General features: G+C 38.1%; 3 protein-coding genes across 6 annotated transcripts; 1 reads left to right on the top strand and 2 right to left on the bottom strand.

The window, feature by feature from the left end:
- Nucleotides 1-3617: 3617 nt before the first annotated feature.
- On the bottom strand, nucleotides 3618-30113 carry Eif2a (eukaryotic translation initiation factor 2A). Of its 2 annotated transcripts, XM_021647627.2 has the most exons (14): nucleotides 29933-30113; nucleotides 22476-22545; nucleotides 21163-21237; nucleotides 18804-18922; nucleotides 16575-16674; nucleotides 15989-16071; nucleotides 12389-12462; nucleotides 12136-12280; nucleotides 11894-12010; nucleotides 9209-9780; nucleotides 8201-8314; nucleotides 5600-5716; nucleotides 4540-4605; nucleotides 3618-3980 (listed from the first exon to the last, which is right to left on the bottom strand). In XM_021647627.2, exons 1-14 carry the CDS (start codon nucleotides 29982-29984, stop codon nucleotides 3915-3917), a joined length of 1770 nt encoding a protein of 589 aa, XP_021503302.1. In that variant the 5' UTR covers nucleotides 29985-30113; the 3' UTR covers nucleotides 3618-3914. The 2 variants fall into 2 exon arrangements, with proteins under 2 accessions (XP_021503302.1, XP_060234328.1); XM_060378345.1 differs by lacking the exon at nucleotides 18804-18922 and having other exon boundaries at nucleotides 29933-30067.
- Nucleotides 30114-30134: 21 nt separating this feature from the next.
- On the top strand, nucleotides 30135-34026 carry Serp1 (stress associated endoplasmic reticulum protein 1). Its single transcript, XM_021647628.2, has 3 exons — nucleotides 30135-30621; nucleotides 30877-30952; nucleotides 32159-34026. The coding sequence occupies exons 1-3, from the start codon at nucleotides 30538-30540 to the stop codon at nucleotides 32197-32199; spliced, it is 201 nt and encodes a 66-aa protein (XP_021503303.1). The 5' UTR covers nucleotides 30135-30537; the 3' UTR covers nucleotides 32200-34026.
- A 50526-nt stretch (nucleotides 34027-84552) lies between these two features.
- Tsc22d2 (TSC22 domain family member 2) lies at nucleotides 84553-128969 on the bottom strand. 3 transcript variants are annotated; one of them, XM_021647629.2, is made up of 4 exons: nucleotides 126561-128969; nucleotides 115231-115302; nucleotides 86914-86965; nucleotides 84553-86264 (listed from the first exon to the last, which is right to left on the bottom strand). In XM_021647629.2, exons 1-4 carry the CDS (start codon nucleotides 128492-128494, stop codon nucleotides 86004-86006), a joined length of 2319 nt encoding a protein of 772 aa, XP_021503304.1. In that variant the 5' UTR covers nucleotides 128495-128969; the 3' UTR covers nucleotides 84553-86003. The 3 variants fall into 3 exon arrangements, 2 of the variants coding, with proteins under 2 accessions (XP_021503304.1, XP_021503305.1); XM_021647630.2 differs by lacking the exon at nucleotides 115231-115302; XR_009590111.1 differs by lacking the exons at nucleotides 84553-86264; nucleotides 115231-115302 and adding an exon at nucleotides 106212-106370 and having other exon boundaries at nucleotides 86917-86965.
- Nucleotides 128970-137320: the final 8351 nt, after the last annotated feature.

Genomic DNA, 137320 nt, shown 5'->3' with positions numbered 1-137320 from the left:
CCAATCTCAAACAGTCAACAGCAAATGTAGCAGGCAATCTCAAGATCTCCAAGCTGCTGCGCCATGAAGAATCTCTTCTGTGTGTGTCCAAACTGCCACACTTCCTCTTTCTGAACTCTCATATTTATATCCCTCAGAGTCCTAGACCACGCCCCTCTTCATGATGCATTAGGCAGGTATTACTAGCTGGCAAAGACCACACCCCATAGGAGGCAATTATCATGTGTGGACAAACTAAAATCACACACTTGGGATTAAAACCAAAACATTTACATAACATAACTAAGTTTTCTTAAAGATTTACTTATTTTATGTATATGAATACTGTTTTCATGCATAGCAGAAAAGGGAATCAGATTTCATTACAGATTGGTTGAAATGTGGCTGCTGGGAATTGAACTCAGGACCTCTGGAAGAACAGCCAGTGCTCCTAACTGCTGAGCCATCTCTCCAGCCTAAGTGTTTAAAGAAACCAAAACTTGCATTACAAGGAGACACATTTTATGATCTAACAGTCACTGCCCTTCAGGACACATCAGTGTTACACAGAACCTAGCACATAGGCTCTGGAGTCTGATTACTTGGGTTCAGTTCCGTTTCCTGACTCTGGCAGGTTTCTTTCTTTTTAAACATTAATTTTATTTTAAGTGCATGGATGTTTCGCCTGCATGCCTGGTGCCCATGAAAGCCAGACGAAGGTGTCAGATGCCCTGGAACTGGCGTCAGAGACATGGCTGCATGTGGGTGCTGAGACTCAAACGTGGAACCTCTGGAAGAGGTTCCAAGCTAGTTATCTGAGCAGCCATCTCTCCAGCCCCAACAGATTTCTTAATTTTCTGGACTTATTTCTTCATTTGTAAAATAGACATTATAGTAACATCCTGTAGCTGGACTTCTGGCTATTTTAGTGGGCTCTTTTCTCTACTTCCCTACACCACTTCTATCCCTTCCAACCCCCCACCACTAGGTAGGAGAGAAAGAAGGTTGGGGGGGAAAGGGAGGGGCAGTATCATTAGACTATTTCCTGCTGATTAGGGGCATTGAGTTTCTTGGGGCCAAATGGATTGACAACTAGCAACAGCAGTGAGAGCAGGAGGAAACAGAAAACAAGAACAGGTGAAGCAGCAGCCACCACGGGCCCGCTCAGAGCTCTAGCATGTATACCTGCTCAAGAGTCCTCAGAATTCCAAAGGTTAACTGTCTTCAGCTGGCAAAATCATGCCCCTGTGAAGGCATGAGGCAAATCATAGACAGCGGCGGTAGACAATCTGAAGGAGCCCCATATCCCATACCTGGGATTAAAGCAAAAGCAATTTTTGTAACATTTCTATGTTTTAAAGAGAGCAAAAATTCTCACTACACCATCTTTGTAGTTTTGTTAGAACAATACATCCACATGCCTTTTCCTACTGAGTGCTGAGATTAAAGATGTGTGCCGCCTTTCTGAATGAAGATTGAGCATCTTAGGGTCCTCCTTCTTGATAAGCTTCTTTAGATGTACAGACTTCAGTATGATTATCCTATATTATATGTCTAATATCCACTTATATGTGAGTATATACCATGTGTGTCTTTCTGCTTCTGGGACACCTCATTCAGGATGATCGTCTCTAGTTCCCACCATTTACCTGCAATTTCATGACTTCCTTGTTTTTAATTGCTGAGTAATATACCATTGTGTAAATGTACCACAATTTCTGTATCCATTCCTCAACTGAGGGACATCTGGGTTGTTTCCAGCTTCTGGCTATTATGAATAAAGTTGCTAGGAACATGGTTGAGCAAATGTCCTTGTTATATTCTTGAGCATCTTTTGGATATATGCCTAGGAGTGGTATAGCTGGATATTGAGGTAGCACTATTTCTAATTGTCTGAGAAAACACCAGATTGATTTCCAGAGTGGTTGTACAAATTTACATTCCTACCAGCAGTGGAGGAGGGTTCCCCTTTCTCCACAACTTCTCCAGCATGTATTGTCACTTCCGAGTTTTTTATCTTAGCCATTCTGATGGGTGTAAGGTGAATTCTCAGGGTTGTTTTGATTTGCATTTCCCTGATAGCTAAGGATGTTGAGCATTTCCTTAAGTGTTTCTCTGCCATTCGATATTCCTCTATTGAGGATTCTGTTTAACTCTGTACCCCATTTTTAAATTGGATTACTTGATTTGTTGCTGTTTAACTTCTTGAGTTCTTTATATATTCTGGATATTAGCCCTCTGTCAGATATGGGGTTGGTGAAGATCCTTTCCTAATCTGTAGGCTATCGTTTTGTTCTGATGACAGTGTCCTTTGCTTTATAGAAGCTTTTCAGTTTCATGAGGTCCCATTTATTGATTGTCGATCTTAGAGCCTGTGCTGTTGGTGTTCTGTTCAGAAATTGTCTCCTGTGCCTAAGAGTTCCAGGCTCTTCCCCACTTTTTCTTCTAACAGGTTTAGTGTGTCTGGTTTTATATTGAGGTCTTTGACCCACTTGGACTTTAGTTTTTTTGCAGGGTGATAAGTATGGATCTATTTGCATTTTTCTACATGTAGATATCCAATTAGACCAGCACCATTTTTTCCATTTTATGGTTTTGGCATTTTTGTCAAAAATCAGGTGTGACAAATTATCTTTGTCAAAAACTGGTAAGTGTGTGGGTTTATTTCTGGGTCTTCTATTTGATTCCATTGATCCACGAGCCAGTTTCTATGTCAGTACCATGCATTTTTTATTACTGTTGCTCTATAGTACAGCTTGAGATCAGGGATGGAGATACCTCCAGAATATCTTTTATTGTAGAGGATTGTTTTAGCTCAGTCTTCATTCAGAAAGACAAATGAGATGGACATCGGAAGAGGGAGAAAACAGGGAACTGTTGGACAGGAGCCTACCACAGAGGGCCTCTGAAAGACTCTTCCCAGGAGGGTATGCTGAGACTCATAGCCAAACTTTGGGCAGAATGCAGGGAACCTTATGAAAGAAGGGGGAGATAGATGAAAGACCTGGAGGGGACAGGAGCTCCACAAGGACAGGAACAGAACCAAAAAATCTGGGCCCAGGGGTCTTTCCTGAGACTGATATTCCAACCAAGGTCCATGCATGGAGAGGTCACAGATGCCCTGCACAGATGTAGCACATGGCAGCTCAGTGTCCAAATGGTTTCCTAGTAAGGGGAACAGGAGTTGTCGCTGACAAGAATTCAGTGGCTGGCTCTTTGATCACTTCCCCCTGAGGGAGGAGCAGCCTTACCAGACCACAGAGGAAGACAATGCAGCCAGTCCTGATGAGACCTGATAGGCTAGGGTCAGATGGAAGGGGAGGAGGACCTCCCCTATCAGTGGACTGGGGATGGGGCATACATAGGAGAAGAAGAGAGAGGGAGGGTAGGATTGGGAAGGGATGAGGGAGAGGGCTATAGCTGGATATAAAGTGAATAAACTTTGTAATTAATAAAAAATAAATAATTAAAAAATAAAAAAGTATAAACAACCCCCCCTAGACTTGATGCTTATCTTCACTTGAAAAATCTTTTTATAAGCAATAAAAATGTGTATAATCACCAAAAAAAAAAGATGTGAGCCGCCACCAACACCGAGCTATATTGAACTTCTTAACTGACAAACTTGAAGGCAAAAACAAATTTAAAATGTCTTTATTTGTTTATATAGGAAATACTGTACCTAAATCAAATGTCTGTCAATTTATTAAGCTAATCTGGAAAAAAAATCATCTCTCTTTATCACATATTGACATGATACAGGATGTAGATGTAAAAGTCAATTTAATAGACATCATTAAATAATCTTACATACACAACCTTGGATAAATGGTTAAAAATATAGAGTGATGTCAAAGGTGGACATATGAAGATTCCATGAACACCATGAGATTAACAGACTGTTTCTTGGCAACAAATTTGTTTTCTGTGAAACTTCAAATTCCCAATTCCAAATCTTCAAGCTCTTGGAGAAGGGCTTTCTCTTTTTGAATTTTCTCCAACTAGAAATATTTCAAACAATAAAGTTATTAAACAGAAAATAATTGTTGGATCTGTAACCAAAACAGTATAAAGCACAAAATTTAGAGATGGAAAGAATATTCTTATACTTTATCAGATTCACTGGTAAACCAAGAGTAGGAAGCAATTCTAACTTGTTTCTACTATGAATCAGGGGCATTGCAGGGCGATGTCTTACTGTCCCTTCCAGTGCAAGATTTCCTGCATGTACTTGAGATTAAAAGTACTGAGAAGAAGAGGAGGGAAAGGCCAGCAGGACAGTGCAGCAGACAGGAGGGAACGCTTATTGTTTACCTAACCTAACAACTATCATTACTTTTACAGTGACAGCATCAGGATGCCCTTAGGAAGAGTGGCCCATCACCATAATCTAGGGCCAATCTTCCCTATCAAAGAGCAAACTTGGAGAGTATTAAAAAGAACTTCAAGAAGTATTATGCAAAGTTTACCAGACAAGTTTTCAGTTCTGTGCTGACTTGCTTATACCAAACAGGGGAGGGTACTAATGACTATGAGCCCAAATGGAAAGTAAAGCCTTACCTGATTTTTCTCTAACTGTTTCCCAGTGGCTGCCTGCTCTTTCAGCTGCTCTATTGCTTTCAGTTTCTGTGAAATCAAATATGGGGAAAGAGAAGGAAGAAAAAGTTACTTTCTAATGCAAGTTATTGTATTAACAATAAGCAACGATACTACTTTTCTTTCAAAAATGGTTTGTTAAAAATGATAGGATAGATTCCTTTTAAAAGTTAAATACAAAATTATATGTGAAAAAATAGGATTGGAAAAAATAGGTTTTGCAAGTTTTCTGTTTATTTGCTTATTAAATTATTCTCTCTCTCCCTCTCTCTCCCCCTCTCTCTCTGTCTCTCTCTCTCTGTGTGTGTGTGTGTGTGTGTGTGTGTGTTGGCACCTAAGCTGTAGAACATACATGGAGGGCAGGAGAATACTCTGGAGTCTAATCCTCTTTTGTTTGCATAGTAAGGTTTTCACTGTCTGAGTGTATGGGTGTGGATTCACAAGTACAACCCAACCTCCAGCATCCATCGCAACATTCTGCCGTGGCAGGATAGTGTCTCTGGATTTAAGAGCTCACCCCAGGCCTGCCCCACCCAACATAAGCTCCATTTTGTGTATGTGTTCATTTTAAAAGCTGGAATAAATTATTTTTTTATTTCCAATAATTTCAAGGAATTCATGAAGTAAACTGAATCTGAACTGAAAATATTTCAGATATTTCAGTGAAACACTGATGTTTCAGTGCTCATGGCTGGGAATGTAGTTCAGTAGAAGAGTACCTGCTTAACATGAATGAGCCCTGGGTTTATTCTCTAGCCCCACAGCAATGACAACGAAAACTACCTTCACTACACAAATGTCTATCATTCCTTACCTCCTCAAAATTAACAATGTAAGCAGTTTCAGTCTCTAAAGTATTTGTGAATGGAACTGAACTGAGATTCACATAAATTACTTTCTATGGAAAGGAAGCAACAATGAGAACTGTTACCAGCTTTTAAACTGTTTTAACACCTGAGTTCCACTCTTAGTTATATAATTCTCATGTACAAGCCTTCTGATGTGTTTTTCATTCAAGTCTCACCTTCTTTAAATTCTTAATTTTTTTGTCTACTTCAGGATCACCGGAAGCAGACTGGGTGATAGTGTTCCGTGGCGCACTCTGTGGGGCAGGAGTAGGAGCCAAATCACTTCTTGCTTCCTACAGGAAAAGCAAATGTGAACATTTATTTATTCTTTCTTCCTGAGACAGCTCAGTGGGCAAAGGCGGTTGTTGCCAAGCCTGACGACCTGAGTACAATTCCCAGGACTCACATGGTAGAAAGAGAGCTGACTCCCACAAGCAACACAGCCCGTGTCCGAGGACAAGCTGCAGGAGTTGGTTCTCTCCTTCTGCTGTGTAGTCAGAAATCAAACTCGAATCTGAACTATTAAAACATATTTCTAGAGATGAAATATGCTAGCCGAAAAGGGAACAATGATTTTTTTTTTATTTCAAACTTAAGAAGGTGCAACTCCACCTTTAAATAACATAATTGTGCCAATGAGATGGCACAGAAAGTAAAGGTGCTTGTTGCCAATTTGACAACTTGAGGTTGATCCCAAGGGCCCACAAGGTGGAAAGAAAACTAACCCCTCTGACTTTACTGTGGCACATTTTCCTGCTAATGAAACATCCCTCCAGGAGGGATCTCCCAGGAAAACTCGGTCATCAAAGAGCCCTCCACACATTGTGCTTGTGTCACAGGTGTTTCAGAAGAGTTCACTCTCCAGAACCCACTGAAACAGCCAGATCCGTAGGAGAGGGAGAGAAGACAGAGAATCACACCCTGAAGCACACTATGAACTAGCCAGCCTGGAGCACATACAGCACAGTAGCAGAGACAAGAAGACCCTGCTCAACAAGGTGGGAAGGTAGCTCCTGAAAGACACATGCCCACAGACCACCACCACCAAAATCATTACGTCATGAGATTAGTAAGTATTCTTAGGACACTGTATGTCCTCCACTATGGGAGGACACAAAAAGGAAGTCCTCCCCAAAGAATGAGTCTACCTGCACCTTGCTGAGACTACAGCCACAAGAATTGTGGGCAAAAAGCTTCTATTGTTTAGAAACTATCCATCCTAAGTGAGGTATGTTGATCTAGAAGTCTAAATAAACTAAGATATCTTTGCCTAAATCCCTAAAGTATGGTTACCCTGACTTCATCAACCAGATATTTCCAATACAGCTGAACACACTATCAGCAGGAATCAAGGAATCATAAAGCATTGTGATTTATGTTAATTGTAAGTAAATAAATGTTTTTTGTTTAGGAATTTAAACAAAATCATTTTTATACAACTTCTATTCTCATTACTTAAGTATTTCTAAGTTTCTCTTTTTTCTGATTATTTAGATTCTCAATGGGATTAGATATAGTAATACCAGAGTGCCAGATGCCTTTTATAGTTATAAAATTTGCAGGTTTTCACTCTTTTTTTCTCTTTTTTTGGAGACAAAGGTTCATTCTATAGCTCTGCCTGGCCTGGAGACAACCCTCTAACCTCAGCCTCCCAAGTGCTGGGAATGCAGATATGAGCTGCCACACCCAGCTTTCACCCTCTCTTAATAAACACATGCCTTTTTGTTTTTCAAGACAGGGTTTTTCTGTGTAGCCCTGGCTGTCCTGGACTTATTCTGTAGACTAGACTGGCCTTGAACCCCAGAGATATACCTCCCTCTGTCTCCGAAGTGCAGGGATTGCAGGTATGAGCTGCCATACCCTCTCTTAATTAACACATGCCTTAAGGAAAACAGATACTCCACCCTGTAGCTCCACCAAGAGTCTACAGTATGAAACATATGACACAATCCCACTGAAAGCTCAGGGTTCAAGGTCGGGTCTAGTTTCTTTAGACTCTTTTTCTTTTCAACACTTTAGATTCACATGTTAAAGGGTTGGTCCCCAAGTTAATGCTTCTAAGAGATAGTGGAGCTTTTAGCACTTAATGGAAGGTTTTCAGGTCACTGGGGGAATGCTCTTGAAGAGAACAGTGGGATTCCAGCTCTTTCCCTCTTCTCTCTACTCCCTGGTTCATATGTATGACAACTGTTTTGCTGCACAGCTGGTTTCTGCCATGATATCCTACATGCCACAGGCCCAAAGTACTACCACCTTCAAAACTGAATTACAAAGAGCTGAAGATGTAGGCCAGAGGCAAATGGCTTGCCTACCACGTGGAAAGCCCTGGGTTCAGTCTCTAGCACCATTATATGCAAGATGATGGTGGCAACTTCATGTTTGTAGGCACACTGGTACACATTTATCCTCAATACTTAGGAGGATAAGGAATAAGGATCATGAGTTCAAGGCCAGCCCTGTACTACAAGGTAAGACCCCATTATAGAACCAAAGAGACAAAATCCTGTGATTCAAAATAAATCTTTTGTCTTTAAAACTTTATTACACCAGGTACTCCACTGAAATGACAAATTCTAACTATTACTTACTATATATGAACATATATTTAACTCATAGGCAGACTCAAAAGAAAGCTACCTAGCTATTTATATCTAAATCCAACTATACTTTACACATCACAATCACATCTTCAGGAATATCCTTGTTAAAAACGTCATGGTTAAAGTCAGATTGAGTAGTTTTTTGGTTGGGTTTGAACAGTTCAGCACTCCAAATACCTGTTTTGCAGCTTTTTTGGCTTCATGCTTCCTTTGGTTTTTAAGGGCTGTTTTTGATAATGGCTTATCACTTCCTGGATGTGGCTTCATATTCTGGGGTGGCTCATCTTCATGCTACCGCAAATGTAAAACAAGTATTTCTGAAGTAGTGTCCGTGGTTCAAAAAAAGCATACACAATAGCAAATTATGTACCTTTACTAGTACAGGATGACTTTATCAGAATTACTTAAGAAACTAACTGGCAAGGAACATTTCAAATCTGTTACTAGAACAGAGTTAAATAAGGGCTTCCTTTTTAGCTGAGAAAAAGAGATGAGTGCTTAGCCCCAAAGAGAAGATATCAACCCCAACCCTGTCAGCAAGGCTCAGGGAACACTGCAGAAGAGGAGCTGAAAAGAGCTGGATGCTGTGGAATGGGGAGGAGTGCTGTGAATGTGTCTTCTCGTCAGGACAGGGCTCATGCACTCAGAAACTCACAGCAGCTGAGGTTACCTGCACAAGAGCAAGCTAGCCAAATTCAGATATAGATTTGATAGATTATTTCTAGGCCACGGCCCTTACTGAAGAATAATTGGTAACTGACAGCTGTTGAGGGAAGCAGATCATTACGTTTGAGGACATGGCCATTGGTAGGACTCCAATTTGCCAAGAGCCTCATACCTATGCACAGACAGACAACAAAATGGATTTAGAGGGTTACTTAAATAAAGGCCATGAACTTGGGAGGGGATATGAGGATAGTTGGATGGGGAGACAGAGGGTGGACACAATCATATTTTATTATGTATGAAATTCAAGAATAAAAAAATTATTTTTTAAGCTGTGAGCCCCTTTAAATTAATGTTTTTGCCAGCTTAATATACAAGCTGTTCAGCATCTTCACCTTCTGTGGGTCTTAGTGATCTCCCTGGAGTATAGTCTAAGTAGGTATAAAGCAACACAAGCAAAGAAAAAAAGGTGCAGAGAGTCCTACGTAGAGAGCCACTTTCTTCTGTGCCATGACTTACCAGCTTGGAATTGGTGACTGGTTTGTTTCTTAAGGCTGGAGGTCTGTAAGCTGTTGCAGCTTTAGGTTCCTCACTAGGCACTTCACTTGGAACTGCTTGGTATGTTATTGTTTTTGCTGGAAATACTCCATCCAAGAATGGTTGCCAAGAAACCTGCCATAATTCTCCATTTGATGGCACATCATACTTATGTAAGAGAGAGCCAGTGTAATGCCAAATCTTAAACCCATTATTAACTCGTAGCCTGGGAGCACATGTGGCTGTTAAAATATGCTCACCATCTGGGCACCAGGAGAAATATGTAGAATCAGAGGCTACTGGCTTAGAAATAAGCTTGTAGTTTTTAACATCCCATACTTCCATTTGTCCCCGAAGATTTCCAAATCCAGCCAGTACTAATATATGTCCATGAGGGCTATAGAAGGCTGCATTGCGAGGGCCAGTCCCAAAGTCAAACACAGGATCACACTTCAGGTTGAACACTGTTGCTTTCGCCGGCATAAAACCATAAACAGCACAAAACTCGGTAGAACTAGAATTCCAAACCACATCATAAATTGGGCCATTTTTTGCTAGAAAAAGAATATAAGATACAAAACAGCAGTTATAAAAGGCTCTCAATACATTCTGGTGGCATGAGTCACCCTCACGTTCACTATACAGTTTATTTTTACCTTTTTAACCTACTAGGTTAAAATTTATGACTTGGTTTTATTTCCATTTGTTTAAATTATTTTTATCTTTTAATAATTAAAAGTAATTTCATTTGTTTTCTGGTACTAAATTTTCCTGTATCATTCCTATTTTTCTTTCCAGTAATTGACCAGCCATTTAGGTAACTTGAGAAATACACCCTTTGGTTGCTTTGTTATTTTTAGATTTTCTGGGGGTGGGGAGGGATTGGGAGAGCAGTTGGGACAGGGTCTTGAATTCAGGTAGCCTTGAATTCGCTATGTAAGTGAAGATGATCTCAAATCTCTTACCCTCCTCCATCTTCCAAATATTGTGATTACAAGTATTCATTAATATGTTCAACCCCTGTCAGCTTAAAATTTTTTTTCTGCTTACCTCAGTTAACAGATTCTTTTAATAGAGAAATCTATAGTTTTTATGTATTACAAATTTATCATTTTTTTCTTAGCATTTTTGTTTTGCTTAGAAAATATTTTTTTAATTCTAATATTAAAATTTTCTCATATTTTCTTTATTAAAGTTCCTCTGAACAGTGGGTGTTCTGGTGCACGCCTTTAATCCCAGCACTCAGGAAGGAAAGGCAAGAGGCAGATGGATTATTATGAGTTCAAGGCCAGCCTGGTCTATAAAATGAGTTCAGGACAGCCAAGGCTAAACAGAGAAATCCTATCTAGAAAAACTAAAACAATTTAAGTTCCTTTAAAGTTTTATATATAATTCTGAGGAACAATCTGAATTTATTTTAGTTTAATATATATATATATATGTATTTATATATAACAAATTTATGTTCCAAATGACTAGCCAATTTTTCAAGAACCACAAATTAAATAGCCAATATTTTCTTTACTGTTAAGTGCTAGTTTTATCACACATTAATTTCTACAAATACACAGACCTATTTTTCAATATTTCTATTTTACACATATATTACCTTTTTATAAGCCAGATCCAAATACTCTTAATTAAAATGTTTTACATATTGCTATCTTGTAATATCAGAATTTCCCATGTCTTCCTCACAGTTTTCAAAATATTCCTATGTGTTAATTTTTCAATACCAAATTTCAGAATAGTCTATCTAGTCTAAAAACACCTACTGAGCTTTAAAACCTTGCATTTTACAGTAACTAGAAGAGAAATACCATCATTTATTAAAGTACCATCATTGTTAAAGTTTAGGGTTTGTCTGAAGAGTTTTAAAGTTTTTATTCCACAGCCCTTATAGTTTATATGTTTCTTGGTATGTTCTATTTGTTTAAATGGTATTGTTTATACTGTGACTTCATTTATATAAGACACAAAACTTATTGTTTTCCTTCTTTTGATCTGTTGTATTTACTTGGTATTTCAGGTCTCGCTTATTTTGGGCTGGAGAGTTGACTCAGCAGTTAAGGGCTACTTGTTACTCCTGCAGAAAACCAGAGTTCAATTCCCAGCACTCAGTGGTGGCCCACAACCAATGTCATTCAGTTTGCAGGGGATCCAGTGTCCTCTTGTGACTTTCTTGGGCAACAGGTATGCACATGGTGTACAGATATATATGCAGGCAAAAACCCTCAAACACAACAAGTAATAAATAACTCTAAAAACATTTTAAGAGCAAGATAACTATTATTTGACAGTTAATTTAGCTTATCAAAGTGAGAGGTGGAGTGGCAACAGTGCTGGATTTTATTGTCATTTCTGCAGCTGTTACTACACTCACCACGTCCACCTGCTGTGTTGGTGAAGTGCTCGGGGAGCTGCTACAGCAAACACATCACCAAGAACTACTTCTATCCTCTTCAGCGCTGGCACAACACTAGCAAACGGATTCTATCAAAGTCGAGCTTGCTTGAGGATGGCTTTATGCTTCTCAACAAAGAGGAATTTTCTCATAAACATCATAGTATTTGGGCTCACTCACTTAAGAACTTAGGCTGTGCTGCCTTAACGGCATTATTTTAACGGTCATTGTTTTAACCATGGAAACTGTTAAAGAGCACTCACGCAACTGCACTGCAGCACTGTCCCCGCTTGTGGCAATGTAGTGTAGAGTTTGTTCTCCATAGTAGGAAGCTCCTGTCTTGTCAACCTCGGTACTTGCTATTACCAGCACAGCAGTAGCTATAACAGTAAAATAGTATTTAGTGAGATTTAAAATACAAATTAGAAATCACCCATATTTCTTTATTTATACATATGTGGATGCTGAAATATTTAATAACAAAATGAAAAACTATTCATCATACCTTTTTTATTCCACAGCATTGTAACCTTATCGGCTTTAAAGAAGCTCTTATTGGCCAGTGCTGCCTGAGGTCCAGCAAAGTTGGGGTATTGATATAATCTGACAAACGAAGGTGCACCTTTACTTCCTGGAACATAAACTGCCACCTAAGATAAATGTATGAATCAGTACTTAATTCTTAGATGCATATAAACTGAGATGGAAGTTTTTAGAAAAAAAAAGGCATATGATCTATAAATAAAAGCAAAAATTACCTTATAAGGTTGGGTTCCAGGTGATAAATTGAAGTCATTAACCTTTTGCAAATGTAATTTATTTGCAATTGTGTCTAAAATGAAAAGAAATGGATTAGAGATTGATAAGAAGTTAGCAAAACACATTAAACTCTGAATTCATTATAAAAGGGTACTGTAATTTCAAACTGTTTATTGTAATTTCATGTAGATGAGGCAGAGAAATGCAGTGGAAAAGGCAGGGAGAACTAGACTTGAATTCCAACACTCATTTGCTAGGTGTGTGAACTTGGGCAAGTAATAAGACAATACTAATTTTACCACCTACTCCCGGGGACTAATTTTAAGAACATAATGTCAAGCACGCAGTATATACTCCAAATGAATGCCAATCTCATTAAAGAAGTCTTAGAGCCCATTAAATCGGAAAGATTGGCCTCAGCCTACTAGTATGTAAAAGTGCATATAGTAATGCTCTATGATAAATAATAATTAAGATACTGATTACCCTATCCTAAACAAGATGAGCCCATGTTAATAAGCAACAGTGCTACCCTACTTAAAAGGATAAAGTTATTCTCTTTATTCAATTTCAGATGTCAAGAGGTGTTGGAAGGTGGTTTTGTGAACTATGTATTCAAATGCTGATTTCTGTTCCTGAGATCTGTTTGGTCAAATAAAGAACTGAATAGCCAATAGCTGGGCAGGAGTGGGTTCAGGTGGTGACCAGGAAGTCACCATCAGAACGTGGATGAAGAAACAGGTGTCAGAGTGAGACTAAGGTGACGGGTAATGGACATGTGGTAAGAAGTAGGCCAGGACAATTTTAGAATAGCTCAGTATCTGTCCATTTTTAGTGTCTGAGGTTTTTAATAAATTAAAGGTCTCTGTGTCATTATTTGGGAGCTATGGCGGGCATAGAAAAAAACCTTGCATTCAACAAAGAGCTATTTAAATGTAGTACAAGAACCTATCAAACTTGTGATTTCCTTTTTTGTAGCAAGCTAAAATAAGGTTAGTGTCTGTCTACTTGAAACAGACTAGAGTCACCTGGGAAGACCTCCTGAGAAACTGCCTCCATCAAATTAGACTGCAGGCAAGTTTGGGGAGCCTGTTCTTGATTAATGACTGATGTGGGAGGGCCCAAACCACTGTGGGTGGTGCCACTCCAGATACATGGTCTTTGGTTCTGTGAGAAAACAAGCTGAGCCCATAGGAAGCAAGACAGTAAGCAAGCATTCTTTCATAGTCTCTGCGTCAGTTCCTGGCCCCTGCCTCGACTTCCCTTCATGATGTACTGTAAACTGTAAGATAAAATAAGCCCTTTCCTTCTCCAAAGTGGTCACAGGAAAAGGAAGCAAACTAGGATGCGAGGAAACAAAAAAATCAAACTAAGGCAAAAGCTAAGGGGGTAGAAGTATCAAAAGCAGGAAAATGTAGTACATACCATAGTGTCTACAGTGACTAGATGCTGTATGAAGGAGCCTACATACCTTTTTTGCACGTACAAGCACAATTACCAATTCCTATTTTACTATAATTAACTAACAAGTGTACAATGGCTAGTTACATGACGCAGAGGTAAAGGAATGCCATTGTTTCTTCCTTATTCTTAGTAATTGCATTACTAGCATTACTGTTATTATTCTTAGAATACTATGCGGATAATGTGGAGCAAAGCAATACGTATGTGATTATATTCCCAAATCACCATCTTTGAATTACCAAAGAAATAGGACTCTTGACATGGGGAATAGGTAATACAAATGAGGTTAAGTGGATTTTTTCTTTTTAAGGGATACAGAGATTACTTGGTCGTTAAAAGAATGCTCTTGTAGGGGACCTGGGTTAAGTTCCCAGAACCCTATGGTGGTTCACAACCATTAGTAACTCAAGTTCCAGGAGATCCAGATGCCCTCTTCTGAGCTCCACAGGCACCAGGCATGCATGTTATGCATATACATACATGTAGGCAAAGTAATCATGCACATAAAATGAAATAAGCCTAAATGTTTTTAATCTTGCAATTTTAAAATAGAACATATCAGTATGAACCTAAGTGCTACAGCCTCCAAAAACACAGAAAGGAAAGCAATGAAGCCTTAAGAGTTTAGACTGTAGTCTGCAAATATGGATTTTCTTGAAAAGGACTCAGCTGTCTTGAAAAGTTAGCCGACTCTAGATGTATATCAGAAATATGTGATATAATCCTAAAACATATTATACAGCAAACCCCCTCCAAATCCAACTAGCAATTTATACAAGATTGATAGCATGTTAAATTGTATGAGAAATAAAACCAAACTTCAAACTACAGAAAAATACAAAAGACAAATGATCTTTTGAAATAAACTACTGCTGGTTGGGTGTAAGGGTACAAGTCTTTAATCCCAGCACTCAGGGAGGCAGAGACAGGCAGATCTTTGTGAGTTCAAGACCAGCCTGGTCTATAAAACGAGTTCCAGGACAGTTAGCTACACAGAGAAATGCTTTCTCAAAAACAAACATACACACACACACACCCCCAAAAGAAAAAAGAAAAAATCTACTACAAAGGGTGGAAAAGAGACTGAGTGGGAACCTAGAGGCTAAAAGAAATTTGAGATATATATATAAATTACAACATATGACAATTTCAGATCATGAGTTTCAAACTTAGTAGAACACTTGCAATGTTAGAAGTTTGAACACCAATCGGATACTTAATTATTATGGCAATTTTAAAAACTAAGAAGCATAACCTTCAATGATACATACTGAAATATTTGTTTGTAAAATTTATGCTACAGTTTGTTTTAACTCCATAGAAAAAGGATAATTAAATAGTTGTAGAAGTGGAGAAGACTAGCCATGGCTGACAATTATTAAAACAGAAATTCTACACAATAAAACACTGAAGGGCAGGTGTGTTAGTAACACATGCCTTTAATATCAGCATTTAGGAAGCAGAGGTAAGGGAACACTGTGAGTTCCCTGCTAGCCAGGGTTACAGATCTAGCTGTTCCGTAATTCACAATATAGAACCGGCTGGCCTCTTGCTCAGAGATCCATCTCCCTCTGCTTCCCAAGTGCTGGTATTAAAGGCATGTGCTAGCACAATCATTATGGCCCATGCCTTTAGTCCTAGCATTTGTGAAGTAGAGGTAGGAGGATCTCTTTGCGTCTGAGACCAGTCAGGGTTATATAGTGTAACTCCATCACAAATATTAATTAAAAACAAAAATAAACATAAAATTTAAAATTATATCACACAATTTCAACAATTAAGAATAAATGTAATCTAATATTTTAATATCTATTGTGTGTTATCTAAAAATATAGCTATTATAAAATCTTTATGCTCCAGAATATCACTGGCATTCAGATTTACAAAGACTTATACAAATGAATATAAGTAACAATTGAAATACATTAATTATATTAAGATGGACCTATGATGACTGAGAGGAAAACTATGTATTTAGATAAGGGCTAATTCATTATTGAGCACTTAGCTAGCACATGTGAGGCCCTGGATAGATTCTTAGCACTGAAGACAAACAAACAAGCAAACAAACAAAAAAACCTTTGAAAACTGTATTTAAGGTAAATAATAAAGTTATTTAGTAAGTCTTTCCGTACTAAAATTGTTGTTCTCAAAGAAGTGAACTTCATTGTTAACATTCCGGGCACAAATAATTTCATCATCTGACCAGGAAGGAGACCTATGTTAAAAGAAAAAGAATTGGAAAAAAGTAGAATCATGTTAAAGCTTATGATGCTGTTTAAGATAAAACACATTATGTCTGCTCCCAAGAGTACTAACAGCCTTATGAAATGGTGTATCTCAAAAAATATATTGTTCCTTTCTTTTTAAAAACTAAAAAAAGACTATTTTTACTATACTTAAAAACTATATACTTAAAAACTCTTAAAGACCTAGATTTTGACCTAACTTATTTTCAAAGTTAATACCAGAGAAACAATTTTCAATACTGTGAAAATATTACTTTACAGGCTGAACAGTTAAGCGCACCTGGTCTTGCAGAGAACAGGTTGACTTCCTAGCACCCCTATGGTAGCTCATAATCATCTATAACTAGCTCCAGCGGATCTCGTGTCTTTTGATCTCCAAGTTTACTAGGCATACATAAGGTGCACATACATACACGCAGACAAAACAGAAAACTAAATAATTTTAAAATAGCACTTTAAAGCATATATTTACCAATTCTGCATTTTTTTCTGTATGAAAGATTTCAAACACGTTCCAGTTTTCACATCATAAAGTTGTAGGTTGGGTGTCCCAGCTGTGCCATCTTTAGAAGCTGCAATAAAAATATTTTTTATACTGACTGTCCTCTAACACTTGTAAGATTTCATTCTCACAAAAATCTTGAATAGGATTAAGAATATTAAAGAAAAGAATTACCTTAAATCAACTGTCTTTATTATGGAGTTAGTCATTTGTTGCTAAAACTATGACAACTGTAAGTGAAAGCCCCACATCTCTGAAATGATTAGTTATGATAAGTTTTAAGAATACTTGAAGGCCTTATTTATTAATTCTGCCACATATTACTATCAAAGGAATTAAGTCATGAAGGCTTGTACCTATGTATCATAGAAATAAAGTTCATTTATGATATTTAATTCCCTTTAATTTACTTGGATAAACAAGATTCATTAGAGTCCAAACTTTCTGAAAGACTAAAAACCTTGAAGCTTATAATCTGACAATAAACAATTATCATTTATTTATTTTAAAAGATTGTCAGTTCTAGAGATAAGGTCCTCCCCTTTTTTCTTTTTTAAATGAGACAGGGTCATACATATCCTAGACTGACCTCAAATTCCTATGCAGCTGGGACCTTGAACTTCTGATTCTGAGTACTGGAATTACAGGCATGTGGTACCTCACCAAGTTTACACAGTGTTGGGGATCAAACCCAAGCCTTATGAATGCTAGGCAAGCACTCTACCAACTGAGCTACATCCCAGCCTCTTAATAAAATGTTCTTGAAACAGCCTCTATATCACCTTCCTATGTTATGTTATTTATGGATAAAGCATGGCTATATAAAATTTCATATATCATTATCATTAGATGGGTTTAAATATATCAAAATAGGGGATTGTTTCCAATTCTTTTTGTTTTTGGAGACAAGGTCATATTCTAGCTAGACTTATCTCCAACTCAAAATCTTCTTGTGTCAGCCTGCCACAAGTACTGGCAGGTATTTAACCTACACACTCTTTCATAACAAACACTTCTTTGATATTTTATCTATTCTTTTTTTTAAAGTGATTATGTTAAAGGTCAACTAAATCATTATTATTTCAGATCTTTAGAGATCTTTTTTAGCCAGCAGTATATTTACTTTCCAGATTTTCTTTGCAGTTTTTCTTCTCCTATCTCATAACTTACATTTTCACTTCATATCCGGAGGTATATTATTTACAGTCAACAATGAACTCATTAATTTTAAAATGCTATCAACTTGAGTGATAAAGTCTTGAGCCATTCATTCTGTCTAACTGGAACATAAGTCTTTCTTTTCAACAAACCATCTTTTAAAAAAATCATTTATTTATGTTTGTTTGAGACAAGATGTCACTATATAGCTCTGGCTGTCTTGGTACTCACTATGTAGACCAGGCTGGAACTCAGAGATCCATCTGCCTTATAAATCATCTTTGTGTCCAGTATATCCATAGTACATCCATATGCTTCTACCCACCTAAAAGATTTCTTGGTTATTAGCTTTACTGCCAGACACAGTGCTTGCAAGTAACCTTTATTTTGCATAATGAATAGAAATACAAAAGTAGTGATGCTAGCAATTTAGATAAGAAGAACCATAAGGAGCTTCTTCAAAGTGAAAAAGTCAAAGTTCTTAACTATTTAATGTAAGCAAAGGCTGCATGCTTACAGATGTTAAGACTGGCAATGAGAATGAATTTTCTTTCCATGAAATTACTAACAAAGTTTCTGTACTAATTTTTCTGTTATCTCTCAAACAGTACAATTTATAGTCACAGTACAGTGAGTACTAGTTAAGATGAAAAAGGCTGGGGTGGGGATGTTGGTAGAGTGCTTATCTAGCATGCATGAAACCTTGAGTTTGGTCGCCAGGATCACATGGCTGGGGCATGGTGGTATACACCTGAAATCCCATAATCCAGGAGGTATACACAGGAAGATCAGAAGTTCAAGGCCATACACAGTTACAGAGAGTTTGAGGACAGCCCAGATGACTTGATATGGAGATGGCTTAAAGGATGTGGCTCACTTGCAGTCTCAGTCATACACTAAGATCATATTCCCTGTAAATGGTGTTGGGGGAGGTGTCTACTTGACCTTAAATTACCATTTTACAAGGTTATAAGCCTAGTTTTCCTCCCACCAAATGTAATTGTTCCCTTTAGAATACTGTTGTAAGGGGGAAATACTTACTAGTATAAGGCTGCCACGTTGCCAGGACAGTATTATTTGGCGAGAATTCAAGGCAAACTGCTTTTGGGAGGTCCAACGAGTGCAGTAGTCCCTTGTTAGTGACATTGATTATATTTACTCTGGTTTCAAAAGAAATTACTTCAGCAAAAATACTATTTTGTAACAGCCAGCACTAACCAAAACATTCATACCTCTTTTCAAATACAGAACACTCCAAACTGTTCACTTTTCATAAAAACTGGCTGTTAGGGAGTCTCAAAAACACCAAGGAAACACTCTTACTTACAAAAAAAAAAAAAGAAAAAAAAAGAAAAAAAAAAAGTAAAATTTACCCCCAAAGTATTGAGTAGAGAATTAGCAGAAAGATCTAGAAGATATGACTTCTGATGGAGTGAGCACACAGCGAGGCTGCAGGAAAGCCGAGAATCATTAAGTCAGAGGGAAGGCAGGCACGGGGCAGAGTGGTGAGGTGCACTTTTTCAATTTGAATACATAGTTGGGGAAATCCATAACTTAAAATCTTTAAAAAAGAAAAAGATGTATCTATTTATTACGTATAGAGTATTCTGCCTGTATGTGCGCCTGCACATCAGAAGAGGGCACCAGATCTCATTATAGATAGTTGTGAGCCACCATGTGGTTGCTGGGAATTGGACTCAGGAATTCTGGAAGAACAGCCAGTGCTCTTATTGTCTGAACGATCTCACCAGCCCTGTCTATTATTATCTTAAAAGCTGTCTAACACATTAAGAATTAAGAATTATTAAGAATCACTGTGATACAATAATGATAAAGTGGCAGTAACCATATAAAAGTAGTTCAATATTGTTTCATATTGTATGCTTCCTACATGATCCCATGAAGTGGCCTAACCACTTTCTTTAAAATCTCTCATTTGAATCCTTATAAGAGTCATTATAAACAAATTCATTTAGACTTAAAAAATAATCAAATGAGTTGATCTGATCAGCATACTACTTGTAAACACTAGAGACAAACTTTGGAAATCAGCTTGTCCTGATTTATTTCCTATTTACATTTAAGTTCTGGCGGTGAGGAGAGGGCTGCAGAGCTGGCTCAAAGGTTAAGAGCAGTGGCTGCTCTTCCAGAGGGACCTTGTTGGAGCCCCAGCACCAAGTCTATTGCCTCTTCTGGACTCCATGGGCACTACACACACGGTGCACAGAAGCGCATGCAGGCAAAACACCCATATACCCCATATACATGTAAATAAACACATAATTAAAAAAAGAAAAATTGAGCTAGGCATAGTGGCACACGCCTTTAATTTCAGCACTCAGGAGACAGAGGCAGGTGGATCTCTGTGAAGTTCCAGGCCAGCTTGATATGGCTGTATATGTATAGTGAATTGGAGGACAGCCAGGACTATGTATAGACACTCTGTCTCAAAAACAAAACAAACCAAATCCCTTAATACTGTGGCTCACATTATATTATTTACATATAATGCAAGCATTTTATTAGAGTCAATAACTTAAGAGTGAATCAAATAATGTAACATAATCTTTAGCACTTAATTAAAAAAATCACATTTGATTGGACTTTTTAAAGATTATAGTATACATTACCACTATTCATATTTCCAGACTAATGTACAGTGTTTTCTCTCTTTTGAAAAGTCTAACAGTATAACTGTAATATGAGTGAAAACAACAACAAAAAATAAGCAACAGATGGTTAGAAATTTTCTTTATAGACGGTTGTGAGCCACCATGTGGTTGCTGAGAACTGAACTCAGGCCCTTTGGAAGAGCACCTGGTAACTTTCTTAATCTGTAAAATGTTGTAATGACTTTGTGGAAAAGTAGAAAGAAATGATTTTAGAAAACCATGGCCATTCAATGAAAAATATTTTCTTACAAGACCAATTTTGTAATCTGATACTTTGCATAATATTAACTATACTAATCATTCTTTGGAATAACTTCTATGCTTCTATACACAATAAAACTAATAGCACTAACTTTAGTTACTGATTTAACAGCAAAAACACAAAAGACCTTTTTGGTTTCCTCAGTAATAATTTTCTCACATTAACTTTTAATTCTAAGTCGCTATATAACTCAATTTATGGCATATATATTACAGATTAAAAAATTCGTCTTGTAAGAAAATATTTTTCATTAAATGGTCATGTTTTTCTAAAATCAGTTCTTTCTAGTTTATATATATATATATATCTATAAACACCTTAGAGGGTGTTCAAAGTACTGTCAGTACACATGAAATAAAAAAGTAGACTTTATCAATGATAATCAAATACATGCATTTCAAATCATGCCAGCTATGCTATGCTTACATTAATGGTGCACATAAAATTTTTGGTAAATGACACTAACTTTTCTCCATTGCTCCAGGCAAACAATGTTCCATCCTTGCTAAATGTGTAGACTTTACAATTTTTCCCAGATTCTCTGAAAAAAAAAAAAAAAAAGTTTAAATTAAAAGGCATTAATAACATTTTAAAGAAATCTTATTAAAACATCTATAATCTATTAATTCAATGATTTAATAATTATACAAATTTTAGAAAATACTCCAAAATCTTTTGTCTACTTAAATATTTTACCTTTTAAAATATGTCAGCAACTTGTGTAAAGTATGCTGCAAACTTGTTTCATGAGAGCCTGAAGTGACAATAACAATTTTTAGCTAACAATGCTAAATGTATTCAATGATTCTGCAGATCTTTATAAGTTATTCTGCTACCCCAACATAAGCTAAATTTAACTTTCTCATTTAGCCATTTTAATTATTCTATTCTTATCCAATTTTTATTATTTAAAGAAATTATATGGGCCAACATCAAAACTATATATATATCAAAGTTCATTTCACAGAAATCTCCTGGATCAGATATTTTGTCACAAATTACAGGCTATCATTTTTATTCAGTTTTCTTTTAATCATCCATGGTTACTTTCTGGGGAAAAAATACAGCTATTCAGATACATATCATGCACTTATTTTCCTCCTTTTTAAAGTCATTTTCAACTCCTGGTTGCATAGTGATTACTAAAAGTGTCTTAACTATCACATTTTCAAGTTTTTCTTGTTCTAGAAGATAAAACTTTTCCAAACTAAATGCACAAACTAAATTACACTTACATCTATACTTCTCTCTGCTAAGCTATTAATTCTTCTTCCTCTTCTTTCTTTCAGGATTTTATTTGTGTGTGTATACATATGCACATGCATATGGAAGCCAGAAGAGGGTGTTACATACACGGGAGCTAAAATTATAGGCAGTTGTGAGCTGCCTGATGTGGGTGCTGGGAATACAACTTGGAACCTCTCGTGTGTCCTTACTGCTGAGCCATCTCTCCAGACCCTAAGTCATTGATTTTCAAATCCAAAGATTCTTTTTCTTGACAAAGAATAAGTATCCTTCCCGTCTTGCTAATAAAAAGCAGTTACTGCTCTCCTAGAAGACCCAGCTTCAGTTTCTAGCACCCACTTAGCAGCTCACAAATGCCTGCAGTTCCAGATAACACAACACCCTCCTCTGGCTTCCATAGGCACCACACACACAAATATTGCATAGACATACACATGGGAAAACACCCATACACATACAATAAAAACTAAAATATTTTAAGAAACATACAATGCATACCAAAAGGTTTTGTATATCATTTAACACAAGCTCTACCTTGGAAACACTGTGCTTTCTGTGAAGTGTGGTGGTCCATTCACCATGTACAGTCCTTCTGATCCTCGGACTAAAGAAACAATGGAAAAAAGGTTGGTTACTCTAAGAAATACTCAGCTTTATTATTGAGCGTTACTGAAAAGCCAAAGGCTTTCAAAATATAGTGAATCACGAAACATTTTCTCATACTATAGTATGTTAACATTTCAAGTCCACTTTCTAACCTTTTCACATAAAAGTCATGTAACTGGATAGAAACATGCAACTTCAAAACAGTGTCACCATTAAAACAAAAGCAACTGTGTCACAGTAGAAAGGTTACAAACTCAGCTGAATACAGTTAAGCATAGAGAGCAATAACAACTTCAAACAATCCATGAGGGAAAGAAAGAAAAGAACGTCAAAAAACAGAAATAAACTGTGTTAAGTAAAAGAAGCTAGGGAAGAAAACAGGCTTCAGATCTAGAAGAATATGGAGGTTGAAGTTAAGTAATGTTGGTATGTATCTTAAAATTAAAACCTGAAGAGTTTCAGGCTGACTTCTAAAACCATATTTGCATTTTGAAAAGATCAGTCTGGTACAATGCAGAAAATAGACTGGTGGAGAAAGTCTGTGGTAGTCTCACAGAAGACAGTAAACATTTGGTTCAAAGTGAAGTAGTATGGATGAAAAGCAGGAAATGAAGATGCACCATGTAGGAAAATGTAACAGGACTTAGCAGTGAACTGCTACTCTAACAGCACTTTAAGCACCCAAGAGAAAAAAATCTAACTAAAGCCCATGGCTTCCACTACATTTCCATTTCTGTTAGATTCTTCCATCCTTCTAGTTACTAGGAAGCAACACAGTTAATAGATGGGGTGAGGCTTAGTTCTAATTCTAATCCTTTCATTTCTTTCTTTCCCCAAGAACTGTCAAGAGACAGATGAGGGAGGGAGCTACAGCTGGGATACAAAGTGAATAAACTGTAATTAACAAAAAAATAAATTAATTAAAAAAAAAAGAAAAATACTCACCTTGACTAAAAATTAATTAGTTCAATTTCAGTTAGTCTAAAAGAACAGTAAATAGGGGCTAGAGATATGGCTCAGCAATTAAGAGCACTGACTATTCTTCCAAAAGACCCGGGTTCAAATCCCAGCACCCACATGGCAGCTCACAACTGTCTATAACTCCAAGATCAAACACTCTCACACAGATATACATGCAGACAAAACATCGATGCACATAAAATAAAAATTTAAAAAATAGTAAATAACAATTAGAATAAAAGTAACACCTACATCTTTATGGAGTTACCAATTTAGCTATAGAAAAGAAGTAAGTAAACACATAAAAACTCTAAGTTGTTAGACATACATAAGCAAACAGCTGGATGCCACTTTTTCATATGCAGAATACCAGCTGAGTTATTTTGGGAAGATAGCCCATACCAGCACCTAACAATAGAATGGAGCCTATCAAGCTTTGTATATTTCAAAACTGAAACTCTGTACACAATGGCTTAAAGACTATTTGATGTGCCTCTGTGTGCCCTCATCATGTGCTAAGTGTTAGGGATTAAAGGCTTTACCACTGTCTTCAAGGTGATTTTTAGCTGGGTGTGGTAGCACTCACCTGTCATTCTAAGACTCAGATGGCTGAAGCAGGGCATAAGTTTGAGGCCAGTTTGATCCACTGCTAAAATTTAAATCAAATGCTGAAGATATTCAAAAAAACATAATGAAATTTGTAAAATGTCCTGTGCCAAAATATGTCCTAGATTTTAAAATGGTGAAGGTTTGTAAATTTTTTTAACAAGGCCTCATGATGTAGGCTCAGCTGGCCTAGAACTCTCTATGTAGACCAGGCTGTCCTGGAACTCACAACGATCTGCCTCTTATGAGCTATCATGCCCAAGGTAAATATAATTATTTTTACCCTTTTATTCTGTGCGTGCTCATCAACCTTATATACACTGAGGTAAGTATATCTACCATTGAGTTACCTCTATACCCCTGAAGTTTTATTTGTTACAGCATTAAAATTCTACCACAACACAGGGAAAGCAATAGCAATTCTCAGCACCATATCAGTTAACTGGTTGCAATGTATATAAGATACATTAGAATTTAGAATAGGCCATATTTTCTTAATATTATAATTAATTTAAAAAATCAGTATCTCACTATGTAGTTTTGCTTGCCCTGAAACTGACTTAAGTAGACCAGACTAGCCTTAAACTCACAGAAATCCAACTACTTCTGCCCTCTAGTGCTGGGATTAAAGACATAAATCACACTTGAACAAACATTACCGGTATAAACCACAAATAAAAATTTCGTATTAGGGAGTTTACTAAGGCTATACCTTAGTTACATATTATGTAGAAATTTAGCCAGTGTAAGGTCACTCTCACAAAGGTGTAGTAGAATCTAACATACTAAGAGCTTTTTCAGAATTTACATATGGGTCTAGAATAGACTGGCAAAGTGTCAGTCCAGTCTTAAAAAGGCTGCAGTGTAACTATAATATGTGAATGTGATCAAACTGCTCTGTTACTCTCACTGATAGTCCAACGGATGGACAAAAACCAGGAAAGTTTTTCTTTTCTCATCTCTTCAACTACCTATGATCTAGAAGAGGAAAGCTTTCCCTAGCTCTAGTGGCACTTTTAACTGGTAGCATGGATCCTCTATTTCTGGCAACATTATGAGAACTCAGGATGTTCTTTGTATTTAAGATCTATACTTCATACGAGGGCAGATGGTAAGCCATAAAATAATAGTAGTAAGAAAAAGACAGCAAGAAGAAAAATAAAACCCACATCAACCATACTCTGCCCCAGAACCAAAGTAAGTAACTGGCAATTTAAAAGATGGTGCATTAACTGCCATGTTTTTCTGGCTCAAGTAACATTCAGTGTCTCATGTGTTCTCCTACTCTTGGTATCTGCCTTTTTTTGGACAAATAATTTTTATTTTATTTATTTATTTTTCAGAGTTTCATATTATACTTTAGGCTGGCCTAGAATTTACAGTAATCCTCCTGACCAAGCCTCTTGAATGCTATGATGATAGGAGTGAGACCCAGAGCCACTTGTACAAACTTACATTCTAAAAAGAGGAAACTGTGAAAACAAAATACTCAAAGTTATCTTTTTGACGGTTTCATTTATATAATACTTTTGAAATGACAAATTTGTTGTGGTGCTAAACAAAACAGTAGGTGGTAAAGATTGTAACCAGAAGAATTTTATTGTAAAAAGGAAATACAAGAGTTTCTTATGTTATAGTCTGACAGTAGTTTCATGAATTTGTGTATTGAATGAAATGAGGATATGACTGCTTCAAGGTATGGCTGAGGAGAAGGATTTTATTGTAGATATAAGGGAGAGTACAGCCAGAGGCATCTGGGATGTCCAGATTGAACTAGGACATGAAAAGAGAAAGTAAGGGGGAAAAAGAGAGAGGAAGGGAAGAGAGGGAGGTGAAAGAGCAAAGAGAGCTAATCAAGAGATAGCATGGCTGAAATAAAAATGGCAGACTTTTATAGGACTCAGGAAGCTTCAGGAAGGGAGGCACCTGGGCTAGAGAGGTTTAGGGTTGGGGGTATGGTAAGAAGGGCAGAGGAGCCGGGACTCTGTAACAGATTCTAAGAGAGCCTAGAGGCTAGCATGTGTTTTAGTATACAAATAGGCACCACAGTCATTTGTTCTGAGTTTCTTTGTCACCTAACATACACATAATAAAATTTCTTAATAACACATACACACACAAACCAAAAGAATCCACGAAAGGATTGTAGTTCGGTAAATACTGCTGCGCCAGTGTTAACTGCCTAGTTTTGATGATATTCAATGTTTATGTTACATTGTTATCATTGGAGAAAGCTACATTATTTTTACTATTCTGCAACTTCCATTAGACTTAAATAATATCAAAATAAAAAGATTTTTTTAAAAAATTGGTTTTAGTAATACTTTGATGACAGGATAGCAGAAATTAAGCAAACTGAAACTTTAAAAATTTAATTTTTGCCCAAAATGGCTTTGCTTTTAGAGCAGTGGACAAAAATCTGTAGAATCCAAACTTTTAAATAAATGCAACATATTTTCTCTCTCTGTAGCATTCTGATAAGGAATTAAATAGTGTATTCAGCCTTGGTATGAATCCCCAGTTTTGATTATTAAGGAGTTAATGTAATGGATATAATTTTTACAGACACAGCATCAAACAACTCTTGAGGAAACACTAATTTCCTTTAAGAATATTCAAAGGTGAGACTATAATTTGGTTCTAACCTCTTGATTAATAATTGGCTAATGCAAAGACGAAGAAGCCAGCCTTGAGACTTCTGTTGGGAATGCTGGCCAAACCAAAAAAAAAAAAAAAAAAAAGCTCTTTCATTTAAAGTTACTAAGCTGGATGAATATCTGCTCGAGGATAAGTTTGTCTGCTTTAATAAAAGAAAAGCAAGAACCAGGAAATAAAGAAAATAGATATTTAGAGTCATGTGAATAACTGAATTTATCAACAGTAAAGCTTATTAAAACAAGTGTTTAAAGACTCACTTTTCACATGTTTTGGTCTTTTCTGACTTAGAGTCATAAAAATAAAAATCACTGTTAAGCTCCAAATATTCACAGATCTATAAAGCCCATAAGTATAGACAAAATTTGGGAATTTTGTTAAACAAAATTTAGGAATTTCAAAACTTAAAGCTAAGAATGTCTATAAGATTAAGCAGTATGTTTCACTGTTAGAAAACAGATTTCAGAATAGAAATCTCTGAGTATAATCCTGTCCCTGCAAATTTTACAGTGTAAATCTGGCCAAGTAATCTTTGGACATCTAAGAATATGAAACTATGAGAGAGTGTCAGAACAAAGACTTTAACTTTGAATACTGTAGTAAAAACTGTTATTTGTTAATTTGATTAAACACAATCTATTCTTCATTAGTTAATTCTCCTGTGGTTTAGTGTCTATTATTTAATGGGTTCTGGACTATGTACTGAAAGGGCGGGGGTGAATAAGACTTAACCCCTAACATCAAGAAGTTTACAGTCTATCAGGGAATAAAAACACCTGAACAGTGAATTTCCTTTGTGAAGCTTTATTTATTTATTTATTTATTTATTTATTTACTCGTTTCACTTTTTCAAAAAAAAGAAGAAAAAGGTGAAACATAGCTCAGAATGTGGCCATCCAGAAAGGGTGGAAAACTGCTTAGAAGAAGCTTGCCAAATCAAACAGAAAGAAAAGGATAATTCCAAAAGAACAATTTAAAGGACTTTGACAAACAACTCAGCACTAGTGAAACACAAAATAAGATGGGGTGGCAAACAACAATGGCAAGAGCTATTCCGAGATTATAAGTGATCTGGACTAAACAGCACGGGCTTCACACTGTCTCAAAAGGGCAGAATATTTAATAGAGTGTTCATGTGCTAATTTTTAAATAAAATTCAAATGTTCACTTAGTATTAAAACTTTTAAGTATCAAAGTTATTATAATGAAGCCAGAGAAACTATGTAATTATATAATCATGTTATTTAAACAGTCTCAGAGGGCTGGAGGGATGGCTCAGCATTGAGAACACTTGCTTCTCTTCCAGAAGAAAGCAGTTAGGTTCCCAGCACTCGGTTAGGGTGGGGTTCACGACTGTTTAACTATAGCTCCAGGGTACCAGAGTGGACGCAGGACTAGCCACAGGATTATCAACATGGATTGTTGCAGCCATGAATCATCTGAAGGAATGGGCGGGCATGGGAGTGTTAGCAGGCCTTCTGGTGTTGGTCTCCTTGGTTTGCCTGTGGTATATATGCAAGATTAGAGTCTCACAACAGTGTGATGCAGCCATGATCATTCAGGCCTTTACAGCCATTGAAGCAGGACATTCTCCCCAAGCATGGTTGGATACCATAAAAAGCTAAAATGATATGCTCAGGATGCGAGGCTAAGCACTGCACTCAGGGTCAGCCGCTTTGGACCCAGAGAAGAGCATGTCTGATTGCATGCGGGTTGATGCCCCAGCTCCCGCCTCTGAGAAAAAGGTATCAGACGGGTCTGATGCTCTTTGGGTGGATGACACCTAAATGAACATCTGTACAAAGTCCCAATTCATTTCTAATATCAGAGATCAGACCTCTACTCTTGCCTGATGCGTCTAAAACAAAAAGGGGGAACTGTAGAGAGCTGCGGAATGCTATGCCTTAAAGATGGAGCTGGTTTCCGCCTTCCACCTTCCTGATGGTGAGTGCTCTCTGTCACGAACAACTCCACATTTGGCTAAGGCCGAGGATCTGGCTTGCTTCCATGTATGTGGACCTATCTGCATTGCCCCCGTGGCACGCCTGGGTTGGCTACCCAGAGGCTATTTAAGCTGTGGGCTGGCTTTCCCCGGGGTCCGAGGATTGTTCAATGTTCCTGAATAAACTGCATTGAAAAAAAAAAACAAACAAACTATAGCTCCAGGGAATCCCACACCTTTTTCTGAGCCTCTTAAGGCCTGCGCTCCTGTGTACATGCCCGCACACTGACACACAAATAATAAATCTAAAGAAAACAAAACAATTCAGTCTGGCATAGTGTTTAGAAGATTGCAGCTACCATTTTACAAATATTTGGTGAATAAATTATGGTAGTCTAACTGAACAGGAGTAAGTATGGATCTTAAAATGTATTCCTAGAATTGCAAGAAGCATAAAAGCTTTGCCATGTCTCAGAAAGACGTAACTCCCAATTCTCAAAGATAGACTTTTCTCCTAACGATTTCGTCTTTCTTCCTATATAGTTATCATAGACTTTTTTATTTTCCAATTCTTTGGTTTATTCAAACTTATACACCCAAGCATCTTTCCAAGAGTTTGTTTCCTTTAAAGCATAACAAACTGTGTCAGATTCAAATTCTAATGTTCTACTTCTAAAATGCTCATAACTGCCTCAATTGAAAACGTTCTAGCATCATTATTCTGCTCACTGCTGCCACCCTAAGCCACATCTTCATCATGAAATCTAACTCATACTAGCAATTTCCCTTTCCTTACTCAGTCCTACAAAACTCATAAAAAACAGGGAGTACATACTTTTTAATTACTTAAGTTCAGATAAATCTGATGTGGGTATTCACGTTTCTTCCATCATACAGGCAGGTGATTTAAGAAAAGTCCAAGCAACACCAGTATTGCAGAGCAAAGGTCAAACATCTAACTAGCACTTTCCGTCACCTGTCTATTCCTGTGGAAGGTGAAGAACGATGGATAGATAAATGGGAGGAGGGAATATTGGAGACGGGATGTTTCACTTCCCATTGGCGTGCTATTATCAAATAAACCAATACACAGTCTGGCCCTTCCACAAGCCACAAGCAAAGGCCAGTCGGACTCCCAGGGCGTGCAAGGTAGTTCTCTAGAGCAACGTCACAGAAAGAAACCACTCCGAAGAAAGAGTCTCCCCGCTCTTTCGGAACCCACCTGTCAACAGCGGTGTGGAGGGCGCCATCTTGTCCCGGAAAGAGAAACCCATGCGCAGGGGTGAGAGTTCAATGAAGGCCGAACCCGGCCTCTACACGTCTCCCCTAGCGCAGAGACTGCGAGTTGGTGTTTCCGCCGCCGCCAGCCTCCGGGCCAATTCACTTCCGGTCTCCGAGCGCGCACGCGCAGCTCCGGGCGCTGGCTTTCCCGAGCGTAGAAAGGGCCCGGCTGCGGCTTCGGCCGGCCGTCGCCCTCCCTCTCTAGAGCGGGAGGAGCCCGCACTTCCGCGGGGCGGGGTCTGTCCAGTGCTGACGTTGGCAGCCGAACCCGGACTAGTTCGAGGCTGCCGGCTGCGCCGTCCGGTGGTTGCGCTCTTGCCTCTCGGCCCTGCGGCCCGCTCTCACCACCGCTCCCGCCCGGCGCGCCGCCCCTCGGCTGCCCTGACCGCCGCGATCGGCGGCTGCCGGTGCTCTGCTGCTCCAGCGCTCGGCGTCCAGGCCCGGTGGCCGCAGGCGGCGTAGGCACCGCGAGCCGAGCTTCCCGGTGACCCGGGAGCGGCGAGCGAGCGAGTCCGTGGGGTTCTTGGGGCAGGTGGCGCCGCGAAGATGGTCGCCAAGCAGAGGATCCGTATGGCGAACGAGAAGCACAGCAAGAACATTACTCAGCGTGGCAACGTCGCCAAGACCTCGGTAAGGAAAAGCGGGCGCCCTTCTCCATGCCGGGGCAGGGGGCCGAGGCCCGCGCCGGGATCGGGGCCACCGACTTCTCCCCGGACCCGCCTGACTCTGGACTCCAGCTGCGGTGGAATCTGGGGCGGGAGGAGAGATCTGTGAGCTGCCGGACTGGCCACCTGGTCTGGGGTGCAGGCCGTGGGAGCCCGGGATCCAAGTGGTTTCTGTGCGTTTGAAACTCGCCTTCCTTTTCTTTTTTTTTTTTTTTTGCAGAGAAATGCCCCCGAAGAAAAGGCATCGGTAGGACCCTGGTTACTGGCCCTCTTCATTTTTGTTGTTTGTGGCTCTGGTAAGTGTTTTGGGGGCTCCCTTGGTTTGGAATGACGTGGTGACGGCTCAGTGGTGAGTCCTACCCGCGTGGTTCTCAACCTACCTGCTGAGAGTTTCACAGAATTGTTTCTTGTGAGCCAAATTACTTGTGCCACAGATGGTGGTGGCCCAGACATTTCTCTCACCTTGCTTTGTGCACATAGAAGATCAAAAAAAGAGATCAGATCTTCCTAATGATCAGTTGGAAGAAATTAATTAAAGACCAAACAACCCTTGGAATAAGAATGATTTGTATTGTAGCCCCATTATCAGTGGTGCTGCAGAAACCTTAAGAAACATCACAGACATCTGCATACTAGAACTCGACTGAACTGTGTCAGTATCTAAGGTCACAATGTCAAAAACTAAGTATAAAGGCTAGTCCAGAGCATTGACTATCTGTAGAGGAAACAGACCTGTTTGACATTGTAATGTATGAGACAAATGTTTTCAGGTTAACAAAACGTATGTTAAGAAAAATTAGTCACTGAGGCAGCCTGCTTTTTGGATGATAGACCCTTGCCTTTGCAGATGTGTTACAAAGTCTGCTCCATGTATTGGTTTAATATGCAAGCTGTTGTTATTGAGACATATGCTTTTATTTGCCATATTCTGCAGTTACTGAGATTTCCATTTATCATTTCACTTTGCCTTTTTCCTAAACTTAACAACTGGAAGCTTTCTTGATACATGGCAAAGAGCCAACCAATTTATATAACCCAGAGATTATTGAATTTCAGCTTTGTGAGAATGAAGAAATGTGCATATATTAGAAACCAGACCTTTAAGGATTTGTTAGAAATAAACTGAAATAAGTTTGTGATGGAAAAACTTGTTTGTTTCTTTTAAGTTATTTCTAAAATAATTTCTTGTCTGGAAGCTCTCTTGGACACATTACAGGTAAAATTCAAGGAGCTTGTGACTGAAGAAATCTGAGTACTTACCTATTATGCATGAGGCCCTGGATACCATCCCTGGCACCGCAAGCTGATAATAATTTAAGTAATCATCTAAAGGCATTTAATTGTTAAATTGTGATAAACCTGCCTTCACTTCCAATTATAGTAAAGCTAGATTAGCCTTGTAACTGACTGTTTGACTACTCTGGATTCTGTAATAGATTACTTTTCAGTTGCGAGGCCAGTTTTATTCAGCTTATTTTAATATTTGCTCTTTCTCTTTACAGCAATTTTCCAGATTATTCAAAGTATCAGGATGGGCATGTGAAGTGACTGACCTTAAGATGTTTCCATTCTCCTGTGAATTTTAACTTGAACTCATTCCTGATGTTCGATGCCCTGGTTAAAAACAATTCAGTAAATCATCCTGCCTCAGAATGACTTTTTCATATCATCTTCATGTGTCATTCCAAGGTTTCTTCAAGAGTCATTCCAGGTCTTCTAGTCCATACCACAGTGCCTTGAAAAAGCACCACATGAATAAAGCAATAAAATTTGATTATTAAGTTTCAGTAGTAGACCGAACTTCTTCAGTACAGAATGAGTTTTATGTGGTTATTAAAACTTATGGCTAATTAGGTTAAATCTGTGTAGACAGGGTATAGGTTTTGTTAACCCTAATGTGTAAATGCAATTAGCTTAATTTAAATTTTGGAATCTTAAGGTTTTATATATAGCTAGGCACTTTATTACTCTTTGAATGGAAAGCACACTCCATTATAGGGTCATGAACTATCCTATAATAAGGTGCTTATAAATGGACAACCACACAGCCTAGTTTTACCACAATCATTGTCACCTAAATTTTTTAAAAAGCTTCAGGACATAAGTAGAGATGCTGACAGCTGCATCTGTTTAAAACTATAATGTTTCTGTTACACAGCCTTGAATTTTGCATGGCTAAGTATAGTCACCTAAGATCCCATTTGAAACTCGGTTCAGAGTTTTGTAACTGAATCAGTAATTGCAGTTTCACTAAAAGCTATCACGATGGAATGAAATTAGGGATGGTTTGCTTATGTCATACAGATTTCACCAGAATTAACTCATCAAGGGGTTTATTGTGCCAGACAAAAAGGGGAAAGACTGCAAGAAATAAATGCCGTGTCAGAACATGTTGAGTCCAGTGTGCCATACGATAGCTTACTTAGCATGTTAATTGCACTGTTAATACCAAAAAGGCACATCAACTAAAAAGTTATGATTGAAATTTCTTAGGGCTCTAGGTATATCACTCTAAAAGCATTTGAAGTTAAATGAATTACTGATGAGTATCAGTCTAGTCTTCCTTTGTATGTCTTTATAGGTTGTGATCACATTTTCTTTTTCCTAATAGTAATGGTGTGCGTGATGAGGCAGGTTTGGGGTTTTCTGGTACTATTGAGAACTGCAAGTCCTGACTATGTACTTAGCCAGACCATAGTGCAGAAACCACACAGTGTGTGCTTATGAATTGGAAGAAGCCTGCTTCTGTTTGCTGTTTGCCTCAGGAGACCTTGTGAAATAAGCTGTTTTCAAAGGAACAGAAGGGAAACTTGTTCTGTAAGCAGTGTACACCTCACAGGGGACTTTGGATCTCCTCAGATGTGGAGGAGAGTGAAGGGAAGTGGTTAGGGATGCACAGGAACATGTGTTTGAACAGGAAAGGAAGCTGGCTGTGGGTCCGCAGGGTCATGGCCGATGGTTACCTGCCCCTTTTCACCCAGTAAGTGAATCTCTGCACTTGATTCCCTCTGAAGCAAGTCTTGACTGATTCTATTTTACTATAACTTTTAAAGTGAAAGATGCTCTCTAAATTTATAGCAGGTGCCTTATTTCCTTTGAATCAAATCATTCCATACCAGATTTCCCTTGGTTTGCTCTAGGTAATTGGCTTTAGGGTATTTTTGTTTTTAAACATATAATGTTTTAATTAATTTGTTAAATTGCTATAGCCAGCAATCATTTCACACTTGTAAAATTACATTCCCTTTGTATCTCCTGTAATTCACCTATTGAGTACATTTTATATTCAGGTTGGATATGCATGTTTGGGTCAATGAAAGCTGTGTCTGTTTGATTTATGGTTTAAAAATAAAGTTCCCTGGATATTTGATGCTTTTGTCGTAAAAGAAAATGATTTTGCAGAGTTCTTATTTGAGTACTTTTCATAGTTCATAGAAAATCATTTTAAGAAATGTCTGTATTTGGCCTAGTGATGGTGGTGTATACCTTTAATCCCAGTATTTGGGAGATAGAGGCAGGAGAATCTCTGAGCTCTAGGCAAGCCTAGTAAACAGAGCAAGTTCCAGGACAGCCAGAACTATACTACACAGAAACCCTGTCTTGAAAAGCTGAAGGAAGAAAAGAAAAAGAATGTCTTTAAGTTTAGTAGTGTTTCTATTACTGCAACTAAACACCGGGACTAAAGGCAAGCTGGAGAGGAAAGGGTTGGTTTGTGCTAAACTTCCATATTGCTGTTTATCATGAAAGGAAATCAGGACAGGAACTCAAGCAGGGCAAGAACCCAGAGGCAGGAGGTGATGCAGAGGTCAACGAGGGGTGCTGCTTACCTGTTTGCTCGGCTTGCTCAGCCTGCTTTCTTACAGAAGCCAGGACCAGGTACCAGTGTCAGTACCACCTACAGTGGGCTGGACCATCCGCATTAATCACTGAGTAAGAAACTGCCTGACAGCAGGGTCTTTTAGAGGCATTTTCTGAATTGAGATTTTTCTCTCAGATAACTAGTTTGTCAGACTAGCCAGCACATTGTCAAAAGAAATAGCACTGAGAGGTACACATCAGGTCTGCAATTGGACATGGTAGCACGAAAAGTGTATAGGAAGCCAGAAAATTCAACACTTACCCGTTTAGCATATAGTTGTTACTACCCAAGTTTGGTTCAAGAAAAAAGCACATTTCTTTGGTCCCACCTTCCTACTCAGGTTGTATATTATGGTGTAATGTTGAGCACAGCATGAAATAAATTTACCCAAATACTCATAATGATTTAGCTCTAAGAGAACAAGAGTTAGCATTCCATTGCGTGTGCTAAGTTGTATACAATGTTTCTGGAAATAACTTGGCTTCTAAAAATGGCACAAGATTTACATTGTAGCAGGACACATTGTCCTGGGCTTTGACTTATATTAATGTGTATACCTATATATTCAATTGTAGGATCAACTTGGGGTCTCCATGAGGCTACTGGTGGGTTTTTGAACACACAGGACTACCGCACAGAACTGTTTTATTTTAGGATTTAATACCACGTCTATCCTTAAAACGGTGCTCGACATCTGTAAACTTACAACATGATGAAAGTCTCTGTCTAGAAGTTATACTTAAGTTTGATTTGCTCTCCACCAAACTCCCCATCATTCTGCGCCTTAGTTTCTTCAGATTGATATGATAAAATACTCTGACAAAAGCAATATAGGGGAGAGAGTTACACAGGGTTCCTTTTTGCTCATAGTTTCGTGGTATAGTCCAGTATAGTAGGGAAGTCACAGCAGCAAGAATTTGAGGAGGTTGTTCATATCACATCTGTAATAAGGAATAGAACAATGAATATGTATGTGCTAGTACTCAGTCTGCTTCCTTGCTCCTAGAAAGTCTAGGGTTTGCCTAGGGAATGGTGCTGCTTATGGTCTTCCCATCTCAATTAAGATATTCCCCCAAAGATGCTCAGAGGCCCATCTCCCAGCTAATTCAAGATTTTGTCAAGTTAACCCTAACCATCATACTCCCTTAAAGCTTTTGCTATATAAACCTAGCTCTGTACTTGATTATGCTCCAAGTTGAAATAAGATAATGTGACCTTATTTAGAAAACAGGGTTGATCAGCAGCCAAATACCAGAAGCTAAGGAGAAAAAGAAAGGCCTTTTATGATTCAAATTCATGCATGTTACAGAAACAACAAAACTTGAATTTTACAAAATGGGACTTTTACAAACAATATACGCATTTATCCAGTAATTACTAAGTAAGACAAAGGTAGCTGTGAATAGAGTTCTGCAGGCACGTACCAAAGGGACAGCCATAACTGCTACAGTGGTTCAAAGAAAACATGTAAATGAAGTATGATAACAGCTTTGCTGGGGAACTGAAACAAAGCCAAGGTTTTCTGACTTACTGTAACTCCCTAGAAACCACAGACCTGATCACAAAACTTACATGAATTCCATATATGCTTTTTGAAAAGCCTTTAGTTTTTCTCAAGTTGCCAATTCAAAGAAGAGAGAGGGGAAAAAAAAAAAAAACAAAACAAACCCTATTCATTGATTCAGTTTCTTCTCAAAGTAATTCAATTGACATTTACTGTTGGTGTTTCCTGTAATAAGAAAATGCAAAATTGAATCATTAATGCTATCAGCACCACATTTTCTAGAGCACCTGTCTAAAAACTGCTGTAATTTCATTGCATTTTATTAAAATATTTTCATCTATGATGTTGAGAAATCCAAAGTAAAATTATTTTAATAGTAATGATTAGGAGCTGGTGGTACATGTCTATAATCCCAGCTGATACAGGAAAATTGACTCGAGATCAAGGCCAGCCTGGCCTGCAAAGCAAGATACAGAAGAATGTCTCCTTTTGACTTTGAACATACGGATGCCCATGATCTCCCAGAGGTGAAATTTGAAGATATGCTGACGTTTAGGGGCTTCTCGGTTCTCTTGGAATGAAATAACTCTTTAGCCTTGGTTTTCAGTGGCACTTCGCATGGCTCAACTTGCCTTTTCAGCCTTGTCCTGCACAGCTTCCCTCCACAGGGTTGTTATAGTGCACACTTTCTCAGATATCCTGCAGTTTTGGTTCCCTCCCACCACACACACACACACACACACACACACACACACACACACACACACACACACACGATGCATCACTGCCTGTTTTCTGAGCTCAGGGTTCAGCGTAGCTTTATGCTGAACCTTTCAGAACTTAGTATACTGCCATGCTTATTAGAGTTATGCCTTACTTTATTGGATGGGTTCCTTAAGAGCAGGGTTTCTTTTTTCTTCCTGTTTCTATCACTGCCACCAAAACTCCACACAGTGGGATTCAACATATTAGCTGAGCGAGACAGTACAAAAGCAATGAATTGTTTGATGGCTTCAGCTGCAAGAACCTTATCTTTCTACGGGTCATGGTGGTGCATGCTTTAATCCCCGCACACACAAGGCACGAAGGAGAAGGAGGGGGAGGAAGAAGAAGAAAAAAGAAAAAGAAGAGACCTAGATTATATTTTAACCCTGTCTCCCATTCCAAATAAACAAAAGGTAGTATCACAATTCCCACGATTGTGTGCTACATGGAGAGTTCAGGTCTAATCTGGGTAGTTGAGCAATAACCGTATTTGCCCAGCATTCGTGAGACCTTTGCTTCAATCCCCAGTACCATCAAAGCAAAATTTTAAAAGCCCATCATAACAAAATGTGTGTGCTCCTGGGAAATCCTCCAACACTAGAGTAACAGTCACTGCAACACTTAAACCCTCGTGACCTCTAGTTAAGACGTGTGCTTGGCACCAAAATGCAGCTTCTCGGAACAAACTCACCCACGATAGGCTTGTAGGCTTGATATTTGGAAACACATCAACAGTGTGATGTTTATCCTTCAGTCAGATTTATAAAGGTCACGTTAAGTTTTGAGAAAACCAAAGAGCATTTTATCAAAGAAACATAATACCTTGCCTTACCAGTCAGTCTGGTTAAAAGAGCGAGACACCATGTTTGCTGTATAAAGCCTGTGCCTGGGGGCTTCTAATTGCTCCCTGCTCCACTTCCATCTGTGGTACAGGGAGGGCCAAGGATGCCCATGTGTCCTATGTGCAAGACCCCTGCAAGCCTATGGCTGTAGCCCACATCAGTTCCAGCCCTTGGGAATAGAAAGCTCTCTTCTTCACAAGCATTCCTCACAGCCATCCCACAGTGGTAAGCATTTAGGATGTGTTGTGCTTACCAAACCAGATCTTATACGTTGAACAGAAGACTGGGTCCTTTGGGAAAGTGCCTGCTGTGCAGAGCCCATGACTTTGCACACTTAACCCCAGGCATTCAGGAGTGCTGGGGACTTCAGGTACAGCAATTTTTTTTCTTTTCTTTTCTTCTTCTTCTTTTTTTTTTTTTTTTTTTTTTTTTTTTTTGTTGATAAGAACACAACTCTGAGTCCCAGAGCACAAATGAAGCCCTGGCCAGGAGAGCATAATTTTTTTAGTTAATCCCAGAGGATTATGTGGAGAAGCAAGCTACCACAGAACATGAAACCCATTTCCAAAACTTGAAGCCACTTGTTCTTGCCTGAGAACAGTGTTAAGGTGTTTTCTGATGCAAGAACCCTTTCTTCTGCTAAGCATGACATGAAACTACACCCTCATTGCCAAGTGCTTGCAGGGAAAGCCAAGCCCAACCTAGACTAATTTCCTGCTATCAAGACAGTGGCCATTGTTAACCTAGAACCCTGCTGAAAATAGTGTCCTAATCTGACCAAAGGCCTTCTGAATCTGACATCCCAAGACTTCCTAGGATCTCCTACGTGTTGTGTCTGCAAACTGACATTGGAAAATGTTGAAAAAGACTACTTTTTTTTATTATTTTATTTTGTATGTATGGGTGGTTTTGTCGGCTTGAATGTATGTACACCATGTGTGTGAAGGCCCGTGGGGGTGACAAAAGGGTGTCATGTTTGCTGAAACCGCAGTTAGAGACAGCTGTGAGCTGCCAGCTGTTATGTTAGGAACCAAACCCAGATCCTCTGGAAGAGCAGCCAGTGCTTTTAACCACTGCACCATTTCTCTAGCCTCCCAAAAGACTAGATTGCTAATTCTAATTGTGACATTAAATGGCCGCATGGTCTGAAATCTCACAACCTCCCTTCTTTGCCTAACTGAGGAAAAGGAAATCCCTCTGCCTCCAAGAGCTGTTTTGAAATCACATGGTAAAAGCACTTTGCATAGTTAAAAATATTTAATGCAAATAAGATACCACCAACTATATAAACTTAAAAAACAAAGATGTCTGATGGGGCTAGGGACTTTCCTCACTGAAGACAGAAGAAACAGCAGCCTTTCCATCAGCTTGGCAGGGACTCACTCACTCATCCTGCAAATGCTCGCTGTTCATAGATTTTCCCATGACATTTTACCTTCCCAGAACTTTGTCTTGTGAGTAACTACAGAAAGCTTGCAGGATTGTGATTCATATTCATCTGTTTAGCCCTCAACATGAAATACATTTTGCATACACTTGGTCCTCAAAGATCTGCTGCACTGGAAAAAAAAAAAGAGGAAGCAACTGGAATATTGTTTACAGCGTTTGTTTATTCAAAGGCCCTTATGACACCTCAATTACTGTACAACAGACTTGCCCTATGTCCATAAAAAAGACGGTGCAAATGTACAGATTCAAACGCTTTCCTTGGAAATGCTTAAATTCTCATTTTAAAAAAAGCAAAAGCATAACTGCTTAGAAAGAATAGACTATGATGCGGTACCACAATCACTGCAAAAATAACCTTAGATTTACAGAAAAGGTATAGATAGGATACAATGTTCTTGTGTTTCTTTTCTTCAACATCCTTTAACATTGACATCTTATACCATGGTACAGTTGTCAAATTAAGATATTAGCAATAGTCTGGCATGGCTGTAGATGCCTGTATCCTAGCACTGTTCCAGAAAGGATGAAGCAGAGGGATCAATTCTGAAGCCAGCCTGAGCCAAAAAGAATTAACACTTGCATCTCAAACAAAACACCACCAGTTAGCTTGGGAAAATACTTTAACTCAGGACTCCATTTGGATTTTACAGGTGTTGGTGTTCCTTTCTTTGCTTCAGAACCCAAAGTTACCAAACTGCAATTTAGTCTTCACACTTTTTTTTTTTTAAGTAAAACAAATTGCTTCTATTACTGCTGTATCATTTGTCTGGTGGCCATCTTGCTCTGGGATCTGTTTTATGTGTTCTGCCTGCTGTTTCATGCTTTAAAAAATTAATCTAAGTTATAAGACTTGTGGTTATTCTAAACTCCTACAAGACTTATGACTAATTTTAACATGTGTAGATGTGGCTGGGTGTGGTGGCACACACTTTTGATTCCAGCACTTGGGAGATAGAGGCAGGCAGATCTCTGTGAGTTTGAGGCCAGCCTGGTCTACTTAGAGATCCAGATCAGCAAAGGCTACATAATAAGACCCTGTCTAGCCCCACCCCCTGCCAAAAAATGTACAGATGTGTGTCAATGTGCATCCATGAGTATGTATGCATATATAAGGTTTTTTAATTACATCATAAAGATTATCTTTCTTTGACTATATATTTGAATTAACTTATTTCAGTAATGACTCAACAACATTATCTGTGTTTCACAGCCTTAATCTTCATTTAAAATGGAATTATTTTATTCAAAAGAAGAGGTGTTTTAGGAATTTAAAAATAAAACAAAAATTGGATTAAAACAATATAAATATGTAAATATAAAACATACTTTGCATAAAATAGATTAAAGAAAATGATTTTGGATGACAAAGGATTTTATATGGGGAACTTAAAATTAACAGTTCCTAGGAACACAGACAATCACATGGTCTCACTAATTATAAACTAATTCAGAGGATTGAGCATCTTACCCAGGGTACTCCTTCTTGCTTAGCTTCTTTAGGTATACAGATTTTAGTATGTTTATCCTATCTTATATGTCTAATATCCATATGTCTAATATCCATGATATATATCCACTTATAGCGGATATATACCATGTGTGTCTTTCTGCTTCTGGGACACCTCACTCAAGATGATCTTTTCTAGTTCTCACCATTTGCCTGCAATTTCATGACTTCCTTGTTTTTAATTGCCGAGTAGTATTCCATTCTGTAAATGTACCACAATTTATGTATCTATTCCTCGGTTAAGGGACATCTGGGTTGTGTCCATATTCTGGCTATTATGAATAAAGCTGCTACGTACATGGTTGAGCAAATGTCCTTGTTGTATACTTAAGCATATTTTGGATATATGCCTAGGAGTGGTATAGTTGGGTCTTGAGGAAGCATTATTCCTAATTGTTGGAGAAAGTGCCAGATTGATTTCCAAAGTGGTGGTACAAGTTTATATTCCCACCAGAAATAGAGGCGGGTTCTCCTTCCTCCACCTTCTCTCCAGCATGTGTTATCACTTGAGTTTTTGATCTTAGCCATTCTGATGGGTATAAGGTGAAATCTCAGGGTCATTTTGATTTGTATTTATTTCCCTGATAGACATCGGAAGAGGGGGAAAACAGGGAACAGGACAGGAGGCTACCACAGAGGGCCTCTGAAAGACTTACCCAGTAGAGTATCGAAGGAGCTGCTGAGACTCATAGCCAAACTTTGGGCAGAGTACAGGGAATCTTAGGAAAGAAGGGGGAGACAGATGAAAGACCTGGAGGGGACAGGAGTTCCGCAAGGAGAGCAACAGAACCAAAAAATCTGGGCACAGGGGTCTTTTCTGAGAGTGATACTCCAAACAAGGACCATGCATAGAGATAACCTAGAACTGCTGCATGGATGTAGCCCATGGCAGCTCAGTGTCCAAGTGGTTTCCCTAGTAATGGGAACAGGGACTGTCTCTGACATGAACTCAGTGGCTGGCTCTTTGATCACCTCCACCTAAGGGGCGAGCAGTCTTACCAGGCCCCAGAGGAAGACAGTGCTGCCAGTCCTGATGAGACCTGATATGCTAGGGTCAGATGGAAGGGGAGAAGGACCTCCCCTATCAGTGGATTGGGGGAGGGACATAGGGGGAGAAGAGGGAGGGAGAGTGGGATTGGGAGGGAACAAGAGAGTGGGCCGCAGCTGGGACACAAAGTGAATAAACTGTAATAAAAAAAAATACAGAAAGAAAGAGAGAGAGAGAACAAAAAAGAAAAAAGAAAAGAAAAAAGTAAAGTAAAGAAAATGAAAGAAAAGAAAAGAAGAAGGAAAAGAAAAGAAAAGAAAAGAAAAGAAAAGAAAAGAAAAGAAAAGAAAAGAAAAGAAAAGAAAAGAAAAGAAAAGAAAAGAAAATTTTTTCTGGGGCTGCAAAGATGATAAGAGTACTTGGTGCTCTTCCATAGGACCAGAGCTCAGTTCATGACATCCATGTCAGGTGGCTCATAATCACTTGTAGTTCATGCACCTGTACATCTATGGCATTCACACACACACACACACACACACACACACACACAAGTACATAAAAAATTAAAAATAATTCTTATAGAATGTGTTTCTTATATTCTTTTTCTTTTCTTGGGCCTTCAAAGCAATCACTTGAGTCCTTTTAAAAATCCCAACGGTAGAGAGATTTATCTGAGAACTTAGGAAGAACAGAAAAGCCTTATAATTTAACAATGTATGGTTAGGGGATACTGACTTTAAATTATGCTATGTATGTGTTTAGAACTCAACTCTCTTTTAACTGGTTGGGAAATTCCATTGTTAATGTTACTGTTTCTCATAATAGTAAGGCGGATTGAAATAGTAAGGGCTAAGAGACTCTGGCCAAGACTCAGTGTCCTGCCCAGCCATCGTCAGAGAAGCTTCCCTCTGCAGCAGATGGGAACAAAGACAAGACCCACAGCTGGACAATATTCAGGGAGTGAGAGAGCTCAAAACGCTCAGCCCTAAACAGGATGTCTCCATCAAATCCCTCCCTTTGGGCTCAGAAAACCCTGAGGAAGAGGATTCGGAAAGCCTGTAAGAGCCAGTGGTGACAGAGGACACACACACACACACACACACACACACACACACATGAACTTACAGAGACTGAGACAGCATGCATAAGGCCTGTGCCAGTCTGCACTAAATGGGATCCTAGAGCTGAAAGGAGAAGTAGACATATGCCCCATCCCTAACCCAGAATCGATCTTCAGTTGATCACCACCTGCAGATGAAAATGAAGTTGTCTTCAGCAGTCTCGCTGGGGAAACAAACTGCTCTTAGGTGTAGGCTGCATGCATTTGGTGGATGCCCAACAGAAAACTGACTCCACAGCATCTTGGAAGGTTTGTTGTTTCATAATGTCATGTCAGGGCTCATTTTAATTTTTTCTTTTTTTTTTCTTTCTTTTTTTTAGTTTTATTTTTCTTATTAGTTACATTTTGTTAACTCTGTATCCCAGCTGTATCCCTCTCCCTCATTCCCTCCCCAATCCCACCCTCCCTCCCTCATCTCCTCCCTGCCTCTTTCCAAGTCCACTGGTAGGGGAGGACCTCCTCCCCTTCCATCTGTCCCTGTTTTATCAGTTATCTTCAAGACTGGCTGCAAAGTTCTCCTCTGTGGCCTAACAGGACTTCTCCTCCCTTGGTGGGTGGAGAGGTCAAAGAGCCTACCATTGAGATATATTTCCTCTCCTTTCACCCTAGAGGTTCTATGCATATATTTTGACTTCTAGTTTAGTGTTTTTATGGAATACCTGAATGCAAACAAGTGTATCTTTATTTATTTCTTATGCCTCTTCTTGGATTTTTTTTTTTTTTTTACTTTTGTTTGGTTGGGTTGGTTTGGTTTCAGTATGTTAGTTCTTGTTTTATCATTTATATGATATAATCCCTTAGACGCCTGCTTGATACATAAATCTCTGCCCTGACTCAAGACGCCAACGCCTGAATATGCCCTACAAGATGGAGAGACCTCACCCCATTCCTATTCCCTGAACACCCAGAAGAAAAAGCCAGAAGCTGGAATCCCATGCCAAGGACCTCTTCCTAAACAATCAGTCCTCTGATTCTTTCTATATAAACAGGCTGGAATGCTATGTTACAGATTCACAACTGCTTTTTCTTCCCCCACTTGTGTGTTGGACCACATCCTCCTGTAGTCTGTCCCTCAGGACAGTTATCTGACAGACACCTCAGGAGACTTAGGCCTTGTCCCTGGGTCTTGTTAACGTGAAACTAGCTAGAGTCGTCTGAGAAAAATAAAGCTCAATTGAGAAAATGCCTCCCTAAGATTGGCCTGTAAGGCAAATCCTTGGGGTATTGTCACTGTGGGTGGTGCTAAGCTTGGGTAGGTGGTCCTGGGTGTATAAGAAAAAGGAAGGAAGGAAAGAAGGCAAGCAGGCTAAGAAGGTCTCCATGGCATCTGCTTCAGTCTCCACCTCCAGGTTCCTGCCTTGACTTTCTGCCCTGACTTTCGTCCGTGATAGATAGGGTGGGACCCTATCCTTCCCACGTTTATCACAGCAGGAGAAACCCAGCTAGGATAGCCTTGATGGGAAAAGCAAGCACATGCTTTCCCACCCTGTTGCCCAGGATCAGGACAACTGTGGTACGACCTAGTACCAACCTCCAGGCACATAGGCTGTCTATAGAAATTATCCACTGTCCTCTTACGGAAACCTGTAAGAATCTGAAACCCCTGTGTTCTGGGCACTGAAGGCTCTTTGCTTCAGCACTCCTTTCCTACTGTGTGTGGCAGTAATGTTTTCTAAGAGCAACTCCTCCCTGGTGTCTGGGGGAACCCCAGGACCTGAAGAGAAGGTGCTCTTTCTTTAAGGCCCCTCATACTGGCTGTGGTGTGGATGCTCTCCCTCTTCAACTGATCATGGCCCCAGTTCTGGGTAATCTCGTGAGCTTCTTGCCATGAGCTTGTCTGTCCGATTTCTGTTTCATTTTATTTGTAAAATTGTTATAACAACCGGATATTGTACAGTGAGTTCTAAAATATTTTAGCTAAAAACATCCTCAGGGGCTGGAGATAGGGCCCAGCGGTTAGGAGCACTTGTTCTTGCAGAGGATCCAGCTTTGGTTCCCAACACCTATGATGATGGTTTGTAACATCCATAGTTTCAGTTCCAGTGGATCTGATGCCTTCTGGCTTCTGCAGTCACCAGGCATGCACATGGTACATATACATACACACAAGCAGGCATTCATACACATAAACCATTCTAAAAAGAATTTAATATGTGTAAAATAATGGGATGTCAGTATGCCACTGTTGTTAAACTATCACATTTGCTTTAAATGTTTGCTTATAGTGATAGAAATAAGGATAGTGTGATAGTTCAGTGTTCCAGTATGTGCTTAGCATTATTCACTAGGCTCTGGGTTCAGCTTTTAACATCGTCTAATAACTGGATAAATGTATGAGTACTATACAGACAGATTGTTGAAAGACATGCAGACAGGTAGAATAGACAAATAGATATGTGAGAGATAAAGTAGGATGCAAACACTCCTTTTTTGTCTTCTGAAGTCAGTGTGGGATGCTCATACTTTTCTTGCACTTTCACATAACATGAACAATGCATACTCACACACAATTCCAGATAGCTAGTGTAAAATGTATCTTTTCATGTGCCACAGTGTACTCAGCTGAGGAGTACCATACAGCCTGAGCATGAGCATACTGTAGATCCAGCCCTGGCTCTTGCACTGTAATTTTCATGAGTGCCTCATGTGTCTGTCTAGCTTCCCCCAAGGATACTGAAATTCTTTCTACTTATTCTGGAATTTCAGGTTGTGGGTAATAATATTCTCTCCCTGTGTACAGAAATGGAAGTTTTGGGAATTAAGTACATAGTAGCTTAGATGTACTAGTCATAGCAAAATTACTACCTGAAAGAGTTTCTTTAAAAACAATTTAAGTTGGGTGTGGTGGTACATTCCCTTAATCATAACATTCAGGAGCCAGAGGCAGGTATATGTCTGTGAGTTTGAGTCCAGCCTGGTCTACATAGTGGGTTCCAGGACTACATAAAGAGACACTGTCTCAAAAAATAAAAATAAAAAGGGGACTGGAGTGCTGGCTCAACAGTTAAGAACACTTGCATCTCCTTCAGAGGACCAGAGCTCTGTTCTCAGCACCCACAAACTAGATTACAACTGCCTGTAACTCTAACTCCCAGGGACCCAGAGCCCTATTTTGGGCTGCATGAATAGTCCCACACATTTAGCATGTATTAACACACACACACAAATAAAAATAACATCTTTTTAAAAAATTAAATGAGCAAGAGTTCATCAAAATACATTTAACTTTTTTTTAGGTTTATTTATGTATGTGTGTGATTGTTTTGCCTGCATGTATATATATGTATCATGTGTGTGCCTGATTCCCTCGGAGGTGAGAAGAGGAAGTTGGCTCACCTGAAACCAGAGCAATAAATGGTTTATAAAGCTCAAATGAGAATAAAAGCTCAATTGAGCAATGAAAAACTCAAGCCACCCCTTGAATTCTGAGGTCAGAAACTGGTTCCTTTGTAAGAATGACACATGCTCTTCACCACAGAGCATCTCTGCATACCCAATCTGTTATTTTATCAGATACTAACTTTTGCCCATCTAGTAAGCTGACTGTAAGGCTGCCTCAGTTTTGTGTCACTACTCTGCTATTATCACTGGCAAAGCTGAGTGACTTTGCAGATGCCACAGAGCCTGGGTTTGTGTCAGGTTTTTGTCACAACCTACTTGACCTTGGGCGATATAAATCACATTTAAGATTACAGGTGTCACTTATGTCCTTAATCTTTAATGTTTCTCTCTTAAATGAAATTGAAAATCTTGATTAATTGCAGCAGTAGTGTAATTACTAAGTATATAATGGTTTCACAATAACAATACCAACTTGTTACTATTAATATAATTGCTGAAAAGTTAGTATTTAATTAATTTACTGTTTTCTTTTTTTCAGTCTCTGAGCAATACTTTTCAGGAACATAGAGTCAAATCCTTACTTTTAAATCACCCAAAATTGAGATGGCTAAGCAGTTAAGAATAATGGCTGGTCTTACAAAGGACCTGAATTCAACTCCAGCACCCACATGCTAGTTCACAACCATCTGTAACTCTAGTTCCAGGGGGACTCTGACTTCTGAGTGCAATGGACATTTGGTCCAGATATACATACAGGCAAAACACCCATGCACATAAAATAAAAATGTCTAAAATGATTTTTTTTAATTTAAATTACCCAAAATTTCTGTATGGCTTCTGTGTGGCTAGTGACTTCATACATAGTAAAGCTTATTTGTTCAATTTAATTTTGTTTTGAAAATCTGGGACCAGGGGTCCCAGCAGAAATTGATGCATCAACCAAGGACCATGTACAGAGAGGACCTATACTGCTGTTCAGACATAGTCCATAGGCAGCTCATTCTCCACGTAAGGGGAGCAGGGGCTGTCTCTGGCATGAACTTGGTTTCCTGCTCTTTGGTTACTTCCTCCTGGCGGGGAAGCCTTGCCAGGCCACATAGGAAGAAGGATGCAAGCAGTCCTGATGGACTTGATAGGCTAGGGTCAGACGGTAGGGGAAGGGGACTCCCCCTTTCAGTGGAGTACGAGAGAGTGATGGGGGGAAGAGGGAGGCTGGGGCTGGGAGGAGATGAGGGAGGGGGCTACAATTGGGATAAAAATTGAATAAATTGTAAAAAATAATAAATTTTGTTTTGAAGTTCTTTTATTTTTTCATACTACATGTCATTCATTTAGAATACAGAAATCACTTTTTTGTTTACAGTAATCATTGTGTGTGAGAGCAAGTGTCATAGTATTGTGCTATAAAAGTTAGAAAAAAACTTATGGGTGTCCTTCTGTCTTGTGGGTCCTGAGCATTGAACTTAGGTCACCTGTCTTGGTGGCAAGTGCCTTTATCTGTTGAACTGTATTTTCTGTCCTAGCCAACAGCTTTTCAGTATAACCACACCATCTACATTTACTTTCTTTCCTTGTATATTTGCCAGGTACTTTTCATATAAATAAAATCATTTGCTGTGTGCCTTTTAAAGACTGGCTTCATCCATGTTGTAGCATGCCATAATACTTAATTTCTTCTGTGGCTAAATAGTATTGAATTATGTGGATCTGCTGTTATTTTATGGTTTTGATTATAGTTTTGAAGAAGAGGTTTGGACAGGGCATAGTGTCACACACTTTTAATCTCAGCACTCAGGAGGCAGTGGATCTCTGTGAGTGTGAGGCCAGCCTGATCTACATAGAATTCCAGGATGTCCAGGGCTTCATACAGGGCTGCATAAGAGACCTTGTGTAAAAGAAAAGAAAGAAAGAAAGAAAGAAAGAAAGAAAGAGAGAGAGAGAAAAAAAGAAATTTGAGTTGTTTTCATCTTTGATAATTATAAAAATGAACAGTTGTGCACAAATTCTTGTGTGAACCTGCAGTTTTATTTCTCTTTCGTATATACATGTAAGGAGTAGGAGACGTTTTGACAGTAAATATGGCTTAACTTTTGAATACTGCCAGGCTGTATTGTAAATGGTCTTCCCATTTCCCTACTAGCAATGTCGGAGTGCCTCGGTTTCTCTGTGGCCTTGTCAGCACTCTATGTGGCCTTTTCACTGAAGTGTTCTAGTGGCCTGAGGTGGTGTTCCATCATTCTGAGTTGCTGATGGCTAATGGTTTTTATGTACTTACTGTCTACTTGTTTATCTTCTTTCTTTAAATATCCATGCAGAGCCTTGGCCTACTTTGCTGTTTGCTTTTTAAATATAGCCTGTGCTGGTCTGGAATGTCGTCTTACTCTTTCTGCGTTGGCCTCTGAGTGTGGAGCTTAGCAGCATGGTCCACTGCACCCAGCCTTACCTGTGCCCTTGATGCCAAATGGAAAAATCTATTGACAAATTCTAAAACATGATGACACACCCTGTTTTTCCTTCTGTGGGTTTTTACAATTTGGGCTCTTATATTTAAATATGGATATATCTTGAGTGCTTTCTGTGTGTGGTATGAGGTAAGAGTTTGCTTTTATACTTCTGTGTGTCACTATCTAGTTTATCCAGTGCAATTTGTTGAATGATATTTTCCCACACTGAATTGTCTTGGCAATCTTGCTGAAAGGCTTTTGATCACACATACATGGGTTTGTTTCTAGACTTATAGTTGTAAACATTGATCTGTATGTTTGGGCTAACTTTAGTCCACAATCAGCCCACAGTGTCCTAATTGCTTTGCTTTGTGGTAGGTTTTGAAATCAGGAAGTATACATAAAGTCATTCAGCTTTGTTCTTCTTTTGCAAGGTTGTTTTAGCTATTCTGAGTCTTTTGAGTTTCCCTATGAATTTTCAGAGCAGCTTGTCAGCTTCTACCAGGAAGCCAGCTAGCATGGACACTGTGACTTCTGTACTTCAATCTGGGCTGTGTTACAATCTTTGTAACATTGTCTCCCAACCCACAAATAAGGCATTTCTTTTCATTTATTGAGGCATTCTTTCAACAGCGCAGTTTTCGCTGAGTATGTTTTATACTTTGGTAAAATTTCTTGCTAAGTACTTTATTCTCTTGAACTCTACTGTAAGTAGTTTTCTCGATCCTGCTCTTGTTGCTGTCTGCTCAGTACTAGTATACAGATAAATACATTTTGCTGAGCGTCAATACTCGCATCCTGTATCTATCTGCTGGGCACTAATGTGTTGTGTGTCAGTCCTTCAGCCTCACTGATTTTTTTTATTTGCTTGTTTTAGTAGGTTCCTTTTCACATATAAGATTATGTTATCTGCAAACAACTGTAACAACTTCTATCACCCCCAATTTGAGTAGCTTTTGTTTCATGTTCTCATGTATTCACTCTGGCCTGTGCAAGACTGGACTCAAGTTCCTGCTCTTCTACATGAGATAAGGTGTCTGTTAGATGCTGCTCTAGCTATACCAGTAATATCCACCGCCCCTCCCTGAGCCCCTAGCAACCACTAATCTCCTTTTTCTTTTTCACTTTTCATAGACACAGAATGATTCAATGATACAGGCCTTTTGTGCCTGAGCCTTTTACTTGGAAGAATTATTTCAAGGTTCATTTACTTTACAATGAGAATCAGCACTGTTTCTTGTTATTTTTCTGTCATCAGTTGATGAACATTTGGGTTGTCATGAACAATGCTGCTACAAACATTTAAGTACAAGCCTGTGTTGAGAGTGTGTCTGATTTTTATTTTTATCACATCTTTTAACTATTATTATTGTTACTTTGCTTATTTTAACTTATTTCCATTGGACTAACTGAGATTCAGAACTGGATTTGGTTTGCTTATATCCTACCACTGGTTAATTCCCATTCCTTCCCATTCTTTGTGTGTGTGTGTTTAAGAATCAATACATTTCAGCAGCATGGCATTTTCTGTATAATATTGAGTTCAAGAACTGGAGATCATATTTTTATTACAACTAATTTCCTTCCCTTTCTGCAGTTTAGGAATAATCTGGGAAAAGCTTACTATAGCTTACTTTGTAGAAATAAATATGAAGTTGTGTTTTCATTTTTGAGGCATAATCACTTTATTGAAATCTTTTGTTCTTTAAAAGTAGTCTTATAATGGTGGCATATACTTTAATCTGAGCACTTGGGAGGCAGAGGCAAGTGGATCTCTGTGAGTTTAAGGCTAGCCTTATTTTACAAGAGACTCTTTGACAGCCAGGGCTATGCAGAGAGACTTTGTCTCAAACCACAACCACCAAAAGAAGAAGACTTCTTATATTAGAATATGTGTGGATTTAGTGGGAAATGATTCAGGAAAATAATGAGGGGTACAGTCAGGGCATGCAGCTCCTCATGGTACTAGTTTTTTTTTTTTTTTTAAGTTGTTTCCACATAACAAGCTTTAAAAATACATTTGTACCCATGGATTAAAAAGACAGTATCTTAGTTGTGCACTGGGCCACACAGCTTCAAAAGCAGCACATGAGAGGCAGAGTCTAGATTACAAATTCTAGGCCAGCCTGGTCTAAATGGTGAATTCCATTCCCTCCAGGGCTACACAGTGAGACTTTGTCTCAAACAAAACAAACAAGTAAGAAGATACTATCTGGTTTGTTAAATTTTCCATTCATATTGCTTTTTAAAAAAGTGAATAACTACATTAATATTTTTAATAATGATGCGATGCTGCCCTGTGTTCAATTTCTGCAACTACCATTCTTTTAGAACCATCTGTTAATTGCATGTAGAATCAGGAGCAGCAGAAAGGAGACAGCTGAGAATATCCTGAGGAGCCTTCACCCTCTGGACCTGTTCTCAGGGAAAGACACAGAAAAGAATTTTAGAATAAACTGGCTGGTTTTGTGTGTCAACTTGACACATGCTGGAGTCATCAGAGAGAAAGGAGCCTCATTTTCTCAATTAGTGATCAGTCAGGGAAGACCCAGTTTGTTGAGTGTAGTGCCACCCCTGGGCGTGGTGATACTGGGCTCTGTAAGAAAGCAGGCTGAGAAAGCCATGGAGATCAAGCCAGTAAGCATCACCCCTCTTCATGGCCTCTGCATCAGCTCCTGCCTCGAGGTTCCAGCCCTGCTTGAGTTCCTGTCCTGACTTCCTTCAATGATGAACAGCAATGTGGAAGTGTAAGCCAAATAAAAACCTTTCCTCCCCAACTTGCTCATTGGTCATGGTGTCTCATCGAAGCAATAGGAACCCTAACTAAGACATCTAGACTAAAGCAAAGTCAACGAATTTATTAAGTAAAGATCAGGGACAGTACATGTTTCAGATTTAAGCATAAACACTCACACACTCACACACACACACACACACACACACACACATGTGGAGGGGGAGGGGGTGACTGGCTTAGAGAAAGGACAAGCACACCAAGGCAGGTGTAGATATCTCAAGAAGATCACTTCAGGTGTGGTTACAGTGATGACTTGTGTGGTGATTCTACGGTGCTCAAGCGACATTCCTCAGAGGAGGTACTTCCCAACAATGTTTAAAGATGAAGCAAAGCACAGGTAAAATTTGAAAATTAAGTATAGGAACTCATTTACTTATTTCTCTTATCTAAAAGAGTTTCTTTTTGTAAATGAACTTGCAAGGTGGTTTGGGTTTTTGTTAGGTCACAGGGCCCCTAAGTGCCTTTCTCTAACTTCCAGAAATCAAGCCACACTCTACATCTCTCTTCCTCTCCCCTTGCCCCTCTCTCCTGCCCTATTTCCTTCCTTATTTCCCTCTCTGCCCATCTCTTCCTCCCACCCTTTGTCTTCCTCTCCCTAGTCCCTCTCCCCCACTGCTTCCCTACCCTCAAACTGATCTGATAAGAAAGCAAGCAGTGTAATGGCCTTGCAGCCAGGTCGGGCTAGCTCATGTGGTTTGACGCTTACCACACTGAAACTTAGAAGAGTCAGAAGTGTGCTTCCTTCCCTAGATTTAAAGGCAAGTCTCTATCTCTTTAATGCCCCTTCATGCTGCCTTCAGATCTAATGCTCTCTCCCAGCTGGCCCCTGAGGTTTGGGAACTCTCCTAAAGAAGATGATTCTGAAGGGTAGTCTCTAGTTAGCTTTCTCATGAATCTGCTGTTCTGCTCTTTCTTTTAAGTTGTGAACTTTATGACGTGCATTATTTAGATTTAGGGGTGTAGGCGAACCACTCATACACTTCAGCTTAAGACTACAAGAGGTGGGGTTTATCTGTTGTTTAAGATTTTTATTAAGCGAAATAAAGATTATCTCTTAGGCAATCATGGTTGCCTCAGTTGTGTTATTTCATTGTCTCTCAGCCAATAGGAAATGCAGACTAGATCCAAGATGAGGATTGTCTGTCAATTCTCATGCCTCCCCCCCTTAATTTTAATTTTTCCTGTCTCTATGATGCAGTAAAAATTTCTTTTTGTTGATTTTTTTTTTGGAGTTACAACATGAGGTTATTGGGAGAAAAGCATGTGATGTCAAAATTAGTCAAAAACAGCCACAAATCACTACACACTAAAAGCAGACCTACACACTGTGGTACGAAATGCATTTTCCTCTCCCTTCAATTTCAGTGAAATCTCAAAGGGGTGTTGAAGTAGCTGGAGCATAGAGAAAAAGCTGTCATCAGCGTCCAGTTAAGCCAAACTTCTAATTACAGGGCACAGAATTTAGTTAAAGCATCCATTTACTGGAGATGAGGTGATTTCAGCAAGAATGCCAGCAATGCACATTTCTCCTTTTTCTCTAAAATGTGTGTGTGTGTGTGCTTAATCCCGTAAACTTCATGACAACAAAAGAAGAAAGTTGGGCTTAACATTTGGCTTAAGATAATTCATCATCAAAAAGCTTTTAAGCCATAGTAATTGGAAACAGATGTCTTAAAACCAATCTCTTTAGCATATTTCACTCATTCTGATGATCTTTTGGTGCTCTCACTGATTACAGACATGATCCATATTGTACAACAATCTTCAGAAAAGTAGAATGAAAAACGTCAAGAGTTCAATGGTGACTTCCCCAGTCCTCTCTAACCCAATCAGCTCTGGGGTTTAGAATCATCTTCAGGAACAAATGTAACCAGCCTGTGATTGTCCAGGTGTTTGCTGTTGACCCTCATCAAGTCAGCCTTGTGAGCAATATAATACTGTGTAAAATTATGTGAGTCAAAAACCTCCACATAGAACCAGGTGCACTCAACATGATAGAAGACAACTTGGGGAATAGTTTTGAACTCATTTGCACAGTAAAAGAATTTCTGAACAGAATGCTGTTAGTACAGACACTAAGATCAACAAATGGGACCTCATAATCCTGAGAAGGTCTATTCGGCTAAAGACAGTGTCATCCAGAAACAGTAGCAGCTTACAGAATGAGAAAAGATTTTTATCAGTTCCACCTTGAAAAGAGGACTAATATCCAAAATACACAAAGAACTCAGGAAACTAGATATAAAAAAAGCAAAAAAAAAAAAATCCAATTTAAAATGGGATACAGATCTACACAAAATTCTCAATAGAGGAAACTCAACTGAGAATCACTTAAAGAAATGTTCAACATCCGTAGCCATTAGGAAAATGAAAATCAAAACTGCTTTGAGAGTCTATCTTACACCTGTCAGAATGGCTAAGGTCAAAAACATAAGTGACAGCACCTGCTGACATGGGTGTAAAATAACAGAAACACCCGTCTGCTGCTGGTGGGAGCGCAAACTTGTATAGCCACTGTGGAAATCAGTGCAGTGCTTCCTCAGAGAGATGGGAAGCATCTACCTCTTGATCCAGTACCCCACTCTTAGGCATATACCCAAAGGATGCTTCATCTCATCACAGAGACGCTTGTTCAACAATGTTCATTGTTGCTCTATTCATAATATCCTGGAGTTGAAAACAACCTACATGTCCCTTATCGGAAGAGTGGATAAAGAAAATGTGGTGCAATTACACAGCTATTTTAAAAATGACATCATGAAATTAGCAGCGCGGAGGACACATGGATCTCCCTGGGAGGGGGAAATAGAATAAGTTTTATGGGTGGACTCAGAGCAGAAGGGTAGGGGTCTGTTGGCTCTGACTGCTTTGACAGGTCTTTCCTCTGTTTTGAGGTATTTGATAATGTCTTAAAATTATCCAGGGACAATGCTTGGCATGTAATAATCCAGCATCTCTCAAACTTCACAGGGCATTCACAATATCTGGGAATTTTGTTAGAAATGCAAACTCTGATTCGGTAGGTCTGGAACAGGCTTGTAATTCCACATGTCCAGTAAGTTCCCAGGCGGTGCTGATGTTGTTACATAACTGGTGAGTGGGAAGGTGACAGGCATTCCTTTATATGTGTCTCCATAGCAACATGCAACTCCACTCTCTCTACTCAGCCTCCCTGCCTTTATTATGACTCTAAAGTACTTACAAAAAAGGCATCACAAAAAAGCAAGAGTGTTTGAATTTGTTTGTTTGTTTTTCAAGACAGGGTTTCTCTGTGTAGCCTTGGCTGTCCTGGACTTGTTTTGTAGACCAGGCTGGCTTTGAATTCACAGCAATACACCCCCTGCCTCTGCCTTCCTGAGTGCTGGGATTAAAGGCCACTAGGCCTGGCTGATCATGTGAATTTATAAACACCCAATTTACACACCACCTTTGTTCCTACCTCTTTTTCATGATGCACCACCAGTTGTAAAGGTGCTGAGTGACATGATAACAACAACAACAATTTTGGAATTTTGAAGGCAATTAGGTTTAACAGACCCAACAGAAACAGTACACATAGCTCAACAGAAGTCGGGAGAACACAGCCAGCCATTACCTCGTTCCTGAATGCACCGTGAGCGGGCATCAGATCACAGCTGCCACATGGCCAGTGGTAAACACGGGATGCCATCAACCTGTAATTCATTCTGATTCCTCGCGATGCTAAAATATGAAAAAATTAGAATAGTGAAATACAGTACACCTAAAACATTAAGAACAATGGAAGAAATAGGGAAGGCTCTCTGGAAACAAAGCTTTATCACTCTGAAATTCTCAAATTCCCTGATTGTGCTCTAAGAGGCCAGGGGACAGCTGGTTTCCCAGGCCCTGCCTCCATGTAGCTTGCATTTCATGGAGGAGACTGACACTGAGGAGTTGGCATCAATCCCAGTTGTGTCTGCATTTGTAGGTTTGGTAGGTGTTAGTGTGCACAGGCTGCCAAAATAAACTCTGACTTAACATCAGCAAAGCATATTCTCATAGTTCCAAATAGGGTCCAGAAAATCCTGTTTCTTGTGAGGCTTTTTCCTTAGCTCACAAATGGCTGCCCATGGCCATGTCATACTGACATGGGAGCCTTCACTCTATGATCTTATTGACTTCTTGGAAATAAGACAAACATTATAGTGACAATCTTAGAATTTTTTTAAAATGCTGAAATAAAAATGTTTTCCTTTTAATCCCAGGTGTGGGGAAGTGGGGCTGCTTTGAGCTGTCCACAGCAGCTGACTATGATTTGCCTCATGTGCTAGCAGAGGCATGTTTTGTCAGCTGCAGATAGTTTCTTTGATTGTGTGATGTTTGAAAATCTGGGAACTTTTCAGAGGATATATAAATGCCAGAGCCCTGTTAGTCGGATTTGATGATTGTTGGTCACTCAGGGGGGTTGGTTGTGGTTTGTTAGTAGCCATGCTCAAAGAAGAAACAAGACGAAAGAACTTAGATTCAGGGATCTCTCTTTTCATCTCACTTCTTTTCTTCTTTCTCTCCTATCTTGTAATAGGGGGTAAAACTGAGGGGATAAACGGTAGGAAAAAAGAAAAGCCCACAAAGTAGCAAATGCCAGCTGCAAGACACCTTTAATCCCAGAGTTCTGGAGGCAGAAGCAGATGAATCTGTAAGTTGGAGGCTGATCTGGTCTACATAGCAAGTTCTAGTCCAGCCAGGAATATGTAGTGAGATCCTGGGAAGAGAACCGGGGCAGGGAGGAAAGGGAGAAGAGAGAAAAGGGGGATACATGAGGAGAAATCAGTATTGAATTTCATGATGCAGTGTAGAGCAATGCATGGTGGCCTTCCGTGGTGACTCGGGACACCGTGTTGTCATTTTTCATGTACATTTTAAATAGCAGTAGGACATTCAATGCTATGTTTTTTCAGCTTTAAATTGTGAGTCTACATTAAAAGGCTATGAACGCTTCTGTAAAGACTTTCTGATGTGCTAAATGAAGATGATAGGGTTGGAGAATTTCACACCATAGGAGAAAGTAATCTCAGAACTAAAAGTGAAAGTGAAGACACTTTTTCCATCATTAACTTCTGTACGAAAGCAAAAGGAGAAAAGGAAAGCATAGAATGACCTTTTTCTATTCATAGTAGTAATTTTTTTCCTCCCAATTTGGAAACACTAACTTAAGAGTTGAGAGAGCATTACAGCACACACTTGTAACCCAGGCACTTAGGCTGTGTCCAGACCGGGACTGGAGAGTCTGTGAGGCCAGCCTGGATCACATGAGTGAGTATCAGGCCAGCAAGCCTACAGACCAATGTGGGGATCAGGAACCGAGGGGAAGGGGGTGACTGGCAACGGAGCCCACGCAGAATCCCAGAATCAGACTCCGGAGAGCAGACTCAATGGTGCAAATCTAACTTTATTATCCAGTATAACAGCCTTTAAATGATTGAAGGGCCAACCAGACCATCCCATGCTAGCCTCAAGCACCAGTAACAAATAATCAGGTTGGTGCAACTATAAGAAAATGTGGGAGATGGGGGTTGGGAGACCAAGGTCACCTAAGGAGGCTTACCAAAAAGAAGGGGGAAGCAGGTGTCACCCTAGCCTCAGATCCATTTTGAGACTTCAGTAGTGTCCTGCACACAGTGGATCAGGATCTTTCAAGGAGTCGCAGGAGTTGCTGACACTTCACTCACCATTCCCTACAGGCCTCTGAAACGCTTTCCTCAACATTCCCCATAGACCAAGACCCATCTGCAACCCCCAGCCCTCCCCAATGAAAAGTTTGGTCTCAAGAGGAACTGACATGAGAGCTGTATTCTGATTTGTAACCACCAGGTGGAGACCACACAAAAGAAAAGCATTTCCTGCATTTTTGTGTGTTGTGTTGAATATGAACACCTTATTCTACATATGGGCTGCTTGTAAGGTACCACTGATCCCAGAGTGCAAAAATCTTCACAGATTTCAGACTACCTACAAATTCAAGGCAGACACAGCTTTTTGAAGAGAATCATAATACGTTCAGGTGAATGACCTTTAAAACTAAAATTGAGCTAGCCATGGGAAAACACACTTGTAATCCCAGGGCTTGGGAAGCTGAGGCAGGACTATTGATGAGGGTTGATACAAAGCAGGTACAGAGCCATGCAGGATGACATAGTGAGATTCTGTTTAAACATGAAATAAATAGAATCCAACCAAACCAAACATTCTAAAATTAAATTGAGACACATGTATACTTTGGGTCTAAAAAGTAAGAATATTTCCTTGTTACATCACCATCACTTAGAATATGAATAAAATGAAACAGACAAGAACAACAATAGGAAGAAGAGAAAGAGGTATTGGAGGATGAAGGGAAGGAAGAGAAGAGGAAGGGAGAAAGACAGGGAGGGGAGGAAAGAGGGGAAGGAGGGGAAGGATGGGAAAAGGGAGGAAAGCTTCTCTTTTCACCCAAAATGAAAGATTTTTCCCTTCCTGTGTCTTTTTTCCACTGTATGATTTTGACTTCTTTGTCAAAAATCAGGTATCTGTAGGTGTGTGGGTTTATTTCTGGGTCTTCTATTTGATTCCATTGACCCACCAGCTAGTTTCTATGCCAGTACCATGCAGTTTTTATTACTATTGCTCTGTAGAACAGCTTGAGATCAGGGATGGGGATACCTCCAGATGATCTGCTTTGTATAGGATCATTTTAGCAATTCTGAGTTTTTTGTTTTTCCATATGAATTTAAGAATTGTTCTTTCAAGGTATATAAAGAATTGTGTTGGTATTTTAATGGGAATTGTATTGAATCTGCAGATTGCCTTTGGCAGGATGGCCATTTTCACTGTTAATTCTACCAATCCATGAGTATGGGAGATCTTTCCATCTTCTGATATCTTCTTCAATTTCTTTCTTCAGAGACTTGAAGTTTTTTCCAAACAGGTCTTTCACTTGCTTGGCTAGAGTCACACCAAGATACTTTATGCTATTAGTGGCGATTGTGACGGGTGTTGTTTCCCTAATTTCTTTCTTCGCCCATTTGTCTTTTGTGTACAGGAGGGCTACTGATGTTTTTGAGTTAATTTTTTATCCAGTCACTTTGCTGAAGGTGTTTATCAGCTGAAGGAGTTCTCTGGTTGATTTTTTGGGGTCGCTCATGTATACTATCATATATCATCTGCAAACAATGATACTTTGACTTCTTCCTTTCTGATTTGTATCCCCTAGGTCTCCTTTAGTTGTCTTATTGCTCTATCTAGGATTTCAAGTACTATGTTGAAGAGATATGGAGACAGTGGGCAGCCTTGCTTTGTCCCTAATTTCAGTGGGATTGATTTAGGTTTCTCTCCATTGAGTTTGATGTTGGCTATAGACTTGCTGAATATTGCCTTTACTATGTTTAGGTATGTGCCTTGTATCCCTGATCTCTCCAAGACTTTAAACATGAATGGGTGTTGGACTTTGCCAAATGCTTTTTCAGCATCTTAGGAGATGATCATGTGTTTTTTCTCCTTCAGTTTGTTTATATGATGGATTACATTGATGGATTTCCATATATTGAACCACCCCCTCATGCCTGGGATGAAGCCTACTTGGTCATGGTGGATGATATCTTTGATGTGTTCTTAGATTCGGTATTTTATTGATTATTTTTGCATCAATGTTCATAAGAGAGATAGGTCTGAAGTTCTCTTTTTTGTTAGGTCTTTGTGTGGTTTAGGTATCAAGGTGACTGTGGCTTCATAGAATGAATTTGGAAATGTTCCTTATGTTTCTATTTTGTGGAATAGTTTGAAGAGAATTGGAGTTAGCTCTTCTCTGAAGGTCTGGAAGAATTCTACGCTGAAACTGTCTGGCCCTGGGCTCTTTTTTGGAAGGAAGCCTTTTGATAACTGCCTCTGTTTGGGAGTTATATAGGACTATTTAATCTATTTACCTGATCTTGACTGATCTTGATTTAATTTGGTAAACAGAATATATCAAGAAAATTGTCCATTTCATTTAGATTTTCAAAAGGTGTGGCATACAGGCTTTTGTAGTAAGACCTAATGATTGTTTGGATTTCCTCAGTGTCTGTTGTTATGTCCTCCTTTTCATTTCTGATTTTGCTAGTTTCTCTCTGATTTCTAGTTAGTTTGGCTAAGGGTTTATCTATCTTGTTGATTTTCTCAAAGAACCAGCTCTTCGTCTCATTGATTCTTTGAACTGTTTTGTTTCTAATTCATTGATTTCACCTCTGAGTTTGATTATTTCCAATGGTCTACTCCTCTTGGGTGTGTCTGCTTTTTATTTTCATCTTGGTCTTTCGGTGTGCTGTTAAGTTGCCTGTATGAGATGTCTCAAACTTCTTTCATGAGGCACTTAGCGCTATGAACTTTCCTCTTAGCACTGTTTTCATTGTGTCCCATAAGTTTGGGTAAGTTGTGCCTTCATTTTCATTGAATTTTAGGAATCCTCTTATTTCTTTTTTTCATTTCTTCCCTGACCAAGCTGTCATTGAGTAGAGAGTTTTTTAGTTTCTGTGTATATGTAGGTTTTTGTTATTTCTGTTGTTGTTGAGGTCTACTTTTAGGCTATGGTGGTCTGATAGGATACAAAGGATTATTTCGATCTTCTTGTATCTGTTGAGGCTTGCTTTGTGCCCGACTATATGATCAATTTTTGAGAAGGTTCTATGAGGTGCTAAAAAGAAGGCATACTCTTTTGAGTTTGGGTCAAAAGTTCTGTTGACATTTATTAGGTCCATTTGATTTTGGACCTCTGTATCATTATTTCCCTATTCAGCTTCTGTCTAGATGATCTGTCCCTTGGTGAGAGTGGGGTGTTGAAGTCTCTCATTATTAAGGTGTTGGGATCAATGTGTGATTTAAGCTTTAATAATGTTTCATTTACAAATGTAGGTGATCTTGTATTTGGGGCCTAGAATGTTCAGAATTGTGATGTCCTCCTGGTGGATTTTTTCCTTTGATGAGAATGAAGTGCCCCTCCTTATCTTTTTTATTAATTTTGGTTGAAAGTCTATTTTATTAGATATTAGGATAACTAACCCAGCTTGTTTTCTGGGTCCATTTACTTGAAAGACATTTTTCCAGTCCTATACTCTGAGGTAGTTTTATCTTTGTTGCAGAGGTGTGTTTCTTGGATGGAGGGGAAGGTTGGATCCTGTTTCTGCAACTATTCTGTTAGTCTGTGTCTTTTTATTGGAGAGTTGAGTCTATTGATGTTGATAGATAAGGGTAACCAATGAATGTTAGTTCCTTTTACTTGTGGAGTTGGTGGTGTTACTGTGTTTCAATGCTTGTTTTCTTTTAATTTTTGTTGTTGTTGTGAAGTTATCTATGTCCTGTGTTTTATTGGGTGTAGTTGTTTTTGTTGGATTGGAGTTTTTCTTCTAGTATCTTCTGTAGGGCTGGGTTGCTGTGTAGATACTGTTTAAGTTTAGTTTTGTCATGGAATATTTTGTTTTCTCCATCTATGCTGATTGAAAGCTTCACTGGGTACAATAGTCTGGGTTAGTATCTGTGGTCTCTTAGAGTCTGCATGACATCTGCCCAGACCCTTCTGGATTTCATAGTTTCTGTTGAGAAGGCTGGTGTGATTCTGATAGGTCTACCTTTATATGTTACTTGGTCTTTTTCCCTTGCTACTTCTAATATTTTTTCTTTGTTCTGTAGATTTAGTGTTTTGACTATGATGTGATGTGAGGAGCCTCTTTTTTGGTCTAGTCTATTTGGTGTTCTATAGGCCTCTTGTATGTTAATGGGCACTGCTTTCTTTAAGTTGGGAAAATTTTCTATGATTTTTCTTGAAAACCTTGAAGCCTGGAGTCTTCTTTTTCATCTATTCCTATTATTCTTAGATTTTCTCTTTTCATGGTGTCCTTGATTTCTTGGATGTTTTCTGTTTGGAACTTTTCCAATTTTACTTTTTCTTTGAGAGATGTGTCAATTTCTGCAATTGTATCTTCAGCACCAGAGATTCTCTCTTCCATCTCTTGTATTCTGTTGGTGATGCTTACCTTTGTAGTTCCTGATATTTTCTCTAAGTTCTCCAGATCCAGGGTTTTTTTCTGTTTGTGTTTTCTTTATTGATTCTAATTCTGTTTTTATGTCTTGCACCATTTCCTTCATCTGTTTTAATGTGGATTCTTGTCTTTCGATGATGACCTCTAATTTTCTGTTTGTTTCCTTTCTATATGCCTCTACATGTGCCTCTATTTGTTTGGCTGTATTTGCCTGTATTTCTTTGAGAACTTTGTTCATTTCATCTTTATTTGCCTCTAATATCTCGATAAGCATAGATTTGACATAATTTTCCTGTGTTTCCAATGAATTAGCATATCCATTGATCTTTGGGGTTGCTGGTGAAGCCATGATGTCCTGAGTTTTGTCAGATGTGTTCTTACACAGACCTCTAGCCATCTGTAACCTTCGCTGTTTGTTCCTGGAGTCCATCTTTCGGACTGGGTCCTTCTTTCTCTGGTGTCTGGAGTATTCTTCCGGAAGTTGAGAGTGGTCCACCGGTTTGAGAGTGGATATTGGTGTTTCAGCTGTAGCTAAGGGAGGAAGATCGCAGTTGAAGGTGTGCAATAGCAGGCATGCAATTGCGGGTGCACAAGTGCGGGCGTCTGTGTGGAAGTGTGTCTTAAAGGTCAGGGTGCTAGAGTGTGTAGATACCTGAAATGTGGAGCTTAAGCTCAGAAGGTGGTGTGGGTGCTGGTACTGTTCACAGGTGCAATGTGCAATGCGCAGATGCCTCAAATACCTCAGTGGCCTACAGAGGACAGGCCTGTCATACTGTCCTGGTATTCAGGTCTGTCTTGGCTCCAGGAATTGTTTGCCTGGATGTCACTGGTAGACCCACAAAACAGGGACTTCAATGTTGAGAACACTGTCCCAAGGATTCCTATATTGCTCACAGTGTGGGTGTGGGTGGGAGGGATCTGATGTCTGGCTGCTAGCATAGAGGGACCCTGGATCTGGGGTTATGCAAGCATTCACTCGAAGGCGCATTCACTAGCTTGTGGGCCTAGTCGGAAAGCACAGGGGTTCTCCCTGTTCTCTACTCTCAGGTTTGGTCCCACAGGGGCAAATGAGAGTGTCAGCTCAATGGTGTCCACTGTTTGTCCGCTGGGCAGGGAGACCCATACTTGGGGTAGCCACCTCTGCCATCTCAGTCACTGAGCATGGAGGCTCCTACTAGAGCTAGCTGCAGGAAGGCCTATACTGTGGCCCCCCACCACTGCAGATCTGGGAGGCTGGTTCAGCGGCTGCTGCTGGTTCAGCTGGGAGGCCCGCCTCTGCTGTCTCAGTCACCAAGCACAGAGGCTCATTCTTGGGGCAATCACTGCAGCCTCCGCCAAGCAGGGAGGTCTGTGCTTAGAGCAGTGGCCACTGCCGGCTGTCTCCACCGAGAAGGAAGGCTGTGCTTGGGACAAGGGGAAGCGCAGGGGGGTTGAATATTTGCCACTCTCAGTCCCTGGAATTGTCCACAGGTGACTTGTATTCAAATGGTCTCAGCTCACGGGTTGTCCCTTCTCACCCAGGAAGCCTCAGTGTCTATGTTCTGGCTTCAGCTTTTCCTCCACTCACCAATTTCGGATTTTCGGATCCTGTGCCCCTCAGATACAGTGCATGCTGGTTGCCACATCTTGGACTCTCTCCTGTTTACTTTTTAAGGTGCATTAAAACAAAACTATCTTCCCAGAAGCCACCTATGCAACGACGAAACACTTATTCAATCTAAATGTCCCATTCTCATAGATATGGCCTACATCTCCGAGTGTATGTATACAGCGATTCTTCAGAAAGTAGAAGAAATACCACAAACCTTATTTACATTTTCCATCTAAAATGCTGGGAACTGAAGCTGGGATCTCTGGAAGCACAACAAGTGCTCTTTCCAGCCATCTTTCCAGCTCCCAAAACAGCTTTTTTTTTTTTTTTCTTGAGAGTAAGGAGAAGTACTGACTTTAACTAGTATGTGGTACTATTTTGGAATGATATAAGTTTAGAATTTATCAATGGACAAACATTGGGCTAACCCAATCAAAAATACTTTACTCAAGCCTGGTGTGATGGCACACACATTTAATCCCAGGACTAATTTAATCCCAGGACTCAGGGGCAGAGGCAGGCAGATCTCTGTGAGTTCAAGGCCAGCCTGGTCTACAAAGTGAATCCAAGACAGCCAAGGCTACACAGAAAAACCCTGTCTTGAAAAAACAAATCAACCAACCAACCAACCAACCAACCAACCAACCAACCAACCAACAAACTTTACTCCTATGACACATGATCACTGACACACACTTGGAGTTTCCATTTGCAGCCCAGAGCTGTAAACAAGAGGTATAACAGTGATTTCTAGAACTCACCTGTGCAATTGAGTTTTTCTTCTTCTTTTTCTTTCTTTCCTTCATTTGTGATACTGAGTACAAAACAGCTTCACAAACGCTAGGTAAGTACTCTCACACAACTACACTCTTAGCCTGCAGAACTGAAATTTTGCAGCATTTAACTGCAACTCAATTATTGCCTTTTTGCCCTAACAGCTGATCGTTGCCACTGTGCTTGGGCTTGACTTCCTTAGATCCTTCATTTATATGGAACCATGAGGTGTTTTGTTCTTTGACTGTCTTCTTTCTCAGTATGGTCTCCTCTAGTTTCATTTATGCTGTCACATAGGGTAGGAGACACTTTTTGTTTAAGGTTGAATAAAGTTTTGCTGTACATATATATCACATTTTTTTCACCTACTCATTTTTGTTGATCATGCTAATGAGTATTTTAGTTGTTTCCATATTATGAAATATGGAGACAATATTGCAGTGAAGATGACATTCCTGGCATTTATATGAAATCTTGATTTCTTTTGGATCTATAAATGTAAGGTATAGTAGTCCTATTTTTATTTTTTGAAGTATTGCCTTTGTTTTTTTTCACAAAGTTTCCATAAGTTTACAGTCTCAGTAGGTAGTGTATCGGAGCCCTAATTTCCAAATCCTTGCCAGTATTTATTATCTTAAAAGTGTTAATTTTATTTTGGATTATGTGTATATCTGTGTGTGGCTATTCGCAAGTGAGTGCAGATGATCTCAGAGGCCAGAAGAAGGCGATGGATCCCTTGAAGCTGAAGTTACAGGTAGTTAGTTATGAGCCTTTAACACAGGTGCTGGGAACCAAACTGTGGTCCTCTTAAAGATCAGTACAAAACCTTAACTGCTAAGCCATCTTTCCTGTCCCTTTCAAGTAAATGACACTTCCTTTTGACTTTAATTTGCAGTCCTCTAAGGTGGAGGTGGTTCTAAACTGTGGGTCATAACCCCTTTGGAAGTCACATATCAGACATCCTGCATATCAGACATTTATATTACTATTAATAAAAGTAGCAAAATTACAGTTATGAAGTAGCAATGAAATAATTTTATGACTGGGAGTCACCGTAACATGAGCAACGATTCTAAATGGTATCAGCCCTGGAAAGATTGAGGGACCACTACCTATGGTTTAGTGAGGTTGGACAGCTTTTCACATGCCCATCAGCCATCGGTATATCTTCTCCAAAGAAATGCACTTTCAAGTCCTGTGCCTACTTACAAAAATATTTCTGGTGTTAATCCATAATTCTGCACAACAGAGTATCAATGTATTTCTGGGTTATTATACATATAGCCAATTCTTCTAAATAATATCAGATTTCAAGTCTTTAACTTCATGCTTTCAAAATGTATCAGAGCATTTAAGAGTATGATGTGTTTTTTACTGGATATCCATAAGGTAGGTAATATACACTTGTTTAAAGGAGACAACTAAGAAATAGTAACAAAGTTAATTATTACTATAAGAAAATGTATAGATCTAACTTATACTTTAAAGTCCTTATTTTTGTTAAGAAATATACTTTTATTGTCTTTAGAGTGCTAATTTTAATTCTCTGTTTTCAGCATGATCAGTCCACAAAGTATTCAAGTTAGAAGACAGATCCTTGCCTTTTAATCAATTTTTATACTCTATCCTTCCATCTTCATCTACCTTAGAGTTCTTTCAATCATTGTTCAAAATTTGTACCAGTTTTCTCATTTTAAAATTTCTTTACATTTTGATAAAGGTGTTATTTCATGGAATGTAATGATGTCACACTACTTCTCTTTAAAGTTCTTTAGCCGTTACCCTCTGCCAACAAAATCAATTTTGAGCTCTTTGGTTTGTTTAAAATCTTTGTGACAGGAATGGTAAAAATGAAGACAATAAAACCACCACTGTCTTACTAAGCACAGAGTGTGTTTAGTTTTCATAAAAATACTAATGTGACAAAAAAGCAAATTCATAAACAGTGTTCTTATAAGCATGTTGTCACCTCACCTCAAAGTTGCTAACTTGCTTTGTGGAAAAAAAAAAACCTTAAATATGTTAGTAGATCATACCTATTATATACAGTCTTATATATAACAGCACTCTAGACCAAACTTCCATATATACACACATGAATAACATGTTACCATGGTAACAAAGGACAGATGCGCATGACAAGAGTACATTTTATGATCTTCATACATGTATGACTTACATCATTAACATCATTAATTGTAATTGCTTTTATAACTTTCTTTTGATTTCTTTTCCTCTAGAAAACAAAGGTGCAACCATTTATTTTTATATAAATGTGTGTAATCACATTGCTTTTAAAATTCTGATACTACTTTTGAACTACAAGATTGTTTTTTTATTTAAAACACATCTTTCAGTGGTTTAGATCCTCAGAGGAGCAAGTCGTGTGGATGTTTAGTAATGCCATAAATATCTAATTGTCACCCCTGCTGTGTAGCAGTTTTAAGAAAGGATACCTGGAAAGAATGTAAATGTGTTTTCCAGGTGTGGGCATTTTCCTGCACAGGCCAATACTTTCCCATGAGGAATTTCTCTCCTTCAGCTTCCAGGGAATTCTTTCACAGGCTTCTTGTTCTGAAGCTTTATAGTTTAACATACAGCTGATATATAGAACAAGGTAATAAACATGAATAAAATGATATATATATATATATACTCAATTTTTGAGTTGGGTATTTTGACACCAAATTCAAAACTTGTGAGGTCAGGTACTCAGGTCCAAGGTAGTGTGTGTGATCTCCAAGAAATATCAGAGGCCTGCTCAGTGTTGGCTCTCTACTGCCACCTTGTGGACTCTGGGGGTCTGATTTGTGTTTGCATGCAAATACACTCATTCTTGAATCTAGGTTGAATCTAGGTCCTCTCAAAATATTTGCCTGGGCGAAGTTATTTATTTCTGAAGATGTCTGCTCTTATTTCAGTGGATACTGGAGGAAGAAGAGGAAACACTCTCTCTTCATTTTAACAATGCTTTCTGTGTTTATAGTCCACAGAACCACATTTTTATATATTATTTAACTGAGCCCTTAAAAATACCTTGTGAAGCCGTTCAATATTCTAGCATGGAGTAAGAAGAGGTTTACAAGCTTCACCCCTTACTGAGGCTCAGTGAACATTTCATGGATGTGGGAGAGCAGGTCAATTTTCTTTAAGGATGTGTCTTTTGGTAAATTGATTGTCCCAGAGGAATAGAAGCTTACAAGAGCGGAATAGGTCCTTAACCCATGAGCGGCTTGACACTGGAAAGAGAGGCTTGACAAATGCCCTTGAAAACACTGTACAGAAGATGGAGATAGAAGGATTTTTATTAAGGGTCCTTGGGTTCTTTGGGGGCAATACCAATATTTGAAGTCAGGCTATCCAGCTAACAAGCAAACAGCAAACAGCAAACGCGCCTTGACAAACCAGAAGCAGCCTTCCTTTTTTTCTCTGACTCTCTCTCCTTGAAGCCTCCTCTTCAGAGCCTCTCTGGGCTCTGGTATTTTCACTCTCTCAGAGTTCTTAGAGTTAAACTATCCCCAGCTGGCAAAGACCATGCCCCTCTCAGACAAGCCCCACATAAACAGCTGACTGTTATCAGTTGTGAATAAACTAAGAGCAGCTTTGCACTTGGGATTAAAACAAAAACCTGTTTACATAACATACCTGAGTTTTTAAAGAACCCCAAACTTCCACTACATATTGGTTACTTCTGCAAGGTTTGTGCCACCATTGCCCTAGCATATTCTTCAGACAGGATTAAAGGCTGTAGATTAAAGGCTGGGTTGGTGTTTATGTTTCTCTTTTGGTAGCCTACAATGTACATCATTGCACCAAAGACATCAGAACATAGAGGTGAAGGTTCTATATGGGTACCAGCTTGATTTCTCAATGTTCAATGAATTGTGTATTTTCTTCAGCAGTAGGACCCTTGATGTCAGTTTGCAGAGAGCAACTTATTGCATTGGCAACAGCCAGGGTTGTTTGGGTGTTTCCATGAGACCCCTTTGGCCAGCAACTCAATTGGATAAGACCCAGTCCCAGTACTAGAAGCTGCATTTGATGACGAGATGGCTAGTTGGGACTTCATCCCCTTCATTAGACTTTATTAGGATTCCCTTTATAAATTAGTAGGTTTCCACTGAAAGAGGTTTCTATACTATCCTTCAAATGTCCTTTAGTTCTAATGGTTTCTCCTGAATTTCTCCCTCAACTTTCTCTTCCTTCATCTGATCTTCTCATTCCGGACAACCATCACCCTCTCCCAGTCTACCCGTAAAATCTGTTCTATTTCCCCCTCCCAGGGAGATTCATGCGCCCTCCCCCAGTCCCTTCCTCTATACCTCATCTCTCTGAGTCTACAGATTGTAGCTTTGTTATCATTTACTTAATGGCAAATATACACATATAAGTGAATACGTATTTATCTTTCTGGGTTACCTTACTTAGGATGATTTTTGTTTCTAGTTTCATTAATTTGCCTGCTAATTTCATGGTGTCATTTTTTAAAACAGCTGAGTAAAAGTCCATCATGTAAATGTAACACATTTTTTTAATCCATTCTTCTGATGAGGCACATCCAGATTGTATTCAATTTCTGGCTATTATGAATAGAGCAGCAATGGACATGTTTGAACATGTTTGAGCTGGTGGTAAGATGAAGCATCCTTTGGGTATAGGTCCAAAAGTGGTATACTGGATCTAGAGGCAGACACTTCCCACGTTTCTGAGAAACCACCACGCTTATTTCTTTAGTGATAGTACTAGTTTGTGATAGATGAGTGTTCCTGTTTTTTCACATCCTTATCTGCATGAGCTGTCACTTCTGTTGTTGATCTTAGCCATTATGACAGGTGTAAGATGGAATTTGAAAGCTGATTTGATTTGCATTACTCTGATGGCTAAGAATGTTGACCATTTCTTTAAGTGATTCTCAGCCATTTGAGAATTCTCTGTTTAGATCTGTTCCCCATTTTTAATTGGATTATTTGTTTTTTTGATATTTAGTTTCCTGAGTTCTTTATATATATTTGGATTTTAATCCTCTATTGAATATGGAGTTGATAAAAAAATCTTTTTCCATCCTGTAGGCTTTCACTTTTTCTGAATAATGGTGTCCTTTGCCATGTAGAAACTTCTTAGCAGTGAGGTCCCATTTATTAATTGTTGAACTTAATGCCTATGCCAACACTGTTCTGTTTAGAAAGTCTTTTATGTGCCAATGAGTTCAAACCTATTTCCCACTTCCTCTTCTACCAGGTTGAGTGTATCTGGCTTTATGTTAGGGTCTTTGATCCATTTGAAGTGTAGTTTTGTGCAAGGTGATAAGTATGGGTCCATTTGCATTCTCCTACAGTCAGGCCTCCAGTTTGACCAGCACCATTTGTTAAAGATGATGTGTTTGGTTTTTTTTTTTTTTTTTTTTTTATCCAGTGTGTATTTCTGGCTTCTTTATTGAATTAGATGTGTGGATTTATGTCTGGATCTTCAATTTGATTCCATTGATCAACATGTCTGATTTTATTTTAATTCCACACTGTTTTTATTACCATAGTTTTGTAGTACAACTTGGAGTCAGCAGTTCTTTTATTGTTCAGGATTGTTTAGCCATCCTGGGTTTTTTGTGTTTATATATATATAAATTCATATATATATGAAATATATATATATGTGAATTGTCCCTTCAAGATATTTGAAGAATTATGTTGGCATTTTGAAATAAATTTTATTGACTCTGTAGATTACTTTTGGTAGGATGTCCATTTTTACTATGTTAATTGCACCGATCCATGAAATTGGAAATCTTTTCATCTTCTGATATTTTCTTTGGTTTCTTCAAAGATATGATGTTTCTATCATATAAGTCTTTCACTTGCTTGGTTAGAGGAACATCAAGATATTTTATATTATTTGATTTTATTGTGAAAGGTGTTGTTTCCCTGATTTCTTTCTCAGTCTTTTTGTCATTTGTATTTAGGAAGGCTACTGTTTTTTTTGTTTGTTTTGTTTTTTTGTTTGTTTAGTTAATTTTATATCCAGCTATTTTGCTGAAAGTGTTTATCAGCTGTAGGAGTTTCCTGCTGGAATTTTTAGGTCACTTATGTATACTATCATATCATCTACAATAAAGATACTTTGACTTCTTCCTTTCCTATTATATTGCCTTTATCTGCTTTCGCTGTCCTATTGCTCTAGCTAATACTTCAAGTACTTTGTTGAAGGTATGAAGACAGTGGGCAGCCTTGTCTTTTTCTTGATTTTAGTGGAATTGCTTTGAGTTTATCTCCATTTAAGTTGATATTGACTATGGGCTTTCTATAAATTGCCCTTATTATGTTGTATGTCTAATCTCTTTAGGACTTTTATCAGGATGGAGTTTTGGATTTTGGCGAAGGACTTTTCTCCACCTAGTGATATGGTCATGTGGTTTTTGTCTTTCAGTTTGTTTATATGGTGGATTACATTTATTGATTTTTATGTATTGAACCATCACTGTATCTCTTGGATGAAGACTTCTTGATCACTGTAGAAGATCTTTTTTATGTGTCCTTGGATTTGGTTTGTTTTATTGAGTATTTTTGCATCTATGTTCATGAGGGTAACTGATCTGTAATTGTTTTTATTGAGTTGTGGGTATCAGAGTAACTGTGACCTTCTAAAATGAATTGGGCTATGTTCCTTCTGTTTCTGTTTTGTGGAATAATTTGAGGCATATTGGCATTAGCTCTTCTTTGAAAATCTGGTGGACTTCTGTGCAAAAAGCTGGCCCCTGAGAATTTTTAAAAAAAATTTTCCAGGACAAGATTTCTCTGTGTAGTCTTGGTTGTCCTGTACTCACTTTGTATACCAGGCTGGCCTCAAACTCACAGACATCCTCCTGCCTCTGCCTCTCTGAATAATTACAGGTGTGCACCACTGCACCCAGCTGGCCCTGAGCTTTATTTTTTAATTATTGTTCATCAATTATTTTTTGTGTCTGAGTGTGCCAGCCCACCATATCCACACAAAATAAATAAAATGTAAAAATGAAATTGCATGTAAGAAGAGATTAAGTAATTTATTTAAAAGGTAGGCCTTAGCAGACATGGATAAATAACAATTTGATATTGTATGCTGTTGTTAAAAATAAAATGGTATTCATCTAATGTTTATTATTAGCCCTATGATTATCGTGGTGGTGTTATTTAACCTGCTATCACAATTATTAAGACACAGACACCTGTTAGATTTTCTAATTGCCTTATTTACCTTGGGCTGGGCAGCTATTTCACCTTTGCTGTCTCAATAACCTCCCTATTCATCTCCCAGCCCCCATCCAATGCCATCCACCTTAACCATTCCTATCTGAGCTACCTTCCATCCATAATCTTATAAATCCTTGCTTATATTTTTCATCTTAATGTTTTCTCCATCTATGCTATCCTCGGAGTCCTTCCTCCCCACCCATGTGGTTCTTTCTCCACGCTAACCTATCCTGGTGTCCTCCTTCCTCCTCTCTTCCCATCTCTATGTCTGTTTTCTGTGATTCTCCTGTTCTCAAAGCCCAGGAACCTTAGCCATGCCCATCCCATCCTGCCCTGCCCAGGTGTTAGGCCTTTTAATCAACCAATCAGGAATAATGTCTTAGGCAGGTTTACAGAACAAGGATAGGGCAGTGACCAGATCTTGAGGGCCAGTAATTAGTATCAAAATGTAAGCATGAGACCAGCCCCTAACAGCATGCCCACTGCTGTGAAATAAAGCAAGGCTTCAAGCACCATGTTGGACTCCTTTGGCTAGGTGGAGTTATAATTTAAGGAAGTCTCTAGAAGCAACCCCTATTTATAGGTTATAGGTGGGAGAAAAAAAGCTTAAATAAGGTTCAGTGTGGTAGTTATATTGTAGAACTAAAATTTGAAAGGCTGAGACAGAATGGTTGCAGAGAATTTGAGGTCAGTCTGGGATACATAGTAAATCTGTAGCTCAAACAAACAAACAAACACAAGGAGGGAGGAAGAGAAAGAGAAGAGGGGGTTCGGGGAGAATAACATTTGAATCGGGAAGCTAGGATTTCCTTGACGGTAATTCAGTAAGTAAATAAATTGGGTGCCTATTACTTTGCACGGATTATCTCAGTTCTAAGAGCCAAAGCCAGAGTGTCATAACAAATGTATCTCCTCTAAGACTAGAGGCAACACTTGTCTCCTGCTTCTTTTAGCTTCTGGTTAGGTGTTCCATAGCTCTTGACCAGAAATAGAAGGGAATTTACCCCACCCCCATTCCACCGTGCTAGAGAGTTCCTCAATAGAAGCCCATAGATTTCTTTCTCTTTTAGTCAACATTCTACAAAGGTTCTCATCAGTGTGATAAAGAAAATAGCATTAATTAACCAGCTAAATACATCTAGATAAGAAAGACGCAAAAGAAATTGACAGTTGATGCATTTCTCCTCATTTCAGAATAGAAACCCTTCTCCATACTAGATATATTGAATGGACACAGGTTCCAAGAGCAGCCAGTTAGAGTGTGTGTGTTTGTGTCCAGCAGCTGCTTCAGGACAAGGAACAGACCATTAAGGAGCAATCTGTGGCTCTACAAGCAGAAGAACCTGAGGAGGAGGCAAGCCAATGTGGGGCTGAGCTGCATCAGAACCAGCTGCAGACGGAGGAAGAGTGGAAGGGGAAAGCTCCCTGAGACTCCTTGGCACTAGCTCCAGAGTGGAAAAGGAGACTGAGGAGCAGATGGCTACCCTGCAGACATACCTCTTCCGAATAGGGAGGAAGTGCTGGGTGGCCTCTTGTTTTTTATGTATGACATCTGGCAGAGTTCCACAGCATAAACAGAAGAGGGATGTTTGGTGGATCAGTACTATAGAATTCACCATGGAGCTCAAGCAGAACATGTGTTTGAGTGAGTGTGTGTGTGTGTGTGTGAGAGAGAGAGAGAGAGAGAGAGAGAGAGAGAGAGAGAGAGAGAAAGAGATAGAGAGATCAGGGATAAAACCCAGGGGCTCACTCATGCTAGGCTCTGCTACTGAGGTACATCCAAAGTTCTCTCGTAATCAAGTTTTGTTTTCTTTTTAAACTCGGTTATGTTATGGAAATATGTTTTTGTTTTAATTCCAAGTGTGGCATTTTAGTTGGGCTTTAGTTGTTCCACAGCTATTAATTATCTCCTTCGGGGTGTGGCTTTTGTCAGCTGGTAATGGCCTTCCTCTCGAGGCACCAAGAGGGTCGTGTGCTAGGGCTCTGAGGTTATAAATATGAGAGCTCAGAAAGAGAAGGCGTGGCATGTAGTGTTGGTGTGTGGTGTGGAGCGGGTTAAAGGGATCAGAGAAGGATGGTGTGGTGGTTTGGAGCAGACAGATGGAGAGAAACGCTTTGGGGCACAGCAGCTTGGAGGAGACTGCTGGCTGTGTTTGCTTTTGATGGAGATTGGCGCAGCCCTAAAAGAACCCATTTACCCTAAAGAGCTGGGAGAAATAAAGCGATCTGTGTCCCCTCTCCCCACTAACCTCTCTCTCCTACTTAGGGTTGGGGTTAGAAGGGAGGTAGAGGTATAAATACCCCAGATAAAGTAGGGTTTTAAAAAACGAGTGCAACATTCTTTCTTTGCATTTTTTTTTTTTTTTAAATCTTGACATAGCATTTGACTAAGATGTTCACGCTGGCCTTGAACTCTCTCTGTAGCCCAAGCAGGCCTTCAAAGCCGTGACCCCCTCTTCTAGTTCCTTCAGACCTATGCCACCAGGCCTGGCAACTGTGTCCTTACAAAAGGCAGGAGGTTATTGTATGTTCCAGTGTGTCCCATCACCTTTGCTGAGCAACAGTTCTACTTTTTCTTTTTGCACAGACTTGATCTCATCCAAAGATTTCATCTTTCTGTCTCAGATTTCTCAGCAATTTAGTGAGTAAATCTGGTCTATTATGCTATCTTTCAGCTCAGCATCATGAAACAATTTTCTTTCTTAGAACTAATATAAAACCCCACACAATTCCTTGAAGGAATAAAAATTAGGTAAAGTTTTCCCTTTATACTTTTCTTAAAGGTCAGTTGCTTTGTCTATGAAAAAGGTCTACATTGTTATTTGTAACTTATATGAAGTCGTCATCAGTCTTGCAATAGCCAATTCACAAGCACTGCGTGGATGACTTCATTTATCCTAACAAAATCACTGACTGGTAGGTGGGGCTTAGGGCTTGCTCTGTGTTATTTGCTGTACTAATGAATCTTTACAGGAGAAGAAGCTTGTTTAAAAATATTTAAAAAACCTTTTCTTTGTGAGACAGGGTCTCATTATGTAGCTCAGGCTGGCATAGATTTACTAGATAGATGAGCCTGGCCTCAACTTGCAGACCTTCCTCAACATCCCAAGTGCTGAGATTATAGGTGGGAGTTACCACCCGGGGCTTGAAAATCTACATTCTGACGAATAAGCAATTGACACGGATTTTCAGTGAATTGATTGAAGTCTGCTTGGGTGGAGAGTGTGTTGTTATCCATATTCTGTTCATCCTGAATGGTCAGCTGTTAAATTCAGGACCCAAGATTTATAGATGTTATGACATCTAAAAAAAAAAAAAAAAAGTCAATCCCCATTCAGAAAGGCAAAGAGGATGGACATCGGAGGAGGGAGAAAACAGGGAACCGTACAGGAGCCTGCTGCAGAGGGCCTCTGAAAGGCTCTACCCTTCAGGGTATCGAGGCAGATGCTGAGCCTCATAGCCAAACTTTGGGCAGAGTTCAGGGAATCTTATGAAAGAAGTGGGAGATAGTAAGACCTGGAGAGGACAGGAGCTCCACAAGGACAGCAACAGATCCAAAATGTCTGAGCCCAGGAGTCCCAGACATTTCTAAGACTGATACTCCAGCCAAAGACCACTCATGGAAATGGCCTGGAACACTTGCACAGATAGAGCCCATGCAGTTCAGTGTCCAAGTGGGTTCATAATAATGGGGACAGGGACTGCCTCTGACATGAACTGATTGGCTTGCTCTTTGATTACCTCCCCCTGGGAGGGGAAAGCAGCATTTCCAGGCCACAGAAGAAGACAATGCAGCCACTCCTGATGAGACCTGATAGACTAGGATCAGAGGGAAGGAGGACCTCCCTTATCAGTGGGCTGGGGGAAGGGCACGTGTAGGGAAAAGGGAGGGAGGTACAGGGGAATACAAAGTGAATAAACTGTAATAAAAAAATAAACATAATTACAAAAAAATAAATACTAAAGAGAGAGAGAGAAAGCCAGGTACATCTTCAGCATGTGTGGTCCAGAAAGCATGCTTTTCTTCCTTTGATCCTGAACCCATTTAATCACAGTGAGGAAAAGCATGGCATACCAAGTCTCTTAGCTGTACTGCTGGTCAAGTCTGAGGTCTTGGGCAGATGACAAGCTCTCTAGATTCCTAAAAATGTCTCCATATTTGTCAAGTGAGCAAATAAATACTTGCTGTCCCAAGCTGTGGGGTAGCTGTGTAGTTCAAAAAGGATAAGGAGGAAAAATTTTGTCAAAAGGGTTGTAAATTTTCCAGTCTTTCTCCAGAGCTGCTAATCAAAAAATGATGAAGGAAAAGATTATAGCTTTAACCAGGTGCCCAAAAAGTGGTAAAATAAAAAACAAGAGCAGACATGAGGGGCCCGGTCTATGTGTTAGTTATTACCTCTATACTTAAAGATCAGAAAACTTAGGAGTAAAAAACTGTATAAGGTTCATATGAATCTTTATTTGCTCCATTAATATGAGTAATCCGTGCCAGAATATACAACCCTAAATATGACAGTAGGATTCCTGCTTTCAGAGAAATCGTAGCAGGGCTGGCTAGGGCAAAAAGGACTTCTCCTTTAAATAGCAGCTCAGCTTCTGCCTTTAAGTACTGATGCTCTCCTGCCAAGTCTTCTGTGCTTGTGTATCCCCAGCCTGGGCTGACAGTCAGGACCTCAGGGGTAGATGTGTGTTTGAGGGTGCGATGAGAAGAGAATGCTTCCAGGAAGCTTCATTTCTATATGAGTCAGCTGGCATCATAGCCATTACTGAATGCTCAACTGGGGTAGGTTCAGGAAGTTAAGTCAGTAGTGAAAAAGCCAAGACTCACAGGCTTGGAATGCCACATGTTCACTCTCTAGAGAATAGACAGGGAAGTGTTTCAGGGGCCCATTTTTTTTTTTCATTCTAAAAAGGGACTCTTTTTTTATATTTTCCCAGTGATTGTGTTAGCACCGGTTGGCTGTTAGGGGCAGGATGGAAGAGCTGAGAAAAAGGAAGCTAATAACAACGAAGAAAGGTAGATGATAGGAGGACCACGCAGACTTGTACAATCTAGATTATTAAGCTAAGGCCTCAACACTGAAACCTTTCCTTGTGTCTGGAGAAAGTCCAGAAGGATGATAAATTGGTCTTTGTGGAGGCATGCTTAAGTAACACAACAGAACCCACGGGCACCAATATTGCTGAGCACGAATTGCCCAATCAGAGATCAGAAACAGTTTGCTCATGCTGAAAGCCATTCACCCAAAACTCTCTTTCTTAGTAAGCTTCCTGGCTCCTGAGCTTATAAGGAAGTATGTTCAGTAGCCACACGGTAGAAGCTGAGCTTGTGTATGTGTCAGCTTGTCTGCGTAGTGTCCCTGGCTCCTTGGGCTGCTTCCACTGTTTTGTTTGTAGCTGCTGCTGTTGCTCTCAAAGAAGTACCAGTTGTGCCTGGATATGGGCTTCCCATCCTGTATTAGTTACTTCTCTATTGCTGTGACAAAACACCAAGAACAAGGCAACTCACAGAAGAAAAAACTGGTTAATTTGGGATTAGGGTTCCAGAGGGATAAGAGCCCATCGTCATGACGGCAGGGACATGTGGACGTGGGTAGTCGCAATGGCAGGAATAGCTGAGAGCTTTTATCTCGGAACCACAAGCAGCAAGCTCAGAGAGGCCCAACCAGGAACGGCCCATGGCTTCTGGAACCTCAAAACCTGTCCTTAGTGATGTACTTCCTCCAGCAAGGCCATCCTTCCTGAGCCTCCCTAAATAGTGCTACCAACTGGGGAGCAAATATTCAGATGCCAGAGATTACAGGGGCCATCTCATTCAAACCACCACACACCCCTACCCCTCAATAGAACTTTTTTTTTTCTTTATGAGCTAGAGCTGATTCTATAATCTGGGCTAGCCTTCAACTCATGGCAATCCTCACAAAATACTCTTGACTCAGAAGTTATTCCCTGAGTGAACATTATAGACCAGTTGTTTTCTATCACCGACTTTTTCTTTTCTTTAGTTACTTCCTGGCTTCTCCCTACAAAGCACACACTTCATTTTTCCCACAGAGAAAAATATCAGGTTTTTTTTGCATATTTATTCATTTGTAGAACTCAAAATATTATTTTGAAACTGGAAGTAAAAGGAAGGACTAAAGCCCCAACTTTTCTTAGACAACTATTTAACAGGTGTCAAGCCAGTCGACCAGGACAAGTTTCTCTTTAGAGAAGTGTCCTACTAGTATGAGAGAAAGTATAAGAGAACTCATAGGCACGTGGAATAACTATCAGAGAAGCCAAGACCACAGAGTAGAGGCAACCAGACATAAGCATGCAGCAGGCGTTACGTCTGAATCAATTCTGACAAAATATAAAGTTGAATCTGTTTAAGCTTCAAGATCTGATTTAAAAATACAGGGGTCAGAAACTCTACTGAAATGCAAGCAGGGAAACTCAAGCTCCAGGAATAGCCACAGGAAAATACAGATTACTAGAGTATTTCAAGGGGGGGGGGATAAAGAGGGAAACATGGACCCTCTAGATGAAGAAATTTAAGGTGTGACAACCATTGAAAATGTGCACTCAGTCCTTCCTTTGATCCAGATGAAAACAAAGTATATATAGGAAAAGTGACAGCAGGGAAATGTGGCTGTCAGTGAACACTGACTAGATTTCCTATGAGACAAGAGATTACTCATTTTGAGGTGGTGTAATGGGGTGGTTACAAAAAGAATCTTTGTCTGAAGTAAACGTGAAGTCTAGGACATCTTGGGCTCTCTTTAAAATATTCCAGAGGATTGTAGAAGTATATAGAAACGTTAGCAATAAAAGATTGGCCAAGACAGCCATTGAAGCAGGACAGTCTCCCCAAGCATGGTTGGCTACCATAAAAAGCCAAAATGTTACGCTCAGGATGCGAGGCTAAGCACTGCACTCAGGGTCAGCCGCTTTGGACCCAGAGAAGAGCAAGTCTGATTGCATGCGGGTTGATGCCCCAGGTCCTGCCTCTGAGAAAAAGGTATCGGACGGGTCTGATGCTCTTTGGGTGGATGACACCTAAATGAACATCAGTACAAAGTCCCAATTTATTTCTAATATCAGAGATCAGACCTCTACTCTTGCCTGATGCGTCCAAAACAAAAAGGGGGAACTGTAGAGAGCTGCGTAATGCCGCGCCTGAAAGATGGAGCTGGTTTCCGCCTTCCACCTTCCCCATGGTTAGTGCTCTCTGTCACAAACAACTCCACATTTGGCTAAGGCTGAGGATCTGGCTTGCTTCCATGTATGTGGACCTATCTGCATTGCCCACGTGGCATGCTGAGGTTGGCTACCCAGAGGCTATTTAAAGTGGGCTGGCTTTACCCAGGGTCAGATGATTGTTCAAGGTTCTTGAATAAACTGCATTGAAAAAAAAAAAAGAGTAAATAGAGTTTAAACCAGGTGGAGGCACATGGCCATTTACTAGACTACTTCTTTTGCATATAATTGGGTATCACCACAACTTAGTAATAAAGAAAACAGTAAAATAAGCACTAGGATAAGTGACCTGGGATGTATAACTTTTCAACAATAAAAGGAATAAGAAATGAATAAAAACTATCAGTTGATCAGAGAGTGTGCCACTGAGTTTGTCAGACACAGTCCCTGTACCCCTTACTAGGGAATCCACTTGGAAACTGAGCAACCAATGGGCTTCCTTTGAACAGGGGGTCTAGTTCAGCGAGCCTTGGAGAGACCTGATAAGCTAGGGTCAGAGAGAAGGGGAGGAGTTCCTCCCCTATCAGGGTACTAGGGGAAGGACATATAGGGAGAAGGGGAAGGATGGGTGGGACTGGGAGGAGACAAGGGAGGAGGCTGCAGTGGTGATACAAAGTGAATAAATTGTAATATAATTGTAACAAATTATATAAATAAAATTAAAATAAAAAAACTATCAGTTGAATAAGCCAAGAGAGGGGGGAATGAAGAAGGTCCCAGAAAATATTTTAAAGAGAAAACACAAAATTAGATGACAGAAATACTCCAGACATGCCAGCAATGATGATATATGGGAATGGAATAAATTCACTTGTTAAAAGACAAAACTAGATTAAAAACATTTTTTAAAAAATCAGCTATATGCTTTAAAAATAAAGAGAAGTTAATAAGAAGTGAGAAAAATTAAAAATGAAGAAATGGAAAATGACATCCATGTCAATTAAATGATAATCCGAAATTAAGCATAGCATTCTCGTAAGAACACTGTAGTTGACTTTGCATCAAAGGAGTATTGATGGCCTTGACAAGAACAGCTCCAGCGGTGCTGAGGAGCCAAGGTCAGTTGGCACTGCTGTGACAGCCCAGGAGAGCAAGGCAAAAGAGGAAGCTGGGATGAGAGGAACTCTGTTAGGGAGGAGTGTTACTTATTTATCATTTATTCTATACTTACATAAATAATCCAGAGGTGAGAGGTGATATATTAAGAAGTGAGGTGTGGGGAGGGTGAATAAAACATTCCTGGGACAGCAGTCAAGTACAGAGGCTGAAGACAGACCTAGGAGACGGGGAGATAGCAGAGACAAGAAGAAAACACTTTCTATTCCATTTTATTTCTAATTTATTAATGTCATTACATAAACAGTACACGAATGCAAATTCAAAAACATCAAATGTTACAGTTTAAGCTAACACACACCACCAAACTACTGTAAACAGCTTGGTTAATATCCTTCCAAACTTTATATTGTACACAGATAGATATTTGCAGTACACTATACAGTATTGTGTATGGCATGGTTTTTTTTTTAACATCAACAGTATCATGTGTATTACATGTATTTTCCCCCAAACTTTTAACAAATTTAACACTGCATCCTAGAGATCTACTGACAGCATATATTCCTTCTTTATTCTTTTTTTTTTACTGGTACCTAATATTTCATAGCATCTAGCTAATTCCATTATGTTGGTGGATTTTGGTTTTTCCAATTTTATATACTCTAACAAGCTGCCTTGTGAACACATATGTCTCTTTAGGGTAGATATTAAATTTTTTTTGAACCATTGGGTCACAGGACATCTAAACTTTCAATTTCACTGGACACTATTCAGCTGCCTTTACAAGTGGCTGTACAAACTTGTACGATGTCAGGCTCCTGGTTTTCCACATTTGTCAGCTCTTCATCTATGTCTGATGTTCACCATGTGGATCTGAGATAATGTGTGTTTCATGGGCACTTTGCTTTGCTGAGGCTGAGCATTCTCTTATTTGTGAAACTATTTACTTTCCTGCATTATCAAGGCTTAGAATTTTACAGCGTAGAAGACTCACTTCTAGTGCAGCTGAATTTTTTTTTTTCTGAGAGCTATGCTTACTTTTTTTCCCTCTCAAATGTTATGTCTCAATTCTGCCTGTTAACTAAGCCATTCTTTCCCCACTGATATGAAATGTAAGGCTTGCCACTTACCTAGTATACGGCCTTGTGTTTATCTCAGAATTCCTGGTCCTATTAGAGATTTATTTTTGGCTTCAGGTACCTGAGTTATTAATTTCATTCACTGAATGATAGCTGATTATGACAACCAAAATCCATGTTGCTTATGAGACAAGACAATATAATTCCTGACATGTAAATTCTAGCCAAGTTAGGATAAATTAGATCAATTACCTACAAACTGAGAGTATTAAAAATGTGTAAACTTGTCAGATTAGTTCTGTTTTAGGGGGTACCTCCCAGACTCCGTAAAGGTGTGAAAACTTTCTCTTGCCTGGTCTCTTCTTTCTAGAAAGATTATTTGATGTTGTAGCTTTTTGGTGGTTTAGTTATTTCCTGGCAATGGCAAAGGGTTTCACATGACATAGCAAATTACTACTGATTTATAGAACCTTCCATCTAACAAACAACACAAGGTCTACAAACTGTATTTATTCTAAATAAGCAACATGGTACTTCAGCTTCTATTTTCTCATTGAATGATGAATTCCTAGAGGCACAAACCAGGTTCTAAACAGCTGTTTTCAAACATTCAGCACCTAAGTTGAGATAGAATTGGATTGCTTTTCAACAATGTTTCTAAGAAATAAAAACACAAATAAAGCCCAAATTATTTCTCCAAATGTCAAGAAGTGTATTTGTCTATGCAAGACTACTACCTTACTAAGAGATTTACATAATTTTCTTTTTCAGTAAGCTAGAACTAGACCCTGGCCTACCATTGCACGAAGTGTGGGAGATGCTTGCTTCTGCAGTCTTCTTTAGCCTTATCTTTCTATGGATGTTCTCTTGTGAATTGACAGTAAAAACTGTGATCCGGAAGTCATTTTGGATTGCAGTGGCCAAGAGCACTTTATGGTTGTTTTATGGGAATAATGAAAGCATGCAAATAGCTGAAACTACAAGTGGCCTTAACTTTCATTATGAAAAAGCTGGAGAGTCATTTGGCTTGTCTTAAACTTCAGTCATTTTTTCTAGTTAGAAGATCTCTTTTCCTTCCTTCTTTCAGAGGAACTTTATGGCTTCTATGGGCAGGTCCTAATCTGTAAACATAGGGACCCTGGATCCATGAAAGGCAGGAAGAAAATGCTCCAAACTGCCTGATTTATCAGTTTCCCTGGCAAGAAAAGGAAAAATAAAGCTAACTCACTATCCAATCATTTTTAACAAATTCAGTGTCCAAGTGGACTGTGCCAGCACAATTAACACCTTATCCTGGCATCACAAATAACTGAAAAGACTGATTTCTTTTGACAATTCCATTAAAACAGAGAAAAGAAAAAGTGCAGATCTGTGAACTTTAACTTGCTTTCTATAGTACTAACTTAGCAATTCCTGTATTTGAACATGTCAGGCCAATGATACCCACTAAGATAGCCCACTTAATAACCCTTAGGGAAGGGTTATTATAGGGAAGATGTGCAGTGAAAGAGATTTAGATGTAGAAGTCTGTAACCTGTTATGAAAATATGAGACAGGGAGGTACCCTGAAGGTCAAACGGTGGGCCAGTTGGCGCAAATAAACACCAGATGAGATTAGCATTAGAAAATAGAAACGAATTACTAGGGGCTTAAAACAGGGGCAGGTGAAGTCTGTTAACTGCATTAACAGAGTGTGGAAGAGAAGGCTGCTGGGCTGACCTATGTTAGAGAATAAAAGGCAAAGTTAACGGAAAATCTATTCTTAGATGTCAGTACTTGCACCCGAGTCAGAATCCATACTATTATCTTCAGGGAGCAAAGGACTGGAAGGGCTGTGGGATTATGCAACCACAGCTACCAGAGCAAGATTCAATTCATTACTATTGGCCCGAGTCTACAGAGGCATAGAGACCAAATTTCTGATTGTGCTACTCTTCCACCGATTCTTTCAATTCCTTCAACAGGAAACAAATACGTTACTTTTGTAGAGACGCAGGTCTCCTGGGAATAAGACTGACTAATAAGAATTGGGAGAGGTGCTTCTTCCTCAAAGAAACGAGAAAATGCTGACACTGGGAGTGACTAATCAGTCATTGGAAAGGAGAAGAGGAATTCCCAACTTCAATAAACTTCAGACAATTTGTCCCATGGAATGCTCTCACCACTTTTCTGGATTATTCTAAATGATTTGTCTCCAGTTTCCACCTGTCACTCTACCGATGAACTGAACTGAGCTCATCCCACTAGCCATCATCCAATGAGTCATTCTTGTTAATGACAAATAACAACACTGATGGGGCAGTTATTTCTGTTTTCTCTCCCACAAAATTCTGTGCTCTTTCGGAACCCTGTTTATGCCTTCAGAGCTTTGAGCAGGCTGTTTTTTTTTTTTTTTTTGTTTGAAATGCCCTTCTTCCTCTTGGCTCTTGTGACCTTCAAAAATTAGATGTCACCTTTCAAGAACCCCCTGAGAAATCCATCCTTGACTGTATTTCTTGTCTCATTGTATCAGCTGGTTTCTGTAGCCTGAATTCAACTGTGCATCCGGAGGACTGAGCTTTTTCACCTTTCAGCACAATCACTGAAGAAAACTGAAACACAGGATCTGTCGTCAGAGCTGAAGAGCTTCATCTAACAGTTAAAAGAGCTGAACGCTTAGCTCTCCAACTCCCTACACTTTTTTGTTTTGTTGGAGAATATCTTAAGAATATATTAGGACTACCTAAATGTAATTTTCTTTGGGCAAAGTTATGTTTCAATTGTACATGCTTTACCATTATCAGAAAATTAAAGCAACCTAAAGCTTATGTAGTAGCACCTGGTCTATCTAGGCTAACTCAGAAAATTAAAGGTAGATGACATTCCCGTAAGACTTGCCCCTCAAATTGGAATTTCAACTAGTTGATATTCTAGGTATTTGGGGACTAACTCCTAAAAATATCTAATCTAAATGAAGATCCTAAGCAAACCAATCAGGGAGAAATGATTCAAATTCAAATACTTTCAAATAAAAGCATAATACCTGTCCTACCTTTGTTCAGTGTGCCTCTTGCAAATGGGAACAAATTCAGATGTAAACTTTATTATACAACTTTAGGTAGGGAACAGACCATCAACAAACTTTTGAATCCTAGGGGAAGGAGAGGATATATAGAACAGGCACACAGCTGCATTTCTTGAACACTGCACCTCGAGTTCAGCATCATGCCGCTGAGTTAGTTTATTAACATTTAAAGCTCTTAATACACACTGACAATTTCATTCAGAACACAGAAGAGCCCACCTTACATTAATTCCTGCTATTTAAACAATAACTGATTAAAATAATTTGAATCAAATTTTTAGTTTGAGGTCAGTCCTTTTGGAACCAATTTTATTTTTTTCTTAACCATTTTCTAGGACTTTCCCCCTTTTTAAAAAAATAAGAGTAGCAATTGCTGTCAGCATTTTTAACCTTAAAATGTTAATAAATTGGTGACCATTTTGTATCGTTTATTAAATGTTTTTCTATCTCTAGAATAAAAACTCATTTTTTGTTTTCACAAAAATCAATGTTTTTTTCCATACCAGGCATCAAAGAGAAGATCTTGTGCATTCTTGGGCAGCCATCTGCCCTTTGTCTCCTCCTGCAACTCTTTTCTAGTGTTAAGTTCTTCTTTGCATGAAGTACTATACTATTAGCACTGGAAGGGCACAGAGCATATCCGGGCTCACATTCCAACAGCAGTTTCACATCCTACCTTGCCCGTGGCGGTTCTACTAGACTCTCTCTGAATCCTTAGGGTTATTACATATTCAAGTCCACATACTTATCTAGTTCTTTTAAGCGTTTCCAATATTATTAATTAACATGAGAGTTTTTCCTTACTCAACATTATTTTCTGTAGCACAACTAGAATAAAAAATATTTGGTAATGTCATGTATGTTTCAATTTTATGCTTCTCACTTGAAGCTAGAACATTTCAAATAGGTAACATTTAACCTCTTCTAACACAGAGAGCTAACTACTGTTTCTCATTAAGACTTAATTAACTAGTGGGCTACCCATACAGGACATGTTAATTTCTACAGGCACCTTTCTGAATTCAAGTAAAAGTTTTGGTAGACGAGGATTTCCTATTTATATTGTTAACATAATATGAATATTGAGTACAAATATTGCTCACCATTCTTGTGTTCTTTAAATTATTTTACTTTGAAAATTTAAGAACTATCATTGTCATTAATAATATGGGTTTTCATTTAAGGAATATTTTAAACTGTGAAAAAACAGTTAAATTCTGAACACATATAGAGCCAAATATTTGAACAAAACTGTAGTTTAATTTCAGAAAATGTGTTAAAATATATATTTTTACATCAATTTCTGACATACACTTAATGTGTTAGTATACACAAAATGATGCTTTCTCTTGAAACTGTATTTATGAAATGTACATTTTAATTTAAATACTCAGTATACACTGCACTTAATCTGCATGTTGCATTTATTAAATACATTAAAATTTGCAATGTAACAAAACGTTTTCTGCATATGAAATTCAAAACACCATTTTAAATGAACAAAAGATGGCTCACTTCATTTTTGTTTTGTACAGCTGGTGCATTGTACACTAGCTCAGCTCCACCATACGACCTGTTCGTTCTTTTTTATTTGACATTGTTCACAGACTAGTACACAGTACAATAAGAGTGCTGGATAAAAACATGAGGTACGAAAGTGGTTCAAAGATTACAGGCCATGCAGATCATGCTAGACAGCAAAGAAAATTGTGACCAAGAAAACACTAAATAAAAATACATAAAGAATGTGCATTATAAAACAAAACAAAACTCCATTACACAGCTTTGCTTCTTTGGTTACAAAGTAGGTTGAACAATTTCACAGCTTTTTTATTCCCACCCAAAAAAAAAAAAAAAAAAAAAAAAAGTCATACGAAATGTTGAAAAGCAGAGAAATCGTGGCAATTTCTATTAGAAAGTAGAAACAAATGAACAAAGTTTTCTTCATGAAAATAGCCCAATTATTTATTATATCACAATAACTGGTGACTACCTGTACAGGTGCACTGTGTTTTTCATACTTACAACTATACAAAATTTACATTCAAGCTGGATCTTTACTATTGAAAATAAATACCAACGGTAAATTGCCATTAGTGTTAGAAATGTGCCAGGATTCTTTTGTTCAATTATTGCCTAAACGTTTTATTAAATGTAATCCTGTCTTTCAATTCCTTTACTGATACTTGTAATTATTCAAAAAAATTAAAAAAGTTCTGTGACATTGTTCATGTACATTATGAAAATAGCAGCCCTGTAATAAATAAAACACAAAATAAATGAAAACTTACGTAGGCAAATGTTACTGATATTGAAAGAAAAGTGGCTCTTTAGATGAACTGTTATGTGACAGGAAGGCTCAAGGTAAATCCATAGGTGGTAAGAAACATAGGAGAGCCACCAAAACTTTTAAGATCCCACTCATGCGCACATGTAGAATGCAGATTCTGCTTGCTTTAATAAACCCCATCTATTATTCGCCTCGTGTACTGATGACATACAAGTGGACATCAACAGTGCTGCATGACATCTTAGAGAGGGAAAGCTCCTGTAGAACGATTGTCTAATACTGAAAAGGCCAAGCACACAGCCGAAGCATGGCTACTTGCTTTCTATAAAGTGGAAAGAACACCAGTGGCACACAAGGAAAGATTGCTTTCAGTTTGTTCCTTAAGGAGGCTTAAGAAAGCTTTATGCTGAGGAGACATTCGGCTGCTGTGGAGGTTGCGTTGGCTGAGGAGGCTGTGCTATCATTGCTTGTTGTTGAGAAGTGCTACCAGGATTGGCCTGTTGGGCTGGGAGTTGGGACAACTGATCATTGTTTGAAAGAGATTTTAACAGTGCATTTTCTCGTTCAAGTAAAGAGTTTCTTTCCACTAATTCTTTTATTTGCTCCTTTAGAACTTCCACTTCTTCTCTTACTGCATACATCAAATGGCTTTTCACCAGATCCTGTGAAGAACAAAATTAGGAATGTCAAAAAGTTATGAGAAACAAGGAGCTACTTAGTTCTAGACTATCTGGGTGCCTTATAAACACTAAGTGGTTTTTAATTTTTTTTAAAGCAGTTTTTTTTCTTTTTGCCTTTAATGTTTCTGCTATATCTTGACAGCGCCGGTGGGAGATGGGGAGAAAAATGTCTCCTTCCCAAATAGTATAGACAGCACTCTTTCCTGCCAAAGTTTAGAATGAACATTTTAAGATGTTGGATAAAGACAACAAAGACAACATCTCAAAGAAAGCTGTCTGATAAAAAACTAGTTACAGGGTTAGAGACTGAAGTGCCACGTAGCCTCACTTTAAATGAAAGGCTGATGCTTTTCAGATGAACACACACTATGCTGAATTATGGTTGTTTCTCTGTTATGATCCCGATCCATGGGATCATAAGAAAAAAAAAAGTATGATATGATCAGGAAGAACTATTTACTCAATATGTGTGGACTAGAAACTTTCAATGTTCTAGCACTTCAAACTGTTGATACCAAAACAGGTAATTTTTGTTTCACAGAAATTAGGTTCCTGTTATATGGACTTGAGAAGATCCGGTCAGTCAGTCTGACCTACAGTGAAGGGAAAAGACAACAATGAGCCTACTTACCATTGCTTGTTCTATTTTGTTGTCAATGGCTACAACACCGCCCCCAGATGCACTGGAAAAAATTAGAGTATTTCATTAAATTATCCTCGAAACTTTATCCATCCTTCCAATTCTTAAAATAATGTAAAAGACATTTGTATTTTACCTACTATGAAATGTGATAAATTTAAATATAACTTATTAAGTGTATTTTTGCAATTCAATACCCAGAAGCTTAACTTTTTAACATGAGGATCTTGGATTATGGCTAACTTCTAAAAACCCTTTATGGTCCCAATATTTATAATTTGTTTATGACATACATTTGTCACTTTAAAACTTATTCCCAATTTTAATTAGGAGTTTTCTCTTTGGTGGTCTTAATACATTAAAATTCAGATAACCCTTTTCTCTTTTTTTTTTTAATTTAACATCTGGTTTTTAAGTATATAGGAAGAGCTATAAATGGCTATAAATTCTAAAAAGAATTCAACACAATTTTGGAAAAGCTGGTTAAAATTTAACTCAATATTCTGGTAGACCTATATATTTTGATTATAGGTTACTTGCTGGCAGAAATCACTTAAGAATTATTTCTTGAAAATAATTCAGTTATCTGACTACTAGGTACCCATCCCAAGTTACTGCCTGACATTTATGTAATGACATAGAAGATTAAGTAATTGTTCTCTATGGTTTATATTTTCCCATCTTTTAAGTAGTGAAAGTAGCAAGAATCTATACACTCTTGTGGTATTTTTATAGATTTTTAAAGACCAGAACTAGTTTAAACTTTTTGTTTGACATTACTCTTGCAAAAGAAAATCCGATACTTCCTTGAATCAACACAAGGTCTTTAAAATAATTTTTGAACAAAACATTAAGTACTACTTACAAAGTATATATATCTGAGAAGAACTTGGTGTTTAAAATATCTGAAGACTACCTTACTTTGAATGGTATGGGCTATTAGTATTATGACAGAAACATTCTTTTCCATGTAGTTGTACCTTTTAGATTACAAGCCAAGTAGGCCAGGTCCTGCTATTCACTCATTCATTTATTTAATGTCCCTGGACCTCAGTTTTCCCGTCTGCAAAACGAATGGGGTCAGTGCCTAAGCGTCAATGGACTTGCCTCTTCTAACCCTGTGGTACTTGCAGCCAACACACAGAAAATGCTGTCTGTCTATTGGAGCACTAACAATGTTGGTCACAGTGTACTAGTTAACTTTTTGCTGCTGCCTAACACACAAGGGCTCTGTACACTTAAGATCTTGACAGGAAATACACTAACGAATACTGTCTATAAGCTGGGCTTTCAGTTCCTGGAGAGAGAAGTGTGAAAGTTTCCATGTAAGTAAATTACTGACTGACTACATAATCTATAAGGCTTTTAGTATTAAATATAACAAAGACGTCACCACAAATAAAGATGGTGACAGGCATTTAAACTAGCACTTGCTTGAGAATCCTAGTTTATACTTTCTGTATGATTCTAGCAAGAAAGACTGTCCCTTTAAGTCACTTCATGGTGTTATTCCTTTGATATGTGTGGCTTAAATAGAATACTTTAAAATGTTAACTATAATACCAGCTTTATCTATTAACAGTTTAAAAATTACAAAAGGACTTTATTACCTTTCCTGTTAATTAAAATGAATCAATAAGATCCAAGTGTTATGAAATATAATGCGGTGAGGGGGTACCTTGGGCAATCCCATGCCAAGGTGTGGCCCTGAGTAATTACGCATGAAGGAGGTTTATTAGGAAAGGGGTAGAGTAGACATGTAGATAGACAGGCAGACAGACAGGAGCAGAGCCATGAGGGGAGAGACAGAGGGTTGGGGTGAAGGGTGGTCTTTTTATATGTAGCATACACCTGGCACAGTAGACATCAGCGGCAGGTGATGATGTAAGCTGTTGCTAAGTCCCTGACAGGAGGCTAGTAAAATCGCCTGTAGGCTAACTCCACGCCATTACTACAGGTAAGGAATATGAGATGCTACATTTTGAAGGCTGACCTCACAAACTCTTGTCCCGATTCTGACCTCTTTGCAGCAAATAAATGGATTTACAAGCTATAAAAAAATTATATTGAAGAAAAGTATTTATTAAGTATCAACATTTTAATTCTGTTGAGCACTGTACTCTCAAAAAAATTAAATCAAGTCACAGATACAATTACTGTTTTGATAATATGCAACAATTCAATTGCAATTCTAGTATTCCCAAGCTAGTGTGCACCAGTCATCTAGGGGATCTAGTAAAAACAGATTGCTGGGCTCTAAACTGCACTTTTAAGTTCTCAGAAAATGCTGATTCTGCTGCCTACCCCTGTTTTGAGACCCACTGGCTAACAGTCAATGAAAGATACAGGCGAAAGAATAAACAACAACAAAAACCCAATCAAAACCCTAATCCCATTTTTTGGGTGTGTGTGTGTGGAGGTAAAGTGGGGAGAGGTGGTACAGGGTCTTACTATATATAACTCTGGTTGGGCTAAAACTATGTGGATGGACACTGTAGTTCTATATGGCTTTTACTTGTTCTTTAAGGTGTTGTGTTCATGGTCATCTCTCTCTCTTTTTTAAAAAGTTATTTACTTTACATTTATTTACTTTAATCGTAGCTTCCCCTTCCTCCTCTCATCCCACTCCCTCCCTCTCACCTCCCCCCTGCCCCAAGGTACCTCTCTTCCCCTTCTCTAAGAGAAGGGGAGGCCTTTCATGGATATCAACCAGCACTGGCATATCAAGTTGCAATAAGACTAGGTACATCTTCTACTGAGGCTATTATATATACATACACACACAATCATATCTGTTTTAGGAGTTACTCAGGGCCATCTCTTGTGATATCTTTTGCTGTCCTAGAGTATACTAAATTATTTTCTTCTTCTTCTGGTCCAGCAAAATGCACACTTTTAATTTTAAATAGTGTAGAAAGGTACTACAGCACTATAGCAAATTCTTGCTCCTTCATATACTCACTCTGAATTCTGGGATATTAGTTTATAGACCTTTTTTGTTTTTGTTGTTCACCTTACCTCAAATAAGCATTTTATGTTCTACTCCTCTTAGGAGTAAATGAATTTAAGCACTATTTGGCATAGCTCCTGGCACAATGAATGATCAATGCAAGGTAGTGACTATTTTTACTACCCTAATAGAACTATTGTTGATGCTAATAGTTTGAGCTCCTTGAGGCAAGTTCCATTATCTTTAGAGAAGTAAACAGTGCCTTGACACATATGAGTTCAAATGCATTCTGACAGTAATTAGAAATGACAGTAATTTGATTTCAAACACTAATGGCTTGTATTAGGAAGCCATTAAAATTCTTTGAATTCAGATAAACTAGTTTTCAAAGTGAAGTTCCTTTAAACCAGATGCATCAACACTATCTGGGAACGTTCTAGAATGGATATATCCAGATCTGTCCTAGACCTACTGAATTAGATACTCCTGGAATGAGTATAGTTAATGTATTTTAATAATCCTTGTGGTGATTCTGATTGAAACTTGGGTTTTTGGAACCACTGCTTAAATAGCTGGATTTAAAATGAAGATATTAATACTGCTGTCTTCAGTGTAGTTTCAAAGAAGGTAGTGTTTTCTATGTTACTCACCCAGAGATTCAGCTTAATTTAAAATGACACTGATGAATGAAACAGAATATTTCTCCCTTCAATTTTTCTTCTTATTTTGATTTCTTTTTATTTTTTTTACTTAATTATGATATTATCCACCATATCATATTTTGATCAATTTCAAAATTTAAGGTTCTCAAAGGAATATTTTCTGTCTTTCTTTGTTTTGCAATCTGTTCATATGGTTTATCTACCTATTATACAATTAGGTACCCCTAACTGCAGTGTCGGAATAAACGTAGTGTGAGAATAAATCATGTGTTTTAGATTAGGAGGTGGTGCATGCATATATACACACACTCAAACTGAAGTAAGTCCATTTTAAATCACATGCTATAATTACTATCAAAAATATAGAGAAAATAAAGAGCTTAGAATCTTTTTGCTTATGCTATTAGTATAAAATACAAGTGCAAAATAAAGCCAAAGGATAAATTTCAATTACAGGCAAAGTCTTTTAGGGGGAAAAAAAATCTTGATTAGCATTTATGAACAAATTAAAGGTTCTAGTCAATGAAGCAATGAACAAAAATATAGGACTGTTGAAAGATAAGAACTACTGAGCTACACGCTTAGCCCCAAATTTAGTGCTCAATAAAGCTAATTACAGTTCTAGTCACAGAAAAAGCAGAAGGCACTAAAAGTAACCATGCTTCAATAGGTAGTGTGGTGTTTCATGCTATCTAATTCATCCCAGCTGGCTCCTACCAGCTGCTTTTCTTCCACGTGGTCTTATTCTTTAGCAAGTGGTCATGATCATGTATATGTAGCTTTACTGAGAAGGTAAGAGGGCAAAAAGAACTCAGACTTCACAAGTGAAATCAGTGAAGACAAAGTCATCTAACTTGATTTCATTTTTTAAACACATGAAAAGTAACCTTTGCTTTATTTATAATAAGTAGACTGGCATGGATGGACTAGTTACCTGCCTAAAATAAAAACAGAAAGAATAAAAGAACAGTGCAAACATACTTCTACAAGAACACAAAGCTTTACTATTTCATCTCCTATCCTTCTCTATATAAATGCGAATGCACAAAATTATAAAGCAGAGGAAGAAGGGTTTATGACAATTCACTTAATGGCACCCCTATAATTATCAATAAGCCTAGGCAACAGCCTCATTATATAAATGAGAAAACTGAAACCAGCTAGCTTACTGTGGTAGAATTTAAACCTAGGCCTTAAAGTTAAAATATATGATTTTTCTTATGAGAAAGACTGTGACCTACATATATATCTATATAGTGACCTAAATAAATCCTGAGCTGTGTATGTTAAAGACCGCTTTAAATAGGCACCAACCAAATGTTAGCTGTAAACTGAGTATGGATCCAAAGATTAAACACTGTAACATGTTGTTTATCTTATCTAGCACATTTCCAGAAGTAGTTCTGCTCTCAGAATAAGGGAGGCAACTTCTTAGAAAAGGTATTTGCTCAGTGATCTTTGGACAGCCAGCAGAGTGTGCTTATTTGCTAAGAACTAAAATGTTCTTGTTAATATACTAAAATTCTATGTATCTATAAATAGAAAACTATAGAAAAGTTACCTTGCTTTTACTCAAGGATTTTTCTAATTTTCTGTGGAGTCACATTCACAGCGACAAATACAGTAAAGGAATTCTTTAAATTACAAAATCAAACCTTCTGTAATAAGAGTTAATTACTTTGAGTTGACAATTCTGATTCTTTTTACCCAAGCTCACTTCTGCAAGCCAGGTAAAAGTGACTCTTCATCAATTATAATAGGAGTAGGCTACCTGTCAGGAAAAAAGTCTTATACGGCTCAGAAGTCATATGCCGCTTACAGTACGTAAATCCTTTACCAACTTTATTCCTACCATTTCTCAATAGCAGATATAAGAGCATTATTACTAAAACATTTATTCAAATCTGGGTAGAATTTTCTATCTTCTAAGAAATGTAGTTTTTTTAAGAGAGAAAATACAATTGTAATTTGCTGACAGCAGGAGAGGAAATTTAATTAACATACAGTTCTGCAAAACTAAAGGTTTTTTTTACCAAATTTTTCTACCAAAAATTTCTTAAAATTATAATTATACTATTTCCTCCCTCCAAAACATCCCTCATAACCCTCTCTCCTTGCTCTCTCTCAAATTCATGGTGTCGTTTTTATTCATTTTCTCTTCGTTGTTGTTGCTATTATTTTTCAAGACACAGTTTCTCCGTGTAGCTCTGGCTGTCCTCTACCTGCCTCTGCCTCCTGAGTACTGAGATTAAAGAAGCTGAGCCACCACGCCCAACTTTATCATGGCCTTTTAAAATTTTTATTGTTACATACAAACAAACAAACATACATACATACATACATACTCCTAAGTACGACCTGCATAGTCCATAGAGTTTTATTTGGATGCATATTTTCTTCAGTATGAAGACAGTTTTTCTCATGGCAGAGCCATACATTTAACTTAACAGCACATATTCTGGGGCAAGGGGTGTTTTTCTATATACTGAGGAAGAGACAAAGCACAGAACAACTTCAAAGCTAAAACCACATTGTGTGCACAACATATCATCACTTACACAAAGGAGTAATATATCTTGTACCTGCTTGTGTATGTGTACAAAGAAACCAAACACACACACACACACACACACACACACACACACACACACACATACACACAAACACAAACTAAGAAGGTGGATGTTTGGAAAGGAGGGCAAATAGAGAACACAGATAGATGACTAGTTTCATTGCATATTTAATATAAGGAAAACATTCCAAAAAGACTTAAGAAGTTATTTCTCTCTGCAGCATAAACTCAAGACATGAGCCTACAGCTGCAGAAGAAACTAATGGAAAAACGGGAAAAGGTGGAAGGGAAGAAAGATAATGACTCCATTGTCCCTAGGGATTATTACCTTCCGCAAAATAGCACTTTCCTTTTTATTTTTCCACTTAAGAATGTGTGAGTGTGTGTATGTGCATATGCCACAGCACCTGTATGCCAGTCAGAGGACAACTCGAGAGAGTAGGTTCCCTCCTTCTGCCATGTGGTTTCCAGGGATCAAATTCAGGTTCTTAGGTTTGGCAGCTCCACCCTTATGCACTGAGCCATTGCCATCACATTTAAAATGTTATTATTACTGTGTGTGACAGTACAGGCACATGTGTTAGAGCATGCATGTGGAGGCAGAAGACAGCTTCTCCCCCTGAGTAGGTTACAGGAATGGAACTGAGGCTGTCACACTTACACGGCAAACACTTGTGCTCATTGAATCATCTCACTAGTCCAGAATAAGGCACTTTATTACATATATGAACCAGAACTTACTGTGACATCTGTGATTTGCAAAACTTAGGTCCTTAGTTTAGAGAGTTTAATCTATTTAAGATATTGCTTATCACTGTTAGGACAGTCTATTCAAAATATTCATACAACAAAAATATGATAACAGATGAATTGCAAAGAAGATAAAAACTAAAATTAACAGTATCTTCTACTTTGTTATCCTCTATTTCCATATTATCATATTTGGAGTGGGGGGTAGTCATCCTAGTATCTATCAGTAAAATTCTGATAGACTTTTGTGGAACTGCTTTACCGCAGTGGGTAGAAGGGCAGAATCAACTATTTAGAAACTATTCTCTGACCCCCACAGGTGTACCATGGCACATGTGTGTCCACACACAAAACAAATAAATGTAAACAAACTATTGGAACTAATTTTTTTTTCTATTAAAATGCTGAAAACAGAGTACATGTGAATTTTGCCTGGAAAAACCGAAAATGGATACAAAGTGAAACTTAAATCCAAATATTTCAAATAAGTGAATAGGGTATTACTTTAATTGAATAATTAAATAAATATAAGTTTAACTTAAATATTAAATAATTTAATGTTACAAGAAAATGGGATATCTACTCAAAATGAATGCTGTTATTTACTAACATAATCATCATCCCCTTCCTTTCTTTCCTCACATGGCTGAGGATGGCTTTGAATTCCCAATCCTCTTGCCTCCGCCTCCCAGGTGCTCCCAGAATGCAGCATCATGACAGTTTTGTTTCACTAGGAGCTACTCCCAGAGCTCTGGCAAGTAGCCTATCAGCTGAATCATTTCCCCAACTCTCTACTTGCTTCTTATTCCACTAATATAAGGCAGGATTTGAGAGGACTTAAAGAATATTTCTCCTTTCTGAATCACACTAAAACAAGGAAGGGTGTTGAGAAAGGGTACAAGAAGCGTGGCGGTTTTCCTTGTGCTGGAGTGCTTCCATTTACAAAGGCTTTCTTGATTTCACTTTACTGTTTGCACAGCAGCAATTAAATTATCTGATGATGTATTACTGAGAAGTGAATGCTACACACTAAGGGGTTTAAATCCAAATAAAAAAATTGAGACTATAGTGCTGAGCACTTAAAATTATTTCCTGGAGATGGGAAAAAAGTGTATGACTGACAATTGTCTGCACTTACTGATAGATAGCTAGCAGTGAAAAGAGTAGTGGATTTTAAATCTTTCAACAACTCTTAACATCATATAAACCTTGAAATAATAAAATTATGCTAGACAGGAATAAAGTGGAGAGCAGTTCCATATATTCACATGCTAGATTATAAAACTATCATTTATTTTACTGGGATAGAAGTTGGTGATCAGCCAGCTTCTAAGAATATCAGGAAACCTTAAAAGCAAAAACAAACAAAACCCACATAGTTCAATATTTACTTTAAAAGATTTTTCGTATTTCCTCAAAGGTATGAATTTTAATTAGAAAATGACATAAGCCCAATGACAAAAATTCTTATGTATCAGAAACATCTGATGACTTAACGTATTTCAGCTGGGTTAGGAAAGGAATAACCATTAAGAGGCAGGCATTTTTATAGTAAAGATCAATCCTTCTTTACTAGATTACCAACAGTACTATTTTTCCTTAACTAAGAGGAAATGACAGCATTTTCCCCCCCATTATCTATAAGGTTCCTGGACAATTTTCATGGCATAAATCTGTGAAAATAAATATAATCTAAGAAAAAGCATGGCAGAAAAGAGTGTCTGTAGAAATAAAAATATACAAATGCAAATATTCACTAAGATTTGTATTCCATTTTAGAAACCATGAATAGAATAAAATTTTAATCCGTAGTGGGGCATAAAACAATCTTTTGGAAATAGCTATATCCATTTAACATCATATTAGGAATTCTCAACAATAACAAAACATGTCTCCTCTCCTTACAAAAGGAAGTAGGCTACTAATGGAAAACCTCTGCATGCATTTCAAATGGTAAATTTTTTTACTTGTTTTTGAGGTAGTGGCTCACTAGTCCAGGCTAGCTTTGACCTGTTCTATGTTCAGACTGAGGTCAAAAGAACAACTTATATGTGCTGATTTCCCCCTTCTACTATGTAATTCCAGGATACAGAACTCAGGTCGGCTGGCTTGGCCTTTACCTGGTGGGCCTTCTCACCATTCCAGCTTTGAACTTTTTAATTTTATGTGTTTGGGTGTTTTGCCTACATCTATGTCTGCACATAACAGGCAGCCCAGGAGGACAGATGAAGGTGACAGATCCCCTGGAACCAGGAATTAGAAATGGTTGTGAGTCACTATTTGGGTGCTGGGAACTGAAGCCTAATCCCTTGGAAGAACACCATTGCTCTTTTCCAGGGTGCTCTCTCTCCAGCCCCAAGACTTGGATTCTCTTGATATTATTGCTTGCACTCCTAGCATGCTGGGAATACAGGAATGAACTACCACATATAGTCTTTATATTCTTTCCTTAATCCATTTCAAATACCTGTTCAAATTTTAAATTGGAAATCCTAAATTTCATCAAACTCTCCAGGGTTTTTTTTTACTCCTACTTGTGTGTGTGTGTGCGCACGCACACGCACACGCGTATGCATGTGCCAAGGCCAGAGCCCAGTGTCTTCTTGCTTCCCTGACAAGTGCTCTATTACAAAGCTCTCTCTCCAGCAGTCCTACTCATCTTTCTCCCCAAGTAGTTCTGTGATAGAATAATTCTATTTTTCTTTTTATTGCTCTCAGCTCAAGTTTTCTCTTCTGTAAAGGATTCTTTAACCATAACAAATAGTATACTTAAACCTTATATCATTTGCTGTGCTCTGGTTCTGAGGCCTCATTCTCTCTATATAAAAATTTATATCATCTTCCAAACCACTTCTTGCATTTACTGCATAACTTTCGATGTGGTATTTCTTCCTAGATAGTGGACATCGACAATTTTACAGTCTGAATAAATGAATGTAGAATGTAGCTACCATTTTACACTCTGAATAAATGAATGCAGAAATAGTCCTTAATCTCATTCCTCAGGTGTAGTCTGAAGCTAAATACTTGCCATTAAAAGAATTAGATTTCATATAAACATGCAAACAGACACATACAAAATAAAAACAAGCAAATCTTAAAAAGGGGATCTAGAAAGATGGCTCAATGGTTAAGAGCACTTGCTGCTCTTACAGAGGACTCAGGTTTGGTTCCCAGCACCAACATGGCAGCTTATAACTGTCTGAAACTCCAGTCATAGGCAGGCATATGGTGCACGTATAGGCACAAAGGCAAAACATCCATACATATAAAGAGTAAAAATATATATAAAAATTCAATTACATTGATTTGTTTATTTTCTGCCTGTGAGGAGAACATAATGGTTCATGGTTAAAATAAGAAGACAACTTTTGGGATTCAGTCTTCTCTTTCTACCATGAAGGTCCAGGGATCCAGCTCAAGTTGTCAGGCTTGACAGTAAGTACTTTTACAAAACACTGAGCCATTTAGGCAGTCCTATCGATGTTCTTACAGTCAAGCATCTAATACGTAAATTTAGATCATTCAAATCCATTGGAAGAACAAGTTACAAATCCCGAACAATCTTCACCTCTTATTTTCTATAAAGCCTCACCCCAGCACTTATCACCTTTCTAGGTAACAACATATTATCCATTTTCTATACCAAGGATGCCAGCCCATGAAGAAATGTTTGACAGCATCCATAGGTGGCAGGATCGCTAGATAAGGAATTGGTGAATATACAGTGTAGGTTGGCTTCACCTCAAGTCATTTGTCCTTTGGCCAATTATTCTTATCAGACATATATTCCTTTACGAATTGGTTTCAGAATTTTATAAAATAGTATAACCACGTAAATAGTTTCTTTCCCTTTCTGTGTAAGAATTGGTAGTAAGATGAATGGTAGAAAAAAGTTGGAGAAGCAGAGCAGATAGAGGTATATTCATAGGTATTAAACAATACTGTGTATTTAAAGTTAAAAAGAGAAAGTGGAAAAAAACAATTGATGTATAGAGACTGTGAGAGATCAAACAGAGGAAGGAAAGGGACTCTACTGTGAAGAAATGCAAAAGAGGACAAGGAACAAGGCCTAAGACAATCTGGGATTGGACAATGGTGGTGTGTCGTGAAGTAGGCAGCTGTATTTGTAGGTAAAGTAGGTAAGGGAGTATGATGTAGATCTGTAGGAGTCTCAGGCCAAGAGCTTTCCAACTGAGAGTTCTAAGAATGTGATGCTTAGCTCTCCCTGTGGGAGAAAATGAGCATTCTTAAAAGAAGATAAAATGGGAAATACACTGCAGAAGACATAAAAAGTTATAGAGTAGAATGGGCTTGAGAAAGCAGATATAGTTTTTAGGAATACTATTTATTCAATATTCTCTTCCTCTTCCTCAAGCACCTAACAATGTTTCTTCCAGCTAAACAGCCATTTTTGAACAGATCCTCTCAATCCCAATTCTACAAGGCCTGACCAAAATGAAAATGAAACTATTCTTTTGTAAACTAAAGTAAAATCCAAATAACAGCAACACAACTCTTAACCATTTTATAACTACTATTTTCATTTATAACCATGTCTTGACAGAAGAGAGATATTTAAATCTATTTTCTAGAAAAACTTAACTCTATGGACAATACAAATGACAAAGTAAGTTTTAAGATTAACCACTAAGATCCCACAACTAAAACATGTTCTTAGGTTATAAATTTTTCTTTGTAACATTATATTCATTTATAACCTAGCCCCAAGTACAGGACAGTAATAAAAAATGTGAAGCTTGCCTAGAGATTGTTTCAAAACTGTGTGAATACCTTGAGGTTTCTAATTATGAAACTAACCTTTTGATTCTTGTTTAGATTAAAAAGAAAACCCCAAAGTCATTATCCCTTAAGGAAATGAACAATATTCTTTATTAGGGGAAATAGCTCCTCTTTATTTTGCTTAGGATCTCTTCATGTAGCTCAGGCTGGTCTCAAACTTGCAATCCTGCCTCTTCTGCCTCTGGAGTGCTGTGATTTCTGGTGTTCACCAACACATTGCTTTTTTGAGTTTTAATAAACCAATTTGGCTTTCAATAAACCAACCAATGTTTTACAGTTGAGATGTTTAAAATTTATCTAGTCTTAGGTAATTCTGAGTATGTAAGTAAGAGCAAACAAATACCTTCAACAAATAAAAAGACAGCACAAATTAAGCATAATGCTGTTTAGGTTATCCTTTCACTACTACTAAAGTCTCCTTTGCTTTCTATTTCATGGTGGGGTAGCCATTCTTAGAAATAAAACAGCTTATCTCTTATCTTTTATAATTAAATTCTCAAAGAATATTAGTTTTTAAGAGCATAGGATCTTGCTACATAATCCAGGTTAGCTTCAAACATAGGATCCTCCTGTTTCAACCTCTAAGCTGTTTTTACATTTAAATTCTACCCATTTGCTAGAGGGGTGGATCCTAGGGAATTAATATACTATGACCAGCTTCATTTGTAAAGTGGGGATCACAGTTGTACTATCTTAAAGGAAGCTTGTCAAGGGTACTTATGACAGAAAACACAAACTACAATTAGTTCATTCTACTTTTTGAAACAGTTACTTTGTATTTCTAACACTGTACAGTCAACTTTCTTATCATAAAATACAAATTAAGAATTAAGCTCCTGAGGCCATGAAGTATTACAAAATTAATTATTAGTTATTAAAAACATGTTTTACTGTTCTCCCAAAGGATTTTAAACAATGCTAATTATAGCCTATCAGATTTACTTTTTTTGTATTCTAATAGTCAAATGTTAAGACTTCATACAATCCCAAAATATATGCCAATAAAATTAACTTGAGATTGAAATTTATATTAAGGCTTATGAGACCCAGAATTTGTGTACATTAAACACTAAAAACACTAAGTAATCCTGAGATTGCCAGACTTTCACTGTATAAAATAAAATATAATTACTATGGGAAAAATTACCAACTATCACTGAAACATAACAGAATCAATTTAATTCAACATAAAATTTGCAAAAAGTTAAACTTAAAATATCTCAGGCCTTCCATGTTAAATAAAATTCCAGCAATATTACAAAACAACAACAACAACAACAAAACTAGCAACATTGGGATACAGTATTGCTTTGTTTAACCCATTTATTAGCCTAGTCATTTACTGCTTTAGAATTTCATAGTCAACAGTCTGGTGCAGAACAATAAAAAAAATAATATAGCACTAGGAAAATATACAGGGTTTCAAGGTTTGCTTTTTCATTCAAGGAGAATTGTATTAGAAGTGGTACTTGGTCAACTTTTAACTACTAACAACTTTTTCTCATTTAAAGCTAAATCCTTGTTTCTGAAATGATAGGGAATTACTGTAGACAACAGTAAAATTTAGACATATCACATGGTAGAATTTCATAATAGCTGTTCACACCAGCTTATGTAAAATCTTTGAAAACTTAAAAAAAATTACATCCTGTGTATGTATGTATGTCTGTGCTGTGTCTATATGGAAGTCAGATGACAACTTGTGAGATTTGGATTTGGTTCGTTCTCTTTCTACCATGTAGGTCCCAGAATTGAACTTGGGCTGTCAGGTGTGGCCGCATGTGCTTTTATCCACTGAATCATCCACAGGCCCCAATTTTGTGAAAGGCTTTATGTCTAAATTCCTATAATGATCTGAAATGTATTATATTAATTTAGATAAAAAGATAAGTCATCTGGTCATCTTTGATAGACTCTCTCCTATCAGGCCTTCATCTGCAGCCTCTATCTTGTCAATAGTCTTCACTTCTGATTCTTCAACATTCAATTTTGTTTTTTCTCTTTATCAAATGTTCCCTCTTAATTTAAACCTTGACAGCAGGTTTAAATTAAGGTCATATTAAAACATAGGTCTTATTATATACTCTGCATATGACTAATATTCAATATATTTCTCAAAGTAACTATGAAACACAGCTTGTAATACTTAATGTATCATCTATTTATACTTGTAAAGTTCAGTTTGAGTTGGTGCTATGTTGAGCTTGCCATGACAAATATGTAGGAAACTAACAGGTACTGAAATGGTTAGAAATGACTAGAAGAGTCTCAAAGGGACAGTTAAAAACAGGCAGTTCTCCCTAATAAAGTTAGTGGAAGATGTCAATAATTGCAGCTCTCCTTACTTTTTTTTTTTCTTGGCTGTTAGCCTAACCTTTAATGGCTTACTCCTTTTAAAATGCTGTTTGCATTTGGTTTTACTCATCGAGAAAAGGGTATAGCAGTTTCTACATGCTAAAGGGAAACTCAGAAGTTCTATCCTGAGCATGGTGATGAAGCAACTGAAGATTTCATCAAAAACTCGGTAGACTTTCTAAACTAAAGTTTCAGATAAAAACTTTAATGAAGACTTTTCACATTACAATCATAGGTTCGGAAGTCAATCTAGTGAAAATATGAATTTCATAATCATATTTATAAATACCTAACCATGAGTTCTCTCAAATAACCAATCCTTTTGACAATTCAATCAGAAATGATTCTATGAGGATGTAAAAGAAACCAAAAGTTATTCTGAAAGTGAGCAGAGCAGGACACAGATTTGAAGATTTACTTAGATGAGATAAAGATGACTCATAATGCTTTAAAAATGCCTTGTACACAAGTGGGAGTTCTTGTAAATGAGATTTGGGAGCACAAGGAAATTCTAAGACACTTTTCTCCTTTTACATTAGTGGAGCTGGACGCAAATAACTCCAAAAAGTCCCTGTACCATATATACTCAATAACTACAAAGAGAAGACATCCTGTGATTTCTAAAATTAAAATGGTGATTTCTATTAAGCAAGGTCTCCTTACCATTTCAGAACTATATTTTATTTATATTAGTTCTATAACTTACATGACCATGAACTAAAGTCTATATTTATAATTAGAACTATAAAAACAGCTAATTAGACAATATTTTCACAGAATTTGAAGTGCAGCTAATGTTCTATTGTATGTATTATGTGGTAGTAATAATCTTTTTGGTATCATCTAAGAGATGTAGAACTTAAGCATTATGGGGCCATGGAAACTTCCAATGATATCCAAAGGAAGGATCTGAAGGACAGGCAATGTGTGGCAAGATTAGAATCCCCGTGGGTAGCCTCTGAAATGGCAATTATGTGAAGAGTCATCCTCAAGCTTACGTGGGGACTCCAGAAAGTCAGAGATGACAAATACATGGAATATTTGCCAAGGAAAGTCATATGCAACAAACAGAGCCAGCCCAGTAGAGGTCATGTGTGCTGCAGCCAGCAAGGCTGTAGGGTTGGCTAAGGGTTTTAGAGTGTCGCTGTATGCATACCACTGTATTCAGCAGATGGCAGACAAAGAGTTAGAGGATTTGCTGTCTGCCCTGCTGGGGCTTGGTCTTGTTTTGATTCCTTTCTTCATGTCTATGTCTCCTTGTAATGGCAATGTTTACCCTCTGGGCAAACAGGAAGAATGTAACTTGTTTTTGTTTTTAATGAGGGCTGATAGGTACGAGTTTGCCTGAAGTCTCAGAAGAACTTTCCATGTGGAACAATTTTGGAACTTTTAACTATCTCTAATGCAAAACGCATTTAAAGTTTTGGGGAGCTAAGGTAGAGTAATGTGGTTTGGATATGAAGTGCCTCTCAAAGGCTTGGCCCCGGATGAGAGGTGACTACATCATCAGGGTGCTAATGGGCTCTTAGGAGGTAGAACCCTAGTAGGAAGAAGTAGTCATAGGGATATGCTTTTGATGAGTATGTTTTGTCTACAAGACCCTTCCATTCACCCTCTTCTTACAAGAGCACGGCTTCCTTGATGCCACCATGTGAGCTACTTTCCTCCACTGTGCATTTCCACTATGATTTTCTACCTCACTACAGCCACACTACATCCAAAACCACATGGAAACTTGGATTGAGGGCTCTGAAACTCTCAGTCAAAATAAACCCTTCCCTTAAACTACTTTCCCAAGTATTTTGTCACAGTAACAAAAAGAAATTTACTATCACATACCAGTTTATTTTACTTTACACTTTAGCTTAAAAAGTATGGAAAAGACACACAATTACCACTATTAACACACACATTATGTGTCTGTCTCTGTGTGTGCATGCATGCATGTGTGCAGGTGTGTGTGTTTGTGTGTATACGCATGTAACTCAAAAGTCTCAAGGGGAATTTATAAGGATTGGGATAGTAACTGTGCCAGAAAGTTAATCAGGTATAACTGTTCTTCTTCTTTTTTTTGGTCTAAATTTTCCATAGTTTTATTTTTGAAAACATAAATGTACTACTACTGAAGAAGGTAAAGCATAAATGTATTCTCAAAAATAATATTTTAAAAATAATGCTTTCATACTCTGATTAGATATCAGGTTTTTTTATATACTTTTAATCATGCCATTGAATAAAAAGTTTGCCTGTATGTGCAAACAATGTCAATCTAGCTTTAAGAGTAAGCAAGCTCTTAGGATTTTAACTTGAACTTGTTTTAAACAGCATCATTTTGGATTTAACTTAATCTTCCTGCTCTTTTTATCTATTATGTCATGCTTTAGAATGAACCCAAAACTTTGCACATTTTAGGCAACTAATACACCATGAAGCCATAACAACAGCTCTGATGTTTTGAAACAGGGTCTCATTATCAATTTGACTATCCTCAAAATTTTCAATCTTCCTGTCTCCATTTTCTAAGTGCTAGGATTAGAGGTATGTACCACCATGGCTTTAAGTTATATTCAGACACATAGAACCTTAAAATGTTTAATAGTTCTCTATATTTAAAATGTAAGACAAAAGACTGGAAGGCTTGGAGCTCGATGAGATGTAAAATCAAAACCAAAAAGAAATGTGCACAGCACATTCAAGGATTAAAGGTTTATGTACCTAAAAGAAACTTTGCTTAATGTTTTTAAAGTACAAATAAAAAAGATTTCTTTATGGAATTATTTGAAACAAAGTGAAAATTCACAAAGTAAGAAATTCTTATGAAGAATTTAGTAGAGAGCTTTACATATATTTTCCACTATCCTAGGAAATATATACAATTAGAGCTTTTAAAACAGCCTCCTTATAAATGCTACTGCAAAAAATAATTTTGAACACTATACAACACACAACATGTATTTTGGAAATACTTTACAGTTTAAAGAATGACACATTAAACTCAAGTTCAACATGAATTAAATTTATACATTCATGTATTTGTATAACAAACTTACCTACCAAGTTATCTAGGATTTTTCTCCATGCCAACATACTGATAACTGAGAGCATATACATATTCTAATGAGAGCTAAACATGACTCCTAGTGCCATCATTTAATGGCTATATAACAAATTGTTTAATCTGTGCTTCAATTTTCTTCTCTGCAAAATAAGGCATGGTGGTACATACCTTTAATAATAGCACTTTGGAGGCGGAATGGAGCGAGTTCAAGGCTATCCTGTTTACACAAGTTTCATGTTAGTCAGGGCTACACAGTGAGACCCTGCTTCAAATCTAACCCCCAATCAAAACAACCACAATAAAACAAACCCATCAGAGATACTGATTGATGGTATCTATATTAATTATGATTTAGAAAAAAATGAGATGATATACCAAGAGCACTAGTGTTTAAAAGTAGCAGAAGCACAACTAGTTTGTAGAGAAACCCAATCAAAACTTGAGCAAGGACTGAGAGTATGAGTTCCCTCAACAAATACAGGGTTTCTCTGTGCTGTCCTGGCTGTTCTCAAACTTGATTCACACAGCAGGCTGACCTTGGACTCATCTGCCTCTCAAGTGCTGGGATTAAAGGCATGTGCCACCACACCCAGCAGTATGAGAAATCTTAAACGAAAGCAATTAGGCTCTGATTTGTTCTATTAGTCTGTCAAGGTCAATTATTAGTGATAATCAGTAGGGATCTATGTACTTGTTATAAATTCTTCTCATGAATCATATGGTTGACTGACTAAAAAGGCTTGATTTTTAAAGTACTCACTTTGTTTGTTTGCTTGTTATTTTATAGAGCGTTTCACTATGTAGTCCCAGCTGTCCTGAAACTTGCTGTGTAGATCAGGATGGCCTTGAATTCAGAGATTCTCCTACCTCTGCCTGTAAAGTGCTAGGATTAAAGCTGTGTGCCACCAAGCCCAGCCAAAACATTCATTATTGATATTAACTCTTCTTGAAGATCTGACAAATGCTCTTAACTTTTTACATAAGACTGTACACACAATACTACCTTAAAATCCTAAAATTTACAACTTTTTTCTGAAGCCTTTACCTATTAAATATACACCAGCGAAATCAGATTCTTGATTCAGTTATATACATTTGTTTTAGGAGAATGAAGAAATGGGAAGTATATAGAATAATAAAAAATTTAGTGTTTTATTTCTTTCCAGACTCACACACTTGAAGGAATTTAAGTTAACAAAGTAGTTCTGAAAAACCTCACTAGAAACAACTGAGGACGCTACTGAGAAGACAGAGCAGGCATGAATGTGGATAAGGAGATAGTGGACAAAGACCTGTGTCTGCTTGAGGATAAAGTTGAAACAGCTACAGTGTGGCTTAGTCAGTATCAACCCACACCTTTTAGCTTTCTTAGAAAGCAACTCCAGATAGTTCTTGATAACTTAACCCATGCTTTTTTTCTCCATTTTCAAAATATGAATTTCGGATTAAAAAAAAATTAAAATCCTATCCTGAGCTAAATCTTACTAAGAGCCCACTTCATTAACATACAGCTTTAGAAAACAAACCGAAGAAGGTACATAAAACAAGTTGTTTTCCAAGCACAGAATTCTGAGAGAAATTAATTTTCAAGATATAAAAAGTATATATACTGACATCTAACATACTGTTTTCATATGACACTGGCATTTTAAGAATTCTCAACATAAAAACTGGGAAAATTGGCTGTGTTTAGAGACAATTAAAGATGGCCTTTATAAAGAAAGTAAAATCCTCCAAAAATTAATTTATTCAATATTTTATGAAGAAAATAGATATATTCCTTTTTTAAAAAAGAATTACTTCTCAAATATTTCCTGAAAAAATAGCTGCAAATTATTTGGGGCTTTTCACTATATTGTAAGCATCTATAACAGATGCAACAGAAATAGCTAATGTCACTATCACACAGGATTTCACTTTCTTTTTTAAACTGATGTATTGATTAAATACTACTACAGAGATAGGGTCTTGTGCTTTGTGCGACTTTGAAATGATCACATAATCCAAGTATTTAAAATTTTAAGTTTAACTTATATATTTTATACTATTAATTATACAACGTGCTCATTTTGTTCATATAGTCATCTCAATACAATAACATCAGGTATAATACATAAAATCTAATCCATTAAATCTTACCAATTTATGACCTGATGAGACACTCTTGTGGACAACATTCAGTCCTTAGAAGCTAGAATAACCCTCCAACCATGTGAGGGCATCACAACTTTTAAACTTTCGGCTTTCGATCATTATTATGTCACATTCCTCCTCCGATGCTGAATTCTAAAAAAAATTCTAGCAAAGAGTTTAAGTAAATAAGTGCTTTAATCAAATAGCCTTTAAAATCGTTTACAGCAAAGGTTTATGTTTTACCACGATTACACAACTGTTATTTTATTTTGATGTAAAATAATTTGAAATATTTGATTTGGATTAAAACTTGTAATTCCAACATGGACTTTCAGGCCACCAAAATACTTGTCAGTGAAGAGTCAAACAGAAATGGAACCAATTAAAAGTTTAAGATCATGATCCAGAAATTGTGATTGTAACACCAACAACCTGATATATAGGCAGTTTTTAATCCTAGAAAATTACAGACCCTGGAGCACTACTCTGGTCTAAATCCACAAATGATTCTAATCTAGCACAGTTGTCAGGACCATAAAAATCTGCATGGTTCATTTAAATGCTTAAGACAGCATTCCACTTTTATTCTGACATCTCTGTCTACTTCTCCCAATTTTTAAAGTAGACATGTTAGTAAGAACAAACTTTATCACATGCTTTATATACAAATATAGTATATCCTGAATATTCAGCAGTGATCCTGGAAATATCTGGGCAAAGTAGGTAGAGAAAACTGAGGAAAATTTAAAAATAGTCCAAGTTACTTTATTACTTTATTAAAACTATCTTCTTAAATTATTGATTTTCTTTTCTTTTCTTTTCTTTTTTTTTTTTGCCAGAAAGTTTCCTACTGGGCATCTCTTTCAATCCCCGAAGAATGACATCATTAAAAACATTTCCTGTCTGATAATACATATTTTTAGTTTTAGTTGTCAGTGATCCACAGTAAAGGCCACAACTGTGGATACAGTTTTACCTAAATTAACATTCTAAACAAAATGGTTTAATGGGTGGATAGGGCAGGAAGCAAAGAGGAGGGAGAAAGAAAGAGACGCATTATTGAGGAAGATCAGTATGTTCAAAACTGCAGCCAGTCCTGGGAAGGAAACTGCAGCTACCTACGATGTCTGCCCTAAATGTATGAGGTGCATTATGTTGCCACAGATCTTACCCCTTTGAATGGAACTTTTCTATTTTACATGGCTATTTACAAATACAATCTTTCCAAATGTAATCTCACAACATATTTGACTTCACTAAAATTATATGAGTTGGATTTTTTCCTCTGAATGCATAAGCTTATAATGAAATCACCTGGTGAAGGCAAAAATCCATATTTGACCAAAGCTGTGATTGTTTTATTAACTATCACCAAATGCCTCTGAAAATTTTGTAGTTTTAATTCTAGCAATGAAAGTAGACAATATTTTTAAAGTATCTAATTTTGATAGTTTATTCCGTTGTGGGAAAAAAAATCCCACCAGAAGATAAAGTATATAGTCCTATTTAATGAACTAACTGCTTCCTGAAGTGTGTATTGATAGCACTGGTAATTTGCTTGTGTAGAAGGCTTGAAAGAGCAGTCTGCTTGACTCTCTGTTAAATGACCTGCTAACACAGTGTTACAGGAAATGCTTAGGAAGCCTTCAGAATTAAACTAGCCATATATAAAGCAAATTATTTTACTGACAAGCTTATAGGGAAAAATACACATATTATACAAATAATGGTAATTCCACAGTTTAAAAACTACGTTTAAGAAATACAATACTTCTATTTCAATTTTTTTCCTTTAGCAAGTATTTTAAAAAATTAGTTATTATATAGAACGGGGTCCTATTTGAAAAGTTACTATTAAGTTCCAAGTGGTAGAAAAGTCTTGTTCTGAAATGAATATAGGTAGCCAAGTTAGTTATATATGAATAAAGATTAATCAGATGTCCTTTGAAATTTTAACATTAAAATATTAAGTATTTAAGTACCTAGAAACCTTTGTCAACCATAATCTAACAGTATTTTTTATCATTAGAAAGAAAAATCCCACTTAACTGACAATGTGCTCTTAGAAGTTTTTATTTATGAACTAGATTTTTGTTTACCATCATTTAACTTACTTTTCTTTACGGACAACAAACAAAACAAAACCCAGAACAAAACAATGAGCAGAAGGGCAAATAAACTGACTTAAAAATTTCTAAGCATTAATCTGAAAAGTGATGAGACCCTGAGTAGCAAGCCTGTAAGACTTCCTTAAATAACTTGTAAAAATTCCTTGAAATACTAGGTGTTGAACCCAGGACCTTAAGTAGGTGAACGGTCCATTGCTCAGAGCTGCAGCCTTAGCCTTCTGTGTTTGCTATTTCAATGCATATCTTTACAGTCATATACAATTCCACTTTCAAGTATAAATCACATTTCTTTTAAAATAGTCTTAAAATTCTATAGGACTACCCATAAACATGTAGATATAATTTCATAACTATTCAAAAGTTCCCTACACTTTACACATAGTTATTCCATAGGTTATGTATTAGGAATATGAACTTAGAAATATATAAGATAAGCAATTACTCCAAATAGCCCTGATAAAATAAAAACATGGGAAGACCGTAAGTTCCCAGAAATTAACACAGAAACTACAACAAATGTTATAACTGATCTAATATATTATGATAGTCAAAAAGCCTCTGCATTGTAACAAGTATTTTTAATTTTTGTGTGAACATGTATGTATATGTTCATGTGAATGTGTGTTGGGGAGTAGACATGGAGACCAGAAGTTGACATCAAGTGTCTTCCTCAATCACTCTTCTACCTTAGATTTTGAAATAGGGTCTTCTCATTGGCTGACCATTAATCCCCAGGGACCCTCTCCAGTGCAGACAGTGAACAGATGTGTGCTGCTGTCCTTGGCTCCCCCAACTCCCACAATGTGTGTGCTGGGAATCAAAGCGAGGTCCTCATGCTTGTGTGGCAAGCATTAACCACTGAGTCATTTCCCTTGTGCATCCACTTTTTATTTCCTTTTTCTCAGTGCTGAGGTGTGTGTTCATAGCCCTATACAGATTTAGCGTTAACACTAACACATCTCCCCAGCCCTACAAATTTATAAATTTACAAAGGGCATTACAGAAAATAAAATACTGAAATTGGAGGTAGAAGATACAATGTAATAATAAATGGAGACCAGTTATGTACTTTGAGTATATGCAATAAAAATCTATATACTTTCTTAATAGGAAACAGTATATTTTACTATGAGTTGCTAATTTTAAAATTATACTTTTAATTTTTATATTAATTAATTTACTTTGTATCCCAGCTGTAGCCCCCTCCCCTTCATTCCCTCCCATCCCACTCTCCCTCCCTCTTCTCCTCCCTGCCCCTCTCTAAGTCCACTGATAGGGGAGGTCCTCCTCCCCTTCCATCTGACCCTAGCCTATTAGGTCTCATCAGGACTGGCTGCAGAGTCCTCCTCTGTGACCTAGCTAGGCTGCTCCTCCCACAGGGGGTGAGGAGGTCAAAGGGCCAGCCACTGAGTTCATGTCAGAGACAGTCCCTATTCCCCTTACTGGGGAACCCACTTGGATACTGAGCAGCCATGGGCTACATCTGGACAGGGGTTCTAGGTTATATCCATGTATGCTCCTTGATTGGAGAATCAGTCTCAGAAAAGACTGTTAACGAAAAAATGAAAAAACAAAACAATAACAAAAGAAAGATGTTCTATTTGTTCTAGTTCAGTGATTTTAGGGTATATTTAAATTTTCTTTTAGTCTGAACAAGCCCAATAAAAGGCTTTTCCTAACAAATTTTTGCTGGAAAGTACTAGATTTTGTAAAATAGTGAATTTTTTTAGTTTTCTGCTATTTAAAACTTTAGCTGAAAAAAAAAATTAGTTTCCTTAAAAGTTTAGTGAGAAATATAACAAATGTGTTTTTGACTGATCTGAAATTATACCCTGAAAATAATTACCATGACCTCTGAAAGTAGGATGGGTGATTTACGTTGAGTAATTTAAGCAACAACAACAACAAAAAGGTGGTAAAGGAAGAAACAAAACCATGTAGCCTGGTGAATAGCTGCCAATTCTGAAGTCTGTCTGTGTGCAGAAAATAGGTTTCAGTTTATCGGGTATTCTAAGGTATTGGTATTATCAGGTATTCTAAATGAACTATAAAAAAACTAAAAGAGGAAATGTTTAGGAACCAATGAAACAGCACTGCAAAGAGTGAGGTTAAGATTTATGGTTAAAACTCCATCAGCAGACAATCTGCCTAGGAGCAGATGCAAACATTTTTTTCTTCCTGTTTTTAGGAATCAATATTCCCAAATGTTCCCATTCAAAACACCCTTTTCATATTATCTCTGCTCTTATCTCTAATGTTAGGTGGTATTGCTTATGGTTCTGACTTGACCTTCCCACTCTCTTATTCTACTATGTTTCCTTGGAATCTTGGCATGTTCTAAAGTTTGGATTCTAAATACAGAGTTTTAAAAAATTTCTTCTATATTATATTTCTTTACCCAGTTGTACAGCTAGATGCTTCCAACAGTCTGCCAATTAATCCATAAAATAGCTAAAACTATAAACCTCATCTATGTATCTATTCTGATCTAATATATCCTAGAATATAAATATTCCTCGGTCAACTGGGTTTCTGACACTTTGGAGTCATTTAGGTGCTTATAATCCATGAGCTGTAAGATCTTACTGATTCCTACTTTCTGACAACCATATTTTTTCTCTGTTCAATCAAGTTTTTCATCTCTGTTGTTTTTATATTACATATAAATCACATCCAACCATGCTTATTATACTAACCAATACGGTACTGTTTCTCTAACTGAATTGCTCCTTTTCTTCGGTTCTCTAGCTCTGCAATACCAAACTCTATCCACTTTTCAACTAAGAAAATATCTCCTGAAGTAGCTCTGACTAATGACTCCAACCTTCCTTTGAAGTGTAAACTGCTTGGGTATTATTATAAATGGGGCATTGTTTTTAATTATGTAATTATGTATCTGGCTATCTTTTCGCAAAGTAAAACCAAACTCATTATTAGACGTAGGCATTGAATTTTACCATCTAGTTTTTCCTGACATTATAGGAATCAGTAAATTTGTGTCTAATAATGGCATCTAAACACTCTCCTTATTAATTTACATTTAACGATTGCTGCTACCATAAGGACAAGATAACTCAAAGAAATAATGTATCCCATGCAAGTGCTTATCACTTGTTGACTAAATTTTATCAATTTCTTCATGAAGAAAACACTCCAAGTGCTTCTCCATAAGGCAAATTGTTATAAGCAGTCCGATTTCCTCTTTAGTCTAAATGTTCTTCTTTCTAGCACTTTTTATTTATCTTAAGAGAGGGTAAAACTACTGTAATTCTTATACTTAAACTTTCAAGACAGAACCTCTTAATGATGTCTGATTCCCAGTGATTATTGAGACAAGTTTTCTAAACTAATTCTAAAAAACAAACAAACAAACAAACAAACAAACAAAAAATAGGAAGATTTAAGTAAGCTGAGAATGAGCACAAAAAGGTATTCAAAATTTAGCATCATTAAAATGCTGGTAAGTAAGGATATCATAAAATAAACTTCACAATGATAGAACCTCCTAGAAAGCTAATTATATAAGCTTTATTAATTTTAATCAACAGAAGAAAGAAAGACCTACATTGTCTTTTGGGCTATCAGTATCACTTCCCTTATATTTATAGATACTTTCACCAACTGGCCCTGGACTCTGCAAAACTGACAAATGAGGAACACAGAAACTACAATGGTACCTACAAGATGATGAAAAGAAAGGTTTGAGGGTAGCTTCAGTTTCAGTACATAAGCAATAAAACCACTGGGCACCTCAGAAAAGATGATCTGAATATAGACAGAGGCAATCTGGCTATTTTAAAGCCTCTCAAATTGTTAGTTCTAACTTAAATACAGGAAGAAACAAAGGAGAACTAGTAAGTTAATGTGGAATAGTGTATTAGTTATTCTTAGATTGTAATTGTATTCTTAGATACTTGATAAAGTAAAGTATCCAGGCATGACTATTGAAAGCAGGCTTAAAAGCTATCCCCAGGACTGGGGAGATGGCTCAATGGAGAGCTCTTCCAGATATTCTAGAGGACCCAAGTTTGATTCCTAACACCCAGGATGGCTCACAACCACCTGTTATTCCAGCTTCAATTTTGATGCCCTTTTCTGGCCTCTATGCTACACACAAGTAGCATACCTCCCAACAATAAAAATAAATCTCAAAAACATTGCCTCCACTGAAAGTCATTCCATGATTTCAGAAACAGGAGCCTGAAATATGTTATCAGGAAAAATGAATGAGCAAAATTATGCCAGAATATGTAGGTAACATAGACACATCTTATACAGAACTTATGGCCTCCTAAATTAGTGGTTCTCAACTTGTGGGTTGCAACCTCTTTTTGGGGGGGGGGTCCATATCAAATACCTGCATAGCAAATATTTACATTACAATTCATAACAGCAGCAAAATTACAGCTATGAAATAACAACAAAATAGTTTCATGGCTGGGAGTCACCACAGCATGAGGAACTGTATTAAAGGGTCACAGCATCAGAAAGGTTGAGAACTATCCTAAATCCTTGAATAGTTCTATTTAACAACAGAATTACCTTTGTAAAATATTTACCTAGCAAATTTTAAAAAGGAAAAAAATTACAACCCCCAAATGTACAAGAGTCCAAAATTAGCCTATTAGGTGATATCCAAAGCAGAGTCAAAAGTAAACATTTTAAGCCCAGGATTACAAAAACCTTTAACCCAACTGCTATGAATAAAGAGAACCATATTGCTTCATCAGTGACAGCTATGAAGGCTGTAGGTATATGCCAAATAAAGTTGTATAGACTATCCTCTTAGAAATAATAAAGTTTGTCACTTCCTACTTGGCACACGTGTGTGTGCATGTGTGTGTATGCATGTGTTCACATCTACATGTGGGTGCATGCGTATAATTACCTTACTACTGAACTGTATCTCCAGCCTATGCTTGATTTTTTTAGATAAAAAGTTAAAAGGAAACTACTGACCAGTTTCCACTGTGTTGGGTTTGTTACCTTGGTACAAACCAGGCCAGCTTATAGTGAAGAATAACTACAATATTAAACTCTCATTATAATGGCAACAGTACAAATACCCATTAACTTCTTTGGTTCCGGACAACAGGCTCCAAAAAGAGAAAATACTTTGTGTGTGTGAGTGTAGCCCAAAGGTCAACATCAGGAATCTTACTCTATTCCATCCTATTTTTCAAAGCAAGGTCTCTCACTTAACCTGCACCTTGCTGACTGGCTATACTGTGTAGACCAGCAGGCCAGTGAGATTCAGGGATTATTCTGTTGCCACCTTCTAGTGTCTGGACTGCTACATCTGGGTCTGTTTCGGTAATAGGGATTCAAGTTCAGGTCCACTGCCTTTTCCCCAGATCAGAAATAATTTTTATCCAATGAGAAATGATATAGGTAGAACAACCTGCCTCATTTCTGACATGATAAAAGTATTTGGTATCTACTAAAGAGAACACGTATTTAGTTGGAACAACAAATTCTGAGCAAGTAACTTCTATGATTGTTTTATAATGAAACTTAAGGACCACTTTAATATTATATCCAAATGATAGAAAATAAGGATCAAACCTTTCCACAACGTATAAATGAAAATAACACATCATTCATACTGACATGACGGTTTATGAGAGATAGATATTACAAATGAACTGTATTTAAAGCTATTATTAAATTCAAACAGAGTACTATATCTCCTTTGTATGTAAGAAAAGATTAAGGTACACCTCAAGTACTATTTGAGTGACTAAAACTTCAAGTCTGTTTCATCTAATATCTATTTATATATGTATTTATAATACTTTATAATGTTAGAGCAAAACTAATTAAAACTTGGTTATATAAAAACATAGCCCTACAAATTTTAAAACTTCCTGTTAAAAAACTGTTTAATATGATTTTTGGTTAAGTAAAGAACAAACCATCTACAAGATATTTTGCTTAGAAAATATCTTTAGAGTTATACACACAAACAAATTAAGCCTAAAAATTAAAAGAAAGTTTTGCCATTTACCACTAAGGCAATGCAGACCATGTCTTAATATGACATGTACATGCATTTAGCAACTCTCTTTTCTATGAAAGAGATAGAGTTGAGTCCATGAGTGTTATCCAAAAATATGCCAGATGACACAAATGCATTGCCAGGCAGAGTTAAAAAAAATCTAACAAGCTTTGTGGGAATTTAAAAAACACTGTGCTCAACTCCTATTAATTAAACACAATGATGGATTGCGAATAAACATTCAGCCAAATAACTGAACAAAGCATATACTATTTAAAAATGTGTTAAGCAGAAAGATAAACCAAAGTATCTTTTGCCAAAAATGAAATCCAAGTGTTTTGTTTGTTTTTTTGAAAGTGAAAAATAAGACCTAAATGGTATCTCTGTAAAAAAAAAAAAAAAGCACCTTGTTTTGGGGGCTTACAAACTGTTATATAGATTTATGATATTCTGACAAGCAAAGTTGGTAACAATTTGTCAAAATTAATGACAATTTTGTTATTCAGGTCTTGTCCATCCTCCAGTTTTTTAGTTTGAAGTTAACATTCTCTGTGTGTGTATATGTGTGTGTATTATAAATCCTATAAAACAGCACAAAAATGAAGACTAATTCAATAGAAAAATGTTTTGCATTAAGATATATATGCAGTGACTATTTTAAGATAATGGAATATGTAAAACCTTAAAAATTAAAGATATAATATACAAAAAATGCAGTAAAATAAAAAGCACATTTATATTCTATAGAAAGGCCTTTTTGGTTTATTTTGCTGCTTTGTCCCATGCTACACAGCATGTGATTCCACCCCCTTTTAAAAAAAAAGCAAAGATCAGTTTTATGCAAAGCAATTCATGCATACACTTTTGCATGTATGCATTCCATGTTAAGTAATCATACCTATCCCAGAGGCTCTTTGATTCCTGAAACGTGTTCAAATGGAACGCTTGGTAGAAAGCAGTTGAAGGATTCCTGTGAGATCCAAGAATCAAATGGAAATGAAGTTGAGAATGTACAGTATAATCAGTACTTACAAAATTGGAAGATTTTAGATTCCCACACAGTGTAACCACTTAAATTTGAAAAAGGAAAAAGAAAACGGAAAACGTTGTGATAGATTAAAACAATACTTTGGAAGAAATTAACACACATGCACACACACACACTCACTCTCCAGAACCCATAGTAATTCAGTATCAAAGTTCTAAAAGAAAGAGTAACAGATAACATTAAATACTAACATTCAATTGTGTGCATATATACATAAACGGTTCAGAGCCTATCAACACAAAGTTGTATCAGATGCCTTAAGAGTCAGCTAGTTTTAGCTGTTAGGTTGTGCTCCAGTAGAGTATCTATGCATAACATTAAGCTATAGTTTCCTAGAATTTGTTAATGTGTGTAGTTTCTCTGAGCTAGTTTGGGGCGGGGGCACAAGGCAACTGTATGGACATGTTCTAATTTCCTGCATTAGTATAATGCTCCTTTAAAGGGTAAAAACTTAACTTGTTTTAAACAAATTTCAGTTGATCGATTTTACCAATCAAGACTTGGGAGCCAGATGCTGGGGTGAAAGCCTACTAACTCAGGGAGGAGAAAGCACCCAGACAACCTTCTTCCTTAGCCAACGAACGACCCAAAAGGAAAGAAGCCTCCCCATGCTGTCTCAAAAAATCCTCAAACTGAAGGTTCTTCCCTTCTACTTTCTGTGTGTCTCATGTGTCTCTCTATTCATCCTCCTGACTTCCTCTTACTCTCTCTGTCTTTTCCTATGTTCATTCCCCGACAACTGGCTAGTTGCTCTACCTCTTGAGCTATGGTTTACTTTATTTAATCCTGTTCAAAATATTCAAGCAGAAAGCTCTTAGACTAAAGGTGTGTGCTAGAGCTGAGCCTTACCACAACTAGAAACAGTTTTTTTTTTTCAGTAAACAACACAATTTTGGGGTTCACAGAGTATTCAAGTATCTTGCAACATCAACTATATCACTCATTCCTAATATAGCTAGAGATACATTCCCTAGGGCTAACACCACAGAACTGTAACTGTTGAGCTAATGTTGGCAAATTCCAGTATGTATAATTGACTCTGTATATCAGAAATAATTCCTCAAGGAGCTAAGCTTTTGACAAACCAAGCAGTTTTCACTCATTTTGCATAATTCTAATGTCTTCCTCACCAACTACCTGTACTTTAGGGGTGTTAACAAGTACCTGTTACATCACTTTAAAAATCCTTGACTTCGGGCTAAAGTGAATAGCTCAGTGATTGACAGCACAAAGTGCTGTTGCTAAGGGGCCCAAATTTAGTTCCCAGGATCCACTCGTAACTGCATGGGACTTGAGCTCCATAAAATTGATGCCAAATCAATTAACCACTTAATCACCCACTCACTCAATTGATCAATCAATCTTTTTTCTTCTTTAAGGCCACAAGGAAAAACAAAAAACAAATCTTTGATCCATGCTATAGTATAAAGATAGCAAAAAGAACATACTTGCTGTATACCAGATGTTAAACTGTTTTACGTTTATTGACTCAATTTCCACAACAGCTCTACCTAACAGGGCTAAGATTACTATTTCTATCTCACTGATCAAAAGTGGATCAAACAAAAGTAACTTTCCAAATATCAGAGTAGGTGGCAATCTATCTGGCTTTCAATTCCTAGCTAGGATGTCAGGTGAGTCAGAACAATTCAGGTAACTGCAGCTCCAGAAGACTGAACAACCTCTTGTGGCTTCCATGCACACTGACAGACACATAGCACACATTCACACAAACACATGCACACAGGAGTTACAGAAAATAAAAACAACAACAACAAAAAACCTTAAAAAGTTGTCTGCAATAGCAATCATCAATGATCATCAAATTAAAAACAACAGGATCATGCCTTCAAAACCTGGATTGAATCAAGCTATGTTGTATGCACAATCACTTTTCAGACAGCATTTTAGATTTTTAACCAATAAGTACCACTTTTGAAAAACCAAAAAAGTCACACTGACATTGGATAACAGAGAATCACCTAAGAAGCTGTTGTGTTAATCAGGACTCTTTAACAATGTATAGTTCTTACTGCTTTCCCTCATCTATTTACTTTCTCTTCTTTGAACCCCTTTTCTTAACTGGGTCATAGGGCAAGCAAAGCACTGATTAGATCTTCCAACAACAAAATATATAAGAGAATTCTAAAATCTTCTAACTTCTGTTAGATTCCTTTTTTTTTTTCTCTCCCCCCACTGTACTTCAAAATCAAGTCAGGCAAGTAAGATAAAAGGCAAATGAACTGAAAACTTAATTTGGCTCCTCCCAAAACCAACTAATGCAGGTCTGCCCAGGACACTATGAGAACTGATTTGCTGTTCCTTAGTTTTTTAAATTTTATTTTTTTTAGAAACTTCAACTTTAATGGAATAACCCAAAGAAGATGACAGAGGAAAAGGAGGATAGAGAAAACTTGGAATTTATTCTCCAGCTTAGAATTAGAATTTCTTTATAAAGAGCATTTAAAATCAAATATACTCAGAGAGATGATATTTTAAAAACAGAACTTCAGATATTTTTACTTTGGAAATATCTATATTTAATTTGAGGCAAATTCACCTGCTAGGCAAACTGGCTTCAAAAATAGTCACATGACTTATGTTATGAAATGCCACCATTTTTTCAATTGTAATGATACAATGTTCTTTATAAATCAAATATTAAAAACCTCAGGTTGTGAAAAGGATCTATGGAATAAAGTACAATAAGAAGAGGAAAGGTTATATTTTATTCAGTAGTTTTGAAAAATGTTTATAAACAAGAAAACAGCATTTTCATTAAATGACTGCAATAAATTCAATATAAACTACATCTCATTCTTCTAAGAATTGCTTTACAGGTCCTTTAGAGCAGTAGTTTATATTCACTTCAAATCAGTTGTTAAGAAACTGGTTTCAAGTATAATTTCTTGCAAAAGAGAATATGTCATTTTTATCTTTGTGCTATTACGTTTCACTTAACATTTAAATATTCTTATTAGCAGAGCTTTCCTTAGGCCCTTAGTCCCCTCAATTTTTATGTCATTTCAAAGTAATTGTTTGTTAACTGTGCCCACTGGTATTTACAAGGGCCTTTTCTTTCTCTATTGCCTGGCTTTAAATACAAGTCTGTCACATTAATTTCCCAGTACATGAAAACAATAATACTAGCATGTGACAAACAGGTATAACTTATATCCACTTGCTTTAGCAAGATATTCTATTTGTAGAGTAACTGGAGTACGGAGAAGAAACACATATATGCATATCCCACACCTCAAAGCCATCAAGTTTGTGAAGCTTAAAGGGAGAGGTGTATGAGCCTCAACTCAGCAAAAATGTTCTGTATGTGAAAACTCAAGATTTAAAGAGAAACCAGACAAACAGAGTGAAAAATCAACACGGGCAGGCTGGTGCAGTGGTGCAGACCTGTAATCACAGCACTCAGGGAGGCAGAGGCACAGGCAAATCTCTGTGAGTTCAAGGCTAGCCTGTTCTCCAAAGCCAGTCCAAGGCATCCAGAGAAACCCTGTTTCGAAAAAACAGCCAACCAACCAACTAAACAAGCAAACAGCCAACAAAGCCTATTCCAATATTATGTGTGAATTAGGTGCTTGTAAGAATCCTTCAGGTAAAAGGTCACAATATAACCATTTATTAATGGTATAGTAATTTTCCTTCCTTCCCACATTCATTGTTTGCTAAGTAATAAAGCAAAGGAATACTGGCTTTGGAGTGGCAGACTTAAGTGTTTCTTTTTTTAGTCCATAAAAGAGATTAAAATTCTTATTTACAGGTTGTTGAAAAGATCAAATGGAATTATATTTATATAGCGTTTGATACAATTAAGCTTAATTTTATGTTGTACAAAATGCAACTTTTGGTAGAGAATTTTAACATGCATCAAGTTATCTCACCATCATCAAGGTAATGTTGAAGCAAAGAGAATAATTAAATTTATAGTTAGGTACATGAAACTATATAGCATATTTGACAAATAACAATTCTGACTATTGGGACTTACTGTAAGCTCCAGCCCACAAAAACCCTTAAAGTTTATCACATTTTAATGTGATACAATAATATAATAATCACTGAAATAGGTATTGAAGTAAGCTACAAGATAAACACTACTTAAAATAAAAGCTTCAAGAAATACTTTAAATAGCAACTGGAAAGTTAATGTAACAATCTAAACTTACTATGGTATTAAGCTCTTCACTCTGCTTCCTGTCAAATTAATCAAATAATTTACCAAGTCTGACAGAGCCTCACTCTCTGCAAGAAGCTGCTATTTCTCTGAGCTTAGCAAATCACCTCTTATCAGTGATCAAATGGGAATGGCCCTCTTAATTAAAACTCAGTTCAAACGTTAGTCTCAAAGAGTACAAATAACGGGTTGATTCTGAAGAAGGTGGGTGGAGAACAGTGGTAAGAAGTTTTCAATTTATCCTGGTTTGGATAGTTTACATTCTGAACTACATGCATATATACGCACAGTGTCTAAACAGAAGTCAGTCTATATTAAGAAATCACATTTCTTAAACTATTCCTCACTAGCACTTAACTGTTTACTCCATCAACACCTAACATATACATCAAATACAATCTTATTTCTGTACCCTAATGTTTACTACCTGGAGAACACTACAAAAATTGAATGACTGGTGTATTGTTCCTTTAGCTGTTTACTTTGAATTCAATTAACTTCTCAAGTATTTGAGTATTTAAGAAGCATGCTTCATTTTCTTCCAATCAATCATACAATGGTAGTGGCAAAGCTGTGGGGGATTGTGACAAAAAGTTCTTCCCAAACTCACCTGAAAGTATGGGCTCAATAGGACTAGACAGAACTTCAAAACATGACTAAAACCCAAATTCTAACTTTACCAATGAGAGGGGATGATAAAATCTGAGGGGCATTAGATGATTTGATCAATTCAATCAGCAAAGTAGTTGAAGAATCAAGATTAGAACACAATTTGTTATAATTCTTATTACAACTCAACTAAAGCACTATTCTCCTTTTCCACGGGCACTAACAGGCACACACATGCAGGCAAAACATCCATCCATTATCAGTCTTATACTTGCACATCAAAACTGAAAACTCCTGGTAAAATTTGTACCATTATAAGGGATAATCTGCAGAAGTATTTTGGAGCTGGGAATTTTACTCCAATTTCTTATGTAACAGATTACTCACATCAAAGTAAATACTTTAAACCAGCAATTTTCAACCTGTGGGTCGATGAACGGCCCTTTCACAGGGGTCACATCAGATACCCTTGCATATCAGATATTTGCCATTTGTAACAGTAGCAAAATTACAGTTATGAAGTAGTAAATAAAATAAATTTCTGGTTGGGGTCACCCACAACATGAGAAAGTGTATTAAAAAGTGTACTACAGCATTAGGATTAAGATCTTCACGGCAGTTACCCGTATTTTTCACATAAAGAAGCAGAAGTTTCAAAAGGCTAAGTGACTTGCTTAATTAAAGGCCACTATCCCAAACACACAGCAACAATAGATTTTAATCCAGGTATGTCTGATTTAACTGTCTGTAATGGTCATTCATATGTTAATATACAAACATACTGTTGATTTTATTTAATCAAAAGAACACCCTTTTTCATTTTTGCCTGTTTTCATGGCAGAGTTAAACTATATAAAGGATTTGTTTGGTTTAACACATAACCTCCCAAATGGTAAAACAATAATTCTATTTTAGAAACTAATGGGCTTTAAATTTTCATTTTGAAATCCTTTATTCACATATTAAACATCTTACCTGTTATAAAGGCTGTAAATAAAACAGTAACAGCCTAAAACATTCAAAATAGAGTTAAAATATTCCAATGTTCTTTATAACTGACATGTTTGCCAGAAAAAAAAGTTTATCTTCTATAGAGTAAAACTCCAGCCAAATTTTAGTGAATACTTTCAGAAAAAGAGACTAAGGTAATTTAAACTAACAATCAATTTCACTTGTTTGCCCTGCCTAGCCTGACAAATGGTGAACATTCTAAGTGAACAGCAATGCTATTAGTAACTTAAGTAGCTGCAGATTTTCGCTTTACTAGGGATTTGGTGCCCTCTTCTGGTTTCCATCGGTGCCAGCAAATATAAACACGGTGCACATACACACATGTAGCAAAACACTCATATATAATAAAAATGAATCTAAATTTCTTTGATTTGAAAAATTCTGAGCAACAAACATAAAATTTAACTTATGCAAATATTTATAGACATAAAGAAGCTAATATCTATTATTTTCAATATTATCATTCAAACTTGAAGTATACACACTGAAGTCTACTTAGTAGTGTCATGGAATGATAAAGAAAGCTGGTCAATCTTTATGGGAGGCATATCATTTTGATATTTGAGACAGTGTCTCATTGTGTAGTCTAGGCTAGCCTGTAACTCACTATGCAAACCAAGCTGGCCTTGAACTTATAGACATCAGTCTGCCTCTGCCTCCCAAAAGGCCACCTAATTTTTGTTTTAAGCAATACCTGGCTAAAAACATAATAAATATTGAATAATTAGCATGTCTTTGATTAGCTATGGGAAAGATCAGTGAAGTATGTAGGTACATTTCTTTGTAGACGTACCCATCAGTATTGTACTATTTAAAATAGTAACTTAAACCACTAGTTGAGTATAAAGAAAAAACTACAAGCTTAAAGGTTTATTCCAATCCATGTTTTGTTGCATAATACCCCACAAATAATACCAATATTTACAATTTCTTATTTTAAAATAATCTGATCTTTTTCATAAGCATCTACTAAATGATTTAGACTACATTTAACTAGACATTTAACTTTTAACTAGACTACATTTAACTTTTTTTTTTTATAAAGTCTCTTTACATTTATTCAGCACCTCTTCAGAAAAGTAAATACAAAATGGTCTAAAACAATCATTTAAAAGTAATTTATAAAAACTACACTATTAGTCCTCATTATTGACAAGTTCCTTTCTTCTAAGACCAAACTGGAAATGTTATTCTACTATATTTTCTTTCATCTCAGTTATCTGCTGTCACTCAATTACTTCCCTACCCCTAAAACTCAGGCCATTATGGGAAATAAAAAATCAAAATCTCTTTTCTACCTTCCTAACATCAATTCCCTCTATTAAGAAGGAGACTGAGGATGGGAGCCTTTGCTTAATGGATCATCACAGGACATCAGCATCTAACCTCTCTCCTAGTACAAAAAGAGACAAACTCCACTCCAAAGTAGCAACATCCCAAATGCATAATCCCAGTGTCATGCCATTTCCAAATGAATGCTGCCAGAGCCTTAAAGAACAAATAGACTGATGCTGTATTTATTCTCAGGGTGACATAGTCCCCCTATTTCTAATACTATATAAAATGACTTCTAACAAGATACTTAATAATTTATGATTCCAGACCTCTCTTTCATCTACATGAAAAAAAAAACCTGTATAAAATAGTTACTTCAAATATGTTTCATCCATATACACGTAAGCATTTATTTTCTTTAAAATAGTAAACATTTGGCCCATAGTAACTAGCTCTCAATTTAAAATATGTGTCCCTGTGAATAGAAAATGCCAAGAGCCTACTGATATAACAGTAGGAATTTCAGCTTTTTTGGAAAATCAGCCTTTCTGTAAATTCAGAATTTCTTTTATTTAGATTCTTGTTCACAACTAATGTATATTTTAGTGATTAGATATTTCAATTGAATGTACCATTATCAGTTTTTATACTAAATAATGCCATGTATACATCTGATTTTATACTTTGACTACCAACCACTGGGTAAGAATGCATTCCCAAAGCCTTAGATTGGCATAAAACAGTATCTTGCTAGAAGATCAAAATTACCTCTATAATGCAATAGATTAAAAAAAAAAAAAAGTTAAGGTCCCAAAGAAACAGATTCAAGTTAAAGAGCTTTCATATTTTTTAAAATTTATGTGCGGGGAAACCTTTCTGTAACACAGCTCTTAACAAGGGGCCTATATGCTTTACAACAGTGTTGTTCCTGGTATGTATGTGTGTGTGTATATATTAAAAAAATCTTCTCACTTAAACTTCAAGTTAAAAAAGAGAGAAGTCCATTAAATATATGTGAAATCCATTAAATATCTATGAAGAAATTTGTATTTATAGTACATACCAACAAATGCCAGTTAGCATTACTAGTCATTATCAAACTATTCAAATGAAACCAACAAAACACAGAGTTATATGTAACTATGGGATCCTTACAATAATCAGGTTTTCAACTGTCAGTTAGACAGTTGACAGTTCACAATTATAGCCATTCATGAGTTCCTGGAATGCTACCTTCAGAGTTCACACTGGTCAGTTATTTATGGAAAACAATCTGTACTGTGCTCCTTTTAGGGCCAGTAATAGTTTACATCTCCTCTCATTTACAGTAAAGGAAGTCTGTTAAATGTACAGGTAATAAGCAAAGTTTGTAATGTTCACTGTAAAAGTGACTACACAATTCTTTATCAACAGTCATAACCATCAGTTAATACAAATTAGATACGAGAAGTCTTAAATGTATATAATCATAAATTTTTAAAATCAAAATGGCTAGAAAAATCTTACAACTTGATACTTAATAATGTAGGGTCAGCAGCTAATGATAATTGAGGACCATTTGTATCAGGCCTTTAAAGGTATCAATTACAGCAGTTGTTTCATATAAATAATCTTAAAATTGGTTCAATAGGCCCCTGTGTGGAACCAAAACCATGACAGGGCTTCCAATGTAAGAACCTAAACCCTACCTTTTGTTAACCTCCCGTCCTCCTTCCTTTTGTTTAAAAACAAAAGAACTAAAACCTACTTACTAAATCTGTTATTTAAACAAAAACTGAATATTTACAAGTATTTCCTTAGGATATGTGTTAACCTATTTATGAAATTTAAGACATAATCCCTCAAAACTCCAATTTATCTATATTTGAAGGATAATAAATGATACTGATTTTAAGAAAGTAACCTCAAATTATATTAAAAATAATGTTTCTAGTTAGTACTGTTTCTTAAGTTATTCATCTAGATAATTTACACATGTGCCTGGAAAAACATTCTCAAGTGTAAAGCTTTAGAATGTCTTCTTTTACAAAGAGTTTCTTTAAATAAACAAACAGAACAAAATTCTATTTCTAATTAATGGATTCATTCCTTCACCAGGTGTGTTTGTCTAGTGACAAAACATCAAATGTGTAAGATTACATCTTGGAAACTAGCATGTTAAAAATCAATTTAAAAAAACTGATAATTTACAAGGCAGACTTTAAGACTGGGGTAAAGGAAAGAAGTGGCACATTTAAAATGGGATTACACACAATCAAACCTTTGAAAAGAATCAACTGATGCAAATGATATAACAATGAAATGACACTATAAGCAGTTAAAACATTCACTGTATTTGGAAATAAGATTTCTGAGATTATTACTGCAGTGAGGTAAACATATAAGCACCTGCAGAACAGACTCAAATGGAGTGTGTCTCAGAGTTTCCATCTGTCAACAGATTCAAGCTTCAATAATATATTATTCTTTTAAGTTCTGAGGAATATAACTGTAGATGCCTTAAACTGCAAAATGTGTGAAGAGGATAGAAGATGTATTCTTCATTCATAGGTTTTATGTGTAAAAGAGGAGGTTGGGAAAGTCATTAATTGAAGAGATACAGGGCAGTGTACAGATCAGAGAGGGTTAAGTACAAGATAATTTGCCAATTTAGAAAGTACAGGTTCCTGCTAGCTAGAAAAGATAAGGTACCATTCACCACCATCAAAGGTGAAAGGTAAACTCTATCTGCCTGTCAAATATGGCCCTAACCCTGAAGATAGGAGTAACTAAAGAGGGGTTTTTGTTGTTGAGTTGCTAATGAAATCAGTTTTGTTTTCTTTTTTTAACTTGGTAATCCCACCTATATTAAATGTTTCAGTGACTGGCTAGTTGACTAGCTAACTTATAGACACTGAGTTCTCAAGTGTAACAAAGACTTCCTACAACTTGGCTACAAAAATCATGAACTTTGAATTACAAAACCAGAGATGAATGAATGCCAGTCACCATTTTTAAACTACCATAAGTGTATATAAAACAAAATAGGGATAACTGGAAGTCAAAAGTTAAGATTGTGAGGGACTATAGAAAAGCTTTAATATTTCATGGTAGTCTTCTACATACCAATGATTCTAGAAACTCAAACCAAGTTTTGATCCTTTTAGCACCTAAAATGAACCTCTCTCCTAAACCTAGAGCATAGGATACCCAACTCTTTTTCTGTTATTTTTAATGTAGTGTTAATATACTGCAATTAAGTTTTTAACAAGGTTGGAATTATGTAAAGCCAAAGGTCTATGTGACAGCTCCTAAAAAAATACTACAATTCCTAAGCAGGTCATAACCAAACATAAACTGCTATAGAATAGCGTAGCAATACACTAAATTTTGGCCTTACCTACTAAAAAGCTCTTCCTTACACTCTAGGTAGTGGGAGTTGGCTACAGACATTTCATTTCAAAAACTCTTTTTACTACTGTTTAAACATTTCACACCTCCCTTCCCTATACTAAAAACTGATGATAGGAGAACATCTATCTTTCTCTCTCTTTTTTGTTTGTTTTTTGTTTTTGTTCTTAAGCAAAAGTAATATCTTTGAGAAGTTACTGGGAACCCTCATGACTCCCTTTTGTTAAAAAGCTGACTTAGGACAGTCAAAGATAGATTTCACATTTTACCATTCTCTCCCAGTCTTCCCAAATTCACTATTGCTCCACTCACTTTTTCCCAGAAAAAGGTCTTTCTTATTTTCAGTCTTAGAGTTTCAAAACTAACTGGAAAAAAATGCCATAAAAACGGAAAAGTAATTAATACCTTGGAAAAAGACACTCTCATTGATAGGGGAGGGGGCATACCAGCTCTCATCTTTAAACTGTTAAGCTGAAATACATCAATGGCGTTAAATCACTACCCATTTAATTGCTTAAACAAACAAACAAACAAACATCCCATAGCTTTTCTCTTCTTACACCTCTTACTTCAAAATTTTGAATTGATTTTACTAAACTAAGTTTTAAAAATAAAAAGGCCTCAGTGGAAAAATAAAATCTCCCAATATTTTAAGATGTTTGAACCAAGCAATTCTACCAGATACTTAAAATAAAACTTTCCATACCTGTCTTCATCACCATCAACAGGAATAGCTATGCTGAACACAGAGGTGGCCAGACTGTTCATAGGTGTTAACTGAAGGGGGTTTGCCAGGGCATCTGCAACTGGAGGCTTCACAACAGGCTTATTTTCAGCAATGAGAGAAAGTGGTGGTTGAGGTAGGGGTTCTGATTTTCTTCTAGTATCGTCAACTTGCCCGACTAAAGGCTGGGTCTGAGTCTGAAACTGGCTTAGGTCAGACTGTGGTAGACTTGTTGGTGCACTGTGTGTGCCTTGCACTAAGGGTGGCCCAACTTGTGGGATGACGCTGCTGCTGCTCCGGCTGACTGGCGTATGGCTACTCAGCTGCTGAGCCTGGCCCAGTGGCGAGGGTACATTTGGCATAGTAACAGAAGTGGTGGGCACACTAGGCACGCTTGGAGCGGGTACCGCCGCAGGCACGTTTGGAACTCCGGGCATCACGGTGTGAGGACCACCAGGCACGGCCGACAGCTGACCACTGCCACCCATCTGCGGCGGTTGCTGCACGGCCTGGGGCTGCCCAGTCCCAGTAAGCCCAGAGCCTGGCTGCACCACGCCTCCTACAGCAGCTGCGGCCACTCCAGGCGGTTGACTAGGCGCGGCCTGGCCGCCAGAAACCGGACCAGGGGCCACTGTTTCGCTGGGTTGGGAAGAGGTGCCCATCATCTGCGCACCCAAGGAGGGGACGCTCTGGCCAGACCCCAGAGGAAAGCTGGCCGCAGAAGCAGAGGTCGCGCCTGCACTTGTGGACAAGGGCTGCGCAGGGCTTGGCGGCTGCAGGGCTACGTGCGGCTGCAGGTACTCACTCTGGCCCGAGGGCTGGACCGGCATCAAATGCCCGGGTGGTATCTGAGGCTGGGGATACGCGAACTGCTGAGGATGCTGTGGCAGCGAAGAGCCGACCGCCTGGCCCGGCTGAGCTGCCAGGGCAACAGGCTGCGCCAGGTTTACATTCGTCGGTGGTAGACCCTGGGCAACAGGCCCCGGGAGGGCGCCGCCGGCCACCGCTCCCTGGAGTTGAGTTGGCTGAGCGGCTGCCGTCATTGGCTGCGGCCCGGTCGCCGCTCCCGGGAACGGCGGTAGCGACGCCGAACTTGGAGCCACAGCCCCACCTACGGGCGGCGGAGGCTGTGGCTGCCCAACGCTGAAACTCTGTGGCTGGGCGAGAGTGGGCTGGCTCATTTTCTCCGACGGGGGTAGCTGTGACACAGCAGTCAAGGAGCTGTCAGTTCCCGAGTCCAGCCCGTGCGCCCCCTGCATGGAGGCCACCACCACCACCACCGACCCTCCGGTGGCGCCCAGGCCGCTGTCCCGCTCCGCAGTCTGCTCCAAAGTATTGCTGTGTCTAATGCAATCCCCGGACCTAGTGAGGACGCTACTATCTGAATCCCGCTCGTAGTATTCCATACACGTCCATCGGCCGCGCCGATACGGCTCTCCACTCCCGTGGTCTAGCTTGATCACGCGGAAACGGGAACTACAAGTGGTGGGGGGCTGAGATGGAGTTGCACTACCTGGCCCCGGGGCGGACCCCGAAGTGGCGGCGGCCGCCGCCAGGGTCTGGGCGAGCGCCCCCGCCACGCTCCGGGCCGACACGCCGCCGCCTCCGTTGGCGGGCGCAGCCGAGGCGGCTGCCAGCTGCCCATCCAGGATGAGGTTCGGGGACACGGTCCCGGGAGTTTCCGCCTCCCCGACATTGTTAAGCGTCTCTTCCGAGGAGCTGCGCTCACACACCTCCTCGGGGCCGTAATCCGTGGCCCGGGAGACGTCGAAGATCTCGGAGGACACGTCCTCCGTGCGCGACTCGTCCGGGTCGTCCAAGCTCTCGGTGTCCTCCGTGATGCTGGTGGCCACCTGGGCCGTGGTGACACTGGTGATCTGGAAGCAGCTCTTCTTCTTGGCCGGCATCTTGGACATGGTGGAAGAGGCTGGAGAAACAGAGGCTCCTCTGGGATCCCACCGGAAACCGGGAAGGGCTGAGCACGGGCCCCCAAAGACAAAGTCCGAGTTCGCGCCTGGGTCTTCGGCCCGCGCCGCAAGTCACGGTCTGTCCTGGGCACCGGCGCCGCGCCGCGACATCCTCGTCCTCTCCTCCCGCGGCCGCGGTGCCTCAAGGCAGCCCGTCAGCGACGGCCGGAGCGTGGCTCAGGGGCGGGACGGCTGCTCCCGCGGCTCAGCCGCCGCGGTCAGTCCAGCCCGGCGCTCGGCGCGGTCAGCAGGCCCGGCTGGGGGTGGAGCGCAGGGCGCAGGAGGCGGCGGCGGCGTGAGGGGCGGTTCTGCCCCGCTCGGGCTCCTCTCTGGCCGGGGCCCGCGGCTGCTCCCGCGCGGCGCCGCGGAGGAGGAAGGCGGAGCGGGGAGGCCGGGACCGACGCTTCCCGACGGGGCTGGAGGTCCGCGGCGACGGGCAGCCCTCCGTCCCGGGCTCTAGCCCGAGCGCAGCCCGGGGGCCATGCCGGCGGAGGCGGCGGAAGCCCGCTCGGGGGCGGGGAAGGCCAGCAGTCTGGCCTCCCTCAGGGAGCCACCCGCGGCGGCGGGCCCGGCCTCCTCGCGGCTCTCGGGCGCGTGAGGGGCGGCGGCGGCGGCTGGAGGAACGGCAGGGCGAGCGGAGGCGCTCGGCGGCGTGGGGGGACCGGTGGCGGCGTCTTCCGCTTCTCCTCGGCGCGGCCGGCTCGCAGACCCCGGAAAAACTGAAATTCGAACTGCTGAAGCAGCGGCTGCAGCTCCCTCCACTCGGCCAAGATGGGGCTGAAATGGCCGCGCCAGGGATGCTGGGAGGAGCAGCAGCCCCGCAGCCGCCGCCGCCGCAGACTAAAATGCCGCCGCTGCCGCAGCCACCGCCAGCGCCGCAGCCGCCGCCGTTCCGTGACGCGCCGGCGTCGTGACGTCACCGCCCCGCCCCCTCCGGTTTCCTGCAGCTTCTCGTGGAGGCCTGTGAGAGCTCGTGGGCGGGGCTGAGGGTTAGAGAAAGGGGAGCGAGTTCTTTATTTAGGGTTTTTCAAATTTAAATTTCACGCCGCAGGTTCATTAGGGGTTGGGGAGCCCGAGGACGGTTTTAAATTGCGAGCCGGGGGAAACGCACGGTTCGGTGCCGGGGTGTGGAGATCCTGGATGCCCGGAGGTCATGTGCTGTTTCCTAAGGTTTAGCAGAGGTCCTAGTGGAACCAGGGCAATAGGGGAGGAAACTAGGGCGGTCTGGCTGCAGAAGAGTTGTGTGGCTGGAGAAAGCGAATTACGTTAAAAGCACTGAAAAATATGCGTTGATCACCATGGTCAGAAAAGTGAAATTCAAGAGAAAAGAGGTTGACTAACACAGAAGAGCTAACCAGATTGAGCTAGAAAGATGATCTTCCAGATTGAAATTCTGACCTCACCAATGACTTCGGGGATGGTTATTTACCCAGAGTAAAGTCGGTTTTCAAAAAAGATTAGGTATTAATAGCATATTCCAAATTTCCCTGAATTTCCGTGGTTTAAGGCTGGAAGGGTTCATTTGAACTTTTGAGATGTTCAACGTGAAATCAGTAGCAGCTCTGAAAGTGCCACCGAATTTACGGTTGTAAATTGTAGCTACTTACCAACCAAAAATCATGAGGCCATTCTTTTGTTTTGTTTTGTTTTTGAGACACAGTGTATCCCAGGCCACTCACTTAAACCAAAGTGGCCTTGAACCTGTAATGAGTTCCTGCCTTAACCTCCCAAATGCTGGCAAGCACCACCACATTGAGAGGGCAAGGATGTGATTTTAAACACTGGCAACTGTTGAACGCTGACATACGAAAACAACCCTCATTTAGCTAAAATCTGAAAAGTTTTTCTGGAAATCAAGATGTCAGATTTATTGCAACTTTTAGAGATCATGTCAGGCTGACTTATTTAAATTATTTTACTCAGTTCTCTAATCTCTAAAGAACAGGAGTACTCTTATCTAAAAATAGATTGATAATTAAATTTTGCACAGAAATTTTTAGGTGCTTGGCTGTATTTTATGGAGACAGGTTCTTTAAACTCAGTAGAAACTGTCCTTCAAACCCAGACAGAGGTCAGTATAGGAACCAGTACCTCAGAATAAAATCCCTGTTTCTTGAGGGGGCAGAAGAATAAAAGAAACAATGTGTTACATTATGTTGTTATTGTGGCAGAGATAGCTGATGCAAGGCTTCATTTCTAAATCTACAATTTGAGTAATTTCTCAAGACAGTTTCCAGCAATGAAGTAGAAATAACTGACCTGTTAAATCCAATGTGGATTTATAATAGCTTGATTTTGATGTTGAAATTGGTTATCAGTGGGTATTGTTGACCATATGATATGCAGGGGGAAAATAGCATGTGCCTCATCATGACATTATACTATCTTAGTGTATAAACTTCCTGATGATTAGTCATGATATTTTTTAGCCACAGTTAAAGGGAGACAGATGATCACTTGAGCCCAGGAGTTTCAGGCCAGTCTTCTCACTACCTCATCAAGCAACTCCTAGGTTAAAAAAAAAAAAAAATAAGAGAACTTGTCACTTCAGACTGTTGGGAAGAAATGAAAATAATTTTAGTTGTTGTAAAGAATTTTGAATTCACTGTAGAGAGGAAAAAAATAATCTATTCTCAAACCACAGAAAGTATATTCATAGTTGTCCACAAGAAATTAAAAGTCTACAAATAACAACAACAAAGAGTGATAGAATGCAGTGTCTGCACGCAAGTCCCTTTGCTAGTGTGTAGAGAGTTGTTAAGAAGTAACATGGTAGCCCTAGCTCATTGGAATTGGAGAAGTCCCTGGAGAGCCAGACTTAAAGGCTTTAATGCAGTTATCCTGGCTCCGTGCCTGTACCCACAGACCATGCACTGGAGGCTGTGGGAGTCCTCCCTCACTACTCTCTCAGCCCCCAGTGTGACCATTTGCCTTACATCCGGTACTTCCTCAAAGACTTCAGTTTTCAGCTGTGTATGGGAAGTACTCTTAGAAAATGTATGGGGAAAATGTAGGGGGAAAAACAACCCAAAAAACTAAGGGCCCTTTTCACTGATGAAAAAATAGTACTACAACATGAGCTTTTCATTATTTGCAAACAGCATACTTATTCCAGATCAGCACAATGATGAATCATTTCAGAATCATCAGATGGTGGAATGTGAGCAATAGGGTTCTCAAGAAAACCTGACATCTCCTTCTCCCTGTGAATAATGACACACTAAAGACTCGGAAAAAAAAAAAACAAAATATATATATAATGCTTTCAGTAGAAATTAAGAAATGGCTACATTAAAAAAATAACTGTAATTTGAAAACCAGTGGTATATATTTTGCATTGGATTGCCTATATTCCAGCAAGTTATTCTGGGATTTAGAAGCAGCTCATGTTTGTTTTCCATGTTTCTAATAATCACCAAATTATTAGAAAAATATAAAATGAAGGAGTGTTTTTCAGCTTTTAAAAGGAATCAGTTAAAAATAAACAACTGTCAAAGCAAGCAGTCTTTGGTTTATTACTAAGGTTTCCCTGGTGCTCCATTTCTGAAGCACTATCACAATAAATCCTCTAAGCAAGACTATTGTGGGATATTATCCAGAAAGGAAGAAAAAAAAATACAGTGAAAAGGGACTAAGGCTAATGGAGGTATGACTAGTTTTGTAAAAGAAAACTCAATTTTATTAAAGTATGCAAGTTCTTACTTGAGGAGGGATACTCAAGATCTCCACATTTATTAAAGTAACTATTAGACTTGCCTGGGATTTGATACACTGTGAAATAGTAATGATCTGGTTTTGTTACGGTGAAAATCTCCTTGAGTACCTTTGAACTTAAGATATAATGTAGCAGTTTGGATTTTGAAGTAATAAATAAATGCAGTGTTCTCATTAGAGCATGCTTTATTTCATTACTGAATTTAAATCTTAGTGAGCTAAATGTTAGTTCTGTGGCTCTACCATTAAATTTAAATGTTACAGTGTAGCAGCCCAAGAAGAAAGCTATCAATGACTCTATTACTTTATTTGTCCATGTTATAGGTGACCACTGGCAATAACATGAATAACATCTATCTTAACGGATTGGAGAGACCAGGAATAAGTTCAGTTTTGCTATAAAATTTCTTTATAATTGCTCATAAACCTCTCAAACCCTTGGCTTCCCTATTCTGAGTAGAAATAGTCTAGCAGCAAAGAGTTACACTATAGAAAACAATGAAAGAATGTATAGAATAAGATAACAGGGCCATGCTTTGACACACTGGAATGCTTTGACAGCGCCTCAGGGGGGCTGCTCTTGGCAGGAGCATTTCCGATATCACTAATAAAAATAATTTTAGAAAGGAAAGTCGTGGCGGGGGAGGTGGTTCAGTGGTTAAGAGCACTTGCTGCAGTTCCAGAGGACCCAGGTTCCATTCCCAGCAACCATGCAGTGACTCACTCCCTGCCCTAACTCCAGTCCCAGGGGATCTGACACACCCTCTGGCCTCCACAGGAACTGCATGCATGTAGTGCACCAACTTAGGTACATTTCGTGCACATAAACAAGAGAGAAAAAGAAAGTGATTAGATATCATGTTTTTTTTTAAAGGAGTCACATTCCTCATAGCTAGCTGGTTTATTTGTTAACATTTAATAGCTGGCTCTTTATAAATTGACTCATCATTCACTTAATATATACGAATTAGTTATATGTATAAGTATAATTATGTGTTGCTTAAAATAATAATTTTAAGTTGTAACTTCAACACTCATAAAACATTGGAAGATACTGCTAGTTTCTATGTTTCTGGCATTTCTCCCAGTATTACTATTGTCAACTTACTGTGTTGTTTGTGTGTTTTGTTTTGTTTCCTAAATATATTTGAGTGTAGAAACTTGTATAAATTGGATTTTATATATGTTAAATATAAAAGATGTTTCAGCTGTTGTTCTTAATACTTTGAAAAAGTGTTTTAATACAGCGCTGGAGTGGAGCTCAGGCCTTAAACATACTAGGCAGGCAGTCTACCCTTGAGACAGGTCTCCAGCCCTAGATTTTTCAGTGATGTTCTGAAGATCATTCTAATTTGACTGATTGTATGACTTTTAGTAGATAGAAGCCAGAGGCTGAGAAGCATAGGTCAGACCTTGAGTGCCCTGTATTCCCAGTTATGTTTTAATTACAAAAGAATTAGATCTTTAACCACTGGAAACAAAGCATTTTTATCATTTAACATTATAATGTTTAAAATCCTACTTTGGAAATATTCTTATTTGGGGCTCAGTGATTGAGAGCACTCCCTGCTCTTTCAGAGGTCCTGAGTTCAATTCCTGGCAACTACATGGTGGGTCACAGCCATCTATACTAGGATCTGATGTGCTTTTCTGGCATGCAGGTGTGCATTCAGATTGAGCATTCATATACATAAAATAAGTACATGAGTAAATCAATAAATAAATGTTAAAATATTCTCTTATTGAAATCTTAATTCATGGTCCATGATTGCATAAACTTTGTTACTTAAAATGATCATATAATAAGCTACTTCTTGGCAAATTAACATTCACTTCCTGCCTGCCTCTAATTTGGGATCTTTAGAAGAGAAAGAAGTTACAAAGTGGAAGATATTGGAGGCAAATATAAAAATCAAGGTGAAAGCTGACTAGAAGATCAGTCCAATTTGGGCCATTAAATACCTGGACACAAACACTTCTCACCTTATTTTCCTCTAGATTTTACTAGTAACCTTTGTTTTTTGAATCCTGCACATTTACTCAGTGTATCTAAATACAGATTTTAAATTATAAGCTTTTTTTATTGGAACTTCATCAGTACAATGGTTCTACCTTCCGTGATTGTTGATACTGTCAACTTGAGAGAATCCAGAATCACCTAGGAGACAAACCCCTGTGTATGCCTGAGAAGGAGTGTCTATACCAGGTTGTTGAGGCAGGAAGTCCTACACAGCACGGCAGCAGCACCCCTTCCATGGGCTAGGGGTCCAGAGTGAATGAAAAGAGAAAGAGAAACTTTGCTTCCTGACCACAGATGTAACACCCTTCATCTCTATGATGGGCTAGACCTTCAAATTCTGTGCCAAAATGAAACCCATCCTTTCTTCAGTTGCTTTTTGTCAGACATCTCCTCACAGTAGTAAGAAAATTAAATAACACATCCTTTATAATAAAAAATATCAACTGTTCCCAAAAATGTATCTTTTCAAAAAAGAAATGTTACTATAATTATCTATTAAAGTATTTAATACTGAATTCTATTTTAAATCTTAGTTAATTACTATGTTCAAAATAATTTTGAGGGGCCCTTTTTTTTTTTTCTTTTTTGTTTTTGGTTTTGAGAGACAGGGTTTCTCTGTGTACCCTTGACTGCTCTGGTCTCTCTTTGTAGACCAGACTGCCCTTGTACTCACAGACATCTGCCTGCCTCTGCCTCCCTGAGTGCTGGAATTACAGGCATGTGCCACCACACTCAGCTGGTTCAAAATAACTTTAAATATTAGTCGTCTTTTATATATATATGTATATATATATATATATATATTTGAGACAAGGCCTCATTATATAGACCAGACTGGCCATGAACTCACAGACATCTGCCTGCCTCTGCTTTCTGAGTGCTGAGATTAAAGGCTGTGCCACTAAAGATATTAAGAATGGTTGTAATTAAAATACTGATGTCACATTCAGGCTCTGATGGAGACAATTGGCCTGGGTGTTTTCTTTACACTTTATCTTCTGCCAGTTTCAGTCCCATGTGAATGAAAGTTAAAGCTCTCTCCCTTTGTCCCTCCCTGACTCCCCATCTTGTGCTGTCTAGTCTGGCCCTGAATTTGTAATCTATATCTGCCTTAGTCTCTTTACATTTGTTCTTATCAAGGTAAAATAAATCAAAGAAGAGGTACCGTCTTTGATGATGTACAGAACATCATTGGTACTTTCTCTGAAACATTTAATCCTTTTTAAAAGTGGAACATAGGAGAAGAAACATCTGTTTTGTTACAGGGTGCAGTATAAATATGACAAAAATGAGAAACTTATTAAATCTCAATGCTTATGAAATTATGTTAATAACTACTTGATAAATCTGGTGTTTCACAGATGCTATCCTAAAGCATTGAGATATAAAAAATGAAAAAGGTAAGCCAGGTGTGATAGGGCACACCTTTAGGCCCAGCACCAACTAGGCAGAGGCAGGAAGATCTGTGAGTTTGAGGCCAGCCTGATCTTCAGAACAAGTTCCAGGACAGCCAGGGCTATGCAGAGAAACACTGCCTCGAAAAAAACAAAACAACAACGACAAAAAAGATGTAGTAGCACGCCAAAATTATAATGCAATTCTTAAAGGGTATGCATACTTCATTATTACATTTTTGTTAAATACCATTTTTAACCCTTATTTACAGCCTAATTGTGAAACTAAAATAGTCTGATCACATTGCAGTATATAATAGAACTTTTGGGTGTGGGTGGGAGCGGGAGTGGCGATACATTTCCCAAACTTTATAGCCCACCTTATTAATAAACTTTACTTTTGGTTGAATTCTATTTTCAAAAATCAAAACCACGGTAAGTATAATTTTTTAATTTGATGAAGAAATTTTAAATGTTAAATATAGTAGACTATGAAGCAAAAAGTTTAAAAAAATTGTTTCATATCTGTTTTAGTCACTATTTTTTTTTTTCTGTGAAGAGACACCATGATCATGGAAACTCTTATAAGAGAAAGCATTTAATTGAAGTCTGCTTACAGATTCAGAGACTTTGTCCATTATCTTCATGGTGGGGGACATGGTGGCAGGCATAGCAGGCATGGCAGACATGGTGCAAGAGAAGTAGTGAGAGCTACTTCCTGGTCCACAGGCAGAGAAAAAGGCATTGGGCTTGGCATAGGCTTTTGAAATCTTAAAGCCCACCCCCAGTGACACATTTCCTTCAACAAAGCCACACCTCCTAATCCTTCTAATCTTTTCGAATAGTACCACTTTCTAGTAACTAAGCATTCAAATATATAAGCCTATGTGAGCTATTTTTATTTAAACCACCACATCATCTTTGAAAGTTATGTATATGTATAGGAAAAGAATTGGGAGAGAAATATGTCAGAATTTTAATGATGGCTATTTCTTGAGATGGGATTAAGATTATAAGGGATTTTACTTTATTTTTTAATTTCCAAATTTCTACTTTTTTATCCAAATGTAATACATTCATATATTTAAAAAGCATAAAATTGAAATCCTAAATCAAAATAACTTTGTAAAGTTAAAACAATAGATAAAAGTATCATTTTAGTTATTGAAGTATGAAGGTGACACTTCATAAAATGTTAATGCTGCCAAATATTGGGAGTGATCAATACATTGGTAAAAGCTGAATATAGCTAATGCAAGGGGGATTTTAGGAGCTGACACATTAAATAGTTCATAAAGGGATTAGAAGGACAGAAAAATAATTAAAATAAAAGAAGTAGAACTAGAAAATGAGATGTTCAAAAGCTTGTCCTGTTGGGCTCTGCAGGATTCTTGTGAGCTGGCTGTCCCTGAACAAGTCATAATCTCTCTGGTCTCAGTTTACCGAACTTTAAAATAAGGAGGGTCACAAAAGAGCACTATTTTCAGTACTAAGAATCTTTTGAATCTAGATTCTCAAAGACAAGTTTGGATTCCTGGTTTGTCTGTGGTCCCACACTAAAATGGATTACTCTGTGAGGGCAAGGGCCATCATTTGTATTTTTTATCCTGTGTCACTAGTGTCTAGATTTGGGTTTGACACATTAGA

The sequence above is a fragment of the Meriones unguiculatus genome, chromosome 2 (assembly GCF_030254825.1).
Source record: "Meriones unguiculatus strain TT.TT164.6M chromosome 2, Bangor_MerUng_6.1, whole genome shotgun sequence".
In the NCBI taxonomy this organism is placed as follows: Eukaryota; Metazoa; Chordata; class Mammalia; order Rodentia; family Muridae; genus Meriones; species Meriones unguiculatus.
This window is presented reverse-complemented; position numbering and strand designations above follow the sequence as displayed.

Bases quoted from the DNA above. Each gene is read 5' to 3' on its own strand.
- Eif2a (XM_021647627.2), bottom strand. From the start codon at position 29,984: ATGGGTTTCTCTTTCCGGGACAAGATGGCGCCCTCCACACCGCTGTTG. The intron at 16,072-16,574 runs GTAAATATATGC...CTTTTAACATAG, and splicing joins CAGAAAAAAATGCAGAATTG to GTCTCCTTCCTGGTCAGATG. The intron at 3,981-4,539 runs GTAAGGCTTTAC...AAATATTTCTAG, and splicing joins AACAGTTAGAGAAAAATCAG to TTGGAGAAAATTCAAAAAGA.
- Serp1 (XM_021647628.2), top strand. From the start codon at position 30,538: ATGGTCGCCAAGCAGAGGATCCGTATGGCGAACGAGAAGCACAGCAAG. The intron at 30,622-30,876 runs GTAAGGAAAAGC...TTTTTTTTGCAG, and splicing joins GCAACGTCGCCAAGACCTCG to AGAAATGCCCCCGAAGAAAA. The intron at 30,953-32,158 runs GTAAGTGTTTTG...TTCTCTTTACAG, and splicing joins TTTTGTTGTTTGTGGCTCTG to CAATTTTCCAGATTATTCAA.
- Tsc22d2 (XM_021647629.2), bottom strand. From the start codon at position 128,494: ATGTCCAAGATGCCGGCCAAGAAGAAGAGCTGCTTCCAGATCACCAGT. The intron at 86,966-115,230 runs GTATGATTACTT...AATTTTTTCCAG, and splicing joins TCAAAGAGCCTCTGGGATAG to TGCATCTGGGGGCGGTGTTG. The intron at 86,265-86,913 runs GTAAGTAGGCTC...TGTTCTTCACAG, and splicing joins ACAAAATAGAACAAGCAATG to GATCTGGTGAAAAGCCATTT.